General features: G+C 35.2%; 3 protein-coding genes across 3 annotated transcripts; all 3 read left to right on the top strand.

Annotated features, from left to right (window-relative positions):
- The first annotated feature begins 16160 nt into the window (after positions 1-16160).
- LOC127793867 (GDSL esterase/lipase At5g45910-like) lies at positions 16161-23941 on the top strand. The gene is made up of 5 exons (XM_052324622.1): positions 16161-16486; positions 16645-16869; positions 17446-17594; positions 17737-18010; positions 23683-23941. The coding sequence occupies exons 1-5, from the start codon at positions 16255-16257 to the stop codon at positions 23898-23900; spliced, it is 1098 nt and encodes a 365-aa protein (XP_052180582.1). The 5' UTR covers positions 16161-16254; the 3' UTR covers positions 23901-23941.
- A 35609-nt stretch (positions 23942-59550) lies between these two features.
- LOC127794691 (phospholipase A1-II 1-like) lies at positions 59551-127888 on the top strand. Its single transcript, XM_052325938.1, has 3 exons — positions 59551-59622; positions 63110-63796; positions 127740-127888. Exons 1-2 carry the CDS (start codon positions 59551-59553, stop codon positions 63692-63694), a joined length of 657 nt encoding a protein of 218 aa, XP_052181898.1. The 3' UTR covers positions 63695-63796; positions 127740-127888.
- Positions 126197-127719, top strand: LOC127794207 (phospholipase A1-IIgamma-like). Its single transcript, XM_052325145.1, has 2 exons — positions 126197-126811; positions 127045-127719. Exons 1-2 carry the CDS (start codon positions 126254-126256, stop codon positions 127630-127632), a joined length of 1146 nt encoding a protein of 381 aa, XP_052181105.1. The 5' UTR covers positions 126197-126253; the 3' UTR covers positions 127633-127719.
- Positions 127889-136907: the final 9019 nt, after the last annotated feature.

Below are 136907 nucleotides of genomic sequence, written 5' to 3'. Positions count from 1 at the left end.
TGTATGTCGCCCGTGATAAATTTCAAACATTTGTCTTTCAGGGGTTGTTCAATTCCTTACTCAGTGGGAATGATAACTCGACAGCCCAATCAAAGCTGCTCGATTATATCTCAGGAAAGGCTGGTGAAGACATCGCTTGGTGGCGAGTTGACTACGTAAGTAGTATTTAGTTTTAATGATTGATTTAGTTAATTGCACGTGACATATTTTGTTACATGTAGGTATTGGTTCCTATTTCTCAAAAGAACGAGCACTGGATCGCTGCCAAAATTTGTTTGAAGGAGATGAAAATTGTCATCTACGACTCCCTGGCACGGTCTGAAGATAGTAGGAAGTACAGGTTCGAGTTCATGAAGCCATTCGGGTACCTCCTACCCACGATCCTGAGGCGCAGTAAATATTACAATCATATCTCCACGCCTGCGCCTCCATGTAAAGAATGGGAGCTGGAGAGTCTTGATCCGGCAAAGGTGAACATTCCACAACAACTGGACAGGTACTGCAACTTTTAAATTAAGTATTACAAAAGTCAATTGATTACATTAAATTGTTATCATCTAATGGTTTGACATTGAATTTTTTTATTTGTAATACAGTCACAGCTGTGGCTGCTATGTAATAAAATTCATTGATGACATTTTGAGACACAGAGAGGATCGTTGGGTCACTGATCAGATGAATGATGATACCCTTGCCCTTCGGAAGAAAATTGCATATTATCTATATAGATATAGTAAAGTAATTGATGATAATTGATGTTCAGTAAGTATTCTTAGGCTTTAGTTTTAATTCAATTGTTGTATCTTGTTTTATATAACAAACTATCTTTTCCTTTGTATGTGTAGTGGCCAGTGGGCATTATACCCAATTGTATTCCTGTTTCCTTTGATGAACGAACGAGAGAAAATGTGAGAATTTACGATGTGAAAGGAAAATATTCCAGTTTAGTGAAAATCTCATATGGGTCTCTCCCCCCCTCCCTCTTATCTTTTTTTGCTTTCTGTTTATCCCAGTGGGTTCTTTTTTACCACTTTATATTTTGTATTATTTTCTCTACTTGTAAAACTTTTCATCATGATGAATATTAAATTGTGATTTACCCACAGCATAATTCTGTCAACGCAGCTGGCCAAGAAGACTTGCCAAATGCCATCGGAGAACTGCATGTGTTCTACCTGAATTACTTCTTGTAGTTAGATAGGTGGTATTATTATATGGTGATTTCTTGTAATTTTCATTGTTTTTTCTAGTTAGCGGTTGTAATTTTCATTGTTTTAATTTAATGTAAGAAGAAGCATAGGATAGAGAAGAAATATAGGTTGGACTTGGACGAAGAAGAAGCACATAATAGCTTTTTGGGGAAGGCCATTGTTAATATTGATATTCTTAAAATTCAGTAAATAAAGTGAGGGAGAATGAAGCACATAATAGCTTCTTGGAGAAAGCCATCGTGACTCTTGGGATTCTAAGAATTCATTAAATCAGGGGGCTACATATGCAGTCCGCTGGCGGGCTTAATATTATATGAAGTCCGCCAAAACTACATTTGGCGGATTGCATTTAGATGTAGTCCGCCAATTTATGCAATCCGTCAGAAATTGGGGCTTATTTGATGTCTTTAGTGATTTCATGCGTCAATTAATTCGAGCAAAGTAGAATAATCCGTATTTAAAGCCATTGTGACTCTTGAAATTCTAAAAATTCATTAAATGAGGTGAGAGCATACGTTTTGGGATTAGGTAGATAATTCATGGAACACATAGCATACGTTTTGGGAAATTTTTTTTTTCAAACGAACTTTATCTGTGTTTAAGTCCGCCCAAACTGGGCGGACTACATATTATATGCATATCCTTGCATCTGCTGGGATGCTGGCGGGCTACATCCCAGCGTCTTACAGTCCGCTGGGATGCTGGCGGGCTGCATTTAGATGCAGCCTGCCAGCGGTTGCATCCCAGCGGACTGCATCTGCTGGGATGTTAGCGGGCTGCATCCCAGCGTCTTGCAGTCCGCTTAGATTCAGCCCGCTAGCGGGCTGCATCCCAGCTGTAGTCTGCTGGGATGCTGGCGGGCTATGGCTGCATCCCAGCGGACTGCATGCTGGCAGGCTGCCGGTGCATCCCAAATGCAACCCGCCAGCGGTTGCATCTTAAATGCAGTCTCGAAAATTGGGATTTGCCTAATTTAAAGTCATTATACTCTTGGGATTCTAAAAATTCATTAAATTAGGTGAGAGAATGAAATTTTGAATTGTGACTGGAAAGGGTATTTGATGATACTGGACCGATCACCGAGGTCTGCCTCGAACCAAGTACCTGTAGGGGCGGGGCTGTAATCCCCCGGGAGAACTCCGACGCTCAAGTCAGTAGAAGAAATATGCCCAAAATAGAAAATTGAACCAGTAGTCAGATGATCCGTACCTGTAGAAGTCGATATCTATTTAAAGATGGGGTAAAGCACACATTGAAGGGATAAGATAAGTCTTGAACCGGACGTTGGAGAGAATCTCGATTAACTGGGTCAGCCTTGTTCAAAATTAAATATGAGATAAATGATGAAGATATAGGTGATACGTGGCACTTTTTGGGGCCGGCACGTGGCGGCACCACATTGGAGATCTCCAAGGGTAGTATAGTATTTTTGCCCTTAGTAAAATATTCCCTCATCACTTGCCCCCCCAACTCCTTGAGCTGCGAGGGAGAGGAGCTCGGGCAGCTGAAGGAGTAGTCTTCTCAATTTTTCCTGAAAAAAAAAGAGATTTTACCAAAAAGATAAATGAATAAGATTAAAGAGCTCTATTATTGGCTCGCTTCCCAACTAAACATCTCATCCCCACTCCCCATGGCCCTCCAAGAATTCTATAAAAAGGGGGGTGGGGATGGTCCCCTCTTCACAAACACTATTGGAGTGGAAACATAAGGTAAGAGATCTTTCATCCTCCTTTTTTTTTTTTTTTTTTTTTTTTTTTTTTTTTTTTAAAGAACTTCTTCATTTGCGTGGCCGAGACCAGAGGTCTCGGCCACGTTTGGTCTGGGAGGCGCGGGCTGAGGCCGCGCGGGCCCCGGCCGCGCGGCTTGCCTGCGCGCGCGGGCCGAGCCCTCCCGCCTCGGCCGCGCGGGCGCGCGGCTTGCCTGCGCGCGCGGGCCGAGGCCGCGCTGGCCGAGGCCTCGCGCCTCGGCCGCGCGGGCGCGCGGCTTGCCTGCGCGCGCGGGCCGAGGCCGCGCTGGCCGAGCCCTCGCGCCTCGGCCGCGCGGGCGCGCAGCTTGCCCGCGCGCGCGGGCCGAGCCCTCGCGCACGCCGAGCCCTCGCGCCTCGGCCGCGCGAGGGCTTGCCCGCGCGCGCGGGACTCTTTGCCCTTTTTTTTTTTTTTTTTTTTAAGAGGCCCTTGGTCTCGACTTTGAGACCTCTTTTCCCCTTATCCCCTTTTTTTTTCCTTTTGCGCAGGATTCTCACGGGGCTCGAGAGATTCTAAGTGGTGCCTTCAAGTTCATCAAGGGACGGACCGGCTCCCTCTTAAGGGTTCTCTCGTGCGTTTTTCTTCCATCCTTGGAAATCTTCTCATCACCCGGTATTCCTTTGCCTCCCTTCTCTTATTTTTTGTGGCTTTTTCTTGTCTCTCTTCCCCATGTCACGTTGCTTTGGTAAGTCAATCTCCATGGTCTCCTCTAGCAACTCAGATGGGAATAGCTCGGACCCTTCCAGCTCCTCTAGCTCCTCTTCTCAGTCTGGTAGGCAAATAGGAGACGCTGGGACCTCTCGTCCTCGTCCTCATGCCCTATCTTTTGATAATGATACCGACACAGAGTTAGAGCTCCACCATAACGGTCTCCCTGATGACCTAACCCCTGCCTATTCTTCCTTGTCCGAGGATGAGGTCTCCGAACTCGCCCGGAAATATCATCTCCCCGCTACGGGCTATTGGTATTCTACACCCTCCAACTTTAGAGCCCATCAATCCCCTCCGGGGGCTTTAACCATCTATGAAACCTCTCTTGAAGCAGGGTGTCGGTTCCCTTTCGAAAGCACCCTTTCCGAGATCTTTCGACTCGTAGGGTTATCCCCTTCTCAACTAGTGCCCAACGGGTGGAGGAACTTAGTATCTTTCGTCATATGTTGTCGGGGGAGAGGTATTGTCCCCAAAGCTAAACTCTTTTTAAAATTATTTCGCCTCGTATGTGTTGATAAGTCCGAGTTTCGCTATTCTTTCATGGCATACCCTGGCTGTAAGTTTCTCGTAGACACCCCGTCCTCCTTAAAAGGTTGGAAAAATCGATATTTTTTTATGGGATCCGGCTCCGCTACTATGGGTGTGCCCACTGCCTGGCGTCGGCCTTCCCGTAAGAATTTCCCTCGTGAAATGACCCCTTTAGAGAGGAGGGACGCCGAGCTTTTGATGGGTTTGGAGCACGTCAATACCGCCAGGTTGATTAACGAACAAACCCTGTTTCTTGGGGGTCTATGTCGATACCCCTGCCCAGCAGCCGACACTCCCTTAGGTTGATTTTTTTTCGTTCTCTCGCTCCGCTTCTTGCTTCTAATTTCTGCTTACTTCCTTATTCTGACATTTGATCTTATTTTGCTTTGCAGCCAAGATGATCGATGATGCGGAGCTGTGGGGGACCGACAAACAGGCTGCTGAAGAGGCCAAACGGGCCCGGAAGAATGCCAAGAGGCATACTCGAGACTCTAGGCTCCCACCTAGGCATAAGAAATCAAAAGCGTCCGGGTCCCGCTCTTCTCTGCCCCACACCGAGACAGGAGGCTCTCAGGGCACCGAGCCCCTCTCTGACCTGCTTGAAGAAGAGGCGCCTATTCCCGCCAGGGCTCTTCACCGACCCAACTGGAATGTCCATGAAACAGACCACAGCAGCGAGGCTTGGGTGGCGACTCAGCTTATTCAGGGCCTTCCCACTCGGGCAGACATGGAGGGGGCCGCCGACCTGACTTCGGAGACCTTGGAGTCTTGCTACGGCCAGGGCTTGGTTCAGGTTAGCCCTTCGGACTTTTTAATATAGAGAACTCTCGTCCCCTATATTCTAACTCTGTGCTATTCGAACAGAGTATTGTCGCTCATAACGAGCTCCAAAGGCGAATGGCGAGAAATTCACAAAGGATGTTGGAGATGGATAATGCTCTTGCCGAGTGCCATAGAACCATCGAGCAGCGGGACGAGGATCTGAGGGCTCAACATCAACGAAACGAGGAGCTTGAGGGACGCTTTCAGGGGCTCGAGATTAGCCACCAGGCCCTGGAGGAAGAGTTAGGACGGACTCGGGAGCGTAACCGGGAGCTTGAAGAGAAGTATGCCAACCCCACCCAACTCCCTGAGGTGAGAGGATTTATTAGGCATGAGCTGCAAGGGGTATGGAAGAGAGGTTTCACTCGCTGCAAGGAGGAGGTGCAAAGAGCTTATCCCGACCTCAGTTTTGCTCCCATCAGGTCCATGGAGGATGTGATCGCCGAGCTCAGCCGAGCATCATCCTCCCAAGCCCCAGCAAACGAATCCGAGGAGTCCGAAGAAGAAGAAACCTAGTTGTTCGTTGCATGTATCTTCTTTCCCCAAGTTTGGGTTATATTGGACTTCTGATCCTTCATTGAATAAAAATGCTTCGAAGTTATGCCTTTTTTGTAATAGTTTGAGCCAAGTGATCTCTGTTACCTGATTTCTTGCTCCTCCATTTTGCTTTTATTTTAGGGGTGGCCCCCTTGGGGCCATATCTGACCCTTGAACTCTTCCTTTTTATTAGGGGTGGTCCCCCCGAGGCCACATTTGACCTGTGAGTTTTCCTTTTTATTAGGGGTGATCCCCTAAGGCCATATTTGACCCTTGACTCTTCCTTTTTATTAGGGGTGGTCCCCCGAGGCCACATTTGACCCTTGACTCTTCCTTTTTATTGGGGGTGGTCCCCCGGGGCCACATTTGACCCTTGACTCTTCCTTTTTGCCTCTTGCCTCATCTCCTTATTGTTTTTTATATTCCGTAGGACAGTCTGCACATATAAAAAGAACAATAATGAGGTTTTATTGAGAAACATACATAGCTTCAAGATCCTTGGGGGTAACCCATTATTGATAAAATTTTCTCAAGTTCTGAATATTCCACGCATTCTTTATCGGAGTGCCGTCCATAGTTCCAAGCCGGTATGCCCCAGGGCTGAGGGTCTCGGTAACCCGGTAGGGGCCTTCCCAAGTCGGCGACAACTTGTTGGAGTCTCGGGGGTTGCTCACACTTGCTCGTCGAAGGACCAGATCGCCAGGTAGAAAACTCCGAGCTTTCACCCTTCGATTGTAGTACCTCTCAATTCGCTGATTATAAACTGCTTGGCGGACCCTTGCTTCGTCCCGAAGCTCCTCTACTGTATCTAAATTATTCCTCAAGGCTTGTTCATTGGATTCTGGATCAAAAATGCTCCACCCTAAAAGTTGGAATCCCTATCTCTACCGGGATAACGGCCTCTGAACCGTAACATAAGTTGAATGGGGTCTCTCCGGTGGACCCCCTCCTCGTGGTCCGGTAAGACCAAAGGATGCTCGGTAACTCGTCCACCCAACTTCCATCTGCCTTGTCAACTCGAGCTTTTAATCCGTGGAGCATAGTCCTATTAGCAAGCTCGATCTGTCCGTTAGCCTGTGGATGAGCTACTGAGGTGAAGTGTTGCTTGATCCCCAATTCTTGACACCATTCCTTGATCATCCGATCCGTGAATTGGGTCCCATTATCTGAAACAATCACCCGCGGGATCCCGAACCGACAAACCACGTTCTTCCATAAAAATTGCTTCACTTTTCGCGCCGTGATGGAGGCCAGGGGCTCGGCCTCTATCCATTTGGAGAAGTAATCTATCGCCGCGATCAAGAATTTTACTTGACCTGCGGCAGGCGGGAACGGACCCAGAATATCAATTCCCCATTGGGCGAAGGGGCACGGCTGAACCAGGTGGGTGAGCATGGCGCTAGGAACATGAATTAGGTTGGAGACCCGTTGGCATCTTTCACATTTCTTGACCAGCTGCTCTGCGTCAGACACCATAGTCGGCCAGTAGTACCCTTGTCGAAGGGCTTTCTGATAAAGAGTTCGGGCTCCTATGTGACTCCCACATATTCCCTCATGGATCTCTCTTAAAACATAGTCAGCCTCACGTGGTTTTACGCACTTCAAGAGTGGTTGAGTGAAGGATCTCTTGTACAACTCTTCGTTGATTAGTATAAATTTCTGGGCCCTCCTTTTTAGCTCCCGGGCCTCTAAGTCATTCTCTGGTAGCTCTCCATCCTTCAGATAACTAACAAAAGGGTCCATCCAACTTGGCTCTAGATCGAGACATAGCTGCTCCATCATCTCATCAATGCTTCTATGAGGTAATGTCTCGATAAGAATCTGTCTAGAATTGGTTGGAAAAGAGGCCGATGCGATCCGGGACAAGGTGTCTGCTTCCATATTCTGGGATCGAGGCACATGCTCAATCTTTACAGATTGAAAATGACTCATCAGTTCCTGAACGAAAACCAAATATTTGGACATGTGGTCCTCTCTAGCCTCGTATTCTCCCTTCACCTGCTGAACAACAAGGTTAGAATCAGATTGTATGTTGAGATGCTTCGCCCCAAGCTGCGCGGCGAGCCTCAACCCGGCTATGAGGGCCTCGTACTCTGCCTCATTGTTAGACGCCCGAAACTCAAAATGCAGAGCGTATAACCAGGACTGACCCTCAGGGCTCTTTATCATTAGCCCAGCTCCTCCGCCTGCAGAGTTTGAGCTGCCATCCACTGCCAACATCCATGGTCCTAGGCTGTCTTCTGGAGGTCCGCCAAGCCCAAATCCTTCGGCGATAAAATCAGCTAAGGCCTGGGCCTTAATAGCTGACCGAGGTCGATACTCTATGTCGAATGCTGTTAACTCCATTGACCACTTCAACATTCTCCCTGAGAGCTCTGGCTTCCCCAAAATCTGCCTTAGAGGCTGGTCAGTAAGCACGATGATAGAATGCGCCTGGAAGTAGGGTCGTAACTTTCTCGCTGAGACGACCAGGGCAAATGCTAATTTCTCCATGGGGGAATACCGAGCCTCTGCCACAGACAATCGTTTGCTCGCGTAGTATACTGGCCTCTGCCTCTTATTTTCTTCACGCACCAGTACCGAGCTCACTGCCTCTTCTGCCACGGCCAAGTAGAGGTATAGCGGCTCACCCATCTTTGGCTTAGTAAGGACTGGCGGTGAGGCTAGACATTCCTTGAGCTCGTTAAAAGCCTCCTGGCACCCAACGTCCCAGACAAAATCTTTAGTCCTGGATAGGGCTTTGAAAAAAGGGAGGCCCTTTTCTGCCGATCGGGAGAGAAATCTGCCCAGAGCCGCTATCCTTCCAGTGAGTTGCTGGACCTCCTTAATACTTCTCGGGGTCGGCATGTCTAGTATCGCCTTAATCTTCTCAGGATTCACCTCTATCCCACGATGATGCACGATATACCCAAGGAACTTTCCTGCAGAGACACCAAAAGCGCATTTAGAAGGATTAAGTTTCAATTGGAACCTGCGCAAGGTTTTGAAGCACTCTTCTAAATCTGTCGGATGCTCCTCTGCCAGCAGGCTCTTCACTAGCATATCATCCACATAGGCTTCCATGTTGCGACCCAATTGGTCCTGAAAGAGCCTATTCACGAGCCGTTGGTATGTAGCCCCTGCATTTTTTAAGCCAAAAGGCATAACAGTATAGCAATAAGTACCCCGATCAGTGACGAATGCTGTCTTCTCCTGATCTTCTTTATGCAACGGGATCTGATGGTATCCCTGAAAAGCATCTAGGAAACTCATGAGGTGGCATCCGGCCGTGCCATCAATTAGGGCATCGATCCGGGGAAGTGGGTAACTATCTTTTGGGCAAGCCTTGTTCAGGTCAGTGAAATCAATACACAACCTCCACTTCCCTTCCCCCTTAGGAACCAAAACCACATTGGCGAGCCATTCGGGATAATCGACCTCCCGAATATATCGTGCCGCCATTAGTTTTTCCACCTCAGCCTCTATGGCCCTTGCCCTATTTGGGGCGAAATTTCTTTTCTTCTGTATGACAGGTCGGTACCCCCGCTTCACCCCCAAACGATGCGTCATTACTGCCGGGTCTATGCCTGGAATGTCGTGGACTGACCATGCGAAAATATCTGCATATTGGCGAAGAAGGGATACAATCCGAGTCCGAATAGGGTCTTTCAATTGGGCGCTCACCCTTACGCATCTATCGACTCTGTCCGGGTCCAATGGTACCTCTACAAGCTCGTCTACTGGCTCAGCAGTCTTTGGGTCTTCTGGACCTTCTAGTAAAAAACTGACAGTGGTGGGAGGGGAAATCCCGACCCCCCCCACAGTAGGGCTCCGTCTCCGTCTTGAATCCTCTTGCGGCTCTAACTGCTCATGCACAACACCCTTAGCTGTGCTGATGGATGCCATGTAACATTCCCGGGCAGACCTTAGGTCTCCTCTGACTTCTCCAACCCCCGCCGCAGTGGGGAACTTCAGCACCATGTGATAAGTACTCGGCACAGCCCGCAGAGCATTTAGCCCCGATCTTCCGAGGATCATATTGTAGGCCGAGGGGACATCCGCTACCAAAATGTCTAACATGACCTGGGCAAACCGAGAACCCTTTCCAAGGGTCAACAAGAGCTGGAAGACACCATCCGCATATACCACTTCCCCGTCGAATCCAATCAAGGGGACACGAGCGGGCTTCAACTGTTCCATTTTGTATCCCATACCTGCCAACCCTCAAGGCATTCTGAAAGGCCACCATAGCGATACTCTGATCAAGATTCTCAATGCTCAATGCCTCCATATTAAACCTGGCCACAAAATCTGTTAACGATTCTCCTTGGTTCTGCTTGAGATTCACGAGGGTCATGGTAGACCTCCGGTGCCTCCTTAGGGGAGCGAAGTGAGCCAAGAACCTATTCCGAAGCTGTCCGAAGTTAGCGATCGACCGATGTGCCAGACTTGAATACCAGGACCGTGCATGTCCTTCCAAAGTGGCTGGGAAGACTCTGCACCACATAGCATCAGGTGCCGCCTGGACCATCATGTGAGAGGCGAAGAGATTTAAGTGATCAGCGGGGTCAGTTGTGCCTCCATATGGCTTAATAGCTGGGATTCGAAGGCGCTCGGATGGGGTAATTGCCATGATCTCCCGACTTAATGGCTGATTAGAAACAATGTCGTGTGGCTCTTCTTCCCTCCGTCTCAACTCTGCAACCTCCCTCTCCAAATGCCGCAAACGTCTTTCTCGCTGAGCCCCTCCAGCCCGGGCATAATCGGGACCAGAGGACTCCTCCTCCTCCTCCGAGCCTAGCTTCCCGTACTCGCTTCGCCTAGAGGGTCCGCTCCGTCTCTCGTCCCGATGGGACTCCTTCCCAGCGCGGGGGGATTCGCCTCCTCGGAATTCTCTATGACTAGAGTGACGATCCCCCTGATGTCGACTATCATGATTAGAGTGTTCCACCGGTCTCATCTCCGGGGGCTGCTGTTGGGCCAAAAAGGTGTTGAGCAATTCCGTCAGATGTTGGACCTGTCCCTCTAGCTGGGCGACACGATCCTGAGGTGGCGAGGGATTTGGGGGGTGACCCCCTACGGGGCCGCTCTCAGGTGGGTGGTTTTGACTCTGATCTGGGACGGGGTGGGTCCCAGCAGCTCGTGATGGATTTCTTCTTGTCGCCATAACGGGAGGAAACTTGAGCTCGGCCGAGGTACTCGACGAATAAGGGCAGATAAAGTAACCGGCCCCACGGTGGGCGCCAAATGATGATACTGGACCGATCACCGAGGTCTGCCTCGAACCAAGTACCTGCAGGGGCGGGGCTGTAATCCCCCGGGAGAACTCCGACGCTCAAGTCAGTAGAAGAAATATGCCCAAAATAGAAAATTGAACCAGTAGTCAGATGATCCGTACCTGTAGAAGTCGATATCTATTTAAAGATGGGGTAAAGCACACATTGAAGGGATAAGATAAGTCTTGAACCGGACGTTGGAGAGAATCTCGATTAACTGGGTCAGCCTTGTTCAAAATTAAATATGAGATAAATGATGAAGATATAGGTGATACGTGGCACTTTTTGGGGCCGGCACGTGGCGGCACCACATTGGAGATCTCCAAGGGTAGTATAGTATTTTTGCCCTTAGTAAAATATTCCCTCATCAGTATTGTTGGTAAATAAAATATTAAATGACATAATTATCCTAACATCAATAATTAAAATGACAAAAAAAGACAATTCTATCTGGACCGATTCTATCCAAATAGCAAGGTCCATTAATTTAGTAGTTAAACTAACGCCCAAACCAAATTAATTAACATTTGGACAACATAAAAGTTATGTGAAAAGTTTTACCTTTTGATGCAAACTAAAATGGTAGTAAAAATAAGATAATAATTAGGGACGGCAATTAATGTGCAGACTATGGGCAGGGATCACTATCCGTTCTTATATTGACATATTTATTATTGTCCTGTCCTTATAATTGTACCCGTATTTTATCTAACCATCAATTTTCATACTTGCCAAGTAATGACTACTTGATTGTCAACTATTGCTGGAGTGGTTAAATGAGTAATATATCAATGTCAATCTGGTAGGTTGCGAATTCGATCCTCGCCCTGTGTAAAGGTCAAAAGTTCAACTTATAATTTATCTCCACTAACGTAATCGAGAGTATGAGCACTGGCACAACGCAAGAACGACCATTACCTTTCTTGACGTAATGAGTACTTGATAGATATTTATATAGTTGATATGTTTTATTTTAATAAATTTATATTTATATTTTAAAACTACATTAATGCAAGTAAAAAATTAAGGGTGTGTTCTCTTTGCTTTTCAATTTTCAGTTTTGAGTTTTGAATTCATTTTCAGTTTTCTGTTTTGCTAGTCTGTTTTTAGAAAATTAAAAACGCGTTCTTTTTGTCATTTTGAAAAATTATATTTCAAAATAGAAAATTAGAAAACCCATTCTCTTTGAAATTTTGAAAATATTTTTTTAATGATATTTTATTCAATAAATTTAATTATTAAGTAAATTATAAATATTTAATGTTAATATATTATTAAAAATATATATACATTTTAAAGTTAATAAATTTTATAATATTTTTTTCCATTATAATAATAAAATATGAATAAATAAATAAATAAATATGTTTTGAGTTTTGAGTTTGTTTTGGATGAAAACACTCAAAACAACTTTTTGTTGTTTTTAGTTTTTTTTACAATTTTTTTTTTGTTTTCAAAAATACATTTTTAAAAACAACAAAGAGAACGTGTTTTCATTATTTTAGAAAATTAAAAACTAAAAATGACTTGAAAACAGTAAAGAAAACTCAACCTAAGGTTTTTCTAATACACTAATGCTATGTTTGTCTGGGGGAAAACACTTCCTTTATTTTTCAGTGTTTGGGAGAAGGAAAACACATAAGTCAACTGAAAATATTTTCAATTAACAGAAAACCATCCACTTCAAGTGGGTAATTTGGGGAAAATGAATTCCCATATGCAAATATGCAAAAGGGGAGGCTATATTTCAAAATCTTAACTCAACATCGCCATACACCTACTTTGACTCGTGGTTCATCTTGTTGTTGCCGTCTACATCGCCATATATATGTAGCGTGAATTTCTTTTAACATTTTCTTGATTTGATCTCTATATGTATTTGTGTGTGTGCATTCAGTCACAACAAACGTGTGTGTTCAGTCACAACAAACGCTAAACATTATAAATGTTCTTCTAACAAAATTTTAAGTTACAGCCAAATAATAGAAAAAAATTTGAAAAAAATTCTTTTTTGAAAATTGTATTCCTTCAAGAAAACACTTTCGGCAAACAAATCAGAGTGCGATTATGTGCACCGGCTTTAACGCAGGTGCGCATCACCCACGTCCAATTGGGGGGCAAATTGCCCAATTTGCCCCCCAAGAATGTCCAATTTGCCCGTCCAGTTGGGGGACAAATTGTCCAATTTGCCCCCAATTGGATGTGGGTGATGTGCACCTGCGTTAAAGCAGGTGCGCAAAATCGCACACAACAAATCAGGTAGCCTAAGTAATAAAAAACACCACCTTAGTCTGTTAGCAGCGAGAGCAAGAGACAGAGACTATAATTATATTATTAAGTTTAAGTTTGTAAAAATATATTTAATTGAGATTTGTTTAAAATCTATGAATTATAATATACTAGAGAGTGGCCTGTGGTACACACATGCAACAAAAAATTTTAAGTGAAAGTTCATCGAGTGATATTTGACAATAACTGTTTAAATTTTAATTTAAAAAAATTAAATAAATGATTTTTAGTGGAGTGGTAATGTTGCTTTAGAAATTAAGTATTATTTAAATATCACGAGTTTAAATCTTGCTATTGTACTTAATTTTTATTTTTTTTAAAGAAGATGCATAAAGGTATTTTAGGAAAACATTTTATTGATAAGATTTCATAACACAAAAACTTAGTATTTACTTATATAATAACAAGGAATATGGCCACACACAAATAAAAAATTAAAATATTTTAAATAAAAATTTATTAGGTGACAATTGGTAGTTATGGTCTACTTTTTATATTTTTTTAAAACAAAATTTAGATAAATGTGAAATGTAGCAAAATGATAAAATTAAATATTTTATACTTCATGAGATCAAATGCTGGTGATTAAGTTTTATTTTTATTTTTGAATAAAAAAATAAAGGGTATTTTGAGAATTTATTTTATTGATATGATTTCATAACAATAAAATACTTTCTTCGTTTACATAATAACTAGAAGTGTGTTCTGTGCATAAATAAAAAAAATATATTTTACATAAATATTTATTAGGTGACAATTGGTAATTGTGGTCTAAATGAATGTTAAATTTAGTAAGTAGTAAAATTAAATATTTTATACTTGTAAGGTCATAAAATTGAATCTCGGTGATTAAGTTTTATCTCTATTTTTTTTAAATAAAAAATAAAAAATATATTTTAAAAATTTATTTTATCTCTATTTTTTTTTTTTAACTAAAAGTGTGGTTTGTGTTATATACGTGTTAATAGAAATAAAATATTATAAATAAAAATTTATTAGGTAACATTTGATAGTTGTGGTCTATTTTTTATACTTTTAAAATAAAGTTTAGACAAAAATTAAATTTAACAAAAGGGTAAAATTGAGTATTTTACACAAATGTACTCTTTTCATGAATATGTTTTTATACCTAAATTTTTTCTATGGGATGAGAATTTTAGCTACTACTATAAGATATGGCATCCATAGCCATCACTAAAAATAACAACATACACTGCAATTCTCATTTTTGAAAGTGTCTCAAGGAAAAGAAACCCTAGTTACATAGACTCTTTGCCACCATGGCTTACTTTCAGTCCGATCTAGTTTCTTCTTCATCACCTCTGTTGTTTTGGTGCCACTTCAGTCTGCACCCCTCAACTTCACCTTAACCTTCACCTTCGCCGTTGATGTCAGCAGTCTCCGACGATGACCCTGAAACTCCCTCCTCCCCTTCATCCATTTTGTCCCCCTCCTTTTGTACTTTTCGTTGTTTTCCTCCTCTGTCCTCAAGTTTGGATTTGCCCCCATGTAATGCCCTAATTGGCTTTCTAATTTGATGGGCAATTAATTTGGTTTATTGAGATTCAGGAATAGCTCAGAATTTTTTTTAAAACATATACCAATTTTTGGAAATCGAATGTGAGTTAGGTGATCATTTTAATTTTTGGGTATGTGAATTACTAAGGCAAGACGAATCTAATGATTATAGAGTTGGTGTCGGTGTTGGCATTGGCATTGGCATAAGAGGGAGCAATGGGTCACTGAAGAGTTGGAGATGAAGAGGAAGGGAAACAGTCAAGTGGAGGCTAAGGCGGTTCAGTCTTTTTTCCATTCTGTCATTTCTGTGTGTTTTTTTTTTATACTGCATCCATAATAATGTTGTTTTGGTCGGTTCGATTATTTTAAACAAAAAATTGAAAATCAAACTTTTGAGAAAAATAATTGAATTGAATTGATGCAACAAAAAAATCGAACTGACCTGACTAGTTTAGTTAGTTTGATTCAATTAGTTTAAATAAATCGAACTTTTACTCTTCTCTATCCATCAAAACCCAAGCACTTATTAGGGTTTGTGGATATATAAATATATATATATATAATGGTAGTAAGCAAAAAGAAAAATGGAGAGATAAAGAGGGGTTGTTGAGTGCCAGAGAAGATGGCCCCACCACTCATCACTCGTAATTTTTTTGGATGATTAATAACCCTATTAAATAATCTTTTTCATATAAAAATTAAAATTGTAAACTAAAATTTAAAATCCTATAAAGAAGTAGGTAGACTTTAAAAGCAAAATTATAAATCTATTTTTCTAAAACGTTAGACAAAACGCTCTTGTGTTTTAAAAGCTCACTAATCAATTCAATTCAATTAATTTTTAAGTACCGCTAGTTTGATTGTGTTATTCAGTTGGTTGGGTTAGTTTGATAAAATGATCAAATTAACTGAATCAATCAAACTAATTGAACCAGCCAAAATCTAATAAATTAAACACTATCGTTTTTAACTCAGTTTTGTGTTAAATGTTATAATATAATTTGTTTAGTACTTTCTTTTTTTGTTTTGAATTGTTTTTGACTAAACATGTTTCTATTTAGATTGATCAAGTTAAAAAAATAAAAATATATATCATTTTTAAAGTTCGATTTTTCGATTAATCAACCAATACTCGAAATTTTCTTTGGTCAATTCAATTTGTTCAGTCACAAGAAAGTTTGGTCAATTTAATTTGATTAGTAGGTGATGTTCAATTCGTTCAATTTTTGAAATTAGGTCAATCCAAAAACCAAACTGAAATTAGGTCAATTTTTGACATTCAAAATTGACACTTGATATAACATTTATGTATTAGTATATTATATTATGTGTCTAATTAATATTAGTGTATAATACAATAATATAAAAGTGTCCTATCAAATGTTACTTTTAAATATTCAAATAACATTTCTATTAATTTTATTTTCTCAAATTCCTTATAAATGAGAGCTAAACTATCCCAACACCTCAAATAATCAAAACCGCTGCAAATTCAGTTGGGAAGGTGTGCATTTAAGTTCCCAACTGCCCAAAGCCAAAGCCTGCCCACAGCCCAATCTCTTCATCTCAAAACCATCAATCTACAACTCCATTTATCTGCAGTTTCTTTCTCTGTTTCCTTTCTCCAACACCTTCACCATGACGTTTCTCTTCTTTCTTGTCTTCTGTTTCGTCAGGGCTGCTTCAACAAGCAATATTGTGAAGTATGATTCTATTTACAGTTTTGGGGACTCTCTTGCTGACACCGGAAACTTCCTTCGCTCCGGTGCCCTTGCATTCCCGGTCATTGGAAAACTCCCCTACGGCGAGACATTCTTTGGACACCCTACCGGGCGGTGCTCTGACGGGCGGCTCGTGATCGATTTTATTGGTACGGTTGTCATAAACCTTTTTTTTTTTTTTTTTTAGCAGAGTTGAATAAAGACCATATTAGCAGAAAAACAGAGATTGGTGGACATACTTATCACCTTATTAGCTATGTGCATGAAACTTAATTTCTAACGTTGAGTTGGCATTGATAAAATGCAGCTGAGGCGTATGGTTTGCCTTTTGTGCCACCCTATCTTTCACTGGCCGAAGGCCAAACTCCCAAGCATGGGGTGAACTTTGCGGTTGCTGGCGCCACTGCACTTGATGCAAAGTTCTTCATTGACAAAGGCGTCGGGCAAATTCTATGGACCAATGATTCTCTAAGTGTTCAGCTTGGCTGGTTCAAGAAGTTCAAGTCCACTCTTTGCAATACTACTAAAGAAGGTAACGATACGGAGTAGTTTCCGCTTCTCCGATTCCCGACATATTATTCTAGGGGTGGGCTGTATTTGTTTTTAATCTAATCAATAATATTTCACAAAAATGGATTAGTTTTAAGCAGGGGCGGATCTAGGGGGTATCCAAGAGGAGGGCCGGAGCTTCAATTTCAGGAAGTGTGTGTGTGTGTGTGTGTGTGTGTATACATAAATGTTTTGGTTGAGACTAGCATGGGCTGCATATATAAATGTTTTGGTTGAGGCTGGAACGGGCAGCCCATGCCAGCTCCTCCCTGGATCCACCACTGGTTAAAAGCATGGCGATTTATTACATGCATTCAAAACTCTGCTCACTCTTTTAAATTTTTATAACAATTGGGTATCGGTAAACTCGAACAAATGAGACGGGCATGTTAAATAGCTGACAATCAGGTCAAAATTATCATATTTTTTTTAACATAGATTCTCCAAAGAGTTAAAATTTATGAGGCCATTCTATCTGATAAAATTAAGACTTGTGATAATGATGATCTAATCAAATGAACCTAGCTAGCTCGTACTCAGCATGCTTCTATTTTCTCAGGGTGTAACAATTACTTCAAGAGAGCCCTATTTCTAATGGGAGAAATTGGTGGGAATGATTATAACTATCCCTTTTTCGTTGGTGCAAGCATTAATGACATGCGAGCAATGGTAGCTTTAGTTGTCAAAACAATTGTTGAAGCCACCACAGTAAGTTAAATCAATCATTGAAGTATCTTATTATTATTATTATTATTATTATTATTATTATTTATTTTTTTGGAATTTCAGCTGTGTTTTAAAAGCGAAGTTACTTGCAACTAAACAGTATTACTTCGATGTTCCGTTTTAGATGTTGATAGAGGAAGGTGCGGTGGACCTGGTGGTGCCAGGAAATTTGCCGATCGGCTGCTCGGCTGTGTACCTGACCTTGTTCAAGAGCCCTAACAAAACAGACTATGATCAGAATGGATGTTTGAAGGTATACAATGCTTTCTCAAAGTATCACAATTCCCAGCTGAAGCTTGCTCTGGAGAAACTCAGACAAAAATACCCACAAGCAAAGATCATCTACGCTGACAATTACGGGGCTGCAAAGCGAATATTTCACTCGCCAGGGCACCACGGTCAGTTTTCTTACAATCAATTTCTTCAATCTTTATCGTGCAAAATAAAATACAAATATGTTTAAGTAGACAAATCATTTTATTGGTCCAACCCACTAAGTTTTCTCTCATGACTGGGGAAATTGTCGGTAAAAGAGAACCTAATTAAACGCTCTGTAGCTAAAAAAAAAAAAAAAAAAAAAACTCGACATTGTTATACTTCATATAAAATTGAATGATCCCTTATAGTGTGCCATTATATTGGGTGGTTCGCATCCTTAAATGAGAGATATATATATATATATACACATATATAGTCATATCATATAAAAGCACTAGCGAATTTGAAGAAGGGAGGCAAGATCAAGGCGCACATGGTCCCAAAATTAATTATATGACCAAGTAAGCTAAAGGGACAGTTTACAGATATAGTAGGTGACTGTTCAGTGTCGAGTGCTCTTGTGAAAAATGCCCCATGACCCGTGAGGTCATGCTAAATCAATTTTAATTTTGACTTTTATTATCATTTATTTATTTTTATAACTAAGTTTTACTTTCTGGCAATGGTTGTTACCAATAGATATCTAAACCTAACATCAACAAGTCTTGGCGTCTTAAAATTCAATGCAAAAATATCTCTCATTTTTTAGAAATAATAATAATGTTTCTTGTTAAATAAAAGAATACAATGACTAATTTACCTTTTATTATCTCTCATCTCTTCTCTACTTTAAAAAAAATAGAAAATAAAAATAAAAATAAAACAATGAACCCACTAGGTTCATCACTAGTCATCATTAATGCTAGTGATGAACCCAGTTGGTTTTATCCCCGTATGTCTGTGATGAACTTGAGCCTAGATGAGTTCATTGTCGACGCCACTGATGAACTCATATATGACTTCTTTGTTGGCATGTGATGAACATAGATGAACTTGAGCCTAGATGGATTCATTGCTGGCGCCTTGCTTTTTTGGCGTGTTTTAATTCTGAACAATAAATTTTTTTTCTTTCAAACTAATACTAAATCACATCATTCCTTGAATCTGTCATAGAATTCTCATTTATTTTTCTCTAAAGAGAATTATTATATACATCAAATACGGAAGAAATGATCAAACTTGATATCTTACTTTAACATTAATAAGTTCTTACATCATCGTTCCTCAACATAACTTAATACAAAGCATAAGTCCTTAACTAATATTAATCCTGATTAAGGTTATACATCATCATTCCTTAAAACGTTCAGATTTCAAAGTAGCAAAACTTAAATACATAGACTACATAACATACATTTCATTCATCATGCAAATTGCTAAGTACCATTTCATGCCTCATTCATCCTCGTATCTACTACAATCTTCATCTGGAATGTTTGAATATCCAGAGACAAAGCCCAAGTTAGATGATGAATCATCCAAATAAGGGTACAGAAAACATATTTCGTGCATGAATACAATGTTTTACTTCATCGTAAGGGTCAACTGTACCTTTCATGCTACTCACCATTTTTACGGCCACCTCTTTCGAAGTCGGGGTGTATAGGGGCACCCTTGGTAAAGTAGCGGTGCCAGTTCGTACTCCCTACGGCCACAATGCGCGTGATCAATGATATCAACGTGTACATATGCATTTCATAGCATGTCATGTATGCAGTCTACGTGATGGATACATATTAGAGTATGTCAATATGATGAAAGCATCCCCGAGGATCGGGGTTTGAAACATAAATCACTTATAAACCAAGCATTTTTCATAAAGCTAAATCCAGTTTGGAAGTACCACTTACCTTCTCAAGCTTATCGGACTATCTCGATATTCGTGCCTTGCTTCAAAATTCATGCATCATCTCGATTTGTGTGCCAACATCAAAATTTGCACAAGTCACTTCAATTTAAGCCTCAAAGCATCCTAATCACCATATTTGATTAAATAAATATTAAAATCTATTTTTTTATAATTTCTTGCATTTTCTTTATTTTTCTCTCTATTTTTTCTTATTTTTCTCAATAAATCCAAACTAAATATTTCTCAAATATTTTCTCAAAGATTTCACTATAACAATTCATAAAATAATATTTCTGAATTTCTGAAATTTTCTAGAGAATTTTACTTACCTTAACTTAGCTTCTCAAACTTTCTCAATTTGCGTGCCATATCCTCGAAATGCTTACTCGAACCATTTTCTTGCCCAAAATCTCTGAAATATTAATAAATATCAATTTCCTATTTTTCAGGATCTTTTCAGAAATTTTCTCCATTTTCTTCTATTTTTCCTTCATTTCTTTTCTTTTCTTCATTTTTTTTTTCTTTTTTTTCTTCCCTCCTTCTTCTTCCTCTCTTCTTCTTCCTCCCGCCTGTAACTCCTGCGCCTCTACTTCTTCTTCTCTTTCCTTTTCTTCTTTTTCTTTTTCTTTTCTTTCTTCTTTCTCTTATTCTTATTCTTCTTCCTCCTTCTCTACTCTTCTCTTTTTCTTCCTTCCTTTACAACTCCCGCGCACGCACAACACGCATGGCCCCTGCTCCGCCGGCCGTCTTCGCCGCTACTGCTGCCACTGGCCACGTAGCCGGCCTCCTACGACTTCGCTGGTTGCCCCCACGCTGCTGCCCCTGCCACTGGTAGCCACCATGGCTTCTCCCTTGCTCGCTGCCCATTTCCATGGCAGCCATGCCCGACCGCAACCTCACCAGCACCTGTCGCCGCCACCTCAAGCCGCAACGAGCCAGCCCCCGGCCATCTACAGCTTCCTCGCACCACCGCACCGCTGCTCCACCGGCCTCCCCTACTTGTCGCGATGCTACCATGGTCGTGGCTATGGCTACTGAAACAGCAGCTTCGCGGCTGCCATGGCTGTGCCTCCATCTCTTTCTCTCGATCTCTCTCTCTTGCTCTCGACCTTGGCTCAGCCCAAGCTCTCTCTCTCAATCTCTCTTCCCTTGCTTCTCTCGGCCAAGCGCTCTCTCAAGCTCCTTGCTTCCATCACTTCTCCTTGCTGCTATTTATAAGCTCCGAGCTGCTCCCTCACTGCCATGCCCCTACCTGCTTGCGTATAGCACACTCAAATTGTAGCCACACGTTTGTAGAGCATGGAAATTGTAGAGGCGTGGCTTTAATCTTGCAGTGTATGGGATTTGCGTGTAAATCCCTTTAAGTCTTGCAAGGAATGGCATGAAGTATGGAGTTGCAGATGGCTTCCATTACTCACGCACACACACAACACGCCTATATACATATATATATAATTCTATATTATATTATAATAATAAAAATTATACATTTAAATTCCAAAAATTCACTTCTATTTCACTTAAATAATTTTCTAATTACCTTTATATCCTCAAACATCAAATTAATTTGCATTTCAATATCGAAACTGCAAAATTAATAATTCAAGATTACTTGATAATGACGATTCTGCCCTAGTATCCTCACCAGGCTATCGTTTCATCCTGAAACCACTGAAGAATTGCTCATTACGAAAACCTGCAGCCCCCTTAGGCTTTCGTTGACTTCCCGGACATCCCCCACGACAATTTGATTTTTCAGCCTAAATAGCAGTTGCATTTTAGCTATACTGAAAACTGTTCCCAATCTAATTTCTTTCGATACTATAAATCCTATCTCGAAACGCTCGTCGAGATCCTATCATTTTCCTTAGACAATTTCACCACAAGACATTCCTTGCAGTCGATTCGGTAGTTATAGTTGCTATTAAACCAATTTTTTGGTATTCTAAACTTGCCTAAATTATGTGGCAACCTCATACAAACATGGGGTATTACAACTTCTTTGTTGGCATGTGATGAACCTAGATGGGTTCAATGCCAGCATGATGTAGGTTATTTATACATCGTCAATGAACCAAATGGGTTCATCACCCAAATGCATCTTGAACGTAGATCTAGATTTGAGATGAACAACGAACCCATATCTTGGTTCAAGAAGTTCATTTTGAACTAAATCCAAGTTCAAAGATGTGTGTGTGTGTGTGAGGGGTGGGGGTTTATTTGGCCAGATGAGACCTCTACATTTGAATCCAAATGAGTTCACAAAGGATTTGATAAAACCTTACCTGTGCATATAGATTTGATTTAAACCTAGATGTAGAGGGTTTTGAAGTTTGAACCCTCTAAAACACATACACACACATAGACGGGGGTTCATCTGGGTTTGAATCTAACTCAAATGTAAAGGGTTGATTGAATCCTCACCCAAATGAGTTTGTAGGATTTTGAACCCTTTGAAACGTAGAGAGAGAGAGAGAGAGAGAGAGAGAGAGAGAGATATGAAGAAGAAAAAGAGTTACCTCATGTTGGAAGATAACAAAAATAGTTAGTAGTGATAGACATGGTGGCAGTCGTTGCATAGGCAGTGGTGAGAGCAAAGTTGGTTGGGTTGCAAGAGAAAAAAAAGAAGAAAAAGAAGAGCATGTTGGAAGAGAGCATAACTGACGACAACTAATGGCGACGAGCACAATCTAATTGCCACAGAGAGAGAAACATTTTTTTCAATATAAGTGCATTTTGGTCATTTAAAAATATTTGATTGGGGTTTATTAATGACATGGGGGAATTGCAATGACTTTTAATCTTAGACACACTTATTGTATTTTCTCAAAGGTAAGGGGTAGTCCTAACAATTATTTTGAAGCTCAGGAGTATTGCATGTAATTATTTTTGAATTTTATTATGTAAAAATTCTTATTTTTTTAGAAAAATAATAATAGTCTCAAGTTTTTGTTTTTGGCTCAATCTCAAATCTTTTTTCTTTTTTTTTTCTTCACTCAATCTCAAGTCTTACTCTTTCCTAAAAGTCTAGGTGAAATAAAACACACTCCAAAAATCTTGCTAAACATTATATTGACGCAATACGACACCCTCTTACATATAGTTGGAGATGATGAGTTTAGAAGTAGTACATATTGATGAGGTGATACCATGTGGAATATATAGCAGACTGATGAATTTATATGTACATGCGCATGTATAAACAAAAACTCTCTCAAAGGTATGTTAAGGTAGATCTTGTTGTCTATACTTTAAGTATGACTAAAGATATCCATTGGAGTGAGCATTGTGTGGATTTGGTTGATATTCTCCGTTGTGTGGACTTAGTTGGTATTTATTAAGGAAATTAGTTTTTTATGATTTTGCTAGAAAAAAGAATTATGAATAATTTTATATTTAAATTTTGTGTCAAGGTGAAGATTGTGATAATTATGACCCAAAATTCAAATTCGTCTGTGATTGGGACTTCTAATCTGATCGTGATTAAGATTTTAAATTTAACTACGATTGACACACCAAATTTAACTTTGATTGGGATACATTTACAGGTGAAAATTTATATTTTTTATGGCTCATTTTCTGATTAGAATATAGATATTTGCTTAAATTATTTTTTTTGTGTATGTCTATAAATAAGTGATAGATTTATAAATATGTTCCTAAAACTCTAGAATTAGTAGTAGATATATCACTACTATAATACCAATGTCATCAAAGTGATATCTTATTCTTTTTGTCTATAGTTTCTCCTTATTTGAGTTTTTTTACGTAAATCTTTTATATTCATTTGTGTATGATGGTTTGACCGAAGTTTGTTTTCGATTCGAAATTCTAACATGGATTATATAGGAGACTGATGAATTTATATATGTGTGTGTGTGTGTGTGAATATTATATATGCAGGGTTTTTGCATGGAGCTACGAGGGCCTGTTGTGGAGGAGGCGGGCTTTACAACTTCAACAATTCAGCAAGGTGTGGTCACACTGGCTCCATCGCATGTAAAAGCCCCTCAACCTATGCCAATTGGGACGGAATCCACTTAACTGAGGCTGCTTACAAGTATATCGCTACGGGCTTGACGAGTGGAACCTACACTTCACCACCCCTTTCATCAGTTTAATTATGGCCAGCATTAATTGCATATATATATATAAGCTTGTGTTAATTGGGGATATTATAACAATAACAACTATGGAAAATAAGTAAAAAATTTAAAATAAAACAACAACAATAACAAAAAAGAAAATTCTGAAAAAAATCTTCAAGTTGTGGAAGGTTTGAAACACAATAAAAATCGCTTTTCTAAAAGCGAAATTTGTCCCCCATTCACTTTGAGTTTGCTGTGAGGATTTATTAAATTGTTTTAGTGGATGTCACAAGCTCTTTTTAATTTCTGCAGTTAGTAAAAAATGAAGAAATCAAGTTTTGAAATAATAGAAAAAGTTTTGATCTTCTTCGACAGAGCCCAAATTTCTTGTTTTAAATGTATTATACTTGTCTCTAATTTTTAGAATTGTCTGGATATATATAGATAAGGTAGATAGAAATTTTGAAAGGAAATAACATTTCAAAATTTTGGTTAGAATGTTGAAAGAAAACATCCATTTTTTGAAAGGAAATAACCTTTCCAAATTTAGTTAGAATTTTGAAAAGAAACAACCTTTCAATATTTAATACTAGGGTAGTTAGAATTTTGAAAAATATAACCTTTCAATATTTGACCATTCAAGAGTTGTTTATTTTATTTTGAACGACTTAAATTTCTAACAGTATGTGTCGCATGAGATTTTTGCACTAATCTGTCCTCAACTTATTAATCTGTTGCTAATGCCTTTCTCCCTTGCATTTGGATGCAACGTTTTTGTACTCAATTATTTTTCTTCAATCGTGATGCTTCGTTATTGGGTTTAACTTGGGCTTATATCCCTCATGCATGATTAGGAATGAGAATCTTTGTGTAATATAGTACTTTATCTAAATATTGTATGATCTCCCAATTAGGATCAAATACACAGTTATGATTTATTTAAATCTTTTAAAATTTACCTTGATAAACATATATGAGTTAATTCACAAAAAGAAAAATGGATTTTAATGACGAGAAAATCAATCGTTGAAAGTTGATTTATTGTCGTTCAAAAGTTGTAATGATGGGAATTTTCCTGTCGTTGCCCTTCGTCATTATCTCTTTAGATAAAAGTTTTTAACAATAGGAATTATAAACCAACCATTAATTGTATTAGCGATCATATAATTTCTGTTGTTAAAAATAATTATCAACTACTAAATTATAATCAAATAATGATAGTATTTTTCGTCGTTAATAGTCTGAACAATTAGCGACTATATGATTCTTGTTGTTAAAAATAACTATTTAGCTATCAAAACACAAACTAATAACAACAGTATTTCCTGTCATTAATAGTGTGAACAATTAGCGATTGTATGATTCTTGTCGTTAAAAAAAATAATTTAGCTACTGAAATACAAATCAATAACAATAGTATTTCTTGTCATTAGTAGTGAAAACAACAAGGGTGCTAGTCATCGGTGACAAGAACATCATGTTTTGATATAAATCACTAAACTTATATATGATTATCCATACCAAATTGGAATAAAACTCATTTAAAATTAAACTTGTCATTCAAATAACGCGAAAGTAATATATGTTCAACCAAAATAAAAAGTATCATTATCTATTAGCATTTATATATATACCAAAAGTAGTATCTAGGTGTTAATTGTCAATAGGCTACACCAAAAAGGATGTTTAATTAAAAGCAACATTTTAACAATCATATATACTACACAAAAAAATGTACACCAAAACACTATAGTCAAAAAGTTGATTGAAATTATAGTCATAAAACTGTTAATGTAGTTCAAGATAGAAGTTGCCTTTTTTAGAGTCCTATTATCTTATGCACCAAAGCATCACAAGCTACATAACATACAACCACTAAAATCCACCAAAACATAACAAAATTTGACAAACACACTCTAAATTTTCTAATTGATGCTATTTGTATAAGACTTCAATATTAACAAGCTTTTAAGTAAAAAAATTACACTTACAAGGATAACAATTATTGTAATATAATTTGTAAAAAAAGAAAAAGTTACAACATTCCTACTATGTACTTAAGTCCTTTGTTATATAAATAACTTTTGTTATATTTGGAACAATATATATCAATAACTTTCATGTTAATATCTTGTTGTAGGTTTATGTAAATTGATGTTGCTGTACAAATTTTCCAAGAATTGGTCCACAATAAAACCATTGCATAATTTCATGATTATTTAATAAAAAAATAAACTATACTTATTAACATGTGTACTTATTGCACTTCTTTCCCCGATTTAGCAACCAATTTTTTATTACGAAAGGAACCTTAGTTTATAGCAATTTTAATTTTTTTATTACTGTAATTGTTGTTATAATAGTTAGTTATTGGCCATGGGCTACCAGTACAAAAAAAATGACATTTAGCGGTGTTTTTTTTTTTTTACATTTTTCGGCAGTTTTTAATCGCTACTAAATTAACCGTCGCGGAGCATTTAGCGGTGGTTTTTAGCAACCGCTGGAGTAACCGCGGCAAAATTAGTGATTTAGGGGCATTTTTTAAAAATATTTAACTGCGATTTTTGAACCGCCGTAAAAATTAAAAAAAACAATTTAAATTTTAGCAGCGATTCTTAGAACCGCAGCAAAAATTAAAAAAAAAATTAAAATTTTAATTTCTCCCACTGGGCAGCAAGGCCGACCGCCCGCGCCCAGACTCGCATGACGATTTCGAACCCGGAACCTCTCCTATATGTGCGTGCCCACGCGAAATCGTCTGATCTGCTAAACCCCCTTATCATATATCTGTGCATATAAATTATATACTAATCCAATTACTATTTTTCAGAATTATATTTTATATTTTTTAATATAAATTAAAAAACATTAGTTAATTTATTTTTTTAAAAAGAATAAAGGAATAAATTAAAAATAAAATAATTAAATTAAATTAAATAAATCATTTGATTAAAAAATAAAAAAAGATTTTATATATTTTTTAAAATTATTATAATTTTATATATTAAAATTTTGGTAAATTTATTTTTATTTTTATTTTTTAAAATTAAAATTTTTAATTAATTTGAGATTAATTTAAATTAAATTTTAAATTTCTTTTTAAGATTTTATATTTATTTTTATTAATTTAATTTTTAATTATTTTTTAAGTAAAATTCAAAGTTTTCAAAATCGCTGCAAATGTTAATTTAATTTTAATTTTAAATTATTTAATTATTTTTGAATTTAGTGATGATTTCTCAAAAATTGTTGCTAAATTCAAATTTTAATGAATTTTGCGATGGTTTTGAAAAACTACCGCAAATGTTAATTTAATTTGAATTTTAAATTATTTAATTATTTTTGAATTTAGCAACGATTTCTCAAAAACCGCCGCTAAATTCAATTTTTTTAGTCAATTTAGCAGCGGTTTTGAAAATCACCGCAAAATTAAATGTTTAATGAATTTTGCGGCGATTTTTTTAAACTGCCACAAAAAATCATTTTTTTGTAGTGTGCCATGTGCAAGAGGTTAGGGGTAGAGGCAGGTTGTTATAACCGTGGAGGATGTAGGGCCTACTATAATACCCGAGAAATTTGGGTTAATTAAGAATAAGCGATTTATTAGAAAAACGAAATTTCGGGGAATATTAGTATGTAATAGCTCAAAAAATTAATCGAATCGACTGCATGGAGTGCCCTGGAGGCGGGATGCCAAAGGAAAATGATATGGCCGTGATAAGTATATCGAGGCATGATTTATGGTATCGAAAGAAATAAGATTAAGAATAGTTTTTGGTATAACTAAAATGCAGCTGCCATTAGGCTGTAATACTGAATTGTTATAGACGACTTCCGAGAAATCAACGAAAGCTTGAAGGGGCTTTGGTTTTTTATAAGAAACAACCCTTCAGTGGTTTCAGGAAAAAATGAAGAGGTTTAGGGCCAAAACGAAGATTCGGGCCTAAGTGTAATTTCTCAAAATTATCAGAGGGAGGTCGAAAGGACATAGTTTCCAAATCTTCAAGGGTGAAATAGAAATTTTAGAACTTGAGGGTCGTAATGGAACTATTGGGAAGCTCAGAGGCTTCAAGAAAAGGATCAAAGTTCAAAATGAGAAAATGTAGGGGTTAAAGTGCAATTTTCAAAAGTTGGAGATGGAGCAATCTTCCATGGCCGACCAAGCTTCCTCCACCACCTTTCATCACTGAATTCGGTGGCGGAAGACTCGAGGAAAGTAGCCTAGGATGCTCTTGGGCCGAGCTTAACCCGACATTGGCTAAGAGGATGACCAATTTTGCATGATTTTCGGCCATTTTGTTGCCAGAATTTCGATGCATTGAATCCCTGTTTGGTGGCATTTTTGGACTAATCTGGGGCAGGTAGAAGCCTCAGGGAGGTTGGATAGACCAACCATGGGCATTTGGAGGCTCGAGGTTGATTATAAATAGATGTTTTTGAATTAGCCGAATGAAGTGAAAAATTAAACTCTCAGATCCAAGAGTTTGGGCAAAAATTGAGAGCAGCGGATAAGGGGCTTTTGTTCCCTATGTCCAGAGGATTATTCCTGTGGAACTTGAGCAATTTTCGTTGAGAGACGAAAGAGATATGGCCAAAAAACCATAGCTGGTTGGAATCTCGCCGAAGAAGACGACTGGCGCGTACAGTGCACGCGCTAGTTGGGCCCCGCGAGTAGGCGCACGTGAGACAACTTCTAGGGGCGCCTGAGGGGGTGTCCAAGCTCCAAAAATTCTAAGAAAATTACCTAAAATCCTCTAAAATCAAGCTTTAGATGCTTATGCAAAAAATATTTGGATTTGGAATTCTTAGTGTCTCAGTTTTCGCACGAAAAAGCCTCGTTTTGGGTGAAAATGCAACATCCGGGTGAGTTCAGTATTTTTCCTTTAAAGTTCATTGGATATTATGTGTAACATCCCGCTCGAGCAATAGGAAGAACCGGAACAATTTATCCTGATGGGCCTATGCGAACTTCCCAGGGGGGTCACCCATCCCTGGATTACCCTAGGTCAAGCATGCTTAACTTGGGAGTTCTTTGCCAACATTCAACCCAAAAGGTATCCAGTTGGTGTTGTTTCCTTTCTTACACTATCCTCGATATATACTAACTTCTCTGGGCTCTCGGGGTATTACATTCTCCCCCCTTAAGCACATGGCGTCCTCGTCATGCAACCTTACAACCGGTCCCAAATCTCTCCTCCCTTGCATGGCCGATGTGGGATTCGCCTAAGGTGCCTACACGCACCCCCCATAGGGGCCTCACACCCCCCTCGGGACTCAGCCTCCTCGCTGAGGTTTGCCCCACCACCGCGCTCAGAGGCTCAGGGGTCGGCTCTGATACCACCTGTAACATCCCGCTCGAGCGATAGGAAGAACCGGAACAACTTATCCTGATGGGCCTACGCGAACTTCCCAGGGGGGTCACCCATCCCTGTATTACCCCAGGTCAAGCATGCTTAACTTGGGAGTTCTTTGCCAACATTCAACCCAAAAGGTATCCAGCTGGTGTTGTTTCCTTTCTTACACTATCATCAATATATACTAACTTTTCTCGGCTCTCGGGGTATTACATTATGAATTTTTGTGAAAAGAGATTCGAGAAAATAGTCTCTAGGGTATTTATTGGGATTTTTAGAAGGTAAAATGGAAGAAAATGTAGGAAAAATAAAAGAAATTGGAATATTGAGATATTTAGTGATTAAATATGCTTTTATGATTTATGTGCTTGAGGAAAAGTGATTGGTCCAACTTTCGAAAGTTGGCACGAAAAACGAGGTCAGGCATGCATATCGAGGCGATGCATGCTTTTCGAGAAATTCGAGTTTATCTCTAAAGGTGAGTTGTCCTATCCTAAGCATGGTTTTGTGAGTGGTTTTATCCCGAGAACCCATATATGAGATATTTGCTTCATTATGCATGATATTTATTAAAGTTATGATCATTTTATCATATTGCATGGAAAGTCGTGATTTTTGTATGGCACGATATTATTGGTATATTGACACCCGTGCATGGGATTGGGATGTCCCCCCGATAGTGTAGCCGTAATTCTCCAAGGGTAAATGATGGAACAACGTTAGGATTATCCTTAAAGCAGGTCGGGATTCTGCCTAGGGTTCTGTGTTGGGCTGGTGAGCCAGGAAAGTTACACTAGGGCATATGATTGTTTATGTTATTGCATCATGTATTCATGTATCATGTTTCTAAACTCTCACTAGAAGATTCATCTTTTAATTGGATTATGCCCCTAGAACATTCAAACATTCCAGTTAGGACTTGCAGATATGGCAAGGAGATGATTAAGACGTAACAACATGTGATGACGTGGCCGATAGGTTTGGCAAGTTGTCCCGATATTTGCTTCCTCATGAGGATTTAGGATATAATATCATATTGATGATCATGTATAATTGTTATGGTTTTATGTATTTCTGAGGAATCGTCAGATTGTACAGATAAGTCTCCATGTATTTAAGTATTTAATGATATGATGGTACAGATTCTTATGTTATGATTAAGTGAATTCAGTTATATACCATATCAGGTTTTGATTTTAAGCTTTTGCATTTATGATGATTACCTGTCTTGGCTTATTGATTCTTGTTTAGTATGCTGGGAAGGTAAAACGAGATTGTCGGGAAATAGTTTATATTGAAAAAAGAAATATATTCCCGAAATTTCCTAAGTTATTTAACGCTCGGAAAAGCGGGGCGTTACACCTACCGCAGCAGGGGAATCTACTCCTCCAGCACCTTGTATAAATTCTCCAATTCGTTCGTGGATGGATTATCGAAGAATACTACATAAATTCTTACTCACTTCCTTTCTTATTCTTTCTCTTATATCTCTTTTTTCTCCCTTATTCTTACTCTATTTCTCTCTTATCCTACTCTATTCTCTGCTCTCTATTCTTATGAAAGACTTTTAATTCACATCCGATTGGGAAGAAAAACTTGTTAGGCTTAGGTTGTGACAAATTTGGTATCAAAGTAATGATTCTCGACCAAGGCTTTGTTTGGATTGGTAGATGGCGAAGGGAACCTGCATGAAGAATTTTGAGTCACAACTATAGCAAGTCAGCTCAATCGTGATGGAATTCAAAAACAGAGTTAATAAACTGAAGATCGAGAATACCCCTAATCATAAAGCGATCATGGAGATGGATTGCAATATGGAGAGTTCAATGGAAGGGCTGAAATGAAGGTTGGATGGGTCACTTGTGCAGATACGAGAAGAAATGGGAGTCCAAATACAACAATTCATGGTGATGTTTACTCATCAAAATTCGGTAAAGGTTTCCCTTGATTTCCCCCCCCCCCCAAAGAGAGGATTGAACCAATCTTACAAGGGAATATGACGAATATGGTGAATGGAACCTCAGAGATTGAGGTAGACCTGGAGGAAGAATTATAATTAGAGGGGATGATGGACAGGGGAAGGAGCAATCAAAGTAATTGTAATACCCTAAGTTTTATAAATTTAATTCAATTAAGTTATGTTTAAATAAAGTATGTAATATGATATATGTATGTTTAGTTTAATATGATAGGTAATTAATTCATGTGTATGCCAGAAATTAATTTATTAAGTATGTGTATAGATAATTAATTAAGTAAAAATGTAAATATAAGTATATAAGGATACATGAAAATAAATGTATATATATATATAGCTTGATGTATATAATTTGGTATGTATGTATGGTATGTATGAATGTATGTATGTAATCTTGTAGGTATATATATATGATATGTACATATATATATATATCCGTATATATGTAATAAAAAAAATGCAAAATCTACAGAAAATTGGAGCAGGTGCACGATCGCGCCTGCAACAAGCAAGATCGGAGAGAGGGGGGGCAATTAATGAGAATGGCCTTAGGAATGGCCTCAGGGACGCGTGGCGCCTTCGATTTGACCATTCGCGGCCTAGTTTGGCTATAAATAGCCGCAACCCAGCAAGCCCCATTCATCAAAAATTTTACTTTATAGATCGAGCAATTGGGCAGTGTTTGAGGGTTTTCGTGAGTGCGGTTATAATCTTCGAAGTGGGTAAACTTTCTGGAGATTTTGGTGGCTAGCGGAGCAGCAAGGAGAGAGAATCGAAGCTCGCCAGAAAAGTCGCGATTCGCCAGAGCCGCGCCTTCGATCGCAAATTCAAAGTATTTCCGGTTGTTTTTTCAAAGTTTTGAGTCCATATTTGGGTTCGGGAGGTCGGGTTTAGGGGGGATAGGGCTTCGGTTTGAAGCTCAGAGGCGCGGGGGGTTTGCCGGTGGCGAAGAGGCCACCGGAGAAGACGAACCAAGCGGGCGCGTGGCTGCACGCACCAGCGAGTGGGAAGAAGGCGCGTGCCTTCCACACGCCCGCAAGAAAAAAAAGAAAAGAAAAGAAAATAAAAGAAAAATAAAAATAAAGAGATAAAATTTTGCAAATTTTTTTATTAAATTTGGAATGTTGTTTATGATTTATTTTGTGAAGAAATTTCTGGAAATGCTAAATTTATTAATTATTTAAGTAAATTTTTCTATTATGGAAATAAAGAAAAAATAAGATTTTAATTCAGAAAATTCCAAGGAAATTTCAGAATGTTAGAAGTATTATTTAGGAAATATTAGTGAAGAGAAACTGAATAAAATGAAAGATTAGATAATTATTATGTAATAATTATATATTTAGCTATTAGGAAATAAGGAAAAATAGGAATTTAAGTTGGAAAATTCCATGAAAATTTCAGAATGATAGAAATATTATATAAGGGATATTAGTGAAGATAAATTAGATTTTATGAAATACTAAATAGTTTTTATGCAATTCTTGAAGAAATAAATTTAGAAATAAAGAGAAATTATGGAAATTATGAAAAATAGTAAAATGATATGCTAAAAAAATAAGTTTAATGTCTAGGAGTCTTTGAGGGCGAGAAGTAGCTGCTCGACACGAATTTCAAGACTGACACGTCTTTCGAGGCAACTTAACTGTAAGCGTACCATTCCAAACTTAGTACGGTTATAAATGTTTACCTTTGAATGCCTACATCATATTGACATGATATGATATGTACCCCACAAGTAGACTGCATCCATGACATGATTATGAAATGTATAAATACACGATGCCATTGATCACTCGCATATGAGGCCGTAAGGAGTACGAACTGGCACAACTGCCTTACCAAGGGTGCACCCATACATCCCGGCTTTGATAGAGGTGGCCGCTAAAATGGTAGGTAGCCTGAGGGTGCAGTTGACACCTACGAGGTAAGACATTGCATACACACATGACATAGTATTATGTACCCTTACTTAGATGATTCATCATCTAACTTGGGTTTTTGCCCCTGAAACATTCAACGTTCTAGTCGGGACTTGCAGAGATGATTCCGAGATTGGTGATGAGTAGTGTCGCGAGACAACAAGATGCGAGTATATGTACCATGATATGTTGTAATATGGATAGTTTAAGAATTGAGTACATTGTATTCATCGTCAGACGCTTATGTATTAACTTGTAATAAATGCCATGTCCAGTTATTATTATATGCATTACCATGAGTATGTTCAATTCAGCTTCCGCTTGTATTTATTTTCTAGTGTAGATACCTCGTCTAGCACTAGATACGGTCTTAGGGAATTTCGGGATAACGTAATAATGAAAATAAAAAATAAAAAATTAGATTAGATTTCCTAAGACACAACACGCCCAAGAAGGCGGGCTGTTACAGTAATCCCCATCATCTGGGGTTTCCCATGCCTCGGATGGAGATTCCAATATTGAGGGAACTAACCCCCGATGGTGGTTGAGGAAATGTCAGAGAATGTTCAATTAGTACAACATACCGAGGGTGCAAAGAGTGTCCTTAGCCACTACATACTTCAATGAAGTAGTGGATGCATAGCGTGAGAGAAGACTATACTTGAGAGGAATTCTTTGAAAAACTATGTGAGCGTTTTGGGGAGAAGAGTATGGTGGATATTATAGAAGAATTCAACAAACTTAGACAAATTGAGAGTGTGTGATCCAACTTATAAAGGTTTGAAGAGTTGAGATCCCTTATGATTAGTCATAACCCTCACCTCTCAGAAGCTTATAATTATGTGTCAAGTTTCATGAGTGGTCTCAGTGAGGAGCTTCGACCAATGGTTAAGATGATGAGGCCCCAAACAATATAGAAAGCATTTGAAAGTGCCCGGTTATAAGATATGCCAGTTGAGGCCTTAATGAAGAAACAAAGGCAACAATAGAAAGGGGTGATTTTGGGAACATCCAATTTAGGAGGAAAGAGCTATAATTGGGATATAGTAAAAGGGAATACTATTTTACATCTAACTCTTTTTATGAATATTTTTTTATACCTAATTTTTTTCTATGAAATGAGAATTTTAGCTACTACTACAAGATATGGCATCCATTGCCATCACTAATAATAACAACATACTTTATGTAAACTCTTTGCCACCATGGTTTACTTTGAGTCCGATGTAGTTTCTTCTCCTTCACCTTTGTTGTTTTGTTGCCACTACAGTCTGCACCCCTCACACTCTTTGCCATTTTTTTTTTTTTTCATAAAATAGTCGGTAAAAGAGAACCTAAACACTCTGTAGCGAAAAAAAAAAAACTCAAGATTGCTATATTACAAATAAAATTGAATGACCCCATGGTCCCATTATATTGGGTGGTTTACATCCTTAAATGAGATATATATATATACATGCATATAGTCATATCATATAAAAACACAACTGAATTTGAAGAAGGGAGGTAAGTTATGGGACAATTTGCATATATAGTAGGTGATTGGTTAGTGTCGACGAGTACTCTTGTGGAAAAAGGCCCATGATCCGTGAGCTCATGCTAAATCAATTTTAATTTTTAGCTTTAATTTTGACTTTTATTATCATTAATTTATTTTATAACTCATTTTTACTTTCTAGCAATGGTTATTACAAATAGACATCTAAACCTAACATCAACAACAGTCTTGGCGTCTTAAAATTCATTGCAAAAATATCTATTTTTTTAATAATAATAATAATAATAATAATAATAATAATAATAATAATTCTTTTTAAATAAAAGAATACAATGATTAATTTACTTTTTATTCTCTCTCATCTCTTCTCTTGTTTAAAAAAAATAAAAAATAAAAAATAAAAAATAAAAATAAAAATAAAAATAAAAATAAAAATAAAAATAAAAATAAAAATAAAAATAAAAATAAAAATAAAAATAAAAATAAAAATAAAAATAAAACAATTAGCCCACTAGGTTCATCACTACTGTTTGTCATTAATGCTAGTGAGGAACCCATCTGGTTTTATCCCTAGTGTCTGCGATAAACTTGAACCTTGATGGGATCATCACTGATGCCAGTGATGAACCCATATGGCTTTTTTGCTGGAATGCAATGGACCCCGATAAGTTTAATGCCAGCATGTTGTAGGTTCGTTACATGATAACAATGAATCCAAAAGGGGTTCATCACCTAGATGCATCTTAAACGTAAATTTGGATTCAAGATGAACAACGAATCCATATTTTTTTTCAAGATGTTTAGTTTAAACCAAATCCAAGTTTAAATATATATATGTGCATGTGAGAGAGAAAATGTGTGTGTGGGGGGGGGGGGGGGGGGAGGTATAAATTGAACCCATATGAGGCCTATACATTTAAATCCAAATGAGTTCGTAGAGAATTCAATAGAACCATACATCTAGATTCGATTTAATCCTAGATGGAGACAAGGGTTTATCTAGGTTTGAATCTAACACACAAACACACAAGGATCCATTTGGGTTTGAATCTAACCCGGATGTAAAGGGTTTCATTGAACCCTCTACTTTGAGACCTCGATAACGAAGGGATCTCATGATCAGAGGCAAGGCATTCCAATTGCAAGGCATAAAGGAAACAATCACTGGCAGTCATGTGTCGTTGATGGTGGAGGAATGTTGGAGACGAGAGGAGCTGGATTGGGTTGAGTAGGAGAGCTATCAAATCGAGAGGCAACTTTTCCTGGGTGGGGTAGGAGGCCCCAATATGACCCTTGCCAAAATTTTGGGTCGCGTAAAAATGATCACGGTCCATCTGCCTTGGGACAACATGATGGGAGGCAACAAACCCATGATAATCAGAAGAGACCCAATAGCAATAATACCCCAAGGCCCAATAGTAATTAGCAGCCGAGGACTTATGCGAACTATCAAGTCGTGGACTGATGTGATTGACGATCGTACGCAGCAAATTCCAACGAGATTAGAGTATTTTCCCATAACAGGTACACCTTCCAAATTTCCAATTGTTAAACTACTTAGTGATGTCATTAATGAATGCGTTGATTATTGGACTAGTACTTTTGTGGGTTGTTTTATTGAAAAACATCTTCCTTTTTCGGTGGTCGAGAATATTGCTAGGGGTATGTGGCAACATCATGGCCTTTTAGAAGTTCTTTCGAACAACTGTGGCTTTTTCTTTTTCTATTTTGATTCTCAGGACAATATGTTAAATTTTTTTGATACAGGTCTCTATCATTTTGCTGATGAACCATTCATTATAAAATGTTGGGAATCGGGCATGAATTTAGCTATAGAGTCCCATTCCTCAATCCCTCTTTGGGTTAAGATTCATAATGGTCTGTTAGAGGTGTGGTCGTTGAAGGGGATTTCGATGATGGAAAGTTAGATAAGAAGACCTTTACACGCGGATCCTATGACAAAGGATAGGCCTAGGTTGGATTACGCTAGGGTGTGTGTGGAGGTGAGTGTGTCATCTAAATTTTCTAAGTTTATTAGCATTAATCAAGGCATATATGTTATTTCTGGAGAACCATGTATCTCTAAGCTTCCAGTTGAGTATCAGTGGATACCATCGATATGTTCTCATTGTCAAGTGTTTGACCACTTAGATTTACGATGCCCGAGACAACCTAAACCTGACCCTAAGGCTATGGAGTCTCGAAGTCAAGGGGGTCAGGATGATGGCTTTGTCAAAGTGCAAGGTAAAAATGGGAAGGATAAGGTGATTGACATGAGTGAGGAACTAGGTCCATCTACTTTACTCACTGAGCCCAATCATGCCCTGATGAAGGTTTCAAAAAATCCAGAATCTCACCCTGCTACAGTTCATTATGACCCCAAGGGTATTGACTCCCAGATGATTAATAAGAATAAATTTTGCATTCTATTGAGAGAGGGCAATGACGTTCCCTCTCCTAAGGAGTTGGGGGAAGAGACTGATAATAAGGAAGATTCGAGAGATACTAGTGTTCAAAAAAGAGAGAAGGACGAAGACTTAGAGTCTGATAGGGTAACAAGTGTGAGTTCAGAACTGAATAACATAAGGATAAGAACTCAATCCAAGAGGGATATGAGGAAAAAATGAAAGCTTGAGAAGAATCAGCATGAGTCCATGAGTCCGGACCCAACCCATCAGGAATGTTTATGATGCAGATTGCAGCCTGGAATGTGAGGGGGCTGAATTAGGCCCATAACCAGTGGGAGGTCTGGTCACTTATTTCTCAAATTAATTTGTCTCTAGTGGCTATTTTAGAGTCTCGTGTTCGAGAGGGGCAGGTTGAGGCAGTCTCGCGTGCTATTATGCCTTATTGAAAATGGGATTTTAACTATGATGTCTAATGGGGGTCGTATTTGGGTAGGTTACAACCCATCTGCCATTAGTTTGGTGGTTCTAAACAAGTTAGACCAGTTCATTCATGTCAAAGTGACTTGCCCCGACATTGTCACTATCTTCTTCTTGTCTTGTATTTATGCTAGGAATGAGGAAGTGGACCAAGCTCGTTTATGGAATTCTTTAAGAGGAGTGGGGATGTCATTTGCTAGCACCCCTTGGTTCATCCTGGGTGATTTTAATGTTTGTCACAATATTTCTGAGATGAAAGGTGGAAACATCTATCTATCGTTGGGTATGTACATGTTTAATGATTTCCTCTCTTCCGTCTCGCTTCAGGACTTAGCTTTTAGTGGGCCAAAGTTAACGTGGAACAACAAGCGGTTTGGTGAGGAGTGTATTTTTCGTAAGTTAGATAGAGCCTTAGTTAATGATGGTTGGCTTGGTAGTTATCTAGAGAGTAAGGCTCATTTCCTTCAGCCAGGGATCTCGGATCATAGCCCTGTTGTGGTGTTTTTATCTGGAAATAATCAAAATAAGGGGAGTCCTTTCAGGTTCCTTAACCATCTTGTCGATCATCCCTTATTCCTGGATAGGGTGGCTGCTAGCTGGACTAGGTGGGTTTCTGGGGTTCCTATGTTTTGAGTAGCTTAGAAGCTCAAAGTTGTTAAGGAGGCTATGAAGACCCTCAACAGGTCTTTAGTGGCTATGTCTCTGAGCTCGTTGCTTCTCTCCATGATAGATTGTGTAGTATTTAACAAAAGATGCATGATAACTCTCATGACTCTGCTCTTCATCAGCAAGAGCTTGATTTGAATAGGGATTATTCGACGGCTATTGCTTAGGAATTTGAATTTTTTCGCATTCGAGCTCGGATTTAGTGGTTTGCGGAGGGGGATTGATGTTCTCTTTTCTTCTTCCGATCTATGTTGGCTTGACAAAACAACAATCGTATCATTAGCCTCCAGAGAGAGGACGACACAATTGCGGACTCTAAGGAGGAGGTGGCAAGCTTCATGGTGTCCTATTTCCAAAATCTTTTAGGTCAAAGCGCTTGTCTTGCTCCTCTGTGTTTAGAGGATATTTCCCCATTTATTACTAACGTTTGGAGAGGGATCAGTGGGGAAGGCTCATTGCTGAGATTTCAACTAAGGAAATTAAGAATGTTCTCTTTAGTATGGATGATGACAAGGCACTTGGGCCGGATGGGTTCACTATTAAGTTCTTTAGGAAGGCCTGGGATATTGTGGGTCCTAACATTGTGGAGACGGTGCATAGCTTCTTTTCCTTCGGTCGCCTACTGGGGTAAATAAATATGACCATTATCAGTCTCATTCCTAAGGTTCCCCACCCTAAGGTGCTGTCCCAATTTAGATATATTTCTTGTTGAAACGTCTTGTATAAAGTCATCATCAAGATTTTGGCTAATAGTGTCAAATCATTACTCTCTAGCTTGGTGGATGGTTCTCAAGCTGCCTTTGTGCCAGGCCGTTTGATAGGGGATAATGTGTTGCTGGCCCAAGAGTTGATTTTTCAATATCATTTCCATAAGGGCCTTCCTTGATGTGTGCTTAAAGTGGATCTAACAAAAGCTTATGACTCAGTGGAGTGGGATTTCCTCATGATGGTGCTTCAATTAATGAATTTCCCTCCATAATTTTGTAGCTGGATCCGCAAATGTATTACGATGCCTCGTTATTCTATTAAGATTAACAGGCAGTTAAATGGCTTCTTCCTTGGGGGTTGAGGTTTGAGGCAAGGGGACCCCCTGTCCCCTTATCTCTTTGTTCTTGTGATGCAGATCTTGGATGGTATTGTAAGCTACTACTCAAGGTCCCTGGATTTTCAGTTCCATTGGAAATGCAAGTAGACTCAGATGGTGATTCTCAAGTTCGAGGATGATCTTCTGCTGTTCTCCCATGGTGACCTTACTTCAGTTAGCATCTTAAAATATTACTTGGAGAGATTCCCTTCTTTATCTAGCCTTAAGGCTAATCCTCTGAAGAGTGATTGTTTTGTCTCTTGTAGGGATGAATCCTTGAGAGAGAATATTCTTAATGCTTCTAGTTTTCGTAAAGGTGATTTGCCTATGAGATATCTAGGGGTGCCTCTACTATCCACCAAGCTGTCTTACGGGGTTTCCCTGCCCATCATTGATAAAGTTAGGAATAGGATTTGTGGTTGGCGTAGTAGGTTGCTCTCCTTTAGGGGCGTTTGCAATTGGCTTAATCTGTTTTATCCACCATCTATGTGTATTAGGCGTCTTGTTCATCCTCCCAAAAAAGGTGATCTATGAGATCAAACATATTATTTGTAATTTTCTTTGGAGTGGCAATGAGGTGAACTCCCATAGAGCCAAGGTAGCTTGGTGTGAGATTTATTTCCCTAAGAAGTAGGGGGGCCTGGGTCTTAAGCCTCTTTATGTTTGGAATCAAGCGTTGGTTACCAGGCTTATTTGGCATTTGCTTGTTAGGGATATGGAGTCCCTGTGGGTGAAATGGGTGCATACTTACAGGGTAAATGGGGCGTGCTTTTGGCTTCTTAGAGTGCCTTATGCCTGCTTGTGGTACTGGCAAAAATTGCTATTGTTAAGGGGGGCTCCCTTTTTAGGTGGAGGATTAGGGATGGTCGGAGCATGTTCCTTTGGCATGATCAGTGGCACCCTTTGGGTGTGCTCATTGATCGCTTCTCTAGCCAGTTGCCTCGGCAATTAGGCATTTCTATAATGGCTAAGGTCTCGGATTTTGTTAAGGATGGTTTTTGAATTTGGCCGGAGACTTCATCCCCGTCTTCTGACCTTATTTGGAATCACCTTCCTAGCCTCCCTCGTCTTTAGCGTTGTGATGAGCCTTATTGGCTTCCAACCTCGAACGGGGTTTTTTCAGGGCCTTCAGGGTCAGCATCCTCAGGTTCCCTGGTATCGGTTAGTTTTGTCATCTGTGGGTATTCCCTCTCATTCATTCATTTTCTGGTTAGTGATTCGAGAGTGTTTATCTACTCTAGATCGTATTAACTTGTTTTTATTTTTTTCGAATAGGTGCTTTCTTTGTAGGGCGGTTACAGAAAAACATAGCCACTTATTTTTTTAGTGCCCCTATTCCCGTGAGGTGCTGTCTTTCTTTCGAAGATCGAAGAAATTTAGCTAGCCTTGGCATCAATGGAATACTGGTGTGTCGTGAGCAGCTGCGAGATGGAGTGGCAAGAGCCCTTGGAAGGTGGCAAATAGGTTGGCGCTTCATGCTTTGGTGTATTTCATCTAGAGAGAGCATAACAACAGATTCTTTCGAGATTAGGAGGGATCGACTCTCCAGTTGGCTTGCCAGATTCAGTTCACTGTGTGGGCCCATTTAATGATTGTCCATTTCAAGCTGTCTCTTCAGAGTTATGCTCTTCGTCATGTTTGGCGACTTTCGAGAGACCGGACTGTTTCTCCCCATTGAGCGATCGCTTGTTTGCTTTTGGAGGTTGGTTATTGTATTCCTCAAGTCTCATCACTACAAAAAAAAGGGTGTTTAACGGCGATTTTTTTGCGGCGGTTTTAAAACTGCCTATTTTGTGGTGGTTTTTTTATCATTTTGTGGCGATTAAGAAAAATCACTGCAAAATTTTAAAATTAAACAATTTAAAAAAAAATTTGAGGCAGTTTTCTAGAAACCGTCGTAAAATTTATATAATAATTGAAAATTTTAAAAATTAATGTAAATTACCATTTTTACGACAGTCAAAAATAGTCGCTAAAAAGCTTAATTTAAAAATTAAAAATTATATATAGCGACGGGCATGATGTAACCGCCACTAAATTTTTAATAATTAAAAAAAACATTTTGCGACTGTCATGAACCGTCGCTAAAATAATTAATTTAAAAATTAAAAATTTAATTTAGCAGCAGTTTCCATTAACCGCCACTAAATTTGGAATAATTTCAAAATTAATTTAAATTATCATTTTGCGATGGTTAGGAACCGTTGTAAAATTATTAATTTAAGAAATAATATAATAATTTAAAAATTAATTAATATTAATTTTTTTTATTGATTAAAAAATAAAATTTATCAACGATTTTGAAAAGAACCATCACAAAATTTTAGAAAATAATCTAATATTTATATTAAAAATATATAAAAAATATGTTTAACTCTAGTTTTGAATTTTTAATAAATTTATTAAAATTAATTCAATGAATTTATTTTTAATTGTTTTTTGGGGTGATTTGTCCACAAATGTTATATATGTGTGGGTATACACGTATCAGCGATTTCTTACTTAAATTACAAAATGTAAACAAATAGCTAGTACATTTGAATGTGTACAATTATTGATAATAAACACAAACTATATACGTACAAATGTTATATAATAATTAATTATTAGTAATATTTATTAAATGCACGTGTTCAAAATTAAATGTACACAAATACTACATTTGAAAAATATCGAGAGATTGTATTATATATTGTCGACGTTCAGAATTAGCCAACCGTAATTCATAGGCTCGCAATGAGGACATAAGCCCGAAATGCAATGAGGAGAAACGAAACTTGTTTTTCTCCTCATTGCATTTCAAACACAAAACTGTGATTCAACTAATTAAATTAATATATGTTCACAATCTAAACTTGTTTTTCTCTTTGCAAGTATTTTGGAGACGACAAGAGACACTCTCTTGTATCTAGATCGAGATATTTTCTGGTATAAAAAAAATTATTATTATATCTTGATAATAATAGTGTAAATTTCTCATATAATAATAATATCTTAAAACTTAACTCCAACATGCAATTTTTATTACAAAAAAATATTTTTAAAATAAAATCATGAAATGTCTTCTTATTTTTTACACATGATTATCAAAATCGTTTCTAAACTCTCTCAATGCCTGTCTTTGTGTGTTGAGCTCCTTTTTTTTTTTTTGCTGATCATCGGTTGACCTCTTTGTATAACAGTCATATATTACTAGTTTTTTAAATTTATTCTTTTTCTAGTGTTTAGTTTTACTTTCGTTATATACAAGTTTTGTTTCATTATTTATTTGTGAGACTTAAGGTCTACTTTGGTAATCTGTAAATGCTTTGTGATATTTGTTTAATTTAATTTTTATTTATCAAAAAAATTAATTATTTGAGGTGAGAAATTAATAATAAATAATTCAATATATCAAATTAATTTATTAATTATTAGATTTATAATTTAAATATATTTTTAAATAAATATATAGTAATTTGATGTAATAATCTAAATTATTTTAATATCACATTTTAAATTATTTTTTAAAATTATTAATTTATTAATTATCATATTCATAAGTTATTTTAATAATTTTCAATAAAATAATTAATAATATTAATTTCATAAATAATTTTATTTTTATTTTGCAAATAAATATGTTAAATAAAATAAAAAAACCAAACAATTCCCCCCCCCCCAAATTCCCACGAACTTAGCCCAAATCCCCCCCCCTTCCCCTCTGAAAAAATCCTAAATCATACTACCATCTCACTCACTCATTCGCTCTCTCTCTCTTTCTTGTCGTCGACCCATCCGCTGCCGTCGACCCATCCGCCTCGGCCTCTGCCTAAGCATCCACCTTCGATGTTCGCTGCTGCGTTTGTGTCCCGTTGTCATTGCGGCCTCCACCTCCGCCTCCGGTCTTTGTCGCTGCATTTGCGTCCCGTTGTCATCGCAGCCTCCGCCTCCGGTCTTCGCCACTGCCACTGCCTCTGCCTCCAGTTGTCATTGCCGCCTCCGCCTTAGGTAAATCATTTATTCCTCTCTTTTGTATTGAGAATTTTCATCTACAGCACTCTCTAGTTAGCAAGTGTTATGTACTTTCAATCGGTCACATCTTAGAAATATTAACATACCCAATTACCCCTCTTTCAATTTCAAAGAAAACTATCAAATAGAAGCATTATTATATATATCTGCCTATTCAAGATTTGTCCATATCGCCGCTTAACGGCCCTAGCCCTAGCCCTAGCCCTTCCGCGACCACCACAGGTCCACACTATAATATTAGAGTATAATTTGTGACTAATAACCACAATCACAAAAGCTTATTGCCAGTAACAAATCCATGACATGAGTTGTTACAGTCATTGGGATTTCTTGTCTGATTATTTTATTTCACTTCAACTTCATTGTTAGTCATTGGGATTTCTTTTCTGATTATTTTATTTCACTTCAACTTCATTTAGGGTATTTCACTTCAGCTTCGTATATATATCTTCCATCATTGACAATATATATATATCCCCATTCTTCATAATAATAAAAATATGGATCATGGAAGGTTACATATGTATTACACTAAGATCTCATGTAATTAGACTTAAGCTAATTAGGGCAGCTAGATTAGTTGAAGAGCACATTTTCATCCAATTAATTAGGACAGATTTCAGTACATGAGCACTCTTTGCCAGAAGCTTTATTATATACATATATAGGATGATTCCGAGTGCCTGACCAAATCTATTGTCAATTATCAAAACCAAATATTCTTAAGTTTATAATCCTCGGTTCTGCATGTGCACTCGTCTTGATCAAAACTAACAATTTTAGACTTCAAATATATTTCAGATCTTTCACTGCATTTGGAGCAGGAATTCTTCTGAAAATATTTCTTTGCTTCATGTCAACATGTTGCCTTCTTACAATAAAACTCAAAATGCAAACACTCATGGAAAGTCATCTCTATGGTTGACTTAGATTTATCGAATTTCCCAACATTGATTCCGAAGGAAGGAAAAGTGTCCTACTCATTTGCATCATCAAGTGGCTGCCTTGGCTTGCACTTATATTTTGTTTGATACAAAGGTAGATGCCAATTACTTGAATGCTCCATATAGAATAGGGCAACTACAACTTCTTATACTAAAGTACCATTATCGTTACAATCATTAACCCACTAGGCACGATCATCTCCATGACAATACCTTCTTTAAGTTTTATATTGAAGTTACTAAAAAGGAAAAAAAGATGTTGCAAGCATACCTTTACTTTGTCTGGTCTGACCACTGCACCATGAAGTGGTGGGCAATCAAAGTACCTTGTTCCTTTAACCCTGAAATTGGTGGAGATGAAAAATTGATAACCATGACATATGAAGAGAAAAATAATAAATTTTACCACATCTAATACCTAATAAAAAACAATGCAGCAATCTCAAGCGAAGGGGGGGAGAAATGGCTCTGCAGCAATCCTACATTATGGACTGCTGACCTTAATGCACCTCTGGTTGAAATGACAATGAATGAGAGACCATCACTAGGTGATGCATGAGACAGATCATCCACTTTTTAGCATGATATAAAATTTACCAGTCAAAATTCTGAGACAACCAGAGAGTTTGAAACCAATAAAATAAAATAAAGGGTAAATTGCAGTTTGTGATCCCATGCATTGTAATCATTTTTTTTTTTTTATATCGAGATTGATTTATAATCAAAATAATTATATGATTCAATTGTATACTTAATTCCTTCCTAAGTGAAAACCTAATCTAATTAAATAGTGACTTAAATACAATTAATTAGGATAATGCTATATATATATATATATATTTGATAGTTGTTGAGACCATCATCATGGTCTGTCTCAATGCGAACACTTCTAAGAAAAGATGGGGCTGATTTCTTTGTATAACTCGAGTCTATTAATTTACCCGTGAGGAGTTTTAGCATTTAATTAATTACTCATGAGGAGTTTTAGCATTTAATTAATTACTCATGAGGAGTTTTAGCATTTATATAGACAAAGTGAGATAAAATATTTGAAATTATTTTCAAGATTCCCGATCTTGGTTATCTCGAACTGATGACAAATTCATCAAATCAAATAGAGATGACAAATTCTCTATTGTCATCAAATCCAATAGAGATGACAAATTCTCCAAAAACAAGTTATTTTAGATCTTTTTTTGCATATCTAATTTACTAGTTACTTGTTCTATTCTATTCACTCTACTCACATGAGATTCTATTGATTTTTTTTTACTCGACAAAATTGTTATCTAGATATTAAGCCAAGAGGGGGCAGGGTGAATTGACCTTTTTGATTTTATGAAAATTTGACCTAGTTTGTAGATTTTGTTGGAGATAATTTTATGATAATGTAACATGTTTGAAATAAATGAAAATATAACATACTTAGTTAATTACGTGAGTTTTTAAGCTGTGTCATGCAACAAACTTCTTGATAATTCAAGTGTGTAATCATAAGATGAAAAACACATTGTAGTCAGATCTCAAATACTGTAAAAGAATTTAAAGAATTTTCTGTGATGTTATCATCCATATGTGCATGCCTGTGACTTTAAACAATGCCATTGCAGTCATGTTGGCGTACTTGAAAGGGAAGAATGTCTTTGTGCTACAAATTATGAATCTTAACAAGCGTATTTCAAGAGACAAAAGTCGAGCGTCTTATAGAGTGATAGTAATTAGGGTCTCTATTGGAAAATTATTGTAGTTTTTAAATGCCTTTTATGTATGAAGTACGTATCTTAAAACTAATATGGGTGTAATGTTTTTATATTGAGGTGTAGATTATCGAAGCAGAATACAAGCTACAAGCTCTGTTTTAGCTGCATGGATAAATCTTGGATTACAAAGCCACGAAATACACATGAATTTCAGGAAGGGGTGCAGGGATTTTTGGAATTTGCCTTTGCCCATCGGTCTGTTGAAGGCAAAATCAAATGTCCTTGTCCTGATTGTGTTTTTAGAAATTGGGAGACCAGAGCAGTGGTGTATGATCATTTGATTTGTAGAGGGTTTCCAACCACATGCACTATTTGGTTTTGGCACACTTTCTATACAACCACATACACTATAGGGGAAACTTCTAATAACACACCTTCGATACAAAATCCCTTCTACAATCATGATCCAATACACAATATGATCAATGATGCTTTTGGGATATCTAGGGACCATGTGAATGTAGAAGCTTGCACATCGCATCAACCAGTACAGGAAGGTGAAGAAAGGATGCCAGAATTGAATCAAGGACCTAATGAGGAAACTAAGGCATTTTACGATCTAGTTAGGGATGGAAATCAAGCATTGTATGAAGGATGTACGAAGTACTCGAAGTTATCATTCCTAGTAAAACAATATCACATCAAGTGCTTGTGCGGATTGAGTAACAAAGCAATGTCTATGATTTTAGAATTATTAAAAGATGCCTCCGAACATGCAAAGATTCCTGATTCTTTTTATGAGGCGAAGAAATTAATTAGCAAGCTTGGTCTTAATTATAGTCAAATACATGCATGTCCAAATGATTGTATGTTGTATTGGGGAAAAGATGAAAGTAGGGAGACATGCAAAGTATGTAACACATCAAGATGGAAACAAAGTAGGAAAGGTAACCCAACGAACATGTCTGGTGGGGGCAAGAAAAGAAAAAAGAAACCTATCAAAGTTTTACGGTACTTTCCCCTTAAACCACGTTTGCAAAGGCTATTTATGTCTTCTAAAACTGCTGAACATATCAGGTGGCATTCTGTGGATAGTAACAAAGATGGTTTGATGAGGCACCCGAGAGACTTTGAGGTGTGGAAGAGATTTGATGAAACACACATTGAATTCACATCAGATCCACGGAATGTTAGGCTTGGGTTAGCTAGTGATGGCTTCAATCATTTCAGAACTTTGAGTACCAACTATAGCATTTGGCCTGTGATTCTTATATCGTACAACTTACCCCCTTGGATGTGTATGAAGCAGACTTCCTTCATCCTTTCAATGATCGTTTCGGGAAAGCAAATGCCAGGGAATGATATTGATGTTTACTTACAACCCTTTGATTAAAGACTTGAAAGATTTGTGGGATGGTAGTGTGGAAACATTTGATGCTTCACTCAATCAAATGTTTAAAATGCGCGCTGCATTGATGTGGACAATTAGCCATTTTCCTGGGCTTGGTAATTTATCTGGGTGGAACACACACACTGGTTCAACTTATCCAACTTGGAATATTGACTCTGTTGTCCATCGTCTACCTCATAGTAGAAAGTGGAGTTTTATGGGTCATCGTCGATTTTTAGAGCAAAATCACAGATTCAGGTTTAACCGTGTTCACTTTGATGGTAATACAGAGTTTAGGAATCCACCAGTGGCATTATCAGGTTCTGAGATATTCAAGCAGTTGGAAAATGTTCATGTTAGATTTGGGAAAGGGATGGAGGTTGAAGATAACAAAAAAGAACTCGCCCAAAAAATATTGTAGAAAGTGGTTGTCAACAATGGAGAAAGAAAAGTATATTTTTCCAACTTCCTTATTGGGAGTACAACTTGTTGTTCCATAACCTTGATGTTATGCACATTGAGAAGAATGTGTGTGATAATGTCTTGTACACCATTCTCAATGAAAGTGGAAAAACAAAAGATAATCTCAATGCTCGAAAAGCTTGAAAGAGATGGGTGTAAGAAGTGATCTTTAGCCAAATGAAAATGGACAGTATCAACTTGCTTTATTTACAATGTCAAATGCCCAAAAAGATGTATTTCTTACAACTTTGAAGAATGTTTTAGTGCCAGATGGTTACTCAAGTAACATTGCTAGGTGTATTAATCTAAAGCATCGGAAGATATTTGGCTTGAAAAGTCATGATTCACATATTCTTATGGAGCAACTGCTACCAATATCAATTAGAAATGTGTTGCCTAACCAACCAGGTGTTTGCTATTTTAGTTGATTTGTGCTCAATATTTAGGCAAATATGTGGCAAGGTGTTGAATCCTCTAGACTTTGACAAGCTCCAACATCGAGTCATTCTCACACAATGCCATATGAAAATATTTTTTCCGCCTGGGTTTTTTATAGTCATGGTTAATTTGGTTGTGCATCTAGTGAATGAACTGAAGCTTGGAGGCCCAATACATTATCGATGGATGTATCCTATAGAAAGGTAAATATTCTATATATTGTAATTGCTATTTGCCATTGGATTTGCAGGTATATATGTATAACACTATTTTCTAATTATGTTTTTTTACTTTAGATACTTGGGACATTTGAAGTCCTATGTACGTAACAGGGCACAACCAAAATGTTCCATTACTGAAGGTTACTTAGCTGAAGAATGTTTGACCTTTTGTTTAAGACACTTGAAGGGCATTGAGACAAGATTTAACCAGGTTGGACGTGTTGATGATCAAATGACAAACAATGAATCGTCTCAAGTGTCAATGTTTTTTACTGAAATAGGAAAATTAGTTGGGAGTACTTCATATTTCAACCTTACTCATATTGAGAAATGACAAGCACACAGATATGTGTTGATGAATTCAAAACTAGTCGATCGGTTTGTGGAGTGAGTTCGTACATAAAAGATATATAATTTATCAAAATCCCTTATTTTCCTACCTTGTCGCGTTAATGACTTAATTTTATATAGGAAATTTAGGGAGATAACCAAGAGAAGGCTCAGGAATCGAACACGATTAGCTATAGAGATTGAAAGAACAGTACATCGAAAATTCGTTGATTGGTTCTCTAAGCGTGTAGGTTTACCATTGATATATTTTATTAAGAAGAATATTTCAATTATGAAAAATTGTACTTATCGATTTCTTTTTGTTTCATTTTAGATTATGAATGATGAAAATGAATCCCATTCAGATGATCTTAAGTGCCTTGCACAAGGGCCACTGCAACGTGCCAGACGATTTAGTGCATATAATGTCAATGGATTCAAATTTCGAACTATGGAACGAGAACATAGCTTGAAAACTCAAAATAATGGAGTTTTTGTGATTTCTGGAACAAGAAGTAATTCTAGAATCAGTGACAATGACCCAGTTAATGGAGATGTTAATTATTATGGAAAATTGGTAGATATAATCGAGTTGAATTACTATGGTCGATTCAAGATTATTCTATTCAAGTGTAAATGGGCCAATACCGTAACTGATAGAGGGATCAGACAAGATGCTTTGCAGTTTACTTTAGTGAATTTCTCTCGATTGATACATACTGGCGAGCGTGAAGAAGATGAGCCTTATATTGAAGCTTCACAAGCGTACTATGTTGAAGATGTTGTAGAAAAGGATTGGAGTGCTGTTGTATATTTAAAACCAAGAGATTTGTATGATATGGGTGAAGATACTGAAGAGACATTCTATAAGAATGAGTCATATCAAGCACAAGACTTAGGGTTATTTTTTCCTAACGATACTGGAATTCTGTCACTCGCAAGAGCACAAATAGATGATGACCCAATGCCTAATGTTGAAAATGTTGATGATGAGGATGACGAGGATATGTAATTCTATGGATTTAATTAATGCAAATGTAGAATATTATATTGCATTTTACTTTGCTTATAATATTGTTGTTAGCTTTTTTTTTTTATGTTGCCTTTCATTTTGTTTTACTTTATCTATACGTGCATGTATTGGGGATCATTACACAAAAGGTTGTTTGACAGTTCTGAAGCACTACCAAGTGCTTGGCAAATATGCCGATCGATGAGCCCTACAAAATGATTTTATTCTTGTAAGCATGCGTCGCCATCTTATAGATTAATTATATAATCAACTTGATAATTGATATGATAGTATTAATTACCACCACGATCAACGCTAGCTTATCGATCGATGCATATTCACTCATTCATTCGGCTTCTCTTCATTTCTAATCTATTCTAAAGGCAGATGTTCATATCGTTCTTTTGGTTAGTTAAATTAATTAAATATATGCATGGTGATTTTAATTTTATGAATTAATGGCTAATCTCCTTCCTGCCTTCCTAGCTGTAGCTGAAACAATACTTATTTTAATATTGATTGTTAGATAATTTGTACTATTAAATAATATAAAAATAAAAATTTTAATTATGTTATCTAGAAAACTTCACTCAGGTTAGTTAGGCACTATCTTGGAAAATATAAAATTTTTAGATCTTACACTTTATTATTGGTTTTTTAAAAAATAAATAAGTAGTAAGTGACATGCACTACAAACTATTAGATAGATGGGCTTTGACAGTGATAAAGCATCTAGGTATTTTACATCCTTTGCATCACACCGTGAAGTGTGTGGCAGATCTATCCCTTTCAGGCCATCAATGTCCAATCATATTGCGCATAGTACCCCCTATGCCTCAGTCCTTGCCCTTTCATCTCATGGTATATTATCATTTGCACCTCTATTTTTTTTTTTTTGTTGGAAAGGTGAATTTTTAGTGCATTAAGATTTGGTTATGTGTGGAAATAAATGGGAGGGCAAACATATATATCACACCTAAATTGATTTTCTTTTTTAGTGGAAAAGTTTATGAAAGAAGCAATTACCTGAATCTGAAGTGAATGACTTAGAATGTATCGCTAAAGATTTAAAAAAAATTTAATAATAATAAAAATTATATGTAAGAAGATGACCATATCATTAAAGATGTTCATTAATTAGCTTATTTTGAGTTTAATTAAAATTTAAGCACAACTCAATCAAGAGTTCATAATTTTAGTCTTAATATCAATTCTATCATAACAAAAATAGAATAATGTAGGTTTTGAACAATCTATTTCCTCGACTAAACACAGATCAAGCGTGATAAACAGTAAAATCAAAACTTTAAACCACAACTCATACACACAAGACACAACGATATACGTGTTCGGATTAATAGATTTTATTCACGACAGAAGCTCCACCTCTAGTCAATCCACTAGATCTCAAGTTTACAAACGATTACAAGATCATAAACCGGAAAGAAAAACAATATTGCAATACAACTGAAAAACATAAACAAAAACAAGAACAAGAGTAGATCTGTTCTATACCGATCTCGCGATCAAGAATATGAATCTGCTCTATCAGTCTATCAACCTCTCACACCTCAGGCGTTTAAAATAACATAGAGATTAAGCAATAAACTGTCTTACTGATTGATCTTACCATGGAAGCAAGCAACCAACTGATCGAAACAGAGATCAGAATGAAAGATTCACGGGATGTGTCTCGCTTCAAGAAATCGCCAATTAGGGTTTCAAAGAGAGAGAGCACAAGACAAAATATCAGAAAGTTCTGAAGATTAGGGCATCTCGCAGCCCTTGTATATCAGTGCCCATTGGACTAGAAAATGGGCTTGGGCCAGCAATGGACAAACACTGCGAAAAGATATGGGCTCAATCCATAATAAAACTCAACAGCCCATAATAAAAATAACATGCATTATATTAACAACATATAATCAACAAGTATAATGAGTCATAATTATATTTAAAAACAAATATAATATGCATCTCAATATCATGTAACAGCATGCCATCATTCTGATAAAATATTAAACACATTTTGAATCACATAAAAAACAACAAATAAGAAAAACCTGATTAAAGTCAATCTAATTTGATTGAATTTTTTATGCAAAGATAAATAAATGATATTGAAAGTTTTGGTTGTACATTGTAACATAGAAACAATGTAAGAAGTTTTATGATGAAAGCTTTCAGATCAGGGAATTAGCCACAAGAATTTATGATGAAAGCTTGCAGATCAGGCAAGCATTCGACATCTTGTTCATGGGATTCTAATACGGAAGAAGCAAAGTGAGAATGGGAAAAGATTTGATGGGTTGACTAATGAGGGTTTAAGGGATACTGTAACTAAACCGATACAATTAATTACATAAACATCTGATAAAAGTCCTTAAGCTGGAGCATTCTTAGCTTAGAGAATAAATCAAAGAACATAATTATGCTGAAAAAGAAATGAAGCAACACCAAGTCAGTATAATAATCCAAGGGTCGTAGATTTCTAGTGTGAAATTGACAACGTAGAAACAATGTATGAAGTTTTTCTTATGTATCAATAACAAAATGATTGAAGAAGCATATATAACAAATTCTATGAAGAAATCATAGTTGCTGGATTTTTGTACCAAAAAAATTTACTATTACCTAATACTTCATGCTCAGTGACAGTCAATTAAAATATCAGAATTGTTGAATATATATTTCCCTTTTGTTTTTTCATAAGTTGAATGTAGCTTTCATATTCTTGTTTGTTTAATTTCTCTCATCTTTGGTCCTTGAATAATCAACAGGATGGCATTTGTGATGCATATGAAGAAGATACAATTCACTGAGAAAAAAGATATTTGTTAGGGTTGAATTAGTTATACTATAGTCTCTATGACTTGCTTTTTATTTAGTTAGATAAATACTTATAGTAATTGCTATTTAGAAGTACAATAAAAAAAACTTACTGTTGTTGGGAATGCTTCCTCCATTTACTGGCAATGGAAAGTATTGAATTCAACGAGCTGAAATTGGTTAGAGAAGGATCTATTTACATTAAAGTTTGGCGACAGGCCGTGACTGTTTATTTTACCTGATATGCTGGCACTAGTTTTCCATCAAGGCATTCTAGTGCATCATAAATATTTTGATAAACAACCTAGTTACAAATTGCTGCATTTATTGTGGTCATTATGGATGTGCAAGAAGGAAAATAGCCTTCATCTATGGACCCTTACAAAATTTTTATTATTATAATCAATTGGTGAACTTACCAATTTTTACTAATATATCACCATCACCTCATATGTCTTACTAGAAGGGTTTTGATTAATTAGACAATAAATACATAACCGCTTAGGACACAAACAGAGCTATTTTCATGACAGTTGGTCAATGTAGATTGGGAAGAAGTAGCACCTTCGTCTGAATGACAATCAATAATTGACCTCAGTGGGATTATGGCTTGATTTGTTGTTTTAGTGGTATCTTGCAAATTTGTACAATTATTAGAATTGAATATTTTGAATAAATAAAACATATATTGATGTTGTCTTTCCCTTTGGTATTTTTTGTTGGTCCTTGTAGTAATACAAGAGCAATCTTCAAGTTTAGGAATTTTGCCTCCTTAAAATAGAGCCTTTTCTATTTACTAATTTTATGAAGTCTTATGTGATGAAACTTGTCAACTTGTCATTTATATCTTTAGATACAAGCTCACTCATTAGATAGCAACAACATGCCACCTAAAAAACTTTGTATAAGCATTGTTATAAGTCAACTTGAAACCTATCTGTCCTTACAAAAGTAGCATTGAATAACATTTCTGCCCTTACCATCATACAAGCCACATGTACACATTCAAGGTTAGGCAAGCAAGATTCTAATTAATGCAGATGTAGAATATTATATTGCATTTTACTTTGCTTATTATTACGTTTCTCCTTCTTTTTTTTTTTTTTTGCTTTGCTTTGCTTTATCTATACGTGCATGTTTTTCTCATTTATAAAAAAATGCAACCAATATTAGGAAGAAACGTCTAAGAAAGACAGGCACTACTGATTTAGGTGGAGATGCCTCACTTCATGCACATGCTTCAACATCATTGTCAGCTCCACCACAACCCCCAGCATCATCCCCAGCTCCACCACAGCCTCTAGCATCCTCCTTATTTCTACCGCAACCTCCATTATCTGCCCATGCCCCATCACAACCTCCAGGATCTAGCCAGACTCCATCAGAATCATCCACCCCACATCTATCTCAGGATTTTCCATCAACAGGCTCATCTACATCACGCCATTACTAGACAGTTAATGTGATAGGTATGCACAAAATATTTAAATTGCGTGTAATTATTATATACTTGCATTAATTATTAAATTAGGTATATGTATTTTGATTGACAGATGAACAGGGAGTTATAAAATAAGAAAAGCTAAGGGTTAAGGATGTTTGGTTACTTGCACATGGAAGGCGTGTCATGTTAGAGTTTAAGGAATCACTCCAACCAATAGGAGATGCAGCTGGACTTTTTGGAGGGATTTTAGGAGAGTTGACTTCTGATTTTGTTGCTTTTCCTGTCAATTACGAAAGCTGGCATAAAGTTCCCAACGCATATAAAGATGAAATTTACAAAAATAGAGTCATGGTAATTAACTAATATTTGTTGTTTTGCTATATTTTTTTTTGAATATTTTGTTATAATTAACATTGTTATTTTTTGAAGGAAAAATTTAATGTTGATGAAGGATGTGAAGAATTTCATTTTGAGAAACATTGGAAAAAAATAGAAGGATAATAGATGTAAGTTATACCACGAGTACTATGATCCCACTATTGGTCGAGGGGAAAATCTTGCAAAACATCCACCAGGAATCTCACAAGACCAGTGGGCAAGTTTCATTGATTATCGTGCACGCGAGAAAATTAAGGTGATGTTACTAATCTTGCTTATAAGAGTACTACTCTTTATACAACTAAATAAGTATAATTCAACTAATGATGTTCTTGTTGGATATCTAGGAGATGTGTCTACAAAATAGTGAAAATCAATTCAAATTGACAATCCCACACACTGGAGGATGAAAGAGTCTGGCAAGTAAAAAACATGAGATGGTAATATTACAAAAAATTATCCTAAGTATAAATTTTTCATTCTAACATCAACTAACATTTATGTGAAATTGCTCTAAATTATAAAAAATTGAGAGTGGTCAGCTAGTGAGTAGAGGTTTATTATACATCACGACACATAAGAAGAAAGATAGATCTTTTGTGAATGAAGGAGCACGAACTATAAGCGTAAGTTTTGACACAGGTTTAAACTTTACTTTCAAATTTATTTGTTTTTATAGTGTTTGTTTTTAGACACCTTTTGCTTTTAACGAACTATAAGCATAAGTTTTGACACCTTTTGCTTTTGTTTCCCAGTGGAGTCATCTTCTTAAACCTTTTGCTTGTTTTTATGTCTATGTTTATTAGAGTCTGAAATTGGTCCCCTCTTTACATTATTAATTTGCAAACATAAAAAAATAATGTGATACATACAAGTCTAACCCTGTCATGCCACATTTTAAAGTATCTGCCATATTCCTATTCCATATAAATGAAAGGGTCAGTGCTCACATAGCAGTAAAAAGGAATCAAAATAACTTAATCCTTGACATTTTAACAACAAAAGAATCATATAAATGGGAAGAACATGCCATGACTAACCCCTTTGTTCTATTGGTATCTAAACTCGATTTTGTGCCTGTATTTGTGTTGCTTTGTAAGCACCAGACTTGCATAAAAGCCTTATTGCTGTTCTTTTGAGTTCTGTTTTGTATGAAGGTGACTTGTCTCACCACCTTTACTTGCCTCCCTACTCTACAACACAAATAACTATATTTTGTTTTTGTTTATTTATTTTTTGGGTGGGTGGATTTGGGATTTGGTAGTTGATGGTGTTGAAGGGGTGTAGCGTGCAACATTCTTCCTGTCTTTGTATAACCATTAGGCCACCTGTTGTTGCTGTCAATTGTGGCCTTCTCCTAGTGCCACAAACTTGATGCCATAATTGTGGTTGTCACTCAGAATGATTTAACCATAGCTATGATCACAACAGTCATTATTCACTTAGGCAGAATATCATGTTTTCTACACTGCACCAGTTACCCAAAGATGGAGTTCGATGACTGCTACAGTCATTATATATATGAATAGTTAAAATGGTGTGATGGAGTGCAACATTTCCATCATGTTAATAGAATGATGAGCTTTTGCCTTTGTACACTATTTTATGTTTCTTGAATAACAAACCACACACTGAATTTTTGGTGTTAATCGGAGTTTTTTATGAGTTAATTTGCTGGTGTTTTGTTGTTATTGATATTGTTTTTTATTCCATACATATACAGGACAAAATTTCTGAGATTGAGAGTCAAGTCACATCTCCACAGTTAGTCTCCTTACATGATTCACTTGCTCAAGTGCTAGGAAAAGAACACTCAGGCCGAGTCCGAGGTTTGGGATTTGCTCCGAGTCCAAATCAAGTTTTTGGGACCACTAGTCAATTGAATGGGATATCTTTGTCTTCCAATAATACCAGTCCATCATGTTAAGAACAAGTGAACATTTTGACAGAAGAGTTACGAACTAATAAACAAAAGGTTCAAAGTTTAGAGTCGCAGCTGCAAAATTTTCAAGGTGTAGTGAGTTTTCTTTTGACAAACGTTGTGGGGAATATACCACCTGAGTTTGCTGCTATGCTCAATTCAATGGTATGTTAATTCTAAAATTATTAATTTTGATTTTTCATTTTAAGTGATTATTTATGTTTATGCCTACAAATACTTTTAAGAGTATGTTTTTATCTTTTGTATACATCTAATACAATTTTAATTATTTCAGGCACCAGATGCGAATAGTGGACAAGCTTTCACCAGCAGGAAGGCGGTCTTCGATATCTAGTCATAACATTCATGATCCACCACAACCTCCAGACCAACAAAATTGATGTATTATTAAAATATTTGAACGACTTGACTTCTAAACTTTTTAAATTTTATTTTGATATGTAAGTTTATTTTGATTGGACTTTGATATGTTACATGTTTGGATATTTAAGTTGGAATCTTTATAGTTTGTTGATTAAATAGATGGAGATATTGTGTTTGTGAATTTGGTATATATATAGGTTACAAGTTTGGGTATATAAGTTATCATTGGATATTTATGGTTGGCTATTTAGGTTACAAGTTATGAGGTATACAGGTTAGCAGGCATTATTGGGGATATTATTGAATTTAGCGGCGGTTTTAAAACCGCCGCTATATTTTTATAGTCTTAATTTACTATAATTTTCAATTAATCACTTTAGCGTCGGTTTTGAAACTGCCGCTAAGTTCTTTTACACTAGTGGAACCGCCGCTAATTTTAATAGTAGAAGAACTTAGTAGCGGTTATAAAACCGCCACTAAATACTAAACTTAGCGGTGGTTTTGTAATTGCTGCTAAGTGCTAACCTTAACAGCGGTTACAAAACCGTCGCTAAGTTCTTTTACCTATTAAAATTAGCGGCGGTTCAAAAAATCGCCGCTAAAAATTATTTAATTTCATATTAAATTCAATAATTTCAGCAGCGGTTTCAGAATCGCCGCTAAATTTGAAAAACCGTCGCTAAAAATATCACTTAGCGACGGTTATACCAGTGGTTGCTAAAAATCGTCGCTAAATGCCGCATGACGGCTGTATTAGCTGTGGTTTTAAAAACCGCCGCTAAATGCCAAAAAAATCGCCGCTAAAAATTAATTTTTTTGTAGTGCATGTTGATTTCAATTTTTGTTTCTGGATGCTAATTTTGTTTTTCTAGTCATTGATGCATAAATCTTCAGTCTTTTTCTTCTTCTTTTATTGTTATTTTTTCTTGGCCCGGAGGGTGATGGTTGTTGTGCCTTAGCGCTTGCTTTGCTTTGGTGGTTCGGGGTTTGCCCTAGCCTAGGTTTGTAGCCTTTTTGGCGTTGTTCTTGTTTTATTTATTCTTATTTATATATATAAAAAAATACATTTGAATCCAAATAAGTTTGCAAAGAATTTGATAGAACCCTACCTTTGCATCTAGATTCAATTTAAACTAAGATGTAGACAAGGGTTTATCTAGGTTTGAATCTTACACACACACGCGAGGGTCCATTTGGGTTTGAATCTAACCCAAATGCAAATTGAGCCCTTTACTTTGAACCCAAATGAGTTTGTAGGATTTTGAACCCTTTGAGAGAGAGAAAAGGAGAGAGAAGAAGAAGAAGAAGAGTTACCTTACACACACACACACATAGACGAAGGGTTCATCTGAGTTTGAATCTAACCTAGATGTAAAGGGTTTGATTGAACCCTTTACTTTGAACCCAAATGAGTTTGTAGGATTTTAAAACTTTTGAAACACACACACAAACACACACGCGCGCACGTGCACACATAAGGAGAGAGATAGAGAGAGAGAGATAGAGAAGAAGAAGAAGAAGACCAGCTACCTCTCTCACACACGCACAGAGATAAGGGTTCTTCTGGGTTTGAATCTAACCCAGATATAAAGGGTTTGATTGAACCTTCTACTTTGAACCCAAATGAGTTTGTAGGATTTTGAACCCTTTGGAACACACACACACAAACACAGAATAAGAAGAAGAAGATGATGACGATGAGGAGGAGCTACCTTATACACACACACACACAAGGATGAGGGTAATTTTTGGGTTTGAATCTAACCTAGATGTGAAGAGTTTGATTAACTTTGAACCCAAATGAGTTTGTAAGATTTTGAACCCTTTGAAACACAAACACGTGCGTGTGCATGCTCGCGCGTGCACATACACACGCAAAAGAAGAAGAAGAAGAAGAGGAGCTTCCTCACATACATGCATACACATAGATGGGGATTCTTTTGGGTTTCAATCTAACCAAATGTAAAGGGTTTGATTGAACCCTCTACTTTGAACCCAAATGAGTTTGTAGGATTTTGAACCTTTTGAAACAAAGAGAGAAAGAAAGAAAGAGAGAGAAAGAAGAAGACGGTAGCGATGGAGATGGTGGCAATCGTTGATAAAGATATCCTAATCTTTGTGTATCTAAATATTGTATGATATCTTATTAGGATCAAATACATAGTTATGATTTATTTAAATCTTTTGAAATATACCTTGATAAAGATATATGAGCTAATCAAATCACGTGAAAAAATTACTATGTAAGTACCATATCTATTCAATTCTTTTTATCAAAGAAAAAGAACAAAGATGTCAATTAATTAATAGCTTGGTGAGATTATTAGGCAACATATACGTACACATAGCACCGACTAAGATATCAAATGATTTTTCAAATTTTTTGATATTTTTAATTTTCTTTGGTTTTATAGTTTGTCTGGTTTGAGTATCTATTCGATTGAGTTGGTTCGATTTAAAAAAAAAAATAGGTCTATTTGGTTTGAGCAATTTGATCATTTCGATTACACCCCTATCTGACAAACACGGTTAAAAAAAAACAGAAAATGGGTACAAATTTTGTTATGGTTAAAAAAGTAAATAAATTATTAGTTATGGTTACAATTGTAATATTAAAAAATAATTATAATTGTAATAACTGTAATTGTAATGGAAGTAATTATAATCAATCTACAACAATTATATATAATATTTATTTTTTATATATAAAATAATATTTATTTATAAATTATTCTTTAAACATATATTCCTTCATAAAATATTCTTAAGTTGTAATTTATTTACAACATTGCTCAAAAGAAATAGTAAAATAAGTGTAGCTAGGCCGCCATGACTAGTAGGCAGAGTGATGGTCGGTGCATGCGATGGTTGATAAATATTCTTGTCAAAATGGTTAGAACGGTAGGTTTGATTCAATGGTCATGCAACCTAAGGATGAACAAAATGATTACTTGCATGCATCATATCAAGAAGCGCAGCCCAAGGATAAGTTGTGTTTGGCATGCCGAATATCAAAGAAGACAGACAGGCTATTCTGTATTAGTTGATCATTTCCCAAGAAGAATATGAATTCAAAATTAATTAGCAATTGCTCCAAAAAGCGTTCCCAGACAAGTACGTTCGTGGCATTGGAATTCTTTGGTAGGTGGTGTTAATTTTAAATTGGGAGATCTATTCAAAAGTAATCCCAAGGGCAAGCACAACATTGCTACGTAAGTTGAATACTTTACATAAACATGTAAGGATTAGTTCGATTGAAAGATTTAACATTTCTGTTGAATATTAGTTAGTTAGTTAGTTAGTTACAATTATTCAATTAATTATTTATGAGAATTTAGTTTACACATTTTATCATTTATTTTTAAATAAAATTCTGTATTAGAGTCTCCTTAACATCATATGGTTCATATGGTCTAAGGAATTACTAAGCCAAATAACCGACAATCCCGATTATACCTTCTCAGCATATCAAAATTTAAAAATTAATAGACTCAGACAAGTATTATCAATCACATCAGCGGAATCAAGATCGAAACCTTTGGGCTAAGTTCAAGATTCCTCGAAATACGTGCCCGGCCTCGATTCTCATGCCAAGCATCCTATAGTTCAATTTTGAGTCTCAATGATACCCTAGATATCATATATATTCAAAGGAAAATCAATATCTATTTTCTCAATTTTCTCATAAATTTTCTCTAATTTCTTCCTAATTTTCTCTCGATAATTCCAAATAAATACCTCTTCAAGCATTTTATCCAAATTTTTCTCCACAAGAATTAATAAAACAATATTTATAAGCCTCTAGAATTTTTTGAAAATTTTTCCATAATTCCTTATATTTTTCTTAAGTCTTATTTTCCTTGAAAATTACAAAATACCCATTTCCTCCAAGATTTTCAAAATTTTCCTTCATCATAATTTCTAACTTATTTTTCTGGAAATAATAAAAAAATTCCAAAAATACCTGAGCCCTCACGCGCAGATGAGTGGCATGCGCGTGTGAAGCCGCGTGTGTATTACACGCGATCTTTCTTCTTCGGCAAGTTGGTTGTCGGTCGGCGATCGGAATCCGACCTCGATCACACCTCCTGGAAGCCCTCTTCGATTCAATCCCGACGCCACCTCTTGCTACCCAAAATGAGCACCGGAAGGTCTTCAAATGGCCGGCTAAAGCCTCGACCGACACCACCGCCTCCTTACTCTGGCCAAGCTCGAAACCAACTCAAGCCGACTCATTTGCTCGCCAAATTTTCCAAAATAGATCTACTACCTCCAAGTATTAAGTACGTAAGTTGAATAGTTTACATAAACATGTAAGGATTAGTTCGATTGAAAGATTTAACATTTCTGTTGAATATTAGTTAGTTACAATTATTCAATTAGTTATTTATGAGAATTTAGTTTACACATTTTATCATTTATTTTTAAATAAAATTCTGTATTAGAGTCTCCTTAACATCATATGGTTCATATGGTCTAAGGAATTACTGAGCCAAATAAGATTGTGAATGTAATGCCCAAAAATGAATCTCCAAAAACTCAAGAGAGTTTTACCACTCGCCAAAAACTCAAGATTGTGTAGTATGTATTAACAAGTTAAACGGGTAGTAATGTTGGATTTAATAGTTTTGATGTTTTTATTTAATAATTACACAAATGTCACTAGTATTATGTCAAGTTGTATTGCATTGATGTTATTTCTGTGTTAATTGAGTTCTATTATGCTTATAATAAGATTGTATTTAGATTGATCTATTTATTATTATATTCACAGACCAACATGGATTGTAATTTCTTAGCTAGTTACCCCATAAATTATAAGAATGAAAATTTAACATTTTTGGAAGAATATACAAAGTCTTTCAAAAAGATATAAGCATATATAGAATGAAATTTTCGGACCTCAATATTTTGCTACACGCTTACAAATAGTTTTTCTGATAATTGGGTACTTCGAACACAATAATTGGTACTGAATTCTTGGAATAAAATGAGGTCATAGTTATATTTTTACAAACACGAGATATTTTTGTGATGATTTCTTTTAGGTATTTACATCATTTTACATGAAATTTTTATATACAAATTTTGATGTATTCAGAGCTAAAGAGACCTATTTTGAAATGTTTACAAGAAGATAAAGCTTATAGTTCAAAAAAGTCGATCGAGCAAAAGGACTCGAGACCCTCTTAGATGAAGGGCTCTTAGGAAACCCTCTTGGTAGACCCCCGAAGGAGGTTTCAAGAGACTCTCTTGGGCAATCTCCAATGGGGCATTCCTCTCAAATTTAATGCAAACTTTTACCTTCCAAATATTCTCCCTAAATTTCGAAATACACAATATCGAGATTACAGGAGATCTCACCACTTGTTATCTACCATCTTTGTAAATAGAAGATGACCCATTCTCTCCTAGTATGGGAAAAATACTGAACAAAATACATTGTATTCTTTTCTAATTTCTAGCAAATTTGACTTAAGCATCGAAGGATTTGTGTGAAAAATACATATGCCCTTTAACTAGCTTCAGTTTTACAAAAACAAGACCACTTAAAGATAATTTTTAAATATTTAAATTTATTATTATATCTAAACAACAACAAATTTTATATACACCGTTAAAAAAATTAGAGCTCCAAGGATTACCTTGCTTTTATTTATATTTTTCAAAGACCATGTCAATCCTACAATTATTCTCTTATCCCAATATATTTGACCACGATCAAAGTGTGGGATTTTAAGGAAATAGAGCTGACTAATAGATTGTGTCAGACCTACCATTCTCTTCATCCACTGGAAAGATTAGACAAATATTGTTACTATAATTAAATAATATTACTATGATTTTGGACAAAGTTTGAAAAATTCATTGGGTTTTTGAATTCATTTAGGTATTAATATTTTATTAATTAAAATTAACTTTTAATATTTATTAAATTAATTAAAATTTGTGATTGTTGACACAACTCAATTATTGACCAAGCAATAGCAAACACAATTAATGCAAGTAATCTAATTAAAAATATAAGAGTATTATTGTTAGTTAATCATATAATGCAGATGATATATAAAGTATATACTGTCCTTGATTATGGTCAGTTGTCTTCAGGAAGATTCTAGTTACAGATAATCGCTTCAAACTTTAGTATTTTGTAAAATTATTTTACAATTTTCTCATGTTCTCATGGTGCACCGATTTTAAGTTGAGGAATACTAGAAATTAACATCTTTAGATATAATTTTTAAGTAATATAAACTTAAAATTAATGTACCTACATTCTTATATACGTACACATAAAAACATAAATTAATGTAGCTGAATAGAAGATTGTTTGTTTAGCTGCCACAATTGGGCTAATAGTTTGGTTTCTCAAAAAATATTGTTTCAGGTCCTTGGTGAAGTTAGAAAACTAGTGGAAGAATACAAGAATGAAGAGATAAGTATAACCGTAGTGGGCCACAGCTTGGGAGCAGCCGTTGCAACCCTAAACGCAGTTGACATAGCTGTTAATGGATTGAACAAGGGTTGTCCAGTAACAGCCTTCGTGTTTGCAAGTCCTCGAGTTGGGGATTCAGGCTTCAAAGAGCTCTTCTCCGAGTTGAAGGATCTTCGACTTCTGCGTATCCGTAATGCCTTGGATATTGTTCCGAAGTATCCGTTGATTGGTTACTCAAAGGTGGGGCAAGAACTAAAGATTGATACTACCAAGTCAAAATACTTGAAGAAGCCAGGAAATCTAGTGACTTGGCATAACTTGGAGGCTTATATGCATGGCATTGCAGGTACAAAAGGATCAAAAGGAGGGTTCAACTCAGAGATTAAGCGTGATTATGCCCTGGTTAACAAATCACTAGATGCTTTGAAGGATGAATATCATGTGCCTAGTTCATGGTGGCTAGTGAAAAACGATGGAATGGTTCAGCAAAGGGATGGCTCTTGGAAGTTGATGGACCATGAGTCAGATGATTTTTGAATATTCTAATATAGTCCTGAAAATAATAAATCTTTCCCCCAAGTTTAATTCACGCTAAGTGTATGTGTTGTATTTTATTTATTTTTTACTAGGCCCTCTAAGGTGGAGAATTCAAATAAAATGAAAGGAAAATAGTTAATAGAAACAGCCATGTTCAATTTTGCCTGATATGTAGAGTGTGTACGTGAGGTGTGAGAAAGTGAAGAAAAACAATAAAATAAGAGCAGAATTTTTTTCTGCTTGCAATAAGTTCCAAGCTATGATCGAATGGCCCTTTTTAGTTTGATTTTCTGAAATTTGAGCTTGTCGTCGTTCCAAGCATCTTAAAGAGTTTTGATTATTGTTTTGGTCTCTACAAACTAGTACAAGGTTTTTTTGTGTGTGTGTGTGTGTATATATATATATATATATATATACATACTAATTGTTGGGAGTCAATAATTTTACATTTCCGATGTTATTTAATCCTCTACAAATGTGTTGGAGAACAAATTCATAGCACGTCTATTGTCGAATTTAGGTGAGGTATCAAATTTTGATTAGGTTAACCAATAAAATATTGTCATGTTACCTGAATTTGAAAATTCACGAATTTTTCAAATTTTGCCCCAAGTGTGTATTTAGATGGAGACACAAACAAACACTGAATACAGAAAAGTTAACAAGAGCCCACAAAGAAAACTTTCCTTTGCAAGATCAACTATCGTCAAAACCATTTGCTTCTCCGAGGGATAAACGAATTGGGCATCACCAATGTAGTAAAGATTGGTGTCATTAACGAAACTCCAAGGCTTCCGAGGCCTCAAATGAGAATTAACGAAGAGATAATAGCAAGCTTCAGAGAAAAATCCATCATTTGCATGGTGGTTTGGACATATATATGGCTGTCGGTCTCAGTGATCTTTCATCCTACTCAAAGCTTGTAGAATCGTTTCACAAAAAATGGTACCTGGATTGAGTCTAGCCATATAAAAGAGAAGAAGATTGTTGACCGTGAATGGATCTTCGAGATAAAAGAGGCAGGGATCTCAAGCGTTGAGGATGTATGGTGTAAGGCACGTTTGGTATATAAAAGCTACACTCAAACAAACAGTGTCGACCTTAATTTAAATGATATTTTTTCACATGTTTTTAGACATTGTTCTATTAATTATTATCTAACACACTGCAGCACTCGTTTGTTGTGACTTGAGAGTTTAAACTTACTTGCCGCTGTTTCCTCAGAAATCTCCACTTTTGGAGCTTTCAGAAAAACTCAACCACTAGAATTTCCTGTCTTCCTCTCTTTGGCTGCATCACAGGTGGAGCACTGAAACCTTTGAATCCGACAACAGTTTATTTTCGATATGATTGGCTAGCTTAGCTAACTTCATTCAAGCACACCTTCAACCTACCGTTCTAATAATTAATTCTCACAAGAAAATACCAGTCATGGCGGCCCATCAAGACTCGCTTGACAGATAGATATATGTCACGTCAAATTAAGACGATGTCCCTCTTTAATAGTCTTCTGTCCTTTTTCACTCGTTGAGGCCAAGCCTTTGTTACGAAATTGGGTCCCATATAAATCACAATCAAACTAATCAATTATATATGAACACAGAATTTAATGCTAAAAATCTAAATAAAAAAAAATTATATACAAAAAGAATAAAATATCACTAACAAAAAATAGTAATACAAAAGTGATATTGGCACATACCTTTTGTGTCTAATTTTATGTGATATAGGCATTTATTTATAGAGCTAAAATCATCTATAGATGAATACAAAAAATTATATCCTGATCAAAAGATAACGCATGAGGATATTCTTCAAGAGGAGATAAATCTCAGATAAAATTGAATTTGATAATATCGTAATCACAGTCAAATTCAAAGTTATAGCCACAGTCAAATTAAGAAACTCAATCACAAATAAATAAGGATTTTGAGTCATAATTATCACACATGTATGGAAATTTTGAGCTTCATCTCTTTTAATAGATCCAAATACATTAATGCTAAATCTAGTATTGAACTCGTTTGATTTGGTCGAACTTCGTACTTAAAGTTAGCTCTTTAAAAAAATTTGATTTATTTTATAATTTTTCACACATTACTATGAAGCCCATTTCTTTGTAAATTCACATTTTATTTCTCTTGGATTTCTCTTGAAATCTAATAATTTTTCAGATTACCACTAAACCTCCTTCCGAATCTAATTTATCTAATTTTAATTAATTCAAAATTAATTCTTCAAACTTGATTTCCGCTTCCTTCTTGGCATTGCATTTTGGATAAAGTGATACCTCATATCTTTATGCCTACTTCAATCATGAAACACTAAATTCCTAGTAAGTGTTTCAGTAGACTTGTTATCAACACATATCTGTGTAGTTTTCTCCTGTAATAAATGAAGTTCCTTCAACAATTTTCTATGCCAATTAAATAGCATGGCAAGAACATGCTCATACATAGATTCACAAGTTGAAAGTGTGATAACAGATTGGTTCTTCAAACTCCACGAAATAACAGTCTCTCATGAATTAAAAACACAAATCCAATGGTGTTCTTCTATCATCAACATCTCTTGCAAGATCATTATCACAAAATCCCACAAATTTGAAGCAATTAGCATATGAAAAACTAAGTTGAAATCAAATGTACCCTTTTAGATAGCAAAGAATTCTCTTAGTACTTTCATGTGGGTTGAGGTAGGTTTTTCCTTGTAACAACTCACTATCCCAACTGCAAAAAAAAAAAAAAAAAGATGTTTGACCTTGTCTATGTCATGGATTTCAAACTTCCCACAAAAATCTTGAAAATAGTAGGAACTTGTTTTTCTCCATCTTCAAATCTTAACAATTTTACTCCACGTTCTATAGGTGTGTTCACATAATAATGCAATAAAACATCTTGAATTTTCCCAATACTTCCTTTGCATAGATTTCATATGAGATAAATATCACATCATTCATTTGCTTTACTTCTAGGCCTAAATATGAGCCCAACATCAATCATCTCAAACTCCCTTAACATAGCTTTCTTGAACTCTTCAAACAAGTTTTGGATTATTATTAATTAGAATACCCGATCATCCATATAAACACAAGGCCTAATAATTTGATTTATCCTGAATTTTTTTGCCACGGCGTAATAAGCATAAACATGATACAATGCCCCCATAAAACTAGACATCAAGCCACGCTTCATCCACGTAATAATACACACGCAATGTGTAATACCCCATGTTTAGATAAGGTTGCCACGTAATTTTAATAAGTTTAGAATATCGAAAAATTGGCTTGATAGTAGTTAAAAGTACCGAATCGACTGCAGGGAATGCCTCGGAGTGAAACTGTCTAAGGAAAATGATGCAGCGTTGATAAGCATCCCGAGATAGAATTTATGGTATCAAAAGAAATCGGATCGGGAACAGTTTTCGGTACAACTAAAATACAACTGCCATTTAGACTGTAAAACTGAATCGTTGTAGGAGACTCCCAAAAAAGCAATGGAACCCTAGGGGGCTCCGATTTTGCGTAACGAGCAACCCTTCAGTGGTTTCAGGAGGAAACGATAGCTCGGTGAGGACTCTGGGGCGAAATCGTCATTATTGAGTAACTTTAAAGTTATTAATTTTGCGTTTTTGGTATTATAATGCAATTTAATTCAGTGTTTGAGGGCATATTTGCAATTAGGGTATTTTATAAGTGAAATAGGGATAAATTTTTAGATTAAAATATGTAATTTTTCTATTATTATAGTTTAATATATAGTTATATATATAATATGTATGTGGGCGTGCGTATGAGGCCATTCTCACCCATTCCCTGCAAATCCAACACCATGCTAGGCAAATTGATTATGCACGCAAACTTCATGTCCTGCAACCTTCACCACGTGCTCTGCAACTAGCCGCGCCTCTCTGCAAGATTTTTGAGTGTTTCCCACGCCAAAGGGTATGGGCAAGGCAGTGAGGAGGGGGCAGGATGCCTATTAATAGAGGGGAAGAATGAAAGTGAAGGGGCAGGGGCCTCGGGCTTGGCCAAGAGAGAGAAAGAGAATGAGGGAGATCGAGAGGGAGCTGAGAGCTCGCAACGACTGCCGAAGGTAGTCGCGGGGATAGTCGGAAGCAGCTGCAACTAGTGGTCGACCACCATGGCAGCGCATGCGAAGGTCGGCCATAGCCGCGGCAGCAAGCGGCCGAGTGGAGCAGGGTGGTGGGCGAGCTGGTGTGGCGCGGCCATGAGCGGCGGGGGTTGTGCGGCGGTGAGATGCAACCGGCAAAAGCAGCGGGAGCTGGCGGACGGCTTTGCGCGAGTTGCAGGCTGCGCAGGTGGGAGGAAGAAGAAGAAGAAGAAGAAGAAGAAGAAGAAGAAGAAGAAGAAGAAGAAGAAGAAGAAGAAGAAAGAAAGAAGAAGAAAAAAAAAAAAAAAGGAAGAGGGAGTTACAGGCGCGGGAGAGAGAAGATGGAGTGGAAAAAGAAAAAGAAAAGAAAGTAAAAGAAAAGAAAAGAAAGAAAAAGAAGAAAAATAGGAAAAGGTATCAGAAAAAATTTCAAAAAATAGGGATTGGATATTTATTAATATTCCGAAGATTTTGGGTGAGAAATCAGTTCAAGCACGCGTTTCGAAATATGACACGCATACTGAGGAAGCCGGAGAAACAGTCAAGGTAAGTAAAATTCCCTTAAAAAATTTTAGAAATTCAAGAGTATTATTTTATGAATTTTCGTAGTGAAATATTTAGTTTGGATTTATTAAGGAAAATTTGGAAGAAATAGAAAGAAAATTAAAGAAAATGCCAGAAATTATGGAAAAATAGGTTTTAATGTTTATTTAAATAATTATGGTGATTAAGATGTTTGAGGCTTAAGTTGAAGTGACTTGTCAAATTTTGAGATTTGCACGCAAATTGATGCGATGCACGAGATAAGGTACGGATATCGAGGTAGCTCATTAAGCTTGAGAAGGTAAGTGGTACTTCCCAATTAAAGTTAGTTTTACGGAAAATATTTGGTTGCAAGTGATTTATGTTTAACAAACCCGATCCTCGGGAATGTTTTCATCATATCGACATGCCTTGATATGTATCCATCACGTAGACTGCAAACATGACATGACTATGAAATGCATAAATACACGTTGATATCATTGATTATGCGCATTTGTGGCAGTAGGGAGTATGAACTGGCACCGCTGCTTTACCAAAGGTGCACCTATACACCCCGACTTCGAAAGAGGTGGCCGCAAAAATGGTAGGTAGCATGAGGGGTGCAGTTGACACCTACGAGGAAAGACATTGCATACACACATGACATAGCATTATGTACCCTTAATTAGATGATTCATCATCTAACTTGGGTTTTGCGCCTAGAATATTCAAATGTTCTAGATGGAGATTGTAGCAAAGACGAGAATAAATGAGGTATGAAATGACACTTATCAGAGTGCATGGAAAATGAAATGTATGTAGCCCATGTATTTAAGTTCTGCTATTTTGAAATCTGAACGTTTTGAGAAATGATGATATATAACATTATTTAGGGTTAATGTTAGATATGTTTTGTATTAAGTTATGTTGAGAAACGATGATGTAAGAATTGATTTATGATCAATATTAAGATATTAGGTTTCGATCCTTACTTCCGCATTTGATGTGTATAGTGATTCTCTTTCGAGATAAAATGTATGGAAATTCTGGGATAAATTTGAGGAATGATGTGGTTTAGCTTTAAGTTTGAAGAAAAAAATTATTGTCCCGGAATTGTCCCAAGTTTTAATGCGCCCGGGAAAGCGGGGCATTACACAATGCAAAGCTCGTGCACAACCCTAGTCGATCTAGCATGCCTGTGCCCAAGCATTCATAGTGGCCTCCCAGTGATGCAAACTCAAGCCCCAACATCATATCAACATCAATAAAGGTTGTAAAAGTCAAACAAGGCAGGATTAGTCAACAAACTCCCAAGCATCGGTCGATAATTTGTGTCTCAAAGGCAACTGATCGACATCTTTCCAGCCATCGATCGACAATTTCCTGCCACAACACCAAATGGTTGACAATCATACCCAATTAGTGGACAACCCCTGCATCCAACAACCTGAACAACAACAAAAAGAACCCAAATCACATAGACCAGCAAGCATACACCCAACTAGAGCCTACACTAACATGGTTAGGGGATCATTCCATGAAGGAACTAGGGAGAACCAAGCTTTATTGAAGCTCTGTGAAGAAAGACAACAAGAATGCCCTTTAAATTAGCTCACAACTCAAGTGGCCCAAAGGAGACTAGAAAATGGAGAATTCAAACCATAGAGAAGGCAAGAAGGAAGAGGAACTTGTCTTAAGCAACCTGGAAGTGAATGAGAGGGGCAAGAAATGCCCGGATGTAGCCTCATCCTCCCCCTTCTTCTTCTTCTTCTTCTTCTTCTTCTTCTTCTTCTTCTTCTTCTTTTCCTTCTTATTTTCCTTCATTCTCTTCCATTTCCTCTCGACCGATTACTCCTTTCACTCTTCCTCTTTTCTTCTCTCTATTTATATAACCTCTTAGATGCTATAAGAATGCCCTTACACGAGCCAAAACCTTCTAAAAAGCACCCATGAAGCTCCACCACCGCCTAACCATCATGAAAGTGGTATGGGAAGCTGAACCCAATAACAATCGGTCGATAGTCTAGAGCAACCCTGTCTACAATTTCATCAATTAGTCAAAAAATTCAATGCAATTTGTCAACAGCTTCCTCAACTAGTCAATAGAATTGAGGCGATTTGTCGACAGCTTCTGCCTACAACCACCTCCCTTTCTTACACCCTACAAAATACAACAAATATACTTAATTGCCACAAGGTCCAGACCCCGATAATGGGTCCTTTAACTATTTCTTATTAATTTTATATTTCAAATTATAGTTCTTGAACTTTAAATTTATTTGTTTAATTTATGATTGCTTCATTACAAATCTTTTAATTTATGCTCATTTGGTTTATTGTCATCTATTTATATTTATTTTTTAATTAATGTTTATTGTAGATTATCTTGCACTTCTATTATCAATTCTTGTTCATTCATAAAGCATTAATTTGTCATTAATAGGATGTATTTTTACTAGGTTCAAAATTAGATCTAAAGAAATTGGAGTAATATTGATCATTACTCAAATAGGTTTTTAGAATGGGGGTTTGTCGAATGATATCAATAAACACCTATGAAGTACTCGATTGAAGCTCACATTGAGTATATAATAGGGTTATTCAGGTCATGGAGATTTATGAAAAGTCTTCTGAAGAATAAATCTAATTTAGTTCAAATGATCATTTATATCTATGATTGTTTATTTTATGGAATATGGAATTTAGAATTTACCATAGTTTATTGCATTTCATTTATAGTTGTTCGTTATTATTGTAAAGTTTAGTTAGTTTCTTTACCATTGTTCAATATCAGCATTTAATTTCTTGATCATCTACATTTCCCTTATTTATGCAAATAATTCATAATCATTTACATTTACTGTTATTAGTTTTTGTTTACTCATTTTAATTTTAAGTTATCTATTTTTTCTTATGCTAAGCTCAAACTTCAAGTCATTGAAAGTTAGATGAGTAATTTTCTTTGTTTCTCTTTTTGGTTCTCAAGATAGGTGTTTATCGAATGATAGCTATAAAAACTCATATGAATATTCAAATGATTTGAAAATCCAATTGGGTATATGTTACGATTTGAAAATAAGCCTAGAATAGTTATCATAGATTATAAAATTTATGAGGCAATGATTTTAGAATAGCATCAAAATTGCCTAATATTGAAGAATTGGCATATGTACATATAAATATATATATATAGTCTTTCTCAAAAGAAAATATATGAAAAAAAATCAACCAAGTTGATAAACTCATAATTTTATATTTTATTTTTCTTACATTTAGCCAAATTTAGCATGTTTTATGTCTTATAGTTCTCATTTATGATGATTCTTGATGTATGGGACGTTATTGGCAAAGCTTAATAAATTATATTTAAAAATATAATATAAATAAATAAATAAATAAAAATTAAAATTAAAAGAATAAATTCCATATATTTTAATTTTCCTACATGTATTTATATGAATTTTATTTATTAATTTTGTAGGAAAGATAATGAAGAATTGGAGCAAAAGTGAAACAGTGAGCCATGGACCGAATTAGAGTTGGAATTGAAGACTAAATATAATACTTTAATCAAGGGCCCACATGTGTAATTGAAGTCCAAGAAGCTGTGACCTTGAAGGTGCAATTGAAAGCAAGAATATTATAATAATATGATATTTCAATTGAAGGCCCACGCATGTGCAATGTGATTGGATAATTCAAGGGGAAATTCTATTGCAATCATACTTTTTGCTCTCCGCAACGCACTTTTAATATTTCTAAAATACCATGAGATAAAAATCCATATTTGTCCTTCATTTAAATCTTTAACGCTCAATCACCTATCATTACTCGTCAAGCGCGTGCACCCACTTTTTGACCCATCATATCGCTACAGCCACTTTACTCACCCACAACTGAAGATCGCGCAAACCACTATTATTCAACACCGAACATTGCTCATCTCAATTCTCCTCGCCATAGCCAATTACCAGTTACTGTCAGTGATGGAAGATTATTATCTGCAAATGTTTATGCCGGAGTTTGACAAAGAAGATAACGAGTATTTCTGTTCCGACGAGAAACAACTGAATTTACAACATCGATCACTACTTCAATCACATAATTTACATGGATGAATTAAAAAAATGAGATCAATTAAAAAATAAAAAATACCCCTTCGGGTGCCTTGAAACCCTGAACCCCAGGGTTTGGGTGGTTTAGGGTTCGCCGAACCCCGAGGTTTGGGGAACCCCTAACCACACGAACCCCAGCATTATGGGCGTTTGGGGAACCCCGAACCCCAGGGTTTGGGGAGGCCGATCGCCTTCAAACATCGTGATTCGGAGGCATTCCCACCAGCTGCTGTTAGAGCCGTTCGATGCCTCCGAATGCAGACAATCAAATGCAAACCCTAGGGTTCGGGGACTTTGAAAGCACCCTGACTCCATGGATTAGGGAAAAATCAATTATCCCGAACTGATGAGTTCGGGAAAAACCATTTTTCCCCAAATCCATGAATTTGGGAGAATGCTATGTATATAGTTATAGCATATTATATACATATTATAACTATATACATAGCATTCTCCCGAACCCATGGGTTCGGGAGAAACTGTTATATACATATATATTATAACTATATACATATATATATATATAACACATACATGATTTTATATATAAATTATTCCAAATGAAAAAGTTTTTTCGGATTGCAAATGGTCAAATCCAATCAAATATAGCAATATTTTATGAGAATAACTTCATATTACATACATATATACCGTACATATATATTACATACATATATGCAGCAATATAAGGATTTGGGAAAAATTATTTTTCCCGAAGTCATGGATTCAGGTGCTTTCAAAGCCCCCAAATCTTGGAGTTCGAGTGCAATGATAGGTAGCCACATTATCTTGCGAAGAGCAAAACACTTGGTTTCAAATAGAATTTCCCGAAATCTTTCTTACTTGGCTTCTGTGATTCCAACGAAAAAGCGAGGGACTCTAGCAAAGAGGGCGGGCGAGCGAGGCAAGCGACTCTGGCAATGGCGAGATGGCAGTGGTGTGAAGAGGGTTTGATGTGAGGAGTGGTGTGAAGAAGGTTTACAGCGCATGGGGGTTGTATTTTGAGGGATGGGTGTTTGGAGAGTATGTTTGGAATATAGATGGTTGCAAAAGTAATTAATCACTCTGGTTGCAAATAGCAAAAACTAAAATTTTATTTATATTGGTTGTGAAAAGCAAAAATTGTGGTTGCAAATAGAATTTCCCTAATTCAAGGCCCATGGAGTTGAAGACGAAGGGCACTGCATATGCATATATATATATATATATATTAATGAAAGTAGCAGCGTAAAGAGGAGAGACGCAGAAGCAGCAAAGCGACGCAATTGAGCAGAACGTAGCAGAAGATTCATGGGCACTGTAGTGGCACTACAAAAAATAGCATTTTAACGGCGGTTTTAAAAACCGTTGCAAAAGTAGGTATTTTGCGGCGGTTTTGCAACCGCTGCAAAGTACAGTTTTAGCGGCGATTTTTGTAAGATTTTGTGACAGTTTTCGAAAAACCGCCGCTGAATTGTAAGGATAATCTAATAAATTTTTAAAAAAATAAAAAATAAATTTTGCGACGGTTACAAACTGCTGCAAAATTTATTTAATTAAATAATAATAAATTAAATTTTGCGACGGTTTGTATAAAATTGCCGTAAAATTTGAAGAAAAAATTTCAAATTAATTAAAATTTAATTTGTACATGTGGCAGCGGTTATTAACCGTTGCAATATTTTTTAATTAAATAGTTTAAAACTAAATTTTGCGGCAGTTTTGTAGAAACCGCCGTAAAATTTAATGAAAAAATTTAAAATTATTTAAAAAATAATTTAAACACTATTACAATTTGCGGCGGTTTCATAGAAACCGCCGTAAAATTTAAAGAAAAAATTTAAAATTAATTAAATTTAATTTTAATTAATATTAAATTTAAAATTAATCAAACAATATTACAATTTTATAATTTTTTTAAAATGTAAATTATTTGAAATAAATCTTTTTAAAATAAAATTGAATTCAATTATCTTATTAACTTCAATTCTTTCCAAATCACACCTAAATTGGTTCGATGATTTGTATTTGTAAAAGATGAATTGAAGTTCAATTTTATCTCCATAATATGCCAAATTTTGGTATTCAATTATTTTAACTGAAATGAATTGAAGTTTAGAAAATTTTTATTTTCAAACATACTATTAAGGTTACAAGATTGATTAAAATTATTTTAATATAGTACTGTAATAGTTGATATCGAAAATTGTTTTAAATATAAAACAATTTAGTGTTTAGAAAAAAAATGAACATAGCCGAATGTTTGTTTATCATTTTATTAGTTTTACTTAATATTTATCTATAGTAGAATAATAGCTAGGTCTAAAAATTATTCTCAATGTGTGTTTGATTACATTTAACTTACATGGAAAACAAAAACTACCACCCCTTGAAATTAATTTTTCATAGAAAATAGATTAAAATATGCTTTAAATTATTGTACTGTAAAATTTAATTCTATAAAAAATATAATGTGTGAAATAACAATAATGGAATTCAATTTCTTGAATGTAATATTTTTTATGGGATTTTTATGCTATCAAACACATCTTTAATGTTATTGATCACTTAAAAGATATCAACAAAATGTTACATCTCTTTTAACGATTGTTTGATCTTTTTTCAGAATATGGTGTCTGATATGAGTTAAGTTTTTTAAATAACGTAATTAAATTTAATATTTTTATATTATTTAAAAATACAGATTATTCAACAATCAGACTTGAAAATTAATTTTTTATTACTTTTTGATATTAAATTATCTGTATTAAGTATAATTACTTTAAATCTCACAATTAAATAATTAATTAAGAAATAAAATAAAAATTAAAAAAGAAATCTCAAATTCCCTGCCCCAATTTCCCATTTCCCGCCTGAACCCTAACGCACCCCTTTTCCCTTTCTCTCCCTCTCTCCAAATTCCCATTTCCTATTTGCTTCTCCCAGCCGCCCCCCTTCTACGAACCCTTCTCCCTGTCTCTCCTTCACCCTCGCGTCGCTAGCCCTTGGCCCCTCGCTAGAGCGAGCTCACCGTCACTAGCCCTCGACCCCTCGCTCGCTCTCAGCCTCCCCTTGCTTGAGCTCGCCCTCGGGCCCTCGCTCGCTCTCGGCCTCCCCTAGCTCGAGCTCGCCCTCGGCCCCTTGCTCACTCTCGGCCTCCCCTCACTCTCACTCGCCCTTGGCCCCTTGCTCGTGCTCGCTCTCGGCCTCCCCTAGTTCTCGTTCGCCCTCGGCCCCTCGCTCACCGTGGCTAGTAGGGATGGCAATTGCAACCAAAACCATGTGGAATCGAACCGAAACCGAACCAGTCAACGCGGTTAAAAACCGTTTGACTGGGTAATGGTTTGGTTCGGGAAAAAATCGAACACTGTTTCAATGGGTATGGTTTAGTTATGGTTTTCACTAAAACTAAATCAAAACCTGAACCGAAACTGAACCGAATGGTGGGTAACCGAACCGAACTGAATATATATATAATATATATTATATACAACCCCGCCCACCTGAGGCTAGCCCACCCCAGCCCAATTGCCTTGCTTGCAAACCTTTCTCCCCTTCTCTTCTCCTTCCTCTCTCAACCTCACTCTCATTCTCTCTCACCCTCGCTGCCTCTCGCTCGTCTGCCCGCCATTGTCCTTGTTCTCTGCATGTCTCTTGCTCTCGCTCGCCCTCCCTGGATCTCTCTTGCTCTCGCTAGGGCTCGGCCCCTGCTCTCGCTTGCCCTCAATCTCTCTCACCTTTCTGCCTCATTTCTCTTGCTCCTCTGCGCGAGGTCGCCAATCGCCCTTACTCTCTACATCTCTCTTGCTTTCACTCGCCCTCGCTAGATCTCTCTTGCTCTCGCTAGGGCTCGGCCCTTCTTACTCTCGCTTGCCCTCGATCTCTCTCACCCTCGCTGTCTCTCGCTCTTTGCTTCATCTCTCTTCATATTAATTTATTTTTTATATTTATAATTTTGTTAGATGGAGTTGGCTCATTCATTTCAGATGGATATGCATTAATTTACGAAGAATATATTAATGTTGTTGATGAAGGTATTAACTTTCATAGCTAATTTTTTTTAGCTTAAATTACAATTTAATTATGCACATATTAATTTATTGATCTTAACAATTGTAGGTTTGGAAATGTGATTTTATATCCAATAAGTTTTGTAACTTTATGCAAGAATAAAGTAATTTTATTAGAATTTATCTTTGTTTGTTGTGAAATTATCAAAAAAAATTATGAATGCTATTTGTCTTTGTTTGTTGATATGGATTAAACTAAAAAAACATGGTTAAACTGAAACCGAACCGAAACCGAATGGTTTGGTTATGGTTTTAAATTTTAAAATCAAATGGGTAATGGTTTGATTTTGGTTTTAGTAATTTAAGTTTGGTTTGTTTATGGTTTTGGCAAAAAACTGAAACCAAACCGAACCATTGCCAACCCTAGTGGCTAGCCCTCGGCCCCTCGCTCGAGCTCGCCCAGGTGAAATTTTCATTTCCTTCAGTTGGTTCATTTTCTTATGTATGAAATTTTCCTTTAAAAAATATTAAGGCAAAATGTGCAAGTGCCTATAAATCATACTAGATTGTTGTTTGAACAATAACACAAGCAATAAAATCGATCAACCCCTCTTCTTGTTAAGCCCCAACTGCTTGCTTTGTCTCTGTATGGGAAGTTCTGTAAATACAGAATTGAATGGAATGCTTAATAATTTAGCTAAAGTTATGAGCAGTGTCACAAATGAAATGAAACGACTATATTAATTATTATCAATGACTGATTGGTGTTTCACTCAAAACCAAATGTTGTGGGTTTAATTGATAGACAAGAAATGGTGATTACCACCTCATTCTGTTATAAGGCTTTAGGAAGTTATCATATTGATATGTTTGAACATATCATGCATGAAAATCATTTTGGGAGTTTCAATAAGTGGCTTATCACTTACTGTTGTCATATTTAAATGTGTTAGTTGATTCAAGCATTTAAAATTAAGGAGAATATGTCCAATTAAAAACCAATATTTTTATTTATAAATCTATACTGAGAATAATTTCCCGTTGTACTATTTAGTTTCCTTAAATTGTTTGAATTAGGGACATGAGTTGAATTGACTTGACTTTATTTTTTAACTCGATATTTTAATTTTTGATATTGAATCTCGATTAACGTCGATTTATTCTACATGCTATGCTAGACTCTAAATTCATCATTTGAATCTATTATCATGTTTATAAACTCACTAGATTAAGAGCGATAAGGGGATTCATGGAAGTGAAAATATAATTTTTGGGGCCATGTAGTTCTAAAAAAAAAAAAACATCCTTAATATTTTGATGATTACAAAATTTATTTTTTTTATAATTTTTTTTGGAAGACTGATCCCCCTTTCTTGGCTTATTCACTGGCAACGATTTGTATCTTGTTTTAGCTCTTTGGTTGTTTGTTTCTTTCCCCTATATGTATTTGTAGTCTAGTTGTTTTGAATGAATGATGTACATAATAAAATTATTTTACCCTGCAACTTTGTCTTTGTATAGGAGACCTTTTTTTTATACATACATGTTTTTCACATTTATAAAAAAAGTGCAGCCATGAATACAAAGAAAAGTCTAAGAAAGATAGGCACTACCAATTTAGGTGGTGATGCCTCACTTACCACACATGCTTCAACATCATTATCAGCTCTACTACAACCCCCAGCATCCTCCCCAGCTCCACCACAGCCTCCAGCATCCTCCTTATCTCCACCACAGCCTCCATTATCTGCGCATGCTCCATCACAACCTCCAGCATCTAGCCAGATTCCATCAGGAGCATCCACCCAAGATCCACCACAACATTCGGAATCCACACGCTCGTCTATATCACGTTGTTACTGGACAGTTAATGTGAATAGGTATGCACAAAATATTTAACTTGAGTGTAATTATTATATACTTGCATTAATTATTAAATTAAATATATGTATTTTGATTGACAGATGAAGAAGGGCTTATAAAACAGGAAAAACTAAGGATTAAAGATGTTTGGTTACTAGCACGTGGAAGGTGTGTTATGTTAGAGTTCAATGAATCACTCCAACCAATTGGAGATCCAGCTGGACTTCTTGGAGGGATTTTAGGAGAATTAGCCTCTGATTTTGTTGCTTTTCCCGTCAACTATGAAAGTTGGCACAAAGTACCAAAGACATACAAAGAAGAAATTTACAAAAATAGAATCAGGGTAATTAACTAATATTGTATTTTTTGATATATTTTTTGAATATGTTATTGTAACTAATATTGTTGTTTTTTGAAGGAAAAATTTAATGTTGACGAGGGGCCTGTTAAAAATTTTATTTTGAAGAACATTGGGAAGAAATGGAAGGACAATAGATGTAAATTATACCATGAGTGGTATGATCCCACCATTGGTCGAGAAGCAAATATTACAAAGCATCCACCGGGAATATCTCAAGACCAATGGGCAAGTTTTATTGACTATCGTGCACGAGATAATACTAAGGTGATGTTACTAATCTTGCTTATAAGATTACTAATATTTATACGACTAAGTGGTTAAGATTAAACTAATGATGTTTTTGTTGGATATCTAGGAGATATGTCAAAAAAATGCTAAAAATCGATTCAAATTGACAATTCCACACACATGAGGATCGAAGAGTCTAGCAAGGAAAAAATATGAGATGGTAATATTGCAAAAATTTATCCTTAGTATGAATTTTTTATTCTAACATCAACTAATATTTATGTGAAATTGTTCTAAATTATAGGAAATTGAGAGTGGCCAGCCTATGAGTAGAGGTTTATTATACATCGCGATGCATAAGAAGAAAGATGGATCTTTTGTGAATGAACGAGCACGAACTATAAGCGTAAGTTTTTTTTGTATCATAACCATTCCATTTTTTGAATCATAGAAGAAGCTTTTATCTATATTATGCTTTATTAGTAAACGAGTTATAAGTTTAGTTGAACTTGCTAGCAAAAAACATACATATACTAAAAAATATATGTATTTGCTTATTTTAAAAAATATACTAAAAACTAAAGTTAAGGGGAAAACAGACAGGAGTGCATGGTTTATGATTTTCCTACTTATATTGGTGTTCAATAGGCTTTTGGTTTATGATTTGCAGAAGATGCTAATTTTTGAGATGTTCACAAAACTTGATTGATATTTGCTGGCCTTAAATATGCAACTTAATTAAAGTTCAAATTAAAATTCTTTGCAATAGAAGTGTCAACTTGTTTTGCCTTGTTTTGGTTAAAAGACAAATGATATTACATAAATTCAAGTAAAGACTTTTAATGTACGGATAATACAAAATCTTATTTGCAATAGCTATAACAATTTTCTAAAATTTGAAATCAATTGAATTTAAATCAACCACTCAATTATAGGCATGAACTTACTAAAACTAACTTCCAATTAAGCAAAGTCCAAAATCAAAAGTTGAGAATTGAAATTTCACTAACTTTATGCATCTCATACAAGTCAAAGCATATATATATATATGGTCTCTAAGTCCAGATGGACATCCAATTAATTCTTCAATTCCAATTCAAATTGGAAGCAACTAAATTATAACTCCAACTTAATTTGGACTTCTGCAATCTTCTTTACTCATAAGAATTTTTAAAAAGTCTCCATAGTTAACTCAAATTATAATTCATCTCTAATTGTCTCTTTAATTTCTATCACAAATGCCCATAGACCTAAAGAAATAATTATGGGTTTGCCAAAATAATATGTAAATCATCTTCCTATTAACTCTTCTCTAACAAAGTTTTCCTATGTTGTTGTGGGTCAATTGTCTTTTTTCGGTTTTTGCTCTTTTGGTGTTATAATATTACTTATTCAGGTGTTTGGATTAACTGTTCAAAATATGTTCAAATTAGCTAGTGGATGTGATATGGTTTCTCCCTGACGCTGGATGGTGGATTTCAGTTGCAGACTGGCATTGTATTTCTGGAACCAAAAAAATATATCAAAGGCACATATTAGGTGGACTAGATAAATCATGTATCAGTAATTCCATAAGCAGTTAATATTAAAGGAGGAATATTGTAAAATTCATGAAGTTACTATGTATGTGGTGGATCCTCTTTTTAAACCACCAGAACTGGCAGCTTCCCATCTTTTTCAAGATCAAATTACAGCTATAAATTATTTGATTCTCTTCACATCATCAAAACCACCAATCAGGCTGAAGTCAAACAGCCACAAAACACGGAACACTCAAATTCAGTAATTAATATATGCAAATAATATCGATTAAAAAGAAATGCTATCAAATAAAGAGAGGAGCCATCATTTTGTGTCAAAATAAAATTTACCAAACTTTTGTTTATAGAATTACGCTTGATATTAATTGTTTGGATACTGTTGTATTCTTGGTTTTCAAGTGTTCCCATAATTTAGACTCAAAGCACATTTTTTCCATGTAGATTCCAACTGTTCAAAATATGTCATCCTGCTTCATTAGTTCTTAGATTGGATAATATATTTTCTTCTTTATGAAATGTTATGGTGATTACTTGTTCAAGAATAGAGAATGATGTGAATCTTAGGATGGAGTTTCTCTAAGATCACGGCCAAACAGACTTTGTACATTGAAGGGATGGAGGACAGTTGATTCATGACATGGCTTCTTTTCCTTTCTGTTTTTTGTTTTTTTTTTTTTCCTTAGCACGTTTATATTACATCCTTTTGATACTAGTTTACCAACTCAAAGCAAACATGTGATAAAATTGTATTTGTAGTGCCTGAATATTAATAAGTTGGTTGTTATTCAATTAAAATTTGATTTTTAACATGAACTCAAAACTACAATTTCAGCTGAAATTAGGGTTGGGAAATTTAGATGAGAGAGGTTGAAGATGATGAAGGGATAGTTTTGAAGCAATATTAGGAAGGCAGTCAGCCAGGTTTGCCTGGTCTTATTTGGGTTTCTAATTCATATCATCCAGCTTTTTAACACACACACACATATATATAATATTGATTTGATGCATTGGTTGGCTAGATTGGATGTTTTTAACTTCTTGTTAAAATTCTTGCATGTGCTTTGAGTCTTTGACTACGTCTAGATGTGAGCAGTACTATAACAAATTAAATAATGCCCTTCACATTTTCTTATATTTTGTTGAAGTTTTCCTTGCGACAATTTCCCCACCTTTTTTTGTGTGCATGTTGTTCAAAAGACATGTAATGATAAAGGTGAATGTGACATTGAAACTTTTGAGTAAGACCCAAATCTTTTTTTAAGATTTTTATGATTGATATTGTTTTTTAATCCATACAGGAGAAAATTTTTGAGATTGAGAGCCAAGGCACATCTTCACAGTCAGTCTCCTTAAATGATTCACTTGCTCGTGTGCTAGGAAAAGAACACTCAGGCCGAGTTCGAGGTTTGGGATTCGGTCCTAGTCCAAACCAAGTTTTTGGGACCACTACTCAATTCAGTGGAACGCCCTCGTCATCCAATAATACTAGTACACTTGTTGTACAATATGTGAAAAAATTAGAGGAAAAATTAGTGACTAGTCAGCAAGAGGTTCGCAGTTTAAAGAGTGCAATGGCTTATATTTTCACTAATATTGTGGGGAATATACCACATGAGTTTGCTGCTATGCTCAATACAATGGTATGTTAATATATTAATTCTTAAATTATGAGTTTTAATTTTTCATTTCAAGTTATTGTTTATGTTTATCTCCACAAATATTCATCAAAGTATGTTTTTGCTTTTTGTATACATATCTAATATAATTTTAATTATTTTAGGCACTAGATGCACATAGTGGATTAGTGTCACCAGCATGAAGGTTCTCTTCTAATGCAAGTCATGACATTCATGAGACCCATCAAGATCCAAACCAAAATCCAAACTAACAAAGTTGATGTGATGATATGGAACTTCATTTTGGATATTAAACTGTTTAAAATATGTTATATATTTGGATATTTAAGTTGTATTGGATATTTATGGTTTATTGATTAAATGGATTGAAATATTGTATTTGTGAATTTTGTATATATGTTATAAATTTTAGGTTATTTGTGAGTTGGGTAACTTGGCACAGGTTTTTGTTTTGGTGACAAAAAAAAAACAATTCGGTAGCCATTCTGTTAGGCTTTTAGCGGCGATTTAAACCGCCGCTAAAAGCCACGATATGAAATTAAAACTACCGCTAAAGTCCCAAAAATCAAACTAGAAAATTTAGTGGCGGTTCCAAAACTGCTGCTAAAATTAACAGAAAACTGTCGCTATTTTTTACCAATTATTTTATTTTATCGGCGGTTATTTAACTGCCGCTAATTGTTTTAACAATTGTTTTAAAATTTGATTTTAGCAGCGGTTAAAGAACCACCGCTAAAAATAAAATACTTATTAAAAATTTAGCGACGGTTTAGGAAACCGCCACTAAAAATAAAATAATAGATAAATATTTAGCAGCGGTTAATAAACCGCCGCTAAATGTCAGACTTAGCGGCGGTTTGTAAACCGTTGCAAAAAATAACATTTAGCGGCGGTTATTCCAGCGGTTGTTGAAAATCGTAGCTAAATACCTCGCAACGGTTGTAGCAGCGGCGGTTTTTAAAACCGTCACTAAATAACAAAAAACCTGCCTGCTAAAGTGCTATTTTTTTGTAGTGTGGCACACGCGGTAGATCCTTTTCTTTCTCCCTTAAGTGTTTTCTTTTATTTTTGATGGGTTGCTAAACTTTTATTCCAGTTCAAGGATAATCGAAGTTTTGATTCTGTAGGAATTGTGAGATCGATTTGATTTTCATTGTTCTTCTATTCTTCCTTTATTTATATATCTCCTACGTTTGTTGAAATTATTGTTTTGATTGATTAATATAAACGGCCCATTGTATGATTGTTAGAGCAATATATCGCCAATTAGAAATCTAAATCCGTAATTGTTTAGATGTTCTAATATTAGTGGCAAATAACATAATTGATTTCAAATGGGTTTTCAACTTATGTTATGCAGATATATGATCTAGCTTAAATGAATCAACCTTGTATATTTATTGGTTAGAATTGGTCGTCTTTCTAGTAATTAACGCTGTTGATAAATTAAACTTTAAGAGCTTGTTTAGGGTTGTTTATTAACAAGGAAAATAATCAATGAGCTTGTCTTGATAATCATCAAAGTAAGGAGGGATAGGTTATTAGAGCTTGTTAATAACTATAACCAATTTAGTGAAAGAATGGAGGATTTTATTTTTGCATCAATGACAATTCTTCGAATCAATTCTAAGATTATACCTTGGACTGGATACTTGCTTAAACTGATTTTTCATTAATTCATAACCGTGCATTTGTTTTATTTTAAATTGTTTAAATTCTAAAATTCAAAGCCCCCCAATCGTTTTTTCTATTTATTTTAATTTTTCAAAGGAATAGATCCAACCAATTCCTATGGATATGACTTTGCTCATCACTATCACAATTTACATTTTTAAGAACAAGAATTTATTATTTGTTGGATTCGACACCCACCACAAGTCAAAAGCTAAAATGCCAAAAAACAAATGTCTCCAATATTCTCAAAAATGTTCTTGGTCTGTAGAAAAACCATTAAGTAAAAATCTTTGAGAATCAGAAAAAGATTACAAATATATGTAGATGATATAATTTTGGATCAACTAATGATTAGGTTGTGCAAAGAATTTTCTACTATGATATAAGAAAAATTTGAGATGATCATGGTTGGAGAACTAAACTATTTCCTAGGATTGCAAACCAAGTAGCTAAAGGATAGTATTTTTATCAACCAATCCAAATATATTAGAGATATCCTAAAGAAATTCAGTATGTTTGAGGCAAAAACCATGAATATTGTAATACCCCATGTTTGTATGAGTTTGAAGGATCATCTCGAGGATACATAGCATGCAACGGAAGCGTTTTTAAATAAAAACTTTCCTCGTATTGATTAGAATCTAGGAAACTTACTTTTCCTACGGATTACCGGACGGAATGAAGCGACAGGCGGAGAATGGGCGGGAGCTTCTTCTCGTGGTGGAGACGACTGCTGTCCTGCAATCCTTCGACTCCTTCGCATCAGAACTTGAAGGCTCTCTTTCGATCTTCCAAGGTATGACTCAAAACTCGTGGCCTCTCTTTCGGTGAAGAAGAGTAAAGAAAAACCTTAGGTGAAAAACAACCAAGGAGAGAATATATAGGGAGAACCCTAGGGTTAAAACCCTAGTGAGCCAAACCCTAGTGGGCCAAGTCCATTTAATTAATTTTCTAATTGGGTTAGCCCAATTAATTAATTAAAAACTAATGAACTATTATTTTATTCTAGCCCAATTAATTATGGACCATTCTGAATAAAATAATTCTCTCTCAATGTAATTCACCCAACAAGCCAAATGTATTAAATAATACATGAGTTATATCGAGCTACCCCGGGGACCAAAAGACAAATTATTCACGGCTACTAAAATGACCAAAATATCCCTGCTACCTAGTAGCTATATTTTGTCATTCTAAGTGTTCCAACTATCACTATATGGTAACACTGACCCCACGAATAATTTTGCATATGCCATGTCTTTGACCTACTAGTGTAATGACGAGAATACCCCTCTGCGTAACACCTATCATTTAGAAAGGAATAATGTACTAACACCTCTATAAATGATTTCTACCATCCTTAGATCACTAGTCCAATAATCCGTGACTACTCGAATGTACTTGCTTATCACTGGGAGCTACCCAGAAGCACACACTCTTAAGTCACGTTCCTAGGGCCCTGGATTATTTGATTATTCTTGGACAATCACAAGGGGGTGAATCACTGAAACTATCTTGTATTAGTCTGTCTTAGCTAATTAGAAACCATACTCCCAACTCAAAAGGTTATTGATATTTGATAGACCTCACCTACAGTGAATCTAAGAATATAGCTCTAGGTTCACTAGACCACCAACTAATACTCAAGTATTAGAGTACTCGTCCACGTAGTAGCAGTGATAAACTAGCTCCATGATAATTAGTACTTTGTCATTAGCTTCTATCACAGGTCCACTCTACGCATTCCAAATGCGCTTGTACAATTAGAGTAAATGGACTGTTTACTGGCTAAGGCAAGCCATCCTCCATTAGGATCTATTGCACAATGATCTTATCATGATAGAATGCCCAGTTCTATCAAAAGATCAAGAGTAATATTTTCTTGTTTATTAAGTACCCATGATTCATGCCTAACTGTGAAGAACGACCCATCACATGAATCACTTACTTAATAGCATGGACACTTTTCCAACAATTAAATGCAAACAATATATGTGCCATAAACTGACTAAAAGAAACATCATTACCATAAATTAAACAAAACGTGTCTTTAGGGCATACATTTCCAACATTTGCCACGTAATTTCGATAAGTTTAGAATACCGAAAAATTGGTTTGATAGTAGTTATACGTACCGAATCGACTACAGGGAATGCCTCGGAGTGAAATTGTCTAAGAAAAATAATATGGTTTCGATGAGCATTCCGAGATAAGATTTATGGTATCGAAAGAAATCGAATTGAGAACAGCTTTCGGTACAGCTAAAACATAACTACCATTTAGGCTGTAAAACAGAATCGTTGTAGGAGACTCACGAAAAATCAACGGAACCCTAGGGGTGCTCCGATTTTACGTAATGAGCAACCCCTCAGTGGTTTCAGGATGAAACGATAGCCCGGTTAGGATACTGGGGTGGAATCGTCTTTATCAAGTAAATCTTGGATTATTAATTTTGCATTTTCTGTATTAAAATGCAATTTAATTCAGTGTTCGAGGGTATAATTGAAATTACGAAGTCGCCCAAGTGATATAAGATGAAAATAAGAATTTAATAGTATAATTTCTTATAAATATTAGTGTAATATATATAATTATATACATATATATATGTAGGTTCGTAGCAACAGGGGGTGTGAGGCCATGCCTCTGCAAATTCAATCCCATGCCCTGTAAATTGGAAGCCATGCGCCACAAGATTGAAGAGATTTTAGCAGGATTTAGGGAGAGAAATGGCAGCTAGAATTGAGGAAATGGCAGCCGAATTTGAGGGATTGTGATTGTGTGATATAATATATATATGTATTCGAGTGGAGTAGCGACCAAGGTAGGGGAGGCTATAAATTGGCAATGGCTTTGGCCGATGGAGAGGCATCGAAGCATCAAGAGAGAGAGAGAGAGGGAGAGAGAGATCGTGAGGGAGAAGGTGGAGGCCAATCAGTGGCTAGTCAGAGGAGGAAGTCGCGAGCAACTCGGTAGCTGCGACAGCAAGCTTGGCGGAGCTGGGCAACGCACGGGGAAGGTTGGTGGCAGCCAAAGCGGTGATCAACGAGCTCTGTGGAGGTCCTCGAAGTGCTCAAAAGCGACGAAGAAGGCCGGAGGCTCGACCATAGCAGCCGCGAAGCTGTTGTTATAGTTGCTAGGTGCGGCCATGGCTGCGAGTAGCGGAAGAGCGGAGGAGGCCTGCGGGTTGAGCAGCGATGGAAGGTTGCACGAGCGTGGTGGCGAAGTCGACGGAGGCCGTTGGAGGGCTGATGGAGGCCAGCAGCAACCGTCGACGCTGTTGTGCGTGTTGGAGTAGCAGCCAGCGGCCATGGTTGGTCGTGATGGAAGCTGGTCGCACGGGAAGCCAGTGCGGAGGCTCGCGTCGGGGGCGGTATGGCAGCGATCGGCAAGGCCAAGGGAAGCCAACGAGAGCGAACATTGGGGCGGCGGCAAGGCCGACAGCTGTGGTGCTCTGTTCGCGCGCGGGTGTTGTGCGAGGAAAGAAGAAACAAAGGAAGAACAAGAAGAAGAAGAAGAAGAAGAAGAAGAAGAAGAAAGAAAGAAAAGAAAGAAGAAGAAAAGAGAATAGGGAGTTGCAGGCCGGAGCAGGGGAGCTGGAGGAAGAAGATGAAATGGAGAAAGAAAAGAAAAAGAAAAAAGAAAAAGAAAAGAAAGAAAATAAAAGAAAATGGAGAAAAAATAGAAAAAAATGTTAGAAAAATCCTGAAAAATAGGATTTGGAGATTTAGTAATTTTTCAGAGATTTTGGCAAGAAAAATGGTTCGGGCACTCGTTTCGAGAATATGACACGCATACCGAGGAATCCAGAGATGCTAAGTTAAGGTAAGTGAAATTTTCTAGAAAATTTTAGAAATTCAAGAATATTATTTTATGAATTGTCGTAGTGAAATATTTGAGAAAATATTTTAGAAATATTTAGTTTGGATTTATTGAGGAAAAATAGGAAGAAATAGAGAGAAAAATAAAGAAAATGCAAGAAATTATGGAAAAATAGGTTTTAATGCTTATTTAAATAAATATGGTGATTAGGATACTTTGAGGCTAAAGTTGAAGTGACTCGTGGGAATTTTAAGGTTGGCACGCAAATCGAGGCAATCCACAAATTTTGAGATAAGGCACGAATTTCGAGGTAGTCCGGTAAGCTTGAGAAAGTAAGTGGTACTCCCTAACTGAATTTAATTTTATGGAAAATACTTAGTTTGTAAGTGATTTATGTTCCTCGAAAATGCTTTCATCATATTGACATGCTCGAATATGTATTCATCACATAGACTACATACATGACATGTTATGAAATGCATATGTACACGTTGATATCATTGATCATGCACATTGAGGCCGTAGGGAGTACAAACTGGCATCGCTACTTTACCAAGGGTGCCTCCAGACATCCCGACTTCAAAAGAGGTGGCCATAAGAATGGTAGGTAGCATGAGGGGTGCGGTTGACACCTACGATGAGTAAGACATTGCATACACGCATGATAAAACATTATGTACCCTTACTTAGATGGTTCATCATCTAACTTGGGCTTTGCCCCTGGAATATTCAAACGTTCCAGATGGAGATTGTAGCAGATACGAGGATAAATGAGGCATGAAATGGCACTTAGAAGGATGCATGAGGAATGAAATGTATGTTATGTAGCTTATGTATTTAAGTTATGCTATTTTGAATTCTAAATGTTTTTAGGAATGATAATGTATGACCTTGTTTAGGGTTAATGTTAGATGAAAACTTATGCTTTGTATAAAGTTATGTTGAGGAATGATGATTTAATGATCAATGTTAAGATATCAGGTTTCGATCATTGCTTCCGCATTTGATGTGTATAATGATTATCTTTCGAGATAAATGAATGGGAATTCTTGGATGGATTCGAGAAATGATGTGGTTTAACATTAGTTTAAAAGAAAAAAATTATTGTCCCAAGTTATAACGCGACCAAGAAAGTGGGGCGTTACAAATGCCCCTATGAACACATTTGTGAAATTGAATAAGGGTGAAAGTGATAAATCTATAGTCCAGAAGAAATATACAGGTATGATAGGATCTCATCTCTACCTCACAGCATCTAGACCTGATATTCTCTTTAGTGTAGCCTTACATTCTAGATATCAAAGTGATCCTAAAGAATCCCATTTAGCAACTGTTAAGAGAATATTTAAATATCTTAAGAGATCTCTATCTTTAGGTCTATGGTATCCTAGAAATTCTCCCTTAGAACTTCATACCTATGCTAATGCTGATTATGCTGGATGTAAAGTAGATAGAAAAAGCACTAATGACACCTGTCAATTTCTTAGAAGTATATATGTTAATCTCATGGTCATCTAAAAAGCAAAACAATGTGGCCACCTCCACTATTGAAGCTGAATATGTATCAGCTGGTAGTTATCCACATATTTTGTGATTAAAACAACAATTGGAGGACTATGGAATTAAGGTCAATCATATTCCTATCCAATGTGATAATTCCAATGCTATAAACCTGTCTAAAAATCCAATTAATCATTGAAGGACTAAGCACATTAATTAAAATAAGATGTCATTTCATTAGAGATCATGTGCAAATGGGAGATATAGTCTTAGAATATGTGCCGAGCAAGAATCAATTAGCTGATATTTTTACCAAGCCTTTAGAGAGAAATTAGTTCAAAAAATTCAAAATTGAACTAGGAGTTATCGAAATTTGAGGTAGAAAATAGTCAAATACAAAGCCTAGTATAATAGAGTAAATTTGGTTCTTAGTTGAGTATATTTGGTCTTTAATTGAGTTAATTTAATCTATAATTGAGTAAGAATAAGCTATTAATCGAGTATTTTAGAGATCTTTTTGATGAGATAATTTTAATCGAGTAAGAAAAACTTATAATCGACTATCGTGAATCTTTAATCGGGTACAAATAGTAAACACTACAAAAAAATTGTTTTTTTGAGGTGATTTTTTTGTGGCGATTTACAAAATCGTCGTAAAACATGGTATTTTTAGACAGTTTTTTTTACATTTTGCGGCGATTTACAAAAATCATCGCAAAATTCACTAAAACATTTAATTTTGCAGTGGTTTTTGAAAATCGTCGCTAAATTAAGAAAATAATTAAAAAATTAAAAAATTAAATTAAATTTCACGGCGATTTTCTTAGAAACTGCCGCTAAATTCAAAAATAATTAAATAATTAAAATTAAAATAATATTAAATTTCTTAGAAACTGCTACTAAATTAAATTTTTTTAAACTGCCGCAAAATTCTTTAAAAATTTGAATTTAGCACCGCCGCTAAATTCAAAGAATAATTAAATAATTCAAAATTAAGATTAAATCAATATTCATGGCAGTTTAATCGCCGCTAAATTCATTAAAAAATTGAATTTAGGGGCAGTTTTGGCAAAAACCTCAGCTAAATTAAAAAATAATTAAATAATAAAACAATTAAAATTAAAAGAATAAAATTAAAAAATTAAAATTAAATTAATATTTGCGGCGATTTTGAAAAATTGCCGCCAAATTCAAAAAATAATTAAATAATTAATATTAAAATTAAATTAACATTTGTCGCAAAATTCATTAAAAAATTAAAAATTCCTTAAGAAAATAATTAAAAATTAAATTAATAAAAAAAGATAAAATCTTAAAAATAAATTTAAAATTTAATATAAATTAATCACAAAATTCATTAAAAAATTAATTTAAAAAATAAAAAGAAATTTATGAAAATTTTAATAATTTTTAAAAAATATATAAAATCTTCTTTTTATTTTTTAATGAATTAATTTGTTTAATTTAGCTCAATGAATTTATTTTTAATTTATTCCTTTATTATTTCAAAAAATAATCAATTAATTAATGTTTTTTAATTTATATTAAAATATATAAAATATAATTATAGTATTAGTATATAAATTATATGTGCGCATATAATACAAGGGGGCTTCGCAGATCAGGCGGTTCTTGCATGCGTGCGCATAGGGGAGGTCTGGGGATCGAAAGTTGGGGAAGGGAAGGGCTGGAATTAATTTCCAGCAACGCCACGCCACGTGGTGCGCAGCGTGCAGGAATTAGGCGTACGCGCGAGCCAACGCCCGCACATGTGCTTGCCCGCACAAGGAGGGTTAGGGCCCTCGGGCGGCCAGGCGCGCGGCCGAGCCTGCTAAAATTAATTTTTTTTTTTAATTTTACGACGGCTTTGAAACCGTCACTAAAATTAATTTTTTTTTTTTAATTTTTGCGATGTTTTGAAACCGCCGCTAAATATTTTAAAAACCACAGCTAAATCACATATTTTGCGGCGGTTCTTAAATCGCCGCAAAAAATATTACTTAGCAGCCGTTATTCTAGCAGTTGCTGAAAACCGTCGCTAAATGCTCCGCGACGAGTAGTTTAGCGGCGGTTTTCAAAACTACCGCTAAATTACTTAGCCGCTAAATGCAAAAAAAATTGCCGCTAAAAGCCATTTTTTTTTGTAGTGAAATAATTGAGTAAGTTTTAAGGCACAAAAGTTGCAAGCCTTACTTGAGTAAGAAATCAAGGTTACTCAATTAAATCACAAGTCTTAATCGAGTACAAAACTCCCTTACTCAAGTAACAAGGTTATACCAAATTTTACTCAAGTAGCAAGAAAAATAGTAGAGTAAAATCTCAACCCATACTCGATTACAAACAAAAATTAGTCGAGTAATATTTTCAATTTACATAGAATTTCAAACGCCTCTTTACTCTAGTATAAATACCAGATCATTTGATTAAATCTCCACCTCTCGCATTTTCTCTCAAACCCTAGCACTCAACATTTTGATTTTAGGTAAATCTTGGTCCATTCCTTTTTGATTTCGTTTGATTTGTGTATGAAATCATCTTTATTTAATTCTTCTCCATCTAATTCAAATCGATTTATTGAAAAACCTCTTCCTTTCGGTACTCTTCGTATCAAGTTCGAACTACTTGACATGGCGCCCAAACATGAGTCAACCTTATCACCTAGAAAACCCTCTTCACCTAAGAGACCTAGAATTAAGAGACCATTGAACCCAGAACCTAACCCTAGTGGTAACACACATACTTACACTCATTCCCACACATAGGGGTGTTCAAAAAAACCAGTAGACCGCGGAAATCGCCCGCACCAAACCAAATCGCACCGAACCGCATGGTTTTTTAAGGACGCGGTCTGGTACGGTTTGAAAAATACCCAAACCACGGTTTATGCGGTTTGGGGTGCTGGCGGTTCGGTTCCAAACCGAACCGCCCGACTATATTAATAATTAAAAAAAATAAAAATAAAAAATAAAATATATAAAATAATTAGTTTATTTTTTGTAGCAGACTAGCAGTCCCATTTTAAATAATTTTTTATTATCATTTTGGAACCAAAAATCACACCAAACCAAACCAAACCGCACCAAACCGCACCTAAATTACACAAAACACCAAGTTTCAGCAAACCGCGGAAACCGCACCAAACCGCACCGCATTATGCGGTGCGGTTTGGTGCGGTTTGTCTGCACCAAATCAGACCGCTCGGTCTGATTATAGGTGCAAACCGCATATGCGGTTTGGCGCATTTTTTTGGCCAAAAACCGCCCAAACCGCACCATGTACACCCCTACCCACACATAGCGTTTTAGGAATGATTGTCATATAACCTTATTTTCAAAGGTCTTGACTAGAAGTTTCGTACATGCCTGGTAGGAATATAGATTGGAATGAATTTGAATCTATAAAATTTGGCAAAACCTAAAGAAGTGGATTACCAACCTATAAATTGTCAACCCTAAACCTAACTGTTTTTCCTAAAACCCTAGCTAAATTTTACTCTATCCTTCATAAGTCACCAATAGAAAATAAAAAGGAAGAATATAGTCTACACATTATCAAGTTTAATTAGATTCTAGGCACTAAATATCTATTGTCTAATGAAAGACTAGTAAACCTTCTAAACCTAAACCAATGTGACAAAGTCATAGATGACTTAGACCTTGATTATGATGAGATATGGACTGCATTTATAGGAAAAAAAGAAACCTTTCTAGCTGTTAATCACCTTGATTCACATGAATTCTTACATCTAGAACATAGGGTCTTTCACCACTTTATTACCACATCTATAAATCTTAGGAGTGGGCTGGTCTTTTCATTTTGTCACCTATTCAAACCTAGAACTTATGTGGTGTGCTATTAATAACATCCAATTCAACCTTCCTTGCTATCTTTTCTAAAAAATGAACGATTCAGTAATCACAAAATCTTTTGGCAAGCTTCCATATGGGATGCTTGTCACTCTCATTCTTAAAACCATCCATGGTTCTATGCATGGTAAGTTTGTCCCCCACTCCTTTTTTGATACTTATTCCACCCAAACTCTTAAACAAATGAGAATTAGGTGTGAAAATGGGGTATGGAAGATGCCTTCCAAGGAAGAACACCCAGAACACCCAAGGGAAAACAAGCTTCATTCTACTCAAGATGCTGGAGCTTCACAATCTACTCCTCCTCCAGCTCAAGCCACCTCTTCAAATCCTCAATCTTCTGGTCCTACTCTTCAAAATGTGACCAAAACTCCCTTGGGAGAATTCCTAATAAGTTCCATCAACACAATTCTAACCAACTAAGAGGCAATGATAGAGAGACTAGAAAGATTGGAGCAAAGGAAACTCAAAGTTGAAGAAAGGCAATCAAAAGTAGAGGAAGTAATAGCTGAACTTAAGATAGCCATGAAATCCATAAAAAGAATCAAAACCACTAGAATAGTGGTGGAAGAGGGAAAGCATAAGGAATAAGATCAACTACCTGTAGAATAGGATTATTTTGTAATTTCTTTTTGTATTATGTTTCTTTCTTTTTGGAAAACTCTTGATACTTCAATGTACCTCCTTGTAAAGTTCAATGAAATTAAAGTTTCATTCATGAGTTGTATCTATAAAAATTTCTTGCTTAGACTTAGTATTTAAAGTTAAATAGTTCAATGAGTTAGGGGGAGCACTATGATGTAACCTCTTATTCAAATTCTAGGGTACTTCTTTTTTTAATGACAAAAAGAGAGAGAAAAAGGGATATTAGTTCCAGGGGGAACCTCTCTTCAAAATCGCCTCTCTTTAAAATCATTGCTCCATAAAGAAAAAAAGATATTAGTTTCAGGGGGAGCTTCTCAATAACTCAATAATTCATGGGGAGCCTCTCTTTAAAATCATAGCTCTTTGGAGTAAAATGTTTTGTCATCCTCAAATAGGTTCATAAATCAAAATGGGGGAGATTGTTGAGAAATTTGTGTTTTGATATAATGAGAAAATATTTTCAGTAAATTTGAATGAACAAATAGTTTATAGTAAATTTGGTTCATTGATAATGTAACTCCCCATTTTTCCCAAGCGTGCGTTAACATGGAATTCTGGGCATATTTTTTTTTTCTTCTCAACATACACTCTACCTAAATCAAACCCCAACAATCCCGATTTACCATCTCAACATATTAACTCAAAGGAATAAGCTAATACTAGTAATATCATCACATCAGTAGAAGCAGAATCGAAACCTCAATGGTACATAATCATAATTCCTTTATTCATAATATAGAATCCGTACCATTATTTGACATGACATTTCGAAACAAAATATATAGAGACTTGTCTCTCATAAACAACGACTAACACCTTGAGAATAGACAAAATATATGCTAAAGAATCCCAACGAAAACAACGACTACATCTCGATAACCTTCTTTCCTTTGGCGCAGCTGCTTTCACCCAGAACCTTTGAATATTCTAGGGATAAAGTCTAAATTAGATGATGAATCATCTAAGCAAGAGTTCAAAAACAATTTCAGGAATATATGTAAGACCATGAAACAAACTGACATATCTTGAGATGTCCCAGCCCAAGAGAATCCCACACAACACTTAACCTTAACTGGAAAAAATGCAATCTCTCTAAAGGCAACACAACCACATCGACACATTAGCATAACACAGTCCTATTTAAGAGGGACAACCTCAACGCATAAACTTGGGTATCACCATCATGTTAGGCATTATGCTCCCACTCAAAAGCATTTCGGAACTCAACATAACCCTAGCCACAATAGAGATCAACATTATCCCTGGAACGGATGTCTACCTAGGCAATAATGCTATTTCTCAAAGGAACCAGGGGTGGTGCCCACTCTCAGCCTTGCCGCTTGAGCCAACTTCAGGGGTGGTGTCCACTCTCAGCCCCGCCATTTGAGTACCATAGGGTGAAGCCCGTCTCAACCCTGTCCCAAGTGGGTCACATATCATTAATCGTTGGCACACATCCCAAGTGCTATCACTCAAGTGCCACAACACAAGTTGACAACCCACATCCCATAAGGACATCACACAAACATGCCAATGTCACTATCGCAGACCATGCATCATATAAAAACTAACATTTCCATGCGCATAATTTAAAGTACTAAATTGAATGCACATGTAAATAACTATTTTGGATGAACCATCCATATGCAAAAAAACTATCACAGGTCAAATCATTTATATAAACAAAACATGTATGGGGTCAAACCACCCAAAATTAAACCAATTTTTAAGTAAGAACACTCATAGTAAATCAAGTTTGGGGTAAGAACTCTCACCTTAAAAGTATCTCCGACCACCTTCATTCTCGTGTTAACCTCAATTTTCATGTCAGTCCCCAAATAATTGTACTAACTGTAATGACCCTAAAGTGGGTATAGGTGTTTTAATTCTTGACGTCAGTGTTTTCGCAATTAAAATGTTGGACAAAATATTTTTTTTCCTTGGTGGCACAGAAATAATTTAGATTACATAATTTTATTTTATGGTGCATGGAATCATAAATTTAAGTGAAAGGGCCTCAATTAAATAGTTAATGAGATGTCTAACCCAAGTAAAAAATTAAGCCTGGTGGGCTTGGAATATATGTATATGGGATATATGTGATTTGGGCTGAGGCCCATGGTGAGAAATTATTTGGAAATAATGGGCTGGATGGTGTAATAAGAAAATGGGGAAAAGAAAATAAATTAAGTAGCATTTGTCACTCAAGCCCTTGGATATTTTTGTTTGTAATATGAAAAGAGGGTCATTTCAGTAAATTCTAGAGCTGGCGTGCAGACCTGTACGCGCTCCTTTTTCCCAGCAGCCTCTGTGCACAAATATCCTATTTTAGTGCAAGGTGTATCCCTTCTTTTTGAATGCACTATTCCATTGCTTCTTTAGTCCATCTCCGTGCTCTTCTTCTTCTTCACCCTCTCCATCCTATTCCATCACTTCTGTTTGCTTCATGTGCACGGGTGGAACTTCTCTCTGATTGCATTCTCAACTGGCAAGTTCTCTTACCCATTTTTACTCCAATGCAAGTTCTTCTGCACTTCCACATTATCTTTCAGTGTGAGCTCTCTCTTAGATATACTCTATATTGCAATGCAAGCTTCCTTGATTTGCAAACTGTTGCTTATTGTGTCACCTCGCTGTTAGTGTTTTCCACTGTGTCTATTTTGTGTATAAAGTCCCTAGTTGCTGTGAAGTCCATTTGATGTCTCAAGCAGGGTTTAATTCACCCTAATATTTGTTTAGTGAATGGCTTTTCTTCTTACTTACAACTGGGTTTTGTTTAGCTCGTTGCTCCCTGTTCAGGCATTTATATATGTACATGTTGCATCACTTTTGGAAGCTCTCACCCATAGCTGAATGTAAAATGTTAAGTCACCATTAAATGATTTCATTAAGGTATTTGGAGCAACAACAAAAGCCTCAACTGAAAATATATATATACTGTTTGCCTATATATGAGACCCACTTGTAAATACATATATACAACATACGTAATGAGCTGATACCCCAAAGAGATTTGTAAAGCTTATTAGAACATGCCCTGCCTAGCTAATCCACCATATACTTATGCTTAACAGTCGTTCGAATGCCCTTGCTCTATTCTGCAAACTCAGTTATATATATATATATATATATTCACGTTCACCTTCATTGATGTTCTAGCGAGCTCATTCCGATTCTTTCCGTGAGCTCGTTCCAGCTCTTTGCCGCGAGCTCACACCTATATGCTCCCTGACCATAAGCTTAATCATGAGCTCGTCCAACGAGCTCATCTCTAAAGCTCATGGTCGCGAGCTCTTGCCGCGTGCCTAACTTGAAGCTGGTCCAGTGAGCTTTTGCTCAATCCCTTGACCGCGAGCTCGTTCACCTCATGACCTCGAGCTCGTTCGCTTGTCCTTCCCGCGAGCTCTCTCCGTAAGCTGCGACCTCAAGACCTCAAGTTGTTCCCGAGCTCGTCCCATATGCCTTTGAATGGGAGCTATCAGCTCTCACCCTATTTATTTAATTTATATTTTACTTTCTTTTACTTTAATACATAAATGTAAATAAGAAAGTACCCCCATTTGGATTCAATAAAAATATCAAAAAAATCAAAATCCATAAAAATAAAAAGTTAGAATTTTAGTTTTAGTACAAATCTACGAATTTACAATTTTACCACCATCGAAATACATAGTTTTTGTTTCTTGAAAAATTCATTAAAAATCATTTTTACAACAATGAATTCTAGTTATCAAATTACCGGGAATTAGTTTTTCAAAATGAAGACATTCTCAAAATATGTTCTATTTGGTCCATTGCCTTAGAAAAATTTCAGGTTTATGTTTGGTCAGCAATTTCGTGTGGTGTGGTCATTTGATTGCATGTGGACTAATCATGAATTTGAGCTACGAGCACGAATGCAAGTAAATGCATACCATCACTAGTTAAATAAAATCACAACAATCATATGGTGGGAAAAGTAGTTATTAAGTTTATAATACTCCTCAGCTGGTGAATCGATATTTAATATTAAATGACATCTCTCAAAGAAGTATTCTTGTGTTGTAAATTACATAAATCATTTATGTGTCATAAATTACAACTTAAATGTGGTCAACGTTATGAAGTAAGATATGTTGAATTTATCTGATGATGGAAAAATACCTGGTATGGGTAAGTAATGTTGAAAGTATGAATATCGCGGGAACAAGAATTTAAATACTGTTAGAATAGGTAGGTTCTATGGCACACACCAAGAGGGGGGGTGAATTGATTATTTTAAAAACTTAAATGATAGAACTTAAAATAAAAACTTTTTGATACAGATTGAGGTTTTAGAGTTTTAAAGAGTAAACTATAAAAATGACAAATGAACAAAGATAAATATGAGAACCGAGTGAGGAATAATGAAATGCTTGGAAAGATAAATATATCAAAAAACACAAGCATAAGAAAACACAAGGATTTATAGTGGTTCGGCTTAACCAAGCCTAATCCACTACCTTAGCTCTTCACTAAGGATTTTTCAAACCATCCACTAAAACCCCCTACTTAAACCAAGTAGGTCCTCTAGTCCAAGACTAGGAATTACAACCTCTTGCTTATACAAGCAAGCCCTTTAGCACCTAGCTAGGAAATACAAAACCTCCCACTCAAAATGGGCCCTCTAGCTACACAAGCTAGGAAGCATAAGAAATATAGAATGAGAGAGAATCTAAGAGATGAATCTCTTAGTTACAATGTCTCTCAAGATTAAACAAGGATTAAATGAATGTATTAACAATAATAGAACGAAGTCTTGGAGAGAAAAGTATAACAATGAAAGCACAGAACACTGTAAATACAAATGAATATAAAATGTAAGCTCAAATCAATTCGTTCCCGTCCATTAGCCTTCTCTTGGTCATCCATGACTTGTATTTATAAGCTTCCCACAAGATTGAAGAGAAATGAAGCCGTTTGTGACCGTTGGAGAATGAGAAACTAGCCGTTGGAGATTAAAAAAACTAGCCATTGTAAGTTTCTGTGAAACACATAGTCGACAGAGAAAATAGGTTAGTCGACTATTTTATCAAATAAAACTAGCCATAGTCGACAGACAGAAAAGCATAGTCGACTATTTCTCAACCAAAACTTCTCATAGTCGACAGATACTTTTACATAGTCGACAGATCAAAAATTACAAAGAAAATTTTGAAATTCATGAACAAACATAGTCGACAGATGAAATAGCATAGTCGACTATCCTTACACAATAGTCGACAGAATGAAATATAGTCGATAGAGGCAATATATAGTCGACAGATTAAACAAGTATAACCGATTATCCTTATGAATAGTCGACAGCACTAAACAACATAGTCGACTATCTTCTTGGAAAATCTGGAAACTTAACAGATAACATGTAGAAGCACACTTGATTAATACAAAACATCACCTCATTTTGTTTAATTTATATTTTACCTTCTATTTACTTTAATACATAAATGTAAATAAGAAAGTACCCCCCATTTGGATTCAATAAAAATATCAAAAAAATCAAAATCCATAAGAATAAAAAAGTAGAATTTGGATTTTAGTAGGAACTTAGGATTTTGCGATTTTACCACCTCTAAGATATACATTTTCTATTTCTTGAAAAAATCGTTAAAAATCATTTTATCACTAATGAATGTTAACTATTGAATTACCGGAAGTTAGTTTTCTAAAACTAAAACATTTTCATATATATCTCCTTATAAGGTGCTAGTCTTCCAGACTTAGAAAATATATTGAAACGTTATCAAAATGAGTTTCAAGACATGATGCATGAACTAAAGGATTTTTCATACGATTAAGTTTCAAGCCAAAACCTTTCATGCACGTTTCAAAATATGAAAGCTTATTTTGAAGTATGAGATTAACATAAATGATTTTTCATACTTAAGATTGGATTTTCATCAAACACATATATGTTAAAGATGATTTTTTGCCTTAGAACAATTTTAGCTCTATGTTGACCAACGACTTCAAAGCTAATTTGAAAATCATTTTAAGAGATTCTTTTAAGACTAAATACTTGACTTTGCAAATCTCCAACTAATATAGAAAATCATAAATCTTTTTGGTTTTCATTTTAACAAAGTACTTGAAATTGATTTTTGTTGAAAATCATAGACTTGACTCATGACTTAGGGATAAAACAAGGTATTATTTTTCATCATCAAAACTAAACACAAGGGTAGAATATCAAATACATGTGGTTGGGAAATGCATACATGATGCATACATGTACATGTTACATATATATATGTGTTGAGCTCCTATTATTTTGCGCGGAGGGAGAAAGGGTACCCTAGAGCACCTGGCATGGGACGAGGTGGGCATAGCCCGATAGGTTGGCTCCATATTTATTGTGAGGTTTTGTTTATGTGATGCACTTTGGCATGTGTTGATTTATGGCTTGTGAGCTTATGAGATTTGATTATGATATTAAATTTATATGCACATTTGCGTAATAGTACATGGTGGCATTATACATTTAACTTGGAATTGATCAAGTCTTAAATTGTGATACTTGTATACATCAGTCAGGTTCTGGAGTACTCTCTTTGATGTCACCTTATTCTTGGTTCATGATCATTGTTTATTATCCTAGAACTTGCTGAGCCTTGTGGCTCACTTGATCTTCTTTTCCATTCTAGGTAAAGGGAAAGCTATTGTTGGGGGCAAGTCCAGTGGGACTAAGGCCTAAGGATAGTGGTGTACGGGGATGCGTCCAAACTTGAAGATCCTGTTAGCATTTTGGTGAGACTTGAGATGAAATGAGTCATATTTTGTTAGTTAACATTAGAGTCTCTTATCTATTTTGTATGGCCGTTGAGCTCGAACTCTTGAGCTATTGGAAGTGTAATTGAACTTAAACATAGTTTTCGCTGCTAATGAATGAAATGAGTTGTGTGTTTAATTGTGGTTTGTTCTATATCATCTCTGTGATGACCTTATTTCGAATATCCTATGCTAGTGGGAATATTCGGGAGTGGGCCCTTACACTAATGCTCAACCTCGAGCCTCAAAAATCGTTAGTCATCATATTCATTTAAAAGAATATCAATATTTATTTTTTCCATAATTTTCTCCTAAAAAATTCTAAAATATATACCTTCTCAAGATTTTTCCCAAATTTTTCTCCACCATAAATCATAAAATACTTTTCAAAAAATTCTAAAATAAAAATCAAGAAAAATTACCTTAGCACGTGCCCCCATGTGCTGGCGCGTGGACTGTGCACTTGAAGCTGCGCACGAGGCCCACGCATGTCTTTTTCTCCAGCGAGCTGCTCGCTGACCAACAATTGGAATTTTCCTCCGACCTCACCACTTCGAAGCCCTCTTGACCTGAAACAACCACCGGAAGCACTTTAATTTGGCCAAAAATAGACTGATTTTGGCACCGCCCCCAATTTTTCAGTGACCCTCGAAAACCCTTCGAACACACTCCAAAATGCTTCGAAATCTCTAAAAATGCTTTCTAAGACATCTAGAGCAAAAGCCCTTTATCAAATGTCTCAAAACAGTTCAAAACATGGACCAATCGATGCCCAAAAATCTTTGAAACCCTCGGTCAGATTCTCGGTTATTTATAGCCGATTCCGGCTATCCCACTAGCCAATCAGAGGCCTTGCTTGCTTCCACATGCCTCCTAGACTGTGCTTGGACATGCCCTGATGAGAGATGGTTGTCTTATAGCCAGATTTTCTAGCCCATGCATGATCAGATCTACCCTACCTTGTGCAGAAGTTTCAAAAATTACATTTTGGCCCTCTTGAAACTTTTTTTTGTGTGCATTTTGGCCTTCTCCTTGAAGCCCCGGATCTTTCCAACTATTCCATTAAGCCCCATAAGTTATAAACCCTTCATCTCTCTCCCCAAAACTTAGAAAACCCTTCGTTTCGACCTTCCTCAACCAAAATTAATAAATCACTCTTAGGCTCGAATATATGTAAGATCGTGATTTCATCGAAAATCCTTTTATTTCTTCCTGAAACCACTTAAGGGTTTCTCCTTATGCTAACTATGAATCTACTCAGGATCCTGTTGACTTCCCGGAAGCCCCTATAATCATTTGATTTCTTAGACCGAATCATAGCTATACCAAAAATCATCTTCGATCCGATTTCTTTTGAAGTCATAAATCTTGCCTCGAGATGTCTGCCGATTTCATACCCTTATCTTTAAGTATTTAAGTTCTGAGACCTTCCATGCCGTTGATTCGACGATTTATTTTACCATCAACCCAATTTTTCGGTATTTTAAACTCACTTAATTTACATGGCAACCTCATGCCAATATGTGGTATTACAGAAAATGTCCCAAACCTTTTAAGATATTCTTAAAAACAATAATCTTTTAATCAAGTATTTGTTCAAAATAAACAAGTATATATTGAAAATAATAGAGTATTATATCAAGCATGTGAGAACCAATTGAATAAATCTTTTGTAAATCGAGTAGGCAAAGACTTTTGTGAAACTCAATCGAGTAAGCTTTGAGAGTAATCGAGTAATGCTTAGTTAATTTTAAAAAATAATTGAGCAAACATAGGAAGTACTTGACTAACTAAACCCTTGTACTAAAGTGTGTGCGTGATACAATTTTTGTCATTTTAAAATTAATACAGTAAGGTGTTTTTGTAATCGAGTAATTATCTTTTTATACTCTAGTAAATATCTTTTACAATCGAGTAAAGATAGACTGAAAAGTGGCCAAGTCTCTGGCCTTAACATTTAATCGAGTAATAATCTTTGTACTCGAGTAAAGATCATAATTAATCAAGTAAACATTTCATTGTAATCGAGTAAACAATGCATTAATTTTTCTGTGGCCTAAAAATAATCGAGTAATGGAATTCCATACTCAAGTAAGCTTAAAATATAATCGATTACATAATACATCCAAATGAGTAAAGATCAAACTTAGTCAAGTAATGCTAAAATATATTCGAGTATTTTATGTCTAATTTTGAATTTTATAACCGTTACTCAAAGATGTCAGAGATGACAGTTTTGACCATTTAAGCTTTATTTCATCATTTTAAGAAGTTTGATTATGTTCTCTTCTAACAAAATGATAAATATGCTTATAATGGTGTGCGAAATGCTTTATCTTAAAATCAAGCATATTTTTGTTAACTAATTTGATTGTTATCAATCAAATCAAAAGAAGTTGTGAGTATGTGTAGATATCAAGTGCTAAATTCAAGTCTCAAAGCTTTTAAAAAAGGCTAAGTGTTGCATAAGATCAAGGAGTTGTTGTCCAGTAATGTCGAGCTAACCTAAACCTAGACACAACCAAGTTGAATCCAGTTTCAAGCCAAAGTTCATTGCTTGAGTGATAGTCCTCCATGATCATTTTCCTTCACTTCAAGCCATTATCTGGTGGAGCCTCATGAAAATCTTCTTGAACCAAAATTAAGAATAAGAGAGTAGAGTGTTTTACCATTTATATTCTTTTCACTTCTGTTGTCTATTCCCTTATGTGTTATATTTCTTATTCTTTGATGGTAATTATTGTTGTGAGCTTAACTTTTAACTTATCTTTCAACAAATGTTTGTAAGAGTTCTACCTTAACTCATAAAAGGCATGTATTTGTGTTGCTTCGTTCTTAAAAGCAGATGTTACTACTTAGCTTAGAAAAATGGTGGTTACAACTACTCCTATAAAATGTGAGGTTCTTACTTAACCCATGGAAAGTAGAGGTTTCAATTAAATTTGTAAAAATTGTGTATGGGTTGTAGTTAATCCCTTAAAAGCTAAATCACTTAGTGGATGTTTTAAAATCCTTAGTAAGGAGTTAAGATAGTGGACTAGACTTGTTGGCCAAACTACTCTAAATTGTTGTGTCTTATTGTTTGCTTCTTATGTTTTAATAATATTACTTTTCACCTACCAATGCAATGTACTTACATATTTGTTTTCAACTCATAAGTTTCAAGCATAACAGTTTCCTTATTCCTATTTTCAAATGCAACCACCTTTCTCTCTCTCTTTCTATATATATATTCTATGTTTGAAATATTTTTGGGATAATCTTTATGAAAAATATTTTTAATACATATAAATTTATATTGAACTGCAACATCTCGTTTTATGTTATGAAAAAATATCTTTTCAAGTCACCCTTGATGTATATATTTTTTAATATTATAAAAATATTCAAAACACCAAATTCACCTTCTCTTGGATGATCGTCGTTAGTCTTTTATCGTTAATGCTTCCTTTTTTTTTTGTAGTGTAATCAAATCACGTCAAAAAATTACTACATAAGTACCATATCTATTCAATTTATTTTTACAAAGAAAAAGAAAAAGAACAAAGATGCCTATTAATTAATAGCTTGGTGTGAATAGGCAACATATACGTGCATATTGACCGACTAAAGGATGGTATGATTATAGGAATGGCACATCAAATTTGCCCACCTCTTGGATGCTTGGTAACTTATGTGTTCTGGCTGATTTAGCTTTATTATTTATGTATCTCTTGTGTTTCTACTATATACTTAGGGTTAATCCTTGCTGTTTTTATGTTCTTTCTGTAATCATATTATGATATGCACATCCTTGGGTTCCTTTTTTATAATGTTGCTAATTAAGCTACATCTTTTAAATATATTACCTAGCAAAAAGAAAAAAATGAAAATGGTCTAAAATGTTATGAAATAATTTAAAATGAAATTTATTGAGCAGGGTACGCATTACCTAAAAGGTACAAACATGTGAAGTTAAATAAAATGCTCATAAAGAATAAGATAAAAAAAAAAAAACATTAAAGGTGAATACAAAAATAAGTGAAAATATATATTCCTTACTTATACCCTCTCTATTGCCATGAACTCTAGTGAGCAATAACAAAGGGAACTTGATTGGATAGCCAAGGCTCCTAAGTTATGTGTAGAAACACCTTCAGGAAATGGGAAGGAGGCGGACAAGTCATCAAATGATGTTTCGATGAATTAGATTTGATCATGTGTAACAGAATAAAATTTATTTTTAAGTATAACGTTTTTTTAAAATTTTACGATTTATAGAATGAAGAATAAAACGAAAGAATACCTATTGACGAAATTTGATTTCACTGTTAAGTCAGCTGCTGTGAAATCCTCCACACGTAGGATGTCAAGTCGATTCACCCGAAGCCACCTTTAATCCAAGATTGTATAAGGAGAAGAAGTAGAATTTTTTTTGAAAAATTTCTTATTGATTTGTGGTACTTGATTTAGGGTTTATGATCATATTTATTGAAATCCGTTAGGGAAACCCTAAGCACTATTGGGCCGGGCTAAATGTGCTAACATTAAAGCCAATCCAATTATGAATAATTTTATTTATAATAAAATTATTTAATTATTCTTATTTATTTAATAAACAAATACATCAAAATTAGTAATTTTTATTTATTTAAAATTACTAATTTATCATTCGTCTCTTTAAAAGTGATTTTTTATTCGATGAGACTTTCTGGGTTTACAATTAAATTGACAACGACAATAATCTATTATTAGTTATCCTAAATCTTTCTTTTTTAAATAAGAAAAATATATAAACAAACTACGCCAATGTGTTTACAACCGAAGGTCAAGGCATACCTCGGACCAAAAAAACCTCCAGATAAAAACACAAGCACCCGAATACAAATGCCCTTTGATTCAATCCAATCAAAAATATATACAAAATAAAACACCAACCATAAAGCATTTGAAGGCAACAAAATGACATGAGAGACAATAAGACCCAAAAGAAGACTACAAAGAGAATAACACCGGCTTTAGGAGCCAAAAAGATAGAGCAAGAAATGAAAGGATCAATGAAAAATAGAGAACTGGTTCGCTGGGAGCCTCCATAAATGACATAGAGCACTATTCTGAAGAGATGACTGGAAGCGAATAGTGGCTAGACGAGCCCATACAACACACTAGATCTGATGCTCCAATATTTGTGACGCAAACCTCAAGTAAATCATAAGTGACATCTAGCAATATGTCATGATTACCCAATTTAATGTGAATCGAATATAGTAAACATTTTACTATAATTCTATGCAATACAATCATTATATCATCCTATATCCCGAGAAGATATGAGATCATAGACAGTAGATCAAATATCCCAATCTTATCATATGATCAAATCCAAAATCATTCTTGACTAATATGACAACTTATGGAATACACACTCTATTGTTATATTACCTCAGTCAAGAATTTATCGTCAAATGATTATTGAATCACATAGGATATCCTCCTCACAAAGCTTGAGGTAATAGATTCCATGTCTGATGCACACATACCTTATCCACCACTGAATATTAGGCACATAGATACATATAATTATTTTTTATTAGAACAATCATATAATATCATTGATATCCTAATCCACCAATGCATAGATATCTACGTCATCTCAAGTCTAAGGACTAGTTGTACATTCACAGCTAACCTTGAATCATTAACTTGTAAGAAAGAACCTATGTGATTTAATATTAACAGTCTCGTTCTTGCAACGAGCACCCACTTATCTTCGTTCTATATCTCATATAGAATGGCATGAGACTCACCAAACCTTCACTTTTAATCTCATACTAAACAAGGAGGAATACGATGTGCTAGCTTTAACGAGTTGCTACTATCGAAGTTAGGACCTCTATGGCTAGAAACTTGTTTATAACATAATGAACTGTGGATTAACTGTTACTCATATTCTTAACGTTTAAGAATGATATCCACTCCTTATTATACTAATGGATTTAAATCATATTGCAATTTAAATAAAAATATAAACTTGTTATTTAATTAATATTTAAAGAATTATAAGATCGAGTTCATTTGTGTCACTATAATTGATTCTAAGGGCTTGTATCCAACTGTTTGTTCTATTCTAATTCACCTCAGCTGGTAATTAATTACTGCAGTGAATGAGCTAATTGACTACAAGAAAAATAGGTTTTAACGACGAAAAAATCAGTCATTGAAATTTGATTTTCAGTCGTTAAAAAGTTGTACCGACGGGAATTTTCCTATTGTCGGTCGTCGTTATTGCCTCCGAGGATAAAAGTCTTTAACGAGAGAAATGATAAACCCATCGTTAATTGTATTAGCGACCGTATGATTCCCATCGTTAAAAATAATTAACTACCAAATTTTGTCATGTCCGGCTCCCGAATTTTCCCGCTAGCACAGGAAGTCCGAGAGAAGGTCCATTCAAAATGGACATAGATACTCAAATTTACAAGAAATTTCTTTTTCGAATTTGCTCACTAACAATAGGAGCCAGAATAAATTACATATCATTCAATACATCATCATTTTGGGCTTATCGCCCACACATTTTGAAAATAATAAGGCACTAAGGCTTTTAAAAAAAATACAATAAGCCATCTATTTCTTGCCCTCAACCTACACCCACGAATCTTTGAGACCGGGACATCTTTGTACACATCTAATTTGAACTCACCTAAAAAAAAATATCTATCTTCCATTACCTAGAATGACAAAAGAAACAACGTGAGCCACAAGGCTCAGCAAATATATAGCAAAGGAAGTATTCATAGCATGATACATGAAGGCATGAATAATTTAGAGCCAAAGAAAGACCATTACCCAACATCTACATACCCATTGGGTTCATACCTTCTAAAATGGACAACAACATCCTCAAAAAAAAAAAAAAAAAAATACTTCCTTTTGGTTCATCAACCCATATTTCAAAGTAAGCCATAAGGCTCAACAAGTAAGTATATATATATATATAACATTGGAAACACGAATGAAGGGATGGATACAAAATAAAGTACACCCGACTCCCTAATATAATTTAAACCCATCCTTCAATTCTCATTAATAGAGTCATTCTATAAGCACCCATATGCTACAACAGCAACCATATGCTATAACAAATGAAGCAATAGGGTCAAGGCATGGATAACTCAAAGTAAAATAAACCCTACTCTCAAGGTACGGGTAGCATTTCCCATTCAGTTCCCATCAATAAAATCATTCTCATGCCATTGCCATTATGCATTTTATGCATCGATTCATTTCTCATGAATATATAGATTTTCATACATCATATTAGCTCACACAGCCTTTCATATACATGGATCACATTGGCTCACAAAGCCCTTTATTCATATTAGCTCTCAAAGTCATTTATTCACATGCATGAATGCATACATATATATACAAAATCAATTTGTCACTCATTGGCTCGAGCATCTCCTACCGGGTTTATGGCCACCTCACTCGCGTCAGGCGCTCTTTAGGATATCCTTTTCTTTCCCCATTTGCAGAACATAGCCACCGCGCTAAAATAATAACAATAAGGCGCAAATCATAATGCCATGTCATGCTCATGGAAGCTCACATAAAATATAACATACATGTTCCTTTATAGGAATGTACACATCATAAACATCATGCACATTTAACCATGTCAATAACATATTCGCTCATGAGCCCATGCATGATCATATTCATATCTTCAATCACCTCCTAGCATTTTATAGGATTGAGTGATGCTAGAGAAAGCAATTAACAACAACTTAGGTTAATAATTAAGCTCAATTTGGATTAAGAAAAGTCTTGTCCCACTCAAATTATCACCAAAATATATGATATTATATATCAAATTAAATCTCTTTAAGTCTAGTTTATAACGGTTCAAACGGAATGCAATTCCGAGTTTTATATCAAAAGTTATGATCAAAATAGCGCAACCTGTGCAGTGTTGAAAAATGTTGGTTAGTCGACTTTTGGGCAAGCATTAGTCGACTTTTGATGAGTCGACTCATGAACGCCCATTAGTCGACTGGGCCGAGACTGGCACCGGAAAATTGAGAAAATAGGCTTCTGATGAGTCGACTAAGCCCCAAAAATAATTGACTCATCACCCACAAACACCCAAAATGACCCTATTAACCCCCCAAAACAAACCATGGCTATTCTCCTAACCCCCAAGTTGCCATTCCATGAAATAAAGATGGGGAAGACAAGCCCCAACGAGACCATTTACAAGACACCCAACGACAATAAAATGAAAACCCACAAATTTAGAAAACTAATACAAGATATTTATACAGCTTTTACAACCAATGGAGAGAGACCCATTTTCACCAAAATGGACCCAACAAAAATAAAAGAAACACAAAGATCTTGCATCAAATGGAGAGAACAAGAGAAGAGGAAGACTTGCACAACCAAGGAAAAGAGGTGCAAGAAGAACTTGCCTTTGATGAATAAAAATGAATGCACCCAACTGCAACTTTTCTTCAAGCCTCAATAGATATCAAAAATGGAGAAGAAGAAAGAGAAAGGGAAGCCACGAGAGAGAGGGAGAGAGAGATGAAGAAGAAAGCAATTAAGGTGGCATGGAGAGGTGAAGGGGAGGGAATGGGTTGCCAACCACTCTCCCCCTTGCTTTTACCAAATTACCCTTACATAAACACACACACACAAAAATCTCATGCCCCTTGAGGACATTTTACATTTTCTCATTTTCTTTTCTTTTCCATTTATTTCCTTCCACTCATACATATATACATGGCCTAAGCCCAATTTATTGGCCCAATTAAAAATAATGGCCCATTCTCCATCATAAGCCCCAATGGGCTTTACAACTTCACTAAATTTAATATGCAAAAATTTTATACTTGGGCTTAACCCAATTTCAAGGCCCCCAATTCACTTTAGCCCACTAAGATGGACTTTACAATCATTTTCATTTTCTTTATTTCTCCTATTTTCATCTAATATGATAACAACATGTATAATTTATTCACAAAATTTACTTACATAGATTTGCCTAATGAAAATATTTTTCCACATTTATTCTAGTAGGGCAAAATTTTCAATTCCCATAAATAACATATTTATAACTCCTAGACACACTCATGGGTCGTTACAAATTTAACCCAATAACAATAATATTTTCCATTGTTAATAGTCTAAACAATTAGCTACCGTATGATTCCTGTAATTAAAAATAACTTTTTAATTATCAAAACACAAACCAATAACGACATTATTTCTTCTCATTAATAATGTGAACAATTAGCGACGGTATGATTTCTATTGTTAAAAAAATATATATTTTTTAATTTTTTTAATAGTATGAAAACAATTGCTAGTCATAAATGACAAAAACATCATGTTTTGATATAAACCACCAAACCTATATATCATTATCCATATCAAATTGGAATAAAACTCATAAAATTAAACATGTCATTCAAATAACACCAAAGTAATCATTATCCATTAGCATTTGCACACCAAAAGTAGTATATATATAAGTGTTAATTGCCAACAAATTATACCAAAAAATATGTTTAGCTAAAATTAACACTTTGACAATTGTATATACTATTAAAAAATGTACACCAAAAAAGATATTCAACTAAAAGTAACACTTTAACAATCATATATACTTTTCAAAAATGTACAGCAAAACACTATATATAGTCATAAAACTATTTATGTACTCCAAGACAGTAGTTGCTTCCTTTAGAGTCTTATTGTCTCATTGACCTACAAAAAATAAAAATAAAAAACATAAAATTAGAGTCAAAGAAGTGTTCATGTTTTCTTTATAAAATGTTAGAAATAGAATTAACAAAGCCCAAAACGTCTCCATCACAAACTACATAACATACAATCACTAAAATGTACCAAAACATAGAAATCCTTAAATATAGAGTAGATTGAGATGTAGATTAACAAAAACACCCAAGCCTTAGTTCTATGGAATAGGGCCACCTATATGAATTCTAATTTGTGAATTATCTTTATCCATGACCATATGCACATTCAACTAGAAGTTTATGTAAAACTGAATTTTTAACTAGCTCCATTCACATTTTAGTAGGTGTTATTCTTTTTTATTTTGATAGTTAGTTTTCTACATTGTTCAGGAAGTATGCTAACAAAAGTGGTCATGCAAAAGGTGAATTGCATATGTAAACAATTTGGGGTGAATGGAGAATCATTCGACGAAGTGGATACAGAAAAACAAAATATATGAAAGGCATCGTGCAACTGACAAAGAGCCAATAACAGCATATCCTGCAAAACATAGCAATCACATTGTGCAAATAAAGAAAAGAAAAAGCAGATCCAGTTAAACAAAGTGATACAAGAACTACAAGAATTTGAAATGTAAACAAGAAAGAGAAAAAGAAAATGGCAATACGAAAATCTCAATTAGTTCACAGACCTCTAAGTTTTTGAATGGCAACTGCTTGGGAGACAAAAGAAGATCTTCAATGTTGTTGCCCCCAACCACTTTAATCCTGCCATCACTATAGTGCAAAGGAATACAGAGGAAATTTGTATTTAACTAGAACCCAAATTCAGTGCCACACATTGCCCATTTATTGGGGTATGTGATGCAAAAGTAATAGAATTGATTAAATTTCAAATGCCATTTGAATTTCTACATTTGAAAACCCTTGAGCATTGCATATTCAAACTTGTGTGTTTCTTGCAAACATTAACCAAACTTCGTTTGATTTTACAGTCTACTCCACAACTAACTGCATAAACCTTTTCACTCTCATTGCTATAGCGATTGCCCTTCATTAAATCTTATTCTTAAAATTGTTATTGAAAAAATAGCCATGCTTGGACCAAGAAATTCCCACACTCTTAAGACATTTTAGCCTTTGTTTACTTTTAACATCATAATTATTGGTATCTTTCTAATTTTTATCTAATTCGAACTTTATGCAGCAATAACAAAAATAAGCGGTGAATCACATAAGATTAATTATCTTATGTGATAATTAATTATCGTATGACCTTTATGACCTCAAAATTTGAGCCCATCATTTTATATTGACCAGCAATATCAAAATCACATTGATAAAATTCACGATACCTTCCCTTAGAAGGGTTATCCCTTCTATAAACCTTTGCTATCTGATACCTTTTAAATGATGTAATACCATTATTCATGGCCACATATCTAGCAAACGGGACAGTTAAGTCATATCGTAATGAACAAAGCTCCCCACCCTATCTAGCAAACAATTCAGGAGAAAAGGTTAGCCAATCTTTTATGCTCAAACATGTACACATGCATACCAGGAACTACATACTTGGTCGTTACATGGCAACTTTTCTTTCAAGCTTCTGGAATAGTAATCTAAATAGGACTTTAAATAGAGCACTTTTACATCTAATTTGATAAAAAAAACAACAATAACAATCACAAGTCTTAATACCACTAAGTAAAGTTATTCAATTTGATAGTTACTTATTAAATATTTAAAATTTTTGAAAAAGGCTCTTCCATTATTATTGAGATGTGCATATATAGTCACTTACCACTTCCTAACAGGTATTATATACAAGAATAGGTCATCTAGAAACTTGGAAATATGAAGATTGAAGAAAGAGTATCAACAGTCAAAAATTTCTAGCATAATAAGTTGTAACCCTTCCCCCAATTATAACATCATAATCAGTTATTAGATTCCACTTAATTTTATACTTATTAACTCGAGTTCTGCCAGCTATCCTGTATATGAATATAAATTGTAAAATGGAAACAAGCATTCTAGTAAGTTCTCTCTTGATAATCATGCATCCTCAACCAATTACTCTTGCCTCTGACATGCAAGCATTCTCTCAAAAATGCCATCAGATCTACACATCATTTAACTTGAACGAGGAAACAAAAGCAAAACCCATGAAGAGAGTTAAAAGTAGCAATGTATAGCCCAATTAACAGCCACTAATAGCTCACTTAGCACACATTCCACATGATCCAAGAGATCAAAGTCAATTAACAATGCTCTTAAAAATTAGAATTATACTTGAGAAACGAAAAAGTGCATGCCAGACCCTGATTCCTGCAACCATTAGAAACCTCAATATAATTTCACTTGATGTCTTGAGCTAAACATATTTTACCTGGTTAGCAAGATCATAAATCAACTTTGAATCTTCCCCATACTTTCCCATCAGAGTTTCTCCCAATTCAAAGGCAGAGTATCCAGGGCAGTGGCACCATGCCTCTTGAAAACTTCCCTTATAATTGAGAATGCTTTCTCTTTTATGGCCATTTGCTCTTTTGCAAAATCACAAGTACCCTAATGTATATCAAAACAATGATAAATATAAAAATGCTGCAAGGTTAGTAGTTTGAAAAGAACTGGATTAAGACTAATCAAGAAGGAACAAAATAAATAACAACTTTATACAAAAGCATACTAGATAAAAGAAACTAGACAATGAAAAGCGAGTCAACCTATAGACATTTTGGTATGCCTAAATAAGATCTAGTATTCCTACCCAACTCATTATTAGGTCTTTAATGGTTGTAGGGCATTTTAGTATTTCTTTTGCACTTTTCTCCCCAAAAAAAGAATTCAAAATTTTATGACCAACAACCCAGCCACCATCACCCCCTATGGAAAACATTTTTATCTTCTAGAATTATATATTTGTTATACCATTTCAGAAGAAGTTGATTTGTGATAATTTAGTTCTTGGACTCCTTGCTAAGACATGGTAAAAACACAATTAAGTAAAGTGGAACTCTACCATCCCTCACATACCCATAAATGAGAACTCCAGCCCTTAGAGAGCATATTGTACAACAACTATACATCACAATACCCTGCAATCATATGACAAAGGGCTTGAATTGGCTCTGTTCAGTTGTCATTTATGACAGTGGTGCCTCAAACCAACATGAAATTAAAGTTGATGATTGAGTACTCAAGATCGTATATCAGAGTCAAGACCTAGACATTGCGCTAAAATGTAGGACTGGTCTACAACACTCCAAATAAAACATATATAATACGAATCAAATTATTCTCCAAATTTTTAGGTTACGATTGTCAACGTTAACAACCTATTTATAATAACAATTTAATTAAATCCATAAATTCTAATTAGACCTGCGTGGAATGCCTGCACATACACTTGCTCGTCTCCGGCTGGCAACCGCAGCAGAGCCGTTTGTGGTCGTAGTTCTTCTCCTCGACGGTCCACCGTTCGGTGACCATCGATGGCATGTACTCCTCGTACTTTACCCAGAGGATGTTCTCGCCGTAGGGGCCGCCGAAGTGGAGGCGGTGGTTGCAATCGTCCCGGCGCTGCGTGGCGTATTGGAGGGAGAACTTGGCGAGCTTCTTGTTCCAATGCAACGGTGAGAGGCCCTTGCTCAGGCAGGCATCGTTGTGGGCGGCAAGGTACTCCCGTGCTTCGGCGGCGACTGGAGGCGGAGGCAGCAGTGACGACAGGAGGCGGAGGTGAAGGCGAAGGCAGTGGCGGATGGTCGACACTGAAGAGTAGTTTACACACACACACACACAGAAATGAGGGGGAGAGAGAGAGACGGTGGGAGTAGTTCCTGCCCAATTTTCAGTTTTTTTTGTTAATATTTATTTTTTAAATAAAAATAAAATAATTTATTTAAATAATATTATTAATTATTTAATTAATAGAAAAAAATTTAATTAGTTTGATATATTGTATTATTTTTAATATATTCATAATTTTTCAATATATTGTATTATCAATAAATAAGTAATGTTCGATTATAATAGTTTAATAATTATATTTATGCATTTACAAAAAAATAATTATATTGGAATTACTTAATTATATAAAGTAGTATTTAAATCTTAATAATTTTTTTTATTATCTCATGGTTAAAATTAAAAATTTTAGTCAATAACGATGGGAAAATGGTTTATTAACGACGACTTATTTAACCCGTCATTAAAATTTATCTTATAACGACATAATTTATATTTAGTCGTTAGTAATACTATATTAACCACCAAAATTAATCTGGTCGTTAACTTTTGGTCATTAATAACTCTTTTGTTTTTTTTGTAGTGTAATTGGCTACTTGAGCTAGCAAGAGAGAGGGAGAAACTTGAATTACTCAACGATAGAGACGATGAGACAAGAGTAGAAAAACTTATCTTGATCATTATCATATCTCTTACTATTACCAGATCCAAAATAGCAAATTATGATGCAAACAAATTCAGTTGTCTATAATGTAACAATTTCATAGCAAATTCTAAACTTGGACTACAAAATTTTAATCGTAAAAAGCAAAAGAAATAGTAAAATAAGTGTAGCTACGCCACCATGACTAGTAGGCAGAGTGATGGTCGGTGCATTCGATGGTTGAGAAATATTCTTGTCAAAATGGTTAGAACGGTAGGTTTGATTCAATGGTCAGGCAACCTAAGGATGAACAAAATGATTACTTGCATGCCTCATATCAAGAAGCGCAGCCCGAGAAGAAGTTGTGTTTGGCATGCCGAATATCAAAGAAGACAGACAGGCTATTCTGTATTAGTTGATCATTTCCCAAGAAGAATATGAATTCAAAATTAATTAGCAATTGCTCCAAAAAGCGTTCCCAGACAAGTACGTTCGTGGCATTGGAATTCTTTGGTAGGTGGTGTTAATTTTAAATTGGGAGATCTATTCAAAAGTAATCCCAAGGGCAAGCACAACATTGCTACGTAAGTTGAATACTTTACATAAACATGTAAGGATTAGTTCGATTGAAAGATTTAACATTTCTGTTGAATATTAGTTAGTTAGTTAGTTACAATTATTCAATTAGTTATTTATGAGAATTTAGTTTAGACATTTTATTATTTAGTTTTAAATAAAATTCTGTATTAGAGTCTCCTCAACATCATATGGTTCATATGGTCTAAGGAATTACTCAGCCAAATAAGATTGTGAATGTAGTGCCCAAAAATGAATCTCCAAAAACTCAAAGAGAGTTTTACCACTCACCATTAATGAAATGGGATGCCAACTTAGTATTGACATAAGATTGTGTAGTATGTATTAACAAGTTAAACGGGTAGTTGGAAATAATATACAAAGTCTTTCAAAAGGATATAAGCATATATAGAATGAAATTTTTGGACCTCAATATTTTGCTACACGTTTACAAATATTTTTTGTGGTAATTGGTACTTCGAACACAATATAATTGGTACCGAATTCTTGGAACAAAATGAGATCATAGTTATTTTTATAAACACAAGATATTTTTGTGATGATTTCTTTTAGGTATTTACATCATTTTATATGAATTTTTTATATACAAATTTTATGTATAAGAGACCTATTTTTGAAATGTCTATAAGAAGATAAAGCTCATAGTTCAAAAAAGTCTGTCGAGCAAAAGGACTTGAGACCCTCTTAGATGAAGGGCTCTCAGGAAACCTTCTTGGTAGACCCACAAAGGAGGTTCCAAGAGACTCGCTTGGGCAATCTCCAATGGGGCATTCCTCTCAAATTTAATGCAAACTTTTACCTTCGAGATATTCTCTCTAAATTTTGAAACACACAATACCGAGATTACAAGAGGTCTCGCCTCCTGTTATCTATCATCTTTGTAAATAGAAGATGACCCCTTCTCTCCAAGTATGGGAAAAATACACACAAAATACATTGTATTCTCTTCTGATTTTTAGCGAATTTGACTTAACATCGAAGGATTTGTGTTGAAAATACCTACGCCCTTTAACTAGCTTCATTTTTACGAAAACAAGACCACTTAAAGATAATTTTTAAACATCTAAATTTATTATTGTATCTAAGTAACAACAAATTTTATATACACCATTAAAAAAATTAATTAGAGTCCCATCCTAATAAGGACTACCTTGTTTTTATTTATATTTTTCAAAGACCATGTCAATCCTACAATTATTCTCTTATCCCAATATATTTGACCACGATCAAAGTGTGGGATTTTAAGGAAATAGAGTTGACTAATAGATTGTGTCAGACCTACCATTCTCTTCATCCACTGGAAAGATTAGTCAAATATTGTTACTATAATAATTAAATAATATTACTATGATTTTGGATAAAGTTTGAAAAATTCATTGGGTTTTTAATTCATTTAGGTATTAATATTTTATTAATTAAAATTATCTTTTTTAATATTTATTAAATTAATTAAAATTTGTGATTGTTGACAAAACTCAATTATTGACCAAGCAATAGCAAACACAATTAATGCAAGTAATCTAATTAAAAATAGAAGAGTATTATTATTAGTTAATCATATAATGCAGATGATATATAAAGTATATACCGTGCCCTATGTCAAGAGTTAACTAGAAGCAATCACAAGGCTGGAGCCAAGCACAATTAAAGGAGCGACGGTTGGCGAATGGTGCTCTTTGGGTGGTGGGTTGTTTTAGACAGAAAGGGTGGGAAAGAAGAGAGAGAGAGAGAATGGGGGATGGCGAAGGAGATGAAGAGACAGGCATAATGGCGGATCTAGTCCGATGGTTCAGCGACAGGGGATGATAGCAGGTGGTGCGAATTGTGGAGGGCCGACAGGTGGGGGAGACTGGCGGGAGGGGTGCGAATCGAGAGCCACGGTGGTGTGGCGGGGGGGGAGGGGGGGCGACGACAAACGGTAGTGCTCTTTGCGGTGGAGGGGTGCAAATTTGAGTTCAGTACTTGATTATTTCACTTTCAAATTTAATATTTGATTTTTTTTAATTGAACCGTGCCTTCAGGCATGGGTTATCCCTAGTATATATACAGAGAGAGAAGGTGCAAGCAGGGGATGGAGCGACGACGATGGCAACGAAAGAGAAGAATAAGGTAACGGTGACGTTGACATTGGGATGGAGGCAGCGATGGAGGCCGATCTAGAAGTTAGAAGCTGGATTCATTATCGCTTGCCCGATTCGATCGATTCTACATCTTCTTTCCATCTTCACTCCAAACTTGAGGTGAGATATTCGATCAATTTGGAGTTTTTAATTCTAGAAGCTGGGTTCTTCCTTTATCCCCATCATTGTCACTGTCACCCTCACTCCATCCTCTGCCTACTTTTCTCTTTGAATATATGTATATATCACTATAAGAATTTCAAATTTTAGCAACGGAAACATTATGTCGCTAAATCCCAAAAATCTGTCGCTAAATCAATTTAGCGACGAATTAGCGATGAAACATATCCGTCACTAAAGTGCTCGTCGATTAATTTTTCTATAGACGAAAATTTTTGTCGCTAAATTTAAAAAAATTACATTTAGCAACAAACATTTCTGTCGCTATATTTAGCGACGGACATTTCCATCGTTAAAACATATTTAAAAATTTAAAAATTAAATAAATAATTAAAAAATTTATTTTAGAGATGGAAATTTCCATCGCTACGTTATAAAAAAATTAAAAAATTATATTTTTAGTAATGGAATGGCGTCTCTAAAATAAATATATTTTTATTTTTTTAAATATAATTAATTATTAAATTAACCTAATTAATCTAAAATAATTATAATTCTAAAATTAATTAAAACGAGAATTATATAGAAATTATAAAATTTATATTTACAAAATGAAAACTAATATTCAATCAAAATATTAATAATATTTTAAATATCATACTGACTATCACATAAAAATAGCTACGAAAGTTAATCGTCTGGATCGTCACCAACATTAGGCGAGTCAAGCTGGTGAGTCGATTGTGGATGAGAAGAAAAAGAAAAAGGAAACATGCCACGAGTGGATGCAATAAATTGTTTAATCAGAGCTTGCATCTCAGACATTTGTCGTCGAACGTTGTTTAGCTCATGAGCCTACAAGTTTATCTTCTCCGTCATTTCTTGTATGATGAGATTAACTTCCTTGAGGCCAGATGAGACAGTGGATGAGCTTCCAACGTCGAAGAATTTCAATTAGGATAAGGATCCTGCTAGAATCTGATTGAAGAACTTGTTCATCCTCTAATTCAGAGTCTAATTGCAAGACTTGCTCATCATACGATTCTGACTTATCTTTAGAATCGGATCTTAGAACTTGCTCATTATTCAACTCCGGGGCTTTGTCAAATTCTGATTCCATAACCATCTCATCATTTAGATTAGCATTGTCACCATCATTCACTTCTTGATTATTGAAAGATTGTGGAACCTCCACCATAAACCTGGGTTTGACTTTGGTTACAACCAACCAATCGCTTTTATTACACCTCAAGTTTGGATAGTCACAAAAATATACTTGAATTGTTTGAGAAGCTAATACAAATTGCTCGTTTGTATTCCATTTCTTTTTTCCATTAACCTTGACGATCTTGTATCTAGGATGAATCTTCACTCCTAGTTGGTTCAAAGTTGGAATAAACTAATCGCTCTTGAATAATACAACTTTATTCATTGACGATACTGAAGGATACTCGAACTCGACAATCTCTGTTATCTAAGCATAATATAGTCCTTCTCGGGATCATCGTAGTTGGATCCTTTAACGCACATGCCATTGTTCATAGTGCCTTTATTCGAACCGTGACTAACTGTGTGAAATTTAAATCCATTGAAAAAGAAACCAAGGTACGTTGTAACGGTGTTGAAAGACCATTTTGTGAGATCTCTTATATGTATGAGTTGGTCACATTGTTCGTAGGATCGTGAGCCTATTAAATAAGAAAGATATATAAGAAATTATGATATAAGAAATTGGGTGGAATTAATATTCTAGTTAATCAACTCACATAGTGATTGAACCAGGAAGGGAATTCATTATTTGTTAAGTGTTCGATGACCTGGTCGTTAATGCCGAGATTACATTACCTTAGCTCAGCATCGTAAATTCTTGCAAATAAGAAAAACAAAAATAACTACATTAGACTATTCAATTCAAAGATAATTCAGAAATTAACAACAATTAATTAGTAAAATCTTACTGCAGATACAGTTCTACTTCTGGGCAATTCATTAAAATATATCTGTTTGCAACATCGTATTCTTCACCGAACAACATTCATGACTTTTTACATCCGAATGGTCGACAAAGATACTTGGAAATGGATAACTTCCCCTCCTGGTCATCCCATTTATTTACAACACCAGCATCGTTGTGTGACACTCGTGCGTGTCTTGTAACAACATGGTCCTCAAAGTAATGAGAACATAACAACGGCGCTTCCTCCACAACGTATGAATTAGAAATAGAGCCTTCCACTCAATCTTTATCTCTAACTATTTTCTTCAACTTTTCAAGGTATCTATATCAAATGTGTATAGTTGTCAGAGAAGAGAACTATATAATGAATATGTTTCTTGGAAAATAGAAAATAAATTAAATTTAATAAAAATAGTACCTTTCAAAATGATACATCCACTGATATTGATTCGGACCTACTATCCTTGCTTCATAAGCCAAATGGATAGGAAAATGCTCCATAGAGTCAAAGAAGCTTTGAGGGAATATGAGCTCCAACTTACACAGAGTGATGGGAATGTTGTTCTCTAATTTCATCATGTGTTCACTTTTGATAGCGGTTGATGTCAAATCTTTGAAGAAAAGATTCAACTCAGTCAGTAATTCCTGAAATGCAATGGCCACCAACCTTTGCATGAACACATGACAGTCATGGCTCTTCATCCCAAATAACTTAAGCTTTTTTCGTGTCAACACATCTGGCCATGTTTGGCATGTACCCGTAAGGAAATTTCAGGTTTTTAACTCACGCACACAGGGCGGCTTTTTCTTTGTTGTCCAAAGTAAAAGTTGGTTGAGCAGTGCGCCGACAATATTGATTCAACTCTTCTCTCGACTTTATTGTGTCCTTAGTTTTTCCTGGTACATTCATCATTGTATTGAACACATTTTCGAACACGTTTTTTTCTATATGCATAACATCCAAGTTGTGTTTAATGAGATGAGTTTTCCACTAAGGTAAATCTCAAAAAATGCTCCTACTCTTCCAACCACTACCAGACTGTTATCCGTATTAGTCTTTGTAGCATTGGGTTCTGTCACCTTTACTAGACCCAACTCATCTAAGGAAACAAGTATCTTAGGTCCAGATAATACATAAGGTGTTTTTTTATACCAAAGTATTTTTACGAAATCCATACCTATTTGGTGATTCTCATATCTTCTAAATGAAGACCCTACAAAAAAAAAAAAAATAGACAGAATTTTGAGAGTGAGGTAGGGAGTGAAAAGGGGGGCGAAGGGGAAGAGAGGGGAGACAGAAGGGGAGGAGGGAGGGGAAAAAGATGGGATACAGAGTGTAGAGAGGGAGAAGGGAGGGGAAAGAGAAGGGTGGGGGGAGGGGAGGGGATTTAAAAGAGGGGGGCCCAAGGAGGGAAATTTAAGGAGGGGGGAAAATTCAAAGAGGGGGGTCGGGCGGAAGGCAAGGAGGAGGGGCGAGAAATTTGGGGGAAGGGGGGGTGGGGTTAGCGACGGGCATCTACCCGTCGCTAACCCCCTTCCTAATCCCACCGAATCTTCCCCCCTATTTATTTTAACATTTTTACAAATTTAAAAAAATAACTTTTCAAATATTTTTAAAAAAATTATAAAATATAAATAATATATATACAAAAAATAATATATTATACTCAATAATAAACATAAAATAATATAAATAAATAATAAATAAAACTCCGAATTTGGAGTATCCTACTTTCACGCAATTCACATGATTCAATAAGTAATCAATATTTCACGATTAAGGGTGTAATACTCTTTGTAATAGCAGTCCTTATATATCGTATTAACAATCGAAATATGTTTTAAAGAAAAAATCTCTATAAATGATACATTGGAAGACTCCTTTAGCTTTTCCAATATCAATAAATTGACTATTTTGCTCTTGTATCTTTCAAAAAGAAATAAGATTTTTGAGAGTTGTTTCCTGAATTCGAAAGAAAGTACTTGGATTCTCCTAATAATTAAAAAGTGTAATATACTTGAAAAATAATTTTGTAAGTAAATAATTCTAAATATTTGATAGAAAATATCTTCAAATCCAACAAATTTTGTAAGTAACTCTAAGTTTATTTGTACTAATAATTTTTGTGCAGATAAATAATGATCGAGTGCCTTCCATGATATCCGAATATACAAATATATATATATATATATATGTTTGTGTCTTGTATCCAGACATGTTTTACTTGTATTTGTCTTATATCCGAATATTTTTTTTTTTTTTTGTGTTTTCCTTGTATTTGAATGCAGACGAAATATTCGGTCACTAATTCAAATGGATATTAATTTTAATTTTAATGTTTATTAACTTTATTTCGTTGCTAATTCAAATGGAAGTTTTATAAATTATTATATTAGTAGCAGAAAATTTTGTACCTATTTTAGTTTTAATTTGTAATATCATCTTACATGAAAATTTTGCAACTTAACGATAAAATATTTGGTCACTAATTTTAAACTTAATTTGAATTTTTATAAATTTCACATTTAACTATGAAAATTTCTTTGTCATATGAGATTTTAAATTTAATTTAAATATTTTATGAATTTTACATTTAGCGACGGATTTATTCCGTTGCTAAAAGATTTTAATTTTATTTAAATTTTTTTCCATTTAGCCACGGATTTATTCAGTCACTAAATAATTTTTAATTAAATTTTAATTTTATTTTCTTTTAGCGATGGAATTATTTCGTCGCTAAAAGATTTTAATTTTAATTTAATTTTTTTTCATTTAGCTCCAAATTTATTCCGTCACTAAATAATTTTGAATTAAGTTTTAATTTTAATTTCTTTTAGCAACGGATTTATTTTGTCATTAAATTAAAAAATTAATAAAAAAAATATTTAGCGATTGAAAAAACAATCGCTAAATTAAAAAAATATTAAAAACATTTATCGATGGAATATCCGTTGCTAACCTATCGTTAATTAGTATGAAAAAATTTCGTCGCTAAAAAGTATTTTTCTTATAGTGGTAGGAATAGGGGGTTGGGAGGAACCAAAAACATGACTCCCTGATACAGTACGAAAGAATCCATTGAATTCATAGGGATTCAGAAGAAGTATGCATGAGACGCCAGATGAATTTAGTAATCAGGGCTTTATTCCACAGATACAAGGGCCGAAGCCCCAAACCTCTTTGATTTTTTGGGCAACAAATATCATTCCATGAAGGGTTAATTTGATTGAACCCTCTACTTTGAACCCAAATGAGTTTGTAGGATTTTGAACCCTTTGAAATACACACACACACACACACACAGAGAATATGAATTCAAAATTAATTAGCAATTGCTCCCAAGTGCTCCAAAAAGTATTGGAATTCTTTGGTAGGTGGTGTTAATTTTAAATTGGGAGATCTATTCAAAAGTAATCCCAAGGGCAAGCACAACATTGCTACGTAAGTTGAATAGTTTACATAAACATGTAAGGATTAGTTCGATTGAAAGATTTAACATTTCTGTTGAATATTAGTTAGTTAGTTAGTTACAATTATTCAATTAGTTATTTATGAGAATTTAGTTTAGACATTTTATTATTTAGTTTTAAATAAAATTCTGTATTAGAGTCTCCTCAACATCATATGGTTCATATGGTCTAAGGAATTACTCAGCCAAATAAGATTGTGAATGTAGTGCCCAAAAATGAATCTCCAAAAACTCAAAGAGAGTTTTACCACTCACCATTAATGAAATGGGATGCCAACTTAGTATTGACATAAGATTGTGTAGTATGTATTAACAAGTTAAACGGGTAGTTGGAAATAATATACAAAGTCTTTCAAAAGGATATAAGCATATATAGAATGAAATTTTTGGACCTCAATATTTTGCTACACGTTTACAAATATTTTTTGTGATAATTGGTACTTCGAACACAATATAATTGGTACCGAATTCTTGAAACAAAATGAGGTCATAGTTATTTTTTTATAAACACGAGATATTTTTGTGATGATTTCTTTTAGATATTTACATCATTTTGTATGAAATGATTACTTGCATGCATCATATCAAGAAGCGCAGCCCAAGAATAACTTGTGTTTGGCATGCCGAATATGAAAGAAGACAGGCTATTCTGTATTAGTTGATCATTTCCCAAGAAGAATATGAATTCAAAATTAATTAGCAATTGCTCCAAAAAGCGTTCCCAGACAAGTACGTACGTTCGTGGCATTGGAATTCTTTGGTAGGTGGTGTTAATTTTAAATTGGGAGATCTATTCAAAAGTAATCCCAAGGGCAAGCACAACATTGCTACGTAAGTTGAATACTTTACATAAACATATAAGGATTAGTTCGATTGAAAGATTTAACATTTCTGTTGAATATTCGTTAGTTACAATTATTCAATTAGTTATTTATGAGAATTTAGTTTAGACATTTTATCATTTATTTTTAAATAAAATTCTGTATTAGAGTCTCCTTAACATCATATGGTTCATATGGTCTAAGGAATTACTAAGCCAAATAAGATTGTGAATGTAATGCCCAAAAATGAATCTCCAAAAACTCAAGAGAGTTTTACCACTCGCCATTAATGACATGGGATGCCAACTTAGTATTGTGTAGTATGTATTAACAAGTTAAACGGGTAGTAACGTTGGATTTAATAGTTTTGATGTTTTTATTTAATAATTACACAAATGTCACTAGTATTGTGTAGAATTTAGTTGATATTTTTATTGTATAAAACAAGTTACATGAGTTGTGTCTACGTAAAATTGCATTGATGTTATTTATGTTCATAGTTCAAAAAAGTTTGTCGAGTAGAAGGACTCGGGACCCTCTTGGATGAAGGGCTCTCAGGAAACCTTCTTGGTAGACCCACGAAGGAGGTTCCAAGAGACTCTCTTGGGCAATCTCCAATGGGGCATTCCTCTCAAATTTAATGTAAACTTTTACCATCGAGATATTCTCCCTAAATACATTGTATTCTACCATCTTTGTAAATATCGGGATTACAGGAGATCTTGACGCCTGTTATCTACCATCTTTGTAAATAGAAGATGACCCTTTCTCTCCAAGTATGAAAAAAATACTGCACAAAATACATTGTATTCTCTTCTAATTTCTAGCGAATTTGAGTTACGCATTGAAAGATTTGTGTGGAAAATACCTACGCCATTTAACTAGCTTCATTTTTACAAAAACAAGGCCACTTAAAGATAATTTTTAAACATCTAAATTTATTATTATATCTAAGCAACAACAAATTTTATATGCACCATTAAAAAAATTAGAGTCCCATCCTAATAAGGATTACCTTGTTTTTATTTATATTTTTGAAAGACCATCTCAATCCTACAATTATTCTCTTATCCCAATATATTTGACCACGATCAAAGTGTGGGATTTTAAGGAAATAGAGTTGACTAATAGATTGTGTCAGACCTACCATTCTCTTCGTCCACTGGAAAGATTAGTCAAATATTGTTACTATAATTAAATAATATTACTATGATTTTGGATAAAGTTTGAAAAATTCATTGGGTTTTTTATCTCATTTAGGTATTAATATTTTATTAATTAAAATTATATTTTTTAATATTTATTAAATTAATTAAAATTTGTGATTGTTGACACAACTCAATTATTGACCAAGCAATAGCAAACACAATTAATGCAAGTAATCTAATTAAAAATAGAAGAGTATTATTATTAGTTAATCATATAATGCAGATGATATATAAAGTATATACTATGCCCTATGTCGAGTTAACCAGAAGCAATCACAGGGCCGGAGCCATGCACAGCCCAGGGCGGGCAGTTGCCCACCCAGCCCACCTTGATTTTAAAAAAATTCTATAATATATAATAATTTAATAATTTTTTTATTTTTTTTTTTCTGAATGTCCACCTGAATTTTTAAATGGTTCATTTGCTCTTCTTGGAACACTCATCCTTCCCTTCCCACATCATTTTTCCCATAGTATAGAAGTAGGGAGTTCAGGAAGATACTCGTTACAGATAATGGTTTCAAACTTTAGTATTTTGTAAAATCATTTTACAATTTTCTCACGTTCTGCCCTTTCAAGTGATTTCCAAATAAGAAATTATTTGATTAAATTCCTAAACACAAATGCTGTACAATTTCTTTTGTGGATGCTAATTTCACTTGACAGTTTCTTTAACTATGTTTTAATTAAAGGGATTATTTTTTTTTTCTATTACAAATTTGTCAATTACATATTTAAAACTATGGCATAAAATATATTTTTTGTCATGAAACTTATTAGGACTCGACTACGCAATTGAATTGGAGATCAATAATTGAACGACAATCTATCATGAAACTTATCAAGACTTGGCTGCACAATTGAATTGGAGATTAACGATTGAACGATAGTTTAGTTTTGTATATTAAAAAATAAATATTTAATAAAATTGATAATGATATTATTAAAATATAAAAATGCATCAATTGTATAATTTATTGATATATATTTTTTAATATTATATTATTTTAAATTTTTTATACTATTTAATTTTTATATACCCTATCTAAAATATAAAAATGATTGAACGATGTCTCTGAGCAATCATATTATATTACATCAATTCACAATAAGGACTGGCCATTGTGCCTTTGAAATATGGAAAGAAATCATTAATCATGAAAAAGAAATATCATTTTTCTAATGTAAAAGAAATATCTTAAGGACTGGCAAACGTAAAAGATTTATCCATTGGCAAACGTAAAAATCAATCATGCAGTGTTTTGAAATGAAGAGGTCAAAGATTAATCTGAATGAATTATATGATGGTCAACAACATCACACCAGGTCAACAAGGTACATCACACCAGCTCATTATAAAAGCCATGCAACCATGCAAGCAAAGTTCATTCAAGTTTCATGCAAAGAAATTCATATATTCGTTTTTTCAGAGAGCAAACGAGCTAGCAAGAAATTAAGAAACCATGGGGAGCACTAGCAGCATTGCCACAAGATGGACGCTTCTTAGCGGTGAAGATAACTGGAACAACCTCTTGGATGATCTAGACAATGATCTCCGACGATACATAATCCACTACGGAGAGATGGCACAAGCTACTTATGACAATTTCATCTCCTCAAAGGACTCAAAGTTCCAAGGAAGCTACCGATACGCGAGGAAGAACCTCTTCTCAAGAGTCGGCCTAGAGCAAGGGAATCCCTTCAAGTACACTGCGACCAAATATTTTTATGCAATGTCAAAAACTCCAGTTTTTGGTGCATGGAAAGATTCCAACTGGATGGGGTATGTTGCAGTGGCCACAGATGAAGGGAAGGCTGCTTTGGGGAGGAGAGATATTGTGATTGCTTGGAGAGGAACAATCGAGATTCTGGAATGGGTTAATGATTTTGAATTTATTCCATTCTCGGCTTCAAAAATTCTTGGAAAGGAACATGACCCTAAGGTGCATCAAGGATGGCACTCTATCTACACTTCAAGTGACCCAAATTCAAAGTTTAACAAGACTAGTGCCAGAGAACAGGTACATATGAATTTATAGTCATGCTTGTCTGGTGCACCGATTTTAAGTTGAGGAATACTAGAAATTAACATCTTTAGATATAATTTTTAAGTAATATAAACTTAAAATTAATGTACCTACATTCTTATATACGTACACATAAAAGCATAAATTAATGTAGCTGAATAGAAGATTGTTTGTTTAGCTGCCACAATTGGGCTAATAGTTTGGTTTCTCAAAAAATATTGTTTCAGGTCCTTGGTGAAGTTAGAAAACTAGTGGAAGAATACAAGAATGAAGAGATAAGTATAACCGTAGTGGGCCACAGCTTGGGAGCAGCCGTTGCAACCCTAAACGCAGTCGACATAGTTGCTAATGGATTGAACAAGGGTTGTCCAGTAACAGCCTTCGTGTTTGCAAGTCCTCGAGTTGGGGATTCAGGCTTCAAAGATCTCTTCTCCGAGTTGAAGGATCTTCGAGTTCTGCGTATCCGTAATGCCTTAGATATTGTTCCGAAGTATCCGTTGATTGGTTACTCAAAGGTGGGGCAAGAATTAAAGATTGATACTACCAAGTCAAAATACTTGAAGAAGCCAGGAAATCTAGTGACTTGGCATAACTTGGAGGCTTATATGCATGGCATTGCAGGTACAAAAGGATCAAAAGGAGGGTTCAACTCAGAGATTAAGCGTGATTATGCCCTGGTTAACAAATCACTAGATGCTTTGAAGGATGAATATCATGTGCCTAGTTCATGGTGGCTAGTGAAAAACGATGGAATGGTTCAGCAAAGGGATGGCTCTTGGAAGTTGATGGACCATGAGTCAGATGATGATTTTTGAATATTCTAATATAGTCCTGAAAATAATAAATCTTTACCCCAAGTTTAATTCACGCTAAGTGTATGTGTTGTATTTGATTTATTTATTTTTTTACTAGGCCCTCTTAGGTGGAGAATTCAAATAAAATGAAAGGAAAATAGTTAATAGAAACAGCCATGTTCAATTTGGCCTGATATGTAAAGTGTGTACGTGAGGTGTGAGAAAGTGAAGAAAAACAATAAAATAAGAGCAGAAATTTTTTCTGCGTGCAATAAGTTCCAAGCTATGATCGAATGGCCCTTTTTAGTTTGATTTTCTGAAATTTGAGCTTGTCGTCGTTCCAAGCATCTTAAAGAGTTTTGATTATTGTTTTGGTCTCTACAAACTAGTACAAGGTTTCTGCTAGTTTGTGTATATATATATATATATATATACTGATTGTTGTGAGCCAATAATTTTACATTTCCGATGTTATTTAATCCTCTACAAATGTGTTGGAGAACAAATTCATAGCACGTCTATTACCGAATTTAGGTGAATGTCAATATTTCCAATAAAATATTGACATGTTACCTGAATTTGAAAATTCACGAATTTTTCAAATTTTGCCCACAAAGAAAACTTGGGGATAAACAAATTGGGCATCACCAATGTAGATGGAGACATAAACAAACACTGAATAAATAAAAGTTAACAACAGCCCACAAAGAAAACTTCCCTTTGCAAGATCACATATCGTCAAAACCATTTGCTTCTCTGAGGGGATAAACAAATTGGGCATCACCAATGTAGTAAAGATTGGTGTCATCAAAGAAACTCCAAGGCTTCCGAGGCTTCAAATGAGAATTAAGTAACCAAGAGATAATAGCATGCTTCAGAGAAAAATCCATCATTTGCATGGTGGTTTGGACATATATGGCTGTTGGTGTCAATTATCTTTCATCCTACTAAAAGCTTGTAGAATCGTTTCACAAAAAATGGTACCTGGATTTAGTGTAGCCATCTAAAAGAGAAGAAGATTGTTGACCGTGAATGGATCTTCGAGATTAAAGAGGCAGGGATCTCAAGCGTTGAGGATGTATGGTCTAAGGCACGTTTGGTATATAAAAGCTACTGTCAAACAAACAGTGTCGACCTTAATTTAAATGATATTTTTTCACATGTTTTTAGACATTGTTCTATTAATTATTCTCTAACACACTGCAGCACTCGTTTGTTGTGACTTGAGAGGTTAAACCTACTTGCCGCTGTTTCCTCAGAATTTCCTGTCTTCCTTTCTTTGGCTGCTTTTCGTGGGAAAAAGTAGCCGAAAAGTGTCATTCTGTCAGCATCACAGGCGGAGCACTGAAACCTTTGAATCCGACAAACCTACCGTTCAAATCATTAATTAGCTAACTTCATTCAAGCACCCCTTCAACCTACCGTTCTAATCATTAATTTTCACAAGAAAATACCAGTCATGGCGGCCGATCAAGACTAGTTTGACAGATAGATTATATCAGGTCAAATTAAGATGATGTCCCTCTTTAATAGTCTTCTGTCCTTTTTCACTCGTTGCAACCATGCCTTTGTTATGAAATTGGATCGAATATAAATCACTATCAAATCAATCAATCATACACGAACACAACACAATTTAATGTAAAAAATCTAAATTGGAAAATACTACAAACAAAAATAATAAAATGTCACTAACCAAAAATAATAATACAAAAAGGACATTAGTACACGCACTTTGTGTTTAATTTTATATGACCTAGGCACCTATTTATAGAGTTAAAATCATCTATGAATGAACACAGAAAATCATATATTGATCAAAAGATAATGCATGGATATTCCTCTAGATGAAATAAATCTAAGATAAAATCGAATTTGACAACATCATAATTACAGTCAAATTCAAAGTTATAGTTACAATCAAATTAGGAAACCCTATCATAGATAAATAAGTATTTTGAGTCATAATTATCACATATGCATGAAAGTTTCGAGCTTATCTCTTTTAATAGATCCAAATACTTTAACACTAAATCTAGTATTGAACTCGCGTAATTTGATTTGATTTGGTCAAACTTCGTACTTTGATTTATTTTATAATTTTCACACATTTCTATGAGGCCCATTTCTTTGTAAATTCACATTTTATTTCTCTTGGGTTTCTCTTGAAGTCTAATAATTTTTCAGATTACCACTAAACCTCTTTCCAGATCTAATTTATCTAATTTTAATTAATTCAAAATTAATTCTTCAAACTTTAGTTTCGCTTTCTTATTGGCATTGCATTTTGGATAAAGTGATACCTCGTATCTTTATGCCTACTTCAATCATGAAACACTAAATTTCTAGTAAGTGTTTCTGTAAACTTGTTATCAACACATATCTATGTACTTTTCTCTTGTAATAAATGAAGTTCCTTCAACAATTTTCTATGCCAAATAGCATGGCAAGAACATGCACATACTTATATTCACAAGTAGAAAGTGTGATAACAGATTGGTTCTTCAAATTCCATGAAATAACAGTCTCTCATGAAAAACACAAATCCAATGGTGTTCTTCTATCATCAACATCTCTCGCAAGATCATTATCACAAAATCCCACAAATTTGAAGCAATTAGCATATGAAAAAACTAAGTTGAAATAAAATATACCCTTTTAGATAGCAAAGAATTCTCTTAGTATTTTCATGGGTTGAGGTAGGTGTTTCCTTGTAACAACTCACTATCCCAACTGCTAAAAAGAAAAAAAAAAAAAATGTTTGACCTTGTGTATGTCATGTATTTCAAACTTCCCACAAAAATCTTGAAAATAGTGGGAACTTGTTTTTCTCCATCTTCAAATCTTAACAATTTTACTCCACATTCTATAGGTGTGTTCACATAATAATGCAATACAACATCTTGAATTTTCCCAATACTTCCTTTGCATAGATTTCATATGAGATAAATATCACATCATTCATTTGCTTTACTTCTAGGCCTAAATATGAGCCCTACATCAATCATCTCAAACTCCCTCGACATAGCTTTCTTGAACTCTTCAAACAAGTTTTGAATTATAGTTAATTAGAATACCCGATCATCCATATAAACACAAGGCCTAATCATTTGATTTATCCTGAATTTTTTGCCAATGGAGTAGCAAGTATAAACATGATACAAGGCTCCCATAAAACTAAACATCAAGCCACGCTTCATCCACGTAATAATACACACGCAATGCAAAGCTTGTGCACAACCCTAGTTGGTCTAGCATGCCTGTGCCCAACATCACATCAACATCAATAAAGGTCGTAAAAGTCAAACAAGGTAAGGATTAGTCGACAAACTCTCAAGCATCGATCGATAATTTGTGTCTCAAGGGCAACTGATCGACATCTTTCTAGCAATCAATTGACAATTTCCTTCCACAACACCAAACGGTCGACAGTTATGCCCAATCAATAGACAACCCCTGCATCCAGCAACTCGAACAACAACAAAAAGAACCCAAATCACATAGACCAGCAAGCATACACCCAGTTAGCACCTACACTAACATGGTTAGGCATTATTCCATGAAGGAACTAGGGAGAACCAAGCTTTATTGAAGCTCTTGGAAGAAATACAACAAGAATGCCCCTTAAATGAGCTCACAACTCAAGTGGCCCAAAAGAGACTAGAAAATAGAGAATTCAAACCATAGAGAGGGCAAGAAGGAAAAGGAACTTGTCTTAAGCAACCTGAAAGTGAAGGAGAGGGGCAAGAAATGCCCGGATGCAGCCTTCTTCTTCTTTTTTTCCTTCTTCTTTTTCTTCATTCTCTTCCATTTCCTCTCGAATGATTGCTTCTTTCTCTCTTCGTCTTTTTTTTTTTCTCTATTTATATAGCCTCTTAGATGCTAAGAATGCAGTTGCACGAGCCAAAGCCTTCTAAAAGGCACTCACAAAGCTCCACCGCCGCCTAACCATCCTGAAAGTGGTATGGGAAGCTGAACCCGATAACAATCAGTCGACAGTCTCGAGCAACCTGTCTACAATTTCATCAATCAGTCAAAAAATTCAATACAATTTATCAACAGATTCCTCAATCGGTCAATAAATTTGAGGCGATTTGTTGACAGCTTCTGCCTACAACCACCTCCCCTTCTTACACCCTACAAAATACAACAAATATACTTAATTGCCACAAGGTCCAGACCCCAATAATGGTCCTTTAACAATTTCTTATTAATTTTATATTTCAAATTATAGTTCTTGAACTTTAAATTTATTTGTTTAATTTATGATTGCTTCATTACAAATCTTTTAATTTATGCTCATTTGGTTTATTGTCATCTATTTATATTCATTTTTTAATTAATGTTTATTGTAGCTTATCTTGTACAACTATTATCAATTCTTGTTCATTCATAAAGCATTCACTACAAGAAAAGTAGTTTTTAGTGGCCACTTTTAATGACGGCCAAAAAATATTTGTCAGAAATACAACTATTAGTGGCGATCATAAACTGTTTGTCAGTAAAAAAACATGTTTAATGGCAGCCAAAAAAATTGGTCACTAAAGAGCTCATTATTTGTGACGGCCACGACTTGTGGCCACTAAAAGTGCATTATTGTGACAGTCGGTTGTGAGGGGTGGAATTTACAATCGCTAAAAGAAGATTATTTGTGACGGCCATATGTGGCGGCCACTAAAAGTGGATTATTTGTGACGGCCATGTGTGGTGGCCACTAAAAGTGGATTATTTGTGACGGACATGTAGGGCGGCCACTAAAAGTGGATTATTTCTAACAAAAAACAAGATTATTTGTGAGGGTCATGTGTGGTGGCCACTAAAAGTGGATTATTTGTGACGATCATGTGTGGTGGCCACTAAAAGTGGATTATTTCTAACAAAAAACAAGATTATTTGTGAGGGTCAGTACGGGCGACCACCAAAAGTACATTATTAGTGACGGCCATGGATGGCGGCCACTAAAAGTTTGGGGATGTCGAAACTCTAACAAGCTTATTTGTGACGGTCGGTGAAGGCCGCCACTAAAGGTTCATTATTTGTGACGGCCAGAGTTGGTGGTCACTAAAAGTATATTATTTGTGATGACTAAAAGTGGCCGCCACTAAAAGTTTCGGAAAGGGTTTAAGTCATTATGCTTATTTGTGAAGGACGAGACTTGTGGCCACTAAAAGATGACTATTTGTGACGGCATATTGTGGTAGCCACTAAAAGTGAATTATTTATGACAACCGAACATGGTGGTCACTAAAAGCTTTTGGCATAATATACTTGGTTTGATAGTTACTAAAAGTAAATTATTAATATAAAAAAGTATAATAATATAAAATATAATTAATAAAAAAATATTTTCATTTTTAATAACATTCTTCTTTTGATATTCTTAAAAAGTATATTTTTATTTTAATATACTTTTATAATTAATTATTAATAATATACTTATTCTAAAAAAGTATATTTTTATATTCTAAAAATATAAAATATAATTAATAATTAAAAACAAAGTATGTTTTTATTTCATTCTTCTTTCAATATTCTTAAAAAGTATATTTTTTACTACTAAAAAATTTACAAAAAAATAAAAAGATATTTTATTTATTTTTCTTTTTCTTTAAAATATAAACAAAAGTTTAAAAAATATCTAAAATTTACAAAAACAGAAAAATATATTTTTTTTATTTTTTTTCTTTCAAAATATAAACAAAAGTTAAAAAATAACTTTTAAATTTTAAAATTATTTATAAAACTTTAAAAATAAACAAAAATATGTTTTTATTACCCTCATATCTCCCTCCCTCATCTTTCCCGCCTCCATTTCCCTCCATCTCCATCTTCTTCTCTGTCTCTTTCTCTCCATCGCCTCCGTCTCCTTCGCTGCAACATCTTACCTCCAACTCCTTCTTCGTCTCCGGCTCCAGCTCCGTCTCCTTGTTGCTTCAACGCTGTCATTGCTTCCGTCGCATCCGCTGCCTCAACACCGTCGTCGTCTCCATTGCAGCCTCCAGCTCCAGCAGGTCTATCTCTGATTTTGTCAGGTATTCTTCCTCTCTTCTCTATGTCTCTCCCCTTCTTCTTCTCTCCCCTATTAATGCAGGAGCATCACGGAATTTCTTTGATTATTTAGCTTAAGCATCTTTCGTTTCCATATTGCTTTGTGTTAATTTCAGGTCAGCTATTGTTCTTCCAGTAATTATAGTTGTCTGTTATATTAACTAAACAATTTAGATCATGGCTGCCTTGGAGACTCGTACCTGTATTAACTAAAGTGCCTACTGCCTAATTATATTTGTCTGTTACGTGGTTCAGCATATGGAATTAAAGTTGGATGGTATTGGCTTTTGAATGTAGTTTCTAGGAATTAGTTGTTATGTGGGAACAGTAGTATTTTGGCAATAGTTAAGTAATTTTATTTTGTTTTTGAGAACAGTGACATGAATTTGGCTTTTAAAGCAGCACAACCTTTAAACTTCATTTTCTGGAATGACGTGAAATTGGAAATCCAAACAAATTGTCCATCAGTTCTTGGTTTCGGTATGCCCAAATGTACTTTCATGCACGCACACAGACACACCTGGGAGGTTTTTAGCTTTCTGTAAGTTAACTTGCAGAACATGAACATGGGCATCAACATGTTCTTGGAATAGACTATTGATTTCTAGGTAAAAGTCAACCATATTTGATTATCTAAATTTAGATTTTCAATTATATACTTATTTTAAAAAAGAAATTAAGCAAAACTATTTTGATTTAAATTAATTACTAATCATTTTAGAGTTCCATTCTGCTGGAGCCTCCATGTTTCCCTTCTTCCAGCATTTCATGGCCTGTTTATGAGCACTGGTGAACTCCAAAACTGGCAGCATGTAGCACTGCCTTGCTTTTAAGTTGGAAATATATCCATTTAAAGTGATAACTGAATGCCTATCTAATTCCCTCTTTTGAGATTCCACATACAATTTAAGGGATAGTCTTATCATGGAGCTAAAAACACTAATGACTTAACCATGTACCATGTTATTGCATTGTGTTTCTCCTACTGAATTGCCATGGCATCTGTCACCAATATACCCCAGGAGTTGGATTGTCAGAAGATGATGAATATGATAGAGAATTGAAAGCATTATATTTATTCTGATCATTTGACTCCCCTGTTCCTTCCAGAGGGGTACTTGGAATTACCATCTGAATAGTTCCTTTGCTAAACTGCCCTCTAAAATAGGTTAGAGATCAATGACCGTTGTTTGGTTCTAATCACTTTTAATTCTCACAATGCACCCTTTCATTCCATTCTCAATCTTATAGGCTCTGGTTTATTCTGAACAACAAAAATTGCAGAAAATTGAAGAGAAAGAAGAAATTAAGAAGGGGAGAAGAAGAAGAAGAAAAAGCAAAGCCAAGGGAGAGAAAGAGCAAATATGCAGATAGAGAAAATCAAGTGATTTCTATATTCAATATCAAAAGCATTTTTGTTGATTACATCATTAGCCTATTTTTAGGCTAAAATCCAATTACAACTAAAACGTAATTAGTTTAACTCTCACTATCGGGAAGTGCTATGGCACACACCAAGAGGGGGTGAATTGGTTATTTTAAAAACTTAATTGATAGAATTTGAAAAACTTTTTGATACAGATTGAGGTTTTAGAGTTTTAAAGCGTAAAGCATAAAAATGACAAATGAACAAAGATAAATATATGAACCGAGTGAGGAATAATGAAATGCTTGGAAAGATAAATATATCAAAGAACACAAGCATAAGAAAACACAAGGATTTATAGTGGTTCGGCTTAACCCAAGCCTAATCCACTACCTTAGCTTCTCACTAAGGATTTTTTCAAACCATCCACTAAAACCCCCTACTTAAACCAAGTAGGTCCTCTAGTCCAAGACTAGGAATTACAAAACCTCCCACTCAAATAGGCCCTCTAGCTACACAATTTAGGAATTTCAACCCTTTGCTTCAAACAACAAGTCCTCTAGCATAATAAGATAGGAAAATAAAAACGATACAAATGAAAGAGATAAGCTAAGAGTTAACACTCTTAGTTACAAGTTCTCTCACAATGAAAACAAGGCTTAACAATAAATTTACAATGATAGAATAACGAAGCCTTGGAGAGAAAAATATAACAACAAAAGCACAAACACTATAAGCTCGAATAAAATGATCTACAATCTTTAGATCAACTCGTTTCCATCCATTAGCCACTCATTGATCATCCATGAGTTGTATATATAGGCATCCCAAAAGATTGAAGAGAAATGTAACCGTTTGTGATCGTTGGGATTTGAAAAACTAGCCGTTGTAAGTTTCTGTGAAACACATAGTCGATAGATCAAATAGGTTAGTCGACTATTTCTTCAAATAAAACTAAGGCATAGTCGACAGACAAGAAAGAATAGTCGACTATTTCTCAACCAAAACTTCTCATAGTTGACAGATCCTTTTACATAGTCAACAGATCAAAAATACAAGGAAAATTTTGAAATTCATGAACAAACATAGTCGATAAAAGAAATAGCATAGTCGACTATCTTTACACAATAGTCGACAGAATGAAATATAGTCGACAGAAGCCACACATAGTCGACAGAACAATCAAGCATAGTAGACTATCCTAGGGCATAGTCGACCGCACAGAACCACATAGTCAACTATCCATTATGAAAAATTGAAAACTCAACTGATAACATGAAGAAACACACTTGATTGATACAAAACATCACAAGATATTTACATTTCTTTAGTTTAAGTAAATGTCCTTATTTTGTTTAATTTATATTTTACCTTCCATTTACTTTAATACATAAATGTAAATAAGAAAGTACCCCCCCCATTTGGATTCAATAAAAATATCTAAAAAATCAAAATCCATAAGAATAAGAAAGAAGAATTTGGGTTTTAGTAGGAACATAGGATTTTGCGATTTTATCACCTCCAAGATATACACTTTCTATTTCTTGAAAAAAACATTAAAAATCATTTTATCACCAATGAATGTTAGCTATTGAATTACCAGGAGTTAGTTTTCTAAAAGGAAAATATTTTCATATATGTCTCCTTATAAGGTGATAACCTTCCAGACTTAGAAAAATATGACTTTGAAATCTCGATACTTGAAATTCATTTGGTTTTCATTCTGACAAAGTAATACTTGATATTGAAATTGATTTATGCTGAAAACCACAACCTTGATTCATGACTTAGGGATTAAATAAAATATTATTTTTCATCATCAAAACTAAGTATACAAAAGTAGAACAACAACATCTTTGGCTCCTGGTCAAAAATTGCCATT

Source organism: Diospyros lotus, chromosome 2 (genome assembly GCF_014633365.1).
Source record: "Diospyros lotus cultivar Yz01 chromosome 2, ASM1463336v1, whole genome shotgun sequence".
In the NCBI taxonomy this organism is placed as follows: domain Eukaryota; kingdom Viridiplantae; phylum Streptophyta; class Magnoliopsida; order Ericales; family Ebenaceae; genus Diospyros; species Diospyros lotus.
This window is presented reverse-complemented; position numbering and strand designations above follow the sequence as displayed.

Excerpts from the sequence above, each read along its gene's own strand:
- LOC127793867 (XM_052324622.1), top strand. The coding sequence starts at position 16,255 with ATGACGTTTCTCTTCTTTCTTGTCTTCTGTTTCGTCAGGGCTGCTTCA. Across the intron at positions 16,487-16,644 it reads GCTCGTGATCGATTTTATTG|CTGAGGCGTATGGTTTGCCT; the intron begins GTACGGTTGTCA and ends GATAAAATGCAG. Across the intron at positions 16,870-17,445 it reads TTGCAATACTACTAAAGAAG|GGTGTAACAATTACTTCAAG; the intron begins GTAACGATACGG and ends CTATTTTCTCAG.
- LOC127794691 (XM_052325938.1), top strand. The coding sequence starts at position 59,551 with ATGACTAGTAGGCAGAGTGATGGTCGGTGCATGCGATGGTTGATAAAT. Across the intron at positions 59,623-63,109 it reads TTGTCAAAATGGTTAGAACG|GTCCTTGGTGAAGTTAGAAA; the intron begins GTAGGTTTGATT and ends ATATTGTTTCAG.
- LOC127794207 (XM_052325145.1), top strand. The coding sequence starts at position 126,254 with ATGGGGAGCACTAGCAGCATTGCCACAAGATGGACGCTTCTTAGCGGT. Across the intron at positions 126,812-127,044 it reads AGACTAGTGCCAGAGAACAG|GTCCTTGGTGAAGTTAGAAA; the intron begins GTACATATGAAT and ends ATATTGTTTCAG.